Raw genomic sequence first — 144179 nt, 5'->3', positions numbered from 1 at the left:
ACACACACACAAGTAAACACCACACACACACACACACACGTAAACACCACACACACACACACACGTAAACACCACACACACACACGTAAACACCACACACACACACACACACGTAAACACCACACACACACACACACACGTAAACACCACACACACACACGTAAACACCACACACACACACACACACGTAAACACCACACACACACACACACAAGCAAACACCACACACACACGCACACACACACGCAAACACCACACACACACACACAAGCAAACACCACACACACACACACACACAAGCAAACACCACACACACACACACACACACAAGCAAACACCACACACACACAGACACAAGCACACAACACACGCACAGCACGCACAGACACAAGCACACACCACATGCACACACAAGCAAACACCACACACACACAAGCAAACACCACACACGCACACACACACGTAAACACCACATACACACACACACACAAGCAAACACCACACACACACGCACACACACGCAAACACCACACACACACACACACAAGCAAACACCACACACACACACACACACAAGCAAACACCACACACACACACACAAGCAAACACCACACACACACACACAAGCAAACACCACACACACACGCACACACGCAAACACCACACACGCACACACGCAAACACCACACACACACACGCAAACACCACACACACACACGCAAACACCACACACACACACGCAAACACCACACACACACACACACGCAAACACCACACACACACACGTAAACACCACACACACACGCAAACACCACGCACACACACACGCAAACACCACGCACACACACACGCAAACACCACGCACACACACACACGCAAACACCACGCACACACACACGCAAACACCACACACACGCAAACACCACACACACACACACGCAAACACCACACACACACACACGCAAACACCACACACACACACGCAAACACCACACACACACACGCAAACACCACACACACACACACGCAAACACCACACACACACACACGCAAACACCACACACACACAGACACAAGCACACAACACACGCACAGACACAAGCGCACACGACACGCACAGACACAAGCACACACCACACACACACACAAGCAAACACCACACACACAAGTAAACACCACACACACACACACACACAAGTAAACACCACACACACACACACACACAAAGTAAACACCACACACACACACACAAGTAAACACCACACACACACACACACACACGTAAACACCACACACACACACACACACGTAAACACCACACACACACACACACACGTAAACACCACACACACACACACACAAGCAAACACCACACACACACGCACACACACACGCAAACACCACACACACACACACACACAAGCAAACACCACACACACACACACACAAGCAAACACCACACACACACACAAGCAAACACCACACACACACACACACAAGCAAACACCACACACACACAGACACAAGCACACAACACACGCACAGCACGCACAGACACAAGCACACACCACACGCACACACAAGCAAACACCACACACACACGCACACAAGCAAACACCACACACGCACACACGCAAACACCACACACACACACGCAAACACCACACACACACACACGCAAACACCACACACACACACGTAAACACCACACACACACGCAAACACCACGCACACACACACGCAAACACCACGCACACACACACGCAAACACCACGCACACACACACGCAAACACCACGCACACACACACGCAAACACCACACACACGCAAACACCACACACACACACACGCAAACACCACACACACACACACGCAAACACCACACACACACACACGCAAACACCACACACACACACACACGCAAACACCACACACACACAGACACAAGCACACAACACACGCACAGACACAAGCGCACACGACACGCACAGACACAAGCACACACCACACACACACACAAGCAAACACCACACACACACAAGTAAACACCACACACACACACACACAAGTAAACACCACACACACACACACACAAAGTAAACACCACACACACACACACAAGTAAACACCACACACACACACACACACGTAAACACCACACACACACACACACACGTAAACACCACACACACACACACACACGTAAACACCACACACACACACACACAAGCAAACACCACACACACACGCACACACACACGCAAACACCACACACACACACACACACAAGCAAACACCACACACACACACACAAGCAAACACCACACACACACACACACACACAAGCAAACACCACACACACACAGACACAAGCACACAACACACGCACAGCACGCACAGACACAAGCACACGACACAAGCACACACCACACGCACACACAAGCAAACACCACACACACACGCACACAAGCAAACACCACACACGCACACACGCAAACACCACACACACACACGCAAACACCACACACACACACGCAAACACCACACACACACACACACGCAAACACCACACACACACACGTAAACACCACACACACACGCAAACACCACGCACACACACACGCAAACACCACGCACACACACACGCAAACACCACGCACACACACACGCAAACACCACGCACACACACACGCAAACACCACACACACGCAAACACCACACACACGCAAACACCACACACACACACACGCAAACACCACACACACACACACGCAAACACCACACACACACACACGCAAACACCACACACACACACACGCAAACACCACACACACACACACACGCAAACACCACACACACACAGACACAAGCACACAACACACGCACAGACACAAGCGCACACGACACGCACAGACACAAGCACACACCACACACACACACAAGCAAACACCACACACACACAAGTAAACACCACACACACACACACAAGTAAACACCACACACACACACACAAAGTAAACACCACACACACACACACAAGTAAACACCACACACACACACACGTAAACACCACACACACACACACACACACGTAAACACCACACACACACACACGTAAACACCACACACACACACACACAAGCAAACACCACACACACACGCACACACACACGCAAACACCACACACACACACACACACAAGCAAACACCACACACACACACACAAGCAAACACCACACACACACACACACACACAAGCAAACACCACACACACACAGACACAAGCACACAACACACGCACAGCACGCACAGACACAAGCACACACCACACGCACACACAAGCAAACACCACACACACACACGTAAACACCACACACACACACACACACGTAAACACCACACACACACACACACACGTAAACACCACACACACACACACACACGTAAACACCACACACACACACACACACAAGCAAACACCACACACACACGCACACACACACGCAAACACCACACACACACACACACACACAAGCAAACACCACACACACACACACACACACAAGCAAACACCACACACACACACACACAAGCAAACACCACACACACACACACAAGCAAACACCACACACACACACACAAGCAAACACCACACACACACGCAAACACCACACACGCACACACGCAAACACCACACACACACACGCAAACACCACACACACACACGCAAACACCACACACACACACACACGCAAACACCACACACACACACGTAAACACCACACACACACGCAAACACCACGCACACACACACGCAAACACCACGCACACACACACGCAAACACCACGCACACACACACACGCAAACACCACGCACACACACACGCAAACACCACACACACGCAACCACACACACACACGCAAACACCACACACACACACACACGCAAACACCACACACACACACGTAAACACCACACACACAAGCAAACACCACACACACACACACGCAAACACCACACACACACACAAGCAAACACCACACACACACACGCAAACACCACACACACACACACACACACGCAAACACCACGCACACACACACGCAAACACCACGCACACACACACGCAAACACCACGCACACACACACACGCAAACACCACGCACACACACACGCAAACACCACACACACGCAAACACCACACACACACACACACGCAAACACCACACACACACACGCAAACACCACACACACACACGCAAACACCACACACACACACACGCAAACACCACACACACACACACGCAAACACCACACACACACACACGCAAACACCACACACACACACACGCAAACACCACACACACACAGACACAAGCACACAACACACGCACAGACACAAGCGCACACGACACGCACAGACACAAGCACACACCACACACACACACAAGCAAACACCACACACACACAAGTAAACACCACACACACACACACACAAGTAAACACCACACACACACACACACAAAGTAAACACCACACACACACACACAAGTAAACACCACACACACACACACGTAAATACCACACACACACACACACGTAAACACCACACACACACACACACACGTAAACACCACACACACACACACAAGCAAACACCACACACACACGCACACACACACGCAAACACCACACACACACACACACACAAGCAAACACCACACACACACACACAAGCAAACACCACACACACACACACACACACAAGCAAACACCACACACACACAGACACAAGCACACAACACACGCACAGCACGCACAGACACAAGCACACGACACAAGCACACACCACACGCACACACAAGCAAACACCACACACACACGCACACAAGCAAACACCACACACGCACACACGCAAACACCACACACACACACGCAAACACCACACACACACACACACGCAAACACCACACACACGTAAACACCACACACACACGCAAACACCACGCACACACACACGCAAACACCACGCACACACACACGCAAACACCACACACACACACACGCAAACACCACACACACACACACGCAAACACCACACACACACACACGCAAACACCACACACACACACACACGCAAACACCACACACACACAGACACAAGCACACAACACACGCACAGACACAAGCGCACACGACACGCACAGACACAAGCACACACCACACACACACACAAGCAAACACCACACACACACAAGTAAACACCACACACACACACACAAGTAAACACCACACACACACACACACACAAAGTAAACACCACACACACACACACAAGTAAACACCACACACACACACACACACGTAAACACCACACACACACACACACACACATAAACACCACACACACACACACGTAAACACCACACACACACACACACAAGCAAACACCACACACACACGCACACACACACGCAAACACCACACACACACACACACAAGCAAACACCACACACACACACACAAGCAAACACCACACACACACACACAAGCAAACACCACACACACACACACACACACAAGCAAACACCACACACACACAGACACAAGCACACAACACACGCACAGCACGCACAGACACAAGCACACACCACACGCACACACAAGCAAACACCACACGCACACACAAGCAAACACCACACACACACACACACGTAAACACCACACACACACACACACACGTAAACACCACACACACACACACGTAAACACCACACACACACACACACACGTAAACACCACACACACACACACACACAAGCAAACACCACACACACACGCACACACACACGCAAACACCACACACACACACACAAGCAAACACCACACACACACACACACAAGCAAACACCACACACACACACACAAGCAAACACCACACACACACACAAGCAAACACCACACACACACGCACACAAGCAAACACCACACACACACAAGCAAACACCACACACACACACACAAGCAAACACCACACACACACACACAAAGTAAACACCACACACACACACACAAGTAAACACCACACACACACACACACACACGTAAACACCACACACACACACACACACACGTAAACACCACACACACACACACACACGTAAACACCACACACACACACACACACGTAAACACCACACACACACACACACACAAGCAAACACCACACACACACGCACACACACACGCAAACACCACACACACACACACACACAAGCAAACACCACACACACACACACACAAGCAAACACCACACACACACACACACACACACAAGCAAACACCACACACACACAGACACACACAAGCAAACACCACACACACACAGACACAAGCACACAACACACGCACAGCACGCACAGACACAAGCACACACCACACGCACACACAAGCAAACACCACACACACACACAAGCAAACACCACACACACACACACACGTAAACACCACACACACACACACACACGTAAACACCACACACACACACACACACGTAAACACCACACACACACACACACACACACACAAGCAAACACCACACACACACGCACACACACACACACACACACACACACACAAGCAAACACCACACACACACACACAAGCAAACACCACACACACACACACAAGCAAACACCACACACACACGCACACAAGCAAACACCACACACACACAAGCAAACACCACACACACACACACAAGCAAACACCACACACACACACACAAAGTAAACACCACACACACACACACAAGTAAACACCACACACACACACACACACACGTAAACACCACACACACACACACACACACGTAAACACCACACACACACACACACACACGTAAACACCACACACACACACACACACGTAAACACCACACACACACACACACACGTAAACACCACACACACACACACACACAAGCAAACACCACACACACACGCACACACACACGCAAACACCACACACACACACACACACAAGCAAACACCACACACACACACACACAAGCAAACACCACACACACACACACACACACACAAGCAAACACCACACACACACAGACACACACAAGCAAACACCACACACACACAGACACAAGCACACAACACACGCACAGCACGCACAGACACAAGCACACACCACACGCACACACAAGCAAACACCACACACACACACAAGCAAACACCACACACACACACACACGTAAACACCACACACACACACACACACGTAAACACCACACACACACACACACACGTAAACACCACACACACACACACACACACACACAAGCAAACACCACACACACACGCACACACACACACACACACACACACACAAGCAAACACCACACACACACACACAAGCAAACACCACACACACACACACAAGCAAACACCACACACACACGCACACAAGCAAACACCACACACACACACAAGCAAACACCACACACACACACACAAGCAAACACCACACACACACACACAAGCAAACACCACACACACACACACAAGCAAACACCACACACACACACACAAGCAAACACCACACACACACACACAAGCAAACACCACACACACACACACAAGCAAACACCACACACACACACACAAGCAAACACCACACACACACACACAAGCAAACACCACACACACACACACAAGCAAACACCACACACACACACACACAAGCAAACACCACACACACACACACACAAGCAAACACCACACACACACACACACAAGCAAACACCACACACACACACACAAGCAAACACCACACACACACACACAAGCAAACACCACACACACACGCACACACACAAGCAAACACCACACGCACACGCACACACACACACAAGCAAACACCACACACACACACACACACACAAGCAAACACCACACACACACACACAAGCAAACACCACACACACACACAAGCAAACACCACACACACACACACAAGCAAACACCACACACACACACACAAGCAAACACCACACACACACACACACAAGCAAACACCACACACACACACACAAGCAAACACCACACACACAAGCAAACACCACACAGGCACAGACACAAGCAAACACCACACACACACAGAGGCACAGACACAAGCAAACACCACACACACAGGCACAGACAAAGGAAAAACACCCACACACACAGGCATAGACACATGCAAACCTACCCACACACACAGGCACAGACACAAGCACACATCACACACAGGTACAAACACAAGCAAACATCACACACAGGCACAGACACAAGCAAACATCACACACACAGGCACAGACACAAACCCGCAACACACACACAAAGATGCACCACACACACAAACACGCACCACACAAATAGACACACCACACATACACACCATTCACACCACACACACAAACACCAGCACACACCACACACCAGCACACAACACACAGACACAAGCACACATCACACGCACAAGCACACACCACACAACACACACAGACACAAGCACACACCACACACACAGACACAAGCACATACCACACACACAGACACAAGCACACACCCCACACACAGACACAAGCGCACACGACACGCACAGACACAAGCACACACTCCACACACACCACACGCACACACACAAGCACACACCACACGCACACACAAGCAAACACCTCACACACACACACACAAAGCAACCACACACACACACACACTCAAGCAAACACCACACACAAGCACACACCACACACACACACACAAGCAAACACCACACACACACACACACACACAAGCAAACACCACACACACACACACACACACAAGCAAACACCACACACACACACACACACAAGCAAACACCACACACACACACACACACACACACAAGCAAACACCACACACACACACACACACGCAAACACCACACACACACACACACAAGCAAACACCACACACACACACACACAAGCAAACACCACACACACACACACACAAGCAAACACCACACACACACAAGCAAACACCACACACACACACACACACAAGCAAACACCACACACACACACACACAAGCAAACACCACACACACACACACACAAGCAAACACCACACACACACACAAGCAAACACCACACACACACACACAAGCAAACACCACACACACACACACAAGCAAACACCACACACACACACACACAAACACCACACACACACACACAAGCAAACACCACACACACACACACAAGCAAACACCACACACACACACACAAGCACACACCACACACAAGCAAACACCACACACACACACACAAGCAAACACCACACACACACACAAGCAAACACCACACACACACACACAAGCAAACACCACACACACACACACACAAGCAAACACCACACACACACACACAAGCAAACACCACACACACACGCACACACACAAGCAAACACCACACACACAGGCACACACACAAGCAAACACCACACACACACACACAAGCAAACACCACACACACACACACAAGCGCACACCACACACAAGCAAACACCACACACACACACACAAGCAAACACCACACACACACACACAAGCAAACACCACACACACACACACAAGCAAACACCACACACACACACGCAAACACCACACACACACGCAAACACCACACACACACACGCAAACACCACACACACACGCAAACACCACACACACACGCAAACACCACACACACACGCAAACACCACACACACACACGCAAACACCACACAAACACACGCAAACACCACACACACACACGCAAACACCACACACACACACACACGCGCAAACACCACACACACACACACACACAAACACCACACACACACACACGCGCAAACACCACACACACACACACACGCAAACACCACACACACACACAAGCACACACCACACACACACACACGCAAACACCACACACACACACGCAAACACCACACACACACACGCAAACAGCACACACACACACACACGCAAACACCACACACACACACGCAAACACCACACACACACACACACACGCACACACAGACACAAGCAAACACCACACACACACACACAAACAACACACACACACACACAAACAACACACACACACACACACAAACAACACACACACACACACAAACAACACACACACACACACAGACACAAGCAAACACCACATACACACACACACACACAGACACAAGCAAACACCACACACACAGGCACAGGCACAAGCAAACACCACACACGCACACACCACACACACACACACACACACGCACAAACACACACCAAACACACACCACACACCAAACACACACCACACACACACCGCACACACACAAGCAAACACCACACACACAGGCACAGGCACAAGAAAACACACCCATACACACAGGCACAGGCACAAGCTAACACCACACACACACAGGCACACACACACGCAAACACCACACACACACACACGCAAACACCACACACACACACGCAAACACCACACACACACACACGCAAACACCACACACACACACACGCAAACACCACACACACACAGACACAAGCACACAACACACGCACAGACACAAGCGCACACGACATGCACAGACACAAGCACACACCACACGCACACACAAGCAAACACCACACACACACACACACAAGCAAACACCACACACACACAAGTAAACACCACACACACACACACACACACACAAGTAAACACCACACACACACACACACAAGTAAACACCACACACACACACACACACAAGTAAACACCACACACACACACACACACAAGTAAACACCACACACACACACACACACAAGTAAACACCACACACACACACACACACAAGTAAACACCACACACACACACACACAAGTAAACACCACACACACACACACACACACGTAAACACCACACACACACACACACGTAAACACCACACACACAAGCAAACACCACACACACACGCACACACACACGCAAACACCACACACACACACACAAGCAAACACCACACACACACACAAGCAAACACCACACACACACACACACACGCAAACACCACACACACACACACACAAACACCACACACACACGCAAACACCACACACACACACAAACACCACACACACACACAAACACCACACACACACACGCAATCACCACACACACACGCAAACACCACACACACACACGCAAACACCACACACACACGCAAACACCACGCACACACACACGCAAACACCACGCACACACACACGCAAACACCACACACACACGCAAACACCACACACACGCAAACACCACACACACACACACGCAAACACCACACACACACACACACGCAAACACCACACACACACGCAAACACCACACACACACACACGCAAACACCACACACACACAGACACAAGCACACAACACACGCACAGACACAAGCGCACACGACACGCACAGACACAAGCACACACCACACGCACACACAAGCAAACACCACACACACACACAAGCAAACACCACACACACACGCAAACACCACGCACACACACACGCAAACACCACGCACACACACACGCAAACACCACACACACGCAAACACCACACACACACACACGCAAACAACACACACACACACACGCAAACACCACACACACACACACGCAAACACCACACACACACACACGCAAACACCACACACACACAGACACAAGCACACAACACACGCACAGACACAAGCGCACACGACACGCACAGACACAAGCACACACCACACGCACACACAAGCAAACACCACACACACACACAAGCAAACACCACACACACACAAGTAAACACCACACACACACACACACACAAGTAAACACCACACACACACACACAAGTAAACACCACACACACACACAAGTAAACACCACACACACACACACACACGTAAACACCACACACACACACACACACGTAAACACCACACACACACACACACACGTAAATACCACACACACACACACACACGTAAACACCACACACACACACACACGTAAACACCACACACACACACACACAAGCAAACACCACACACACACGCACACACACACGCAAACACCACACACACACAAGCAAACACCACACACACACACACACACAAGCAAACACCACACACACACACACACACAAGCAAACACCACACACACACAGACACAAGCACACAACACACGCACAGCACGCACAGACACAAGCACACACCACACGCACACACAAGCAAACACCACACACACACAAGCAAACACCACACACACACAAGCAAACACCACACACACACACACACACACGTAAACACCACACACACACACACAAGCAAACACCACACACACACGCACACACACACGCAAACACCACACACACACACACACAAGCAAACACCACACACACACACAAGCAAACACCACACACACACACACAAGCAAACACCACACACACACACACAAGCAAACACCACACACACACACACAAGCAAACACCACACACACACGCACACAAGCAAACACCACACACGCACACACGCAAACACCACACACACACACGCAAACACCACACACACACACACGCAAACACCACACACACACACGTAAACACCACACACACACGCAAACACCACGCACACACACACGCAAACACCACGCACACACGCAAACACCACGCACACACACACACGCAAACACCACGCACACACACACGCAAACACCACGCACACACACACGCAAACACCACACACACACACACGCAAACACCACACACACACACATGCAAACACCACACACACACACGCAAACACCACACACACACACACGCAAACACCACACACACACACACGCAAACACCACACACACACAGACACAAGCACACAACACACGCACAGACACAAGCGCACACGACACGCACAGACACAAGCACACACCACACACACACACAAGCAAACACCACACACACACAAGTAAACACCACACATACACACACACAAGTAAACACCACACACACACACACACACACACAAAGTAAACACCACACACACACAAGTAAACACCACACACACACACACACACACGTAAACACCACACACACACACACACGTAAACACCACACACACACACACACACACGTAAACACCACACACACACACACACAAGCAAACACCACACACACACGCACACACACACGCAAACACCACACACACACACACACAAGCAAACACCACACACACACACACAAGCAAACACCACACACACAGACACAAGCACACAACACACGCACAGCACGCACAGACACAAGCACACACCACACGCACACACAAGCAAACACCACACACACACAAGCAAACACCACACACACACACACACACACACGTAAACACCACACACACACACACACACACACGTAAACACCACACACACACACACACACAAGCAAACACCACACACACACGCACACACACACGCAAACACCACACACACACACAAGCAAACTCCACACACACACACACACAAGCAAACACCACACACACACACAAGCAAACACCACACACACACACACAAGCAAACACCACACACACACGCACACAAGCAAACACCACACACACACACAAGCAAACACCACACACACACACACAAGCAAACACCACACACACACACACAAGCAAACACCACACACACACACACAAGCAAACACCACACACACACACACAAGCAAACACCACACACACACACACACAAGCAAACACCACACACACACACACACACCAGCAAACACCACACACACACACACCAGCAAACAACACACACACACAAGCAAACACCACACACACACACACAAGCAAACACCACACACACACGCACACACACAAGCAAACACCACACACACACGCACACACACACACACAAGCAAACACCACACACACACACACACACAAGCAAACACCACACACACACACACAAGCAAACACCACACACACACACAAGCAAACACCACACACACACACACAAGCAAACACCACACACACACACACACACACAAGCAAACACCACACACACACACACAAGCAAACACCACACACACACACACAAGCAAACACCACACACACACACACAAGCAAACACCACACAGGCACAGACACAAGCAAACACCACACACACACAGAGGCACAGACACAAGCAAACACCACACACACAGGCACAGACAAAGGAAAAACACCCACACACACAGGCATAGACACATGCAAACCTACCCACACACACAGGCACAGACACAAGCACACATCACACACAGGTACAAACACAAGCAAACATCACACACAGGCACAGACACAAGCAAACATCACACACACAGGCACAGACACAAACCCGCAACACACACACAAAGATGCACCACACACACAAACACGCACCACACACATAGACACACCACACATACACACCATTCACACCACACACACAAACACCAGCACACACCACACACCAGCACACAACACACAGACACAAGCACACATCACACGCACAAGCACACACCACACAACACACACAGACACAAGCACACACCACACACACAGACACAAGCACATACCACACACACAGACACAAGCACACACCCCACACACAGACACAAGCGCACACGACACGCACAGACACAAGCACACACTCCACACACACCACACGCACACACACAAGCACACACCACACGCACACACAAGCAAACACCTCACACACACACACACAAAGCAAACACCACACACACACACACACACAAGCAAACACCACACACAAGCACACACCACACACACACACACAAGCAAACACCACACACACACACACACACAAGCAAACACCACACACACACACACACACACAAGCAAACACCACACACACACACACACACAAGCAAACACCACACACACACACACATACACAAGCAAACACCACACACACACACACACACACACAAGCAAACACCACACACAAACACACACACAAGCAAACACCACACACAAGCACACACCACACACACACACACAAGCAAACACCACACACACACACACACACAAGCAAACACCACACACACACACACACAAGCAAACACCACACACAAACACACACACAAGCAAACACCACACACAAGCACACACCACACACACACACACAAGCAAACACCACACACACACACACACACAAGCAAACACCACACACACACACACACACAAGCAAACACCACACACACACACACACACAAGCAAACACCACACACACACACACACACACAAGCAAACACCACACACACACACACACAAGCAAACACCACACACACACACAAGCAAACACCACACACACACAAGCAAACACCACACACACACACACACAAGCAAACACCACACACACACACACACAAGCAAACACCACACACACACACACACAAGCAAACACCACACACACACACACACAAGCAAACACCACACACACACACACACAAGCAAACACCACACACACACACACACAAGCAAACACCACACACACACACACAAGCAAACACCACACACACACACACACAAGCAAACACCACACACACACACACACACAAGCAAACACCACACACACACACACACAAGCAAACACCACACACACACACACAAGCAAACACCACACACACACACACAAGCAAACACCACACACACACACACAAGCAAACACCACACACACACACACACAAGCAAACACCACACACACACACACAAGCACACACCACACACAAGCAAACACCACACACACACACACAAGCAAACACCACACACACACACAAGCAAACACCACACACACACAAGCAAACACCACACACACACAAGCAAACACCACACACACACACAAGCAAACACCACACACACACAAGCAAACACCACACACACACAAGCAAACACCACACACACACACACAAGCAAACACCACACACACACACGCAAACACCACACACACACGCAAACACCACACACACACGCAAACACCACACACACACGCAAACACCACACACAAACACGCAAACACCACACACACACGCAAACACCACACACACACACGCAAACACCACACACACACACGCAAACACCACACACACACACACACAAGCAAACACCACACACACACACACACAAGCAAACACCACACACACACACACACAAGCAAACACCACACACACACACACAAGCAAACACCACACACACACACACAAGCAAACACCACACACACACACACAAGCAAACACCACACACACACACACAAGCAAACACCACACACACACACACACACAAGCAAACACCACACACACACACACAAGCAAACACCACACACACACGCACACACACAAGCAAACACCACACACACACGCACACACACACACACAAGCAAACACCACACACACACACACACAAGCAAACACCACACACACACACACAAGCAAACACCACACACACACACACAAGCAAACACCACACACACACACACAAGCAAACACCACACACACACACACACAAGCAAACACCACACACACACACACAAGCAAACACCACACACACACACACAAGCAAACACCACACAGGCACAGACACAAGCAAACACCACACACACACAGAGGCACAGACACAAGCAAACACCACACACACAGGCACAGACAAAGGAAAAACACCCACACACACAGGCATAGACACATGCAAACCTACCCACACACACAGGCACAGACACAAGCACACATCACACACAGGTACAAACACAAGCAAACATCACACACAGGCACAGACACAAGCAAACATCACACACACAGGCACAGACACAAACCCGCAACACACACACAAAGATGCACCACACACACAAACACGCACCACACACATAGACACACCACACATACACACCATTCACACCACACACACAAACACCAGCACACACCACACACCAGCACACAACACACAGACACAAGCACACATCACACGCACAAGCACACACCACACAACACACACAGACACAAGCACACACCACACACACAGACACAAGCACATACCACACACACAGACACAAGCACACACCCCACACACAGAAACAAGCGCACACGACACGCACAGACACAAGCACACACTCCACACACACCACACGCACACACACAAGCACACACCACACGCACACACAAGCAAACACCTCACACACACACACACAAAGCAAACACCACACACACACACACACACAAGCACACACCACACACACACACACAAGCAAACACCACACACACACACATACACACAAGCAAACACCACACACACACACACACACACAAGCAAACACCACACACACACACACACACACAAGCAAACACCACACACACACACACACACACAAGCAAACACCACACACACACACACACACACACAAGCAAACACCACACACACACACACACAAGCAAACACCACACACACACACACAAGCAAACACCACACACACACACACACAAGCAAACACCACACACACACACACACACACAAGCAAACACCACACACACACACACACAAGCAAACACCACACACACACACACACAAGCAAACACCACACACACACACACAAGCAAACACCACACACACACACACACACAAGCAAACACCACACACACACACACACAAGCAAACACCACACACACACACACACAAGCAAACACCACACACACACACACACAAGCAAACACCACACACACACACACACAAGCAAACACCACACACACACACACAAGCAAACACCACACACACACACACAAGCAAACACCACACACACACACACAAGCAAACACCACACACACACACACAAGCAAACACCACACACACACACACAAGCACACACCACACACAAGCAAACACCACACACACACACGCAAGCAAACACCACACACACACACAAGCAAACACCACACACACACAAGCAAACACCACACACACACACGCAAACACCACACACACACGCAAACACCACACACACACACGCAAACACCACACACACACACGCAAACACCACACACACACACGCAAACACCACACAAACACACGCAAACACCACACACACACACGCAAACGCCACACACACACACACACGCGCAAACACCACACACACACACGCAAACACCACACACACACACACACGCAAACACCACACACACACACACACGCAAACACCACACACACACACACACACGCAAACACCACACACACACACAAGCACACACCACACACACACACACGCAAACACCACACACACACACGCAAACAGCACACACACACACACACGCAAACACCACACACACACACGCAAACACCACACACACACACACGCAAACACCACACACACACACACACACGCACACACAGACACAAGCAAACACCACACACACACACACAAACAACACACACACACACACACACAAACAACACACACACACACAAACAACACACACACACACACAGACACAAGCAAACACCACATACACACACACACACACACACAGACACAAGCAAACACCACACACACAGGCACAGGCACAAGCAAACACCACACACGCACACAACACACACACACACACACACGCACAAACACACACCACACACCAAACACACACCACACACACACCACACACACACCGCACACACACAAGCAAACACCACACACACAGGCACAGGCACAAGAAAACACACCCATACACACAGGCACAGGCACAAGCTAACACCACATACACACAGACACAGACACAGTCAAACACCACACACGCACAGGCACAGACACAAGCAAACACCACACACACACACAGGCACAGGCACAAGCAAACGCCACACACACAGGCACAGACACAAGCAAACACCACACACACAGGCACAGACACAAGCACACACCCACACACACAGGCACAGACACATGCAAACCTACCCACACACACAGGCACAGACATAAGCACACATCACACACAGGCACAGGCTCAAGCAAACATCACACACAGGCACAAACGCAAGCAAACACCACACACAGGCACAGACACAAACACTAGCAAACATCTCACACACAGGCACAGACACAAACCCGCAACACACACACAAAGATGCACCACACACACAAACACGCACCACACACATAGACACACAACACACACATCATACACACCACACACACAAACACCAGCACACACCACACACCAGCACACAACACACAGACACAAGCACACATCACACGCACAAGCACACACCACACAACACACACAGACACAAGCACACACAGACACAAGCACACACCACACACACAGACACAAGCGCACACGACACGCACAGACACAAGCGCACACCACACGCACAGACACAAGCACACACCACACACACAGACACAAGCACACAATCCACACACAGACACAAGCACACACCACACACCCGCATACACACAAGCACACACCACACACAGGCACAAGCAACACCACACAGGCACACACACAAGCACACACCACACACAGGCATAAGCAACACCACACAGGCACACACACAAGCAAACACCACACACACACAGGCACAGGCACAAGAAAACACACCCATACACACAGGCACAGACACAAGCAAACACCACACACACACAGGCACAGACACAGGCAAACACCACACACGCACAGGCACAGACACAAGCAAACACCACACACACACAGTGGCACAGACACAAGCAAACACCACACACACACACACACACAGGCACAGACACAAGCAAACACCACACACACAGGCACAGACACAAGCACACACCCACACACACAGGCATAGACACATGCAAACCTACCCACACACACAGGCACAGACACAAGCACACATCACACACAGGCACAGGCTCAAGCAAACATCACACACAGGCACAAACACAAGCAAACATCACACACAGGCACAGACACAAGCAAACATCACACACACAGGCACAGACACAAACCCGCAACACACACACAAAGATGCACCACACACACAAACACGCACGGCACACATAGACACACCACACATACACACCATACACACCGCACACAACACACAGACACAAGCACACATCACACGCACAAGCACACACCACACAACACACACAGACACAAGCACACACAGACACAAGCAAACACCACACACACAGACACAAGCACACACAGACACAAGCAAACACCACACACACAGACACAAGCACACACGACACACACAAGCAAACACCACACACACACACACAAGCAAACACCACACACACACACACACAAGCAAACACCACACACACACACACACAAGCAAACACCACACACACACACAAGCAAACACCACACACACACACAAGCAAACACCACACACACACACAAGCAAACACCACACACACACACACAAGCAAACACCACACACACACACACACACACAAGCAAACACCACACACACACACACAAGCAAACACCACACACACACAAGCAAACACCACACACACACACACACAAGCAAACACGACACACACACACACAAGCAAACACCACACACACACAAGCAAACACCACACACACACACACAAGCAAACACCACACACACACACACAAGCAAACACCACACACACACACACACACACGCAAACACCACACACACACACACACACACGCAAACACCACACACACAAGCAAACACCACACACACACATACGCAAACACCACACACACACACACAAGCAAACACCACACACACACAAGCAAACACCACACACACACACAAGCAAACACCACACACACACACAAGCAAACACCACACACACACACAAGCAAACACCACACACACACACACACAAGCAAACACCACACACACACACACACACAAGCAAACACCACACACACACAAGCAAACACCACACACACACACACAAGCAAACACCACACACACAAGCAAACACCACACACACACACACGCAAACACCACACACACACACACAAGCAAACACCACACACACACAAGCAAACACCACACACACACACACAAGCAAACACCACACACACACACACAAGCAAACACCACACACACACAAGCAAACACCACACACACACACACAAGCAAACACCACACACACACACACACACACAAGCAAACACCACACACACAAGCAAACACCACACACACACATACGCAAACACCACACACACACACACAAGCAAACACCACACACACACAAGCAAACACCACACACACACACACACAAGCAAACACCACACACACACACAAGCAAACACCACACACACACACACACAAGCAAACACCACACACACACACACACAAGCAAACACCACACACACACACACACAAGCAAACACCACACACACACACACAAGCAAACACCACACACACACAAGCAAACACCACACACACACACACACAAGCAAACACCACACACACACACACAAGCAAACACCACACACACACACACAAGCAAACACCACACACAAGCAAACACCACACACACACACACAAGCAAACACCACACACACACACACACAAGCAAACACCACACACACACGCAAACACCACACACACACACACACGCAAACACCACACACACACAAACACCACACACACACACACACGCAAACACCACACACACACGCAAACACCACACACACACGCAAACACCACACACACACGCAAACACCACACACACACACAAGCAAACACCACACACACACAAGCAAACACCACACACACACACACAAGCAAACACCACACACACACACACAAGCAAACACCACACACACACACACAAGCAAACACCACACACAAGCAAACACCACACACACACACACAAGCAAACACCACACACACACACACACAAGCAAACACCACACACACACACACACAAGCAAACACCACACACACACACACACAAGCAAACACCACACACACACACAAACAAGCAAACACCACACACACACACAAACAAGCAAACACCACACACACAAGCAAACACCACACACACACACAAGCAAACACCACACACACACACACACACGCAAACACCACACACACACACACACACAAGCAAACACCACACACACACACGCAAACACCACACACACACACACACGCAAACACCACACACACACACACACGCAAACACCACACACACACAAACACCACACACACACACACACGCAAACACCACACACACACGCAAACACCACACACACACGCAAACACCACACACACACGCAAACACCACACACACACGCAAACACCACACACACACACATGCAAACACCACACACACACATACGCAAACACCACACACACACATAAACACCACACACACACACACACACATAAACACCACACACACACACACACGCAAACTCCACACACACACACGCAAACACCACACACACACACGCAAACACCACACACACACACGCAAACACCACACACACACACGCAAACACCACACACACACACGCAAACACCACACACACACACGCAAACACCACACACACACACACGCAAACACCACACACACACACAAGCAAACACCACACACACACACAAGCAAACACCACACACACACACACGCAAACACCACACACACACACACGCAAACACCACACACACACACACCACACACACACACACACACACACCACACACACACACACACCACACACACACAGACACAAGCAAACACCACATACACACACACACACACACACACACAGACACAAGCAAACACCACACACACACACACACACACACAGACACAAGCAAACACCACACACACACACACACAAACACCACACACTCACACACACAGACACAAGCAAACACCACATACACACAGACACAAGCAAACACCACACACACAGGCACAGGCACAAGCAAACACCACACAAGCGCACACCACACGCACAGACACAATCGCACACCACACGCACAGACACAATCGCACACCACACGCACAGACACAAGCGCACACCACATACACAGACACAAGCACACACCACACACACAGACACAAGCACACACCACACGCACACACCACACACAGGCACAAGCAACACCACACAGGCACACACACAAGCACTCACCACACACAGGCATAAGCAACACCACACAGGCACACACACAAGCAAACACCACACACACAGGCACAGACACAAGCAAACACCACATACACACAGGCACAGACACAAGCAAACACCACATACACACAGACACAGGCACAAGCAAACACCACACACACAGGCACAGACACAAGCAAACACCACACACACAGGCACAGACACAAGCAAACGCCACACACACACACACAGGCACAGACACAAGCAAACACCACACACACAGGCACAGACACAAGCAAACACCACATGCACACAGGCACAGACACAGACAAACACCACACACGCACAGGCACAGACACAAGCAAACACCACACACACACACAGGCACAGACACAAGCAAACACCACACACACACACAGGCACAGACACAAGCAAACACCACACACACAGGCACAGACACAAGCACACACCCACACACACAGGCACAGACACATGCAAGCCTACCCACACACACAGGCACAGACACAAGCACACATCACACACAGGCACAGGCTCAAGCAAACATCACACACAGGCACAAACACAAGCAAACATCACACACAGGCACAGACACAAGCAAACATCACACACACAGGCACAGACACAAACCCGCAACACACACACAAAGATGCACCACACACACAAACACGCACCACACACATAGACACACCACACACACACACCATACACACCACACACACAAACACCAGCACACACCACACACCAGCACACAGCACACAGACACAAGCGCACACGACACGCACAGACACAAGCGCACACCACACACACAGACACAAGCACACACCACACGCACAGACACAAGCACACACCACACGCACACGCACAAGCACACACCACACACAGGCACAAGCAACACCACACAGACACACACAAGCACTCACTACACACAGGTATAAGCAACACCACACAGGCACAGACACAAGCAAATACCACACACACACAGGCACAGGCACAAGCAAACACCACATACACACAGGCACAGACACAAGCACACACCACACACACAGACACAAGCACACACGACACGCACAGACACAAGCGCACACCACACACACAGACACAAGCACACACCACACACACACGCACACACACAAGCACACACCACACACAGGCACAAGCAACACCACACAGGCACACACACAAGCACTCAACACACACAGGCATAAGCAACACCATACAGTCACACACACAAGCAAACACCACACACACAGGCACAGACACAAGCAAATACCACACACACACAGGCACAGGCACAAGCAAACACCACACACACAGGCACAGACACAAGCAAACACCACACACACAGGCACAGACACAAGCAAACACCACACACACAGGCACAGACACAAGCAAACACCACACACACAGGCACAGACACAAGCACACACCACAGACACAAGCACACACCACACACCACACGCACAGACACAAGCACACAACACACGCACAGACACAAGCACACACCACACGCACAGACACAAGCACACACCACACGCACAGACACAAGCACACACCACACGCACAGACACAGACACAAGCACACACCACAAACACAAGCACACAGCACAAACACACACAAGCACACACCACAAATACACACAAGCACACACCACAAATCCACACAAGCACACACCACACACAACACACACAGACACAAGCACACACCACACACAACACACACAGACACAAGCACACACCACACACACAAGCACACACCACACACACAGACACACGCACACACCACACAAACACACACCACACACACAAGCGCACACACCACACACACAAGCACACACACCACACACAGACACAAGCACACACCACACACACAGACACACACACACACGCACACAGACACACGCACACACCACACAAACACACACACCACACACACACACACCACACACAGACACAGACACACACCACACACACAGACACAAGCACACACCACACAAACAGACACAGACACACACCACACACACAAGCACACACCACAAACACACACAAGCACACACCACAAGCACACACAAGCACACACACAAACACACACAAGCACACACCACACACAAGCACACACCACACACACACACAAGCACACACCACACACACACACAAGCACACACCACACACACACACAAGCACACACCACACACCACACACAGACACACGCACACACCACACACAGACACACGCACACACCACACACAGACACAAGCACACACCACACACACAGACACACGCACACACCACACAAACACACACACCGCACACAGACACAGACACACACCACACACACAGACACAAGCACACACCACACAAACAGACACAGACACACACCACACACACAAGCACACACCACAAACACACACAACCACACACCACACACAACACACACAGACACAAGCACACACCACACACACAGGCACAGGCACACACCACACACACGCACACACCACACACAAACACACACCACACACAAGCACACACACCACACAAACACACACCACACACACAAGCAGACACACCACACACAGGCACAAGCACACACCACACACACAGACACAAGCACACACCACACACACAGACACAAGCACACACCACAAACACAGACACAAGCACACACCACACACACAGACACAAGCACACAACCCACACACACAGACACAAGCACACACCACACACACAGACACAAGCACACACCACACACAAGCACAGACACAAGCACACACCACAAACACAAGCACACAGCACAAACACACACAAGCACACAGCACAAACACACACAAGCACACACCACAAATACACACAAGCACACACCACACACAACACACACAGACACAAGCACACACAAGCACACACCACACACACAAGCACACACCACACACACAGACACCACACAAACACACACCACACACACAAGCGCACACACCACAAACACAAGCACACACACCACACACAGACACAAGCACACACCACACACACAGACACAGACACAAGCACACACCACACACACAGACACAGACACAAGCACACACCACAGACACAAGCACACACCACACACCACACGCACAGACACAAGCACAAAACACACGCACAGACACAAGCACACACCACACGCACAGACACAAGCACACACCACACGCACAGACACAAGCACACACCACACGCACAGACACAGACACACACCACACGCACAGACACAGACACAAGCACACACCACACGCACAGACACAGACACAAGCACACACCACACGCACAGACACAGACACAAGCACACACCACAAACACAAGCACACAGCACAAACACACACAAGCACACACCACAAATACACACAAGCACACACCACAAATCCACACAAGCACACACCACACACAACACACACAGACACAAGCACACACCACACACAGGCACAAGCAACACCACACAGACACACACAAGCACTCACTACACACAGGCATAAGCAACACCACACAGGCACAGACACAAGCAAATACCACACACACACAGGCACAGGCACAAGCAAACACCACATACACACAGGCACAGACACAAGCACACACCACACACGCAGACACAAGCACACACCACACGCACAGACACAAGCGCACACAACACGCACAGACACAAGCGCACACCACACACACAGACACAAGCACACACCACACACACACGCACACACACAAGCACACACCACACACAGGCACAAGCAACACCACACAGGCACACACACAAGCACTCACCACACACGCATAAGCAACACCATACAGTCACACACACAAGCAAACACCACACACACAGGCACAGACACAAGCAAATACCACACACACACAGGCACAGGCACAAGCAAACACCACACACACAGGCACAGACACAAGCAAACACCACACACACAGGCACAGACACAATCAAACACCACACACACAGGCACAGACACAAGCAAACACCACACACACAGGCACAGACACAAGCACACACCACAGACACAAGCACACACCACACACCACACGCACAGACACAAGCACACAACACACGCACAGACACAAGCACACACCACACGCACAGACACAAGCACACACCACACGCACAGACACAGACACAAGCACACACCACACGCACAGACACAGACACAAGCACACACCACAAACACAAGCACACAGCACAAACACACACCACAAATACACACAAGCACACACCACAAATCCACACAAGCACACACCACACACAACACACACAGACACAAGCACACACCACACACAACACACACAGACACAAGCACACACCACACACACAAGCACACACCACACACACAGACACACGCACACACCACACAAACACACCACACACACAAGCGCACACACCACACACACAAGCACACACACCACACACAGACACAAGCACACACCACACACACAGACACACACACACGCACACACACAGACACACGCACACACCACACAAACACACACACCACACACACACACACCACACACAGACACAGACACACACACAGACACAAGCACACACCACACAAACAGACACAGACACACACCACACACACAAGCACACACCACAAAAACAAGCACACACCACAAACACACACAAGCACTCACCACAAACACACACAAGCACACACAACAAACACACACAAGCACACACACAAACACACACAAGCACACACCACACACACACACAAGCACACACCACACACACACACAAGCACACACCACACACACACACAAGCACACACCACACACACACACAAGCACACACCACACACAAGCACACACCACACACAGACACACGCACACACCACACACAGACACACGCACACACCACACACACAGACACAAGCACACACCACACACACAGACACACGCACACACCACACAAACACACACACCGCACACAGACACAGACACACACCACACACACAGACACAAGCACACACCACACAAACAGACACAGACACACACCACACACACAAGCACACACCACAAACACACACAACCACACACCACACACAACACACACAGACACAAGCACACACCACACACACAGGCACAGGCACACACCACACACACGCACACACCACACACAAACACACACCACACACAAGCACACACACCACACACAAGCACACACACCACACAAACGCACACCACACACACAAGCAGACACACCACACACAGACACAAGCACACACCACACACACAGACACAAGCACACACCACACACACAGACACAAGCACACACCACAAACACAGACACAAGCACACACCACACACACAGACACAAGCACACAACCCACACACACAGACACAAGCACACACCACACACACAGACACAAGCACACACCACACACAAGCACAGACACAAGCACACACCACAAACACAAGCACACAGCACAAACACACACAAACACACAGCACAAACACACACAAGCACACACCACAAATACACACAAGCACACACCACACACAACACACACAGACACAAGCACACACCACACACACAAGCACACACCACACACACAAGCACACACCACACACACAGACACCACACATACACACACCACACACACAAGCGCACACACCACAAACACAAGCACACACACCACACACAGACACAAGCACACACCACACACACAGACACAGACACAAGCACACACCACAGGCACAAGCACACACCACACACCACACGCACAGACACAAGCACAAAACACACGCACAGACACAAGCACACACCACACGCACAGACACAAGCACACACCACACGCACAGACACAAGCACACACCACACGCACAGACACAGACACACACGACACGCACAGACACAGACACACACGACACGCACAGACACAGACACAAGCACACACCACACGCACAGACACAGACACAAGCACACACCACAAACACAAGCACACAGCACAAACACACACAAGCACACACCACAAATACACACAAGCACACACCACAAATCCACACAAGCACACACCACACACAACACACACAGACACAAGCACACACCACACACAACACACACAGACACAAGCACACACCACACACACAAGCACACACCACACACACAGACACACGCACACACCACACAAACACACACCACACACACAAGCGCACACACCACACACACAAGCACACACACCACACACAGACACAAGCACACACCACACACACAGACACACAGACACACGCACACACCACACAAACACACACACCACACACACACACACACCACACACAGACACAGACACACACCACACACACAGACACAAGCACACACCACACAAACAGACACACACCACACACACAAGCACACACCACAAACACAAGCACACACCACAAACACACACAAGCACACACCACAAACACACACAAGCACACACCACACACCACACGCACAGACACAAGCACAAAACACACGCACAGACACAAGCACACACCACACGCACAGACACAAGCACACACCACACGCACAGACACAAGCACACACCACACGCACAGACACAGACACACACGACACGCACAGACACAGACACAAGCACACACCACACGCACAGACACAGACACAAGCACACACCACAAACACAAGCACACAGCACAAACACACACAAGCACACACCACAAATACACACAAGCACACACCACAAATCCACACAAGCACACACCACACACAACACACACAGACACAAGCACACACCACACACAACACACACAGACACAAGCACACACCACACACACAAGCACACACCACACACACAGACACACGCACACACCACACAAACACACACCACACACACAAGCGCACACACCACACACACAAGCACACACACCACACACAGACACAAGCACACACCACACACACAGACACACAGACACACGCACACACCACACAAACACACACACCACACACACACACACACCACACACAGACACAGACACACACCACACACACAGACACAAGCACACACCACACAAACAGACACAGACACACACCACACACACAAGCACACACCACAAACACAAGCACACACCACAAACACACACAAGCACACACCACAAACACACACAAGCACACACCACAAACATACACCACAAACACACACCACACACACACACAAGCACACACCACACACACACACAAGCACACACCACACACACACACAAGCACACACCACACACACACACACAAGCACACACCACACACACACACACAAGCACACACCACACACACACACAAGCACACACCACACACACACACAAGCACACACCACACACACAAGCACACACCACACACACAAGCACACACCACACACACAAGCACACACCACACACAGACACATGCACACAACACACAGACACACGCACACACCACACACAGACACATGCACACACCACACACAGACACATGCACACACCACACACAGACACACGCACACACCACACACACACACAAGCACACACCAAACACACAGACACAAGCACACACCACACACACAGACACAAGCACACACCACACACACAGACACAAGCACACACCACACACACAGGCACAAGCACACACCACACACACGCACAAGCACACACCACACACACGCACAAGCACACACCACACACACGCACAAGCACACACCACACACACACGCACAGGCACACACCACACACACACAAGCACACACCACACAAGCACACACCACACACACACACGCACACACCACATACACACACAAGCACACACCACACACACAAGCACAGACCACAAACACACACAAGCACACACCACACATACACACAAGCACACACCACACACACAGACACAAGCACACACCACACACACAGGCACAAGCACACACCACACACACGCACGCACAAGCACACACCACACACACGCACAAGCACACACCACACACACACACACAGGCACACACCACACACACACACAAGCACACACCACACACACACAAGCACACACCACACACACACACAAGCTCACACCACATACACACACAAGCACACACCACACACACAAGCACAGACCACAAACACACACAAGCACACACCACACACACACACAAGCACACACACACACACACACACAAGCACACACACACACACACAAGCACACACACACACACAAGCACACACCACACACACACACAAGCACACACCACACACACACACAAGCACACACCCCACACACACACAAGAACACACCACACACACAGACAAGCACACACCACACACTCAGGCACAAGCACACACCACATACTCAGGCACAAGCACACACCACACACTCAGGCACAAGCACACACCACACACACAGACACAAGCACACACCACACACACAAGCACACACCACAAACACACACAACCACACACCACACACAACACACACAGACACACGCACACACCACACACACAGGCACAGGCACACACCACACACACAGACACACGCACACACCACACACACAGACACACGCACACACCACACACAAACACACACCACACACACAAGCACACACACCACACAAACACACACCACACACACAAGCGGACACACCACACACAGACACAAGCACACACCACACACACAGACACAAGCACACACCACACACACAGACACAAGCACACACCACACACACAGACACAAGCACACACCACACACACAAGCACAGACACAAGCACACACCACAAACACAAGCACACAGCACAAACACACACAAGCACACACCACAAATACACACAAGCACACACCACACACAACACACACAGTCACAAGCACACACCACACACACAAGCACACACCACACACAAGCACACACCACACACAGAGACACGCACACACCACACAAACACACACCACACACACAAGCGCACACACCACAAACACAAGCACACACACCACACACAGACACAAGCACACACCACACGCACAGACACAGGCACACACCACACACCACACGCACAGACACAAGCACACACCACTCGCACAGACACAAGCACACACCACAAGCACAGACACAAGCACACACCACACGCACAGACACAAGCACACACCACACGCACAGACACAGACACAAGCACACATCACACGCACAGACACAGACACAAGCACACACCACAAACACAAGCACACAGCACAAACACACACAAGCACACACCACAAATACACACAAGCACACACCACAAATCCACACAAGCACACACCACACACAACACACACAGACACAAGCACACACCACACACACAGACACAAGCACACACCACACACACAGACACACGCACACATCTCACAAACACACACCACACACACAAGCGCACACACCACACACACAGACACACGCACACACCACACAAACACACACCACACACACAAGCGCACACACCACACACAGACACAAGCACACACACAGACAAAGACACAAGCACACACCACACACACAGACACAGACACAAGCACACACCACACACACAGACACAGACACAAGCACACACCACACACACAGACACAAGCACACACCACACACCACACGCACAGACACAAGCACACACCACACGCACAGACACAAGCACACACCACACGCACAGACACAAGCACACACCACACGCACAGACACAAGCACACACCACACGCACAGACACAAGCACACACCACACGCACAGACACAGACACAAGCACACACCACACACACAGACACAAGCACACACCACACAAACACACACCACACACACAAGCGCACACACCACACACAGACACAAGCACACACACAGACAAAGACACAAGCACACACCACACACACAGACACAGACACAAGCACACACCACACACACAGACACAGACACAAGCACACACCACACACACAGACACAAGCACACACCACACACCACACGCACAGACACAAGCACACACCACACGCACAGACACAAACACACACCACAGGCACAGACACAAGCACACACCACACGCACAGACACAAGCACACACCACACACAACACACACAGACACAAGCACACACCACACGTACAGACACAGACACAAGCACACACCACACGCACAGACACAGACACACACCACACACACAGACACAAGCACACACCACACGCACAGACACAAGCACACACCACACGCACAGACACAAGCACACACCACACGCACAGACACAATCACTCCACACGCACAGACACAAGCACACACCACACGCACAGACACAAGCACACACACAAGCACACGCCACACACACAAGCACACGCCACACACACAAGCACACACCACACACACAAGCACACACCACAAACACAAGCACACACCACAAACACAAGCAACACCACACGCACACAAGCACACACCACACACATGCACAAGCACACACAGACACAAGAACACACCACACACAGACACAAGCACACACCACACACACAGACGCGAGCACACACCACACACACAGACACAAGCACACACCACACACAGACACAAGCACACACCACACACACAAGCACACACAAGCACACACCACAAACACAAGCACACACCACAAATACACACAAGCACACACCACACACACCACACACACACAAGCACACACCACACACAACACACACAGACACAAGCACACACCACACACACAGACACACGCACACACCACACACACAGACACACGCGCACACCAGACACACAGACACACGCGCACACCACACAAACACACACCACACAAACACACACCACACACACAAGCACACACACCACACACAGACACAAGCACACACCACACACACAGACACAAGCACACACCACACACACAGACACAAGCACACACCACACACACAGACACAAGCACACACCACACACACACAAGCACACACCACACACACAGACACAAGCACACACCACACACACAGACACAGACACAAGCACACACCACACACACAAGCACACACCACAAACACAAGCACACACTACAAACACACACAAGCACACACCACACACAACACACACAGACACAAGCACACACAAGCACACAAAACACACACAAGCACACACCACACACACAAGCACACACCCACACACGCACACACCACACACACAGGCACACAACACAAACACAAGCACAGAACACAAAAACAAGCACACACCACAAACACATACACACACCACAAACACATACACACACCACAAACACATACACACACAAGCACACACCACACACACAGACACAAGCACACACCACACACGCAGACACAAGCACACACCACACACAGGCACAAGCACACACCACACACAGGCACAAGCACACACCACACACAGGCACAAGCACACACCACACACAGGCACAAGCACACACCACACACAGACACAAACACACACCACACACAGACACAAGCACACACCACACACAGACACAAGCACACACCACACACACAGACACAAGCACACAACACACACACAGACACAAGCACACAACACACACACAGACACAAGCACACACCACACACAGGCACAACCACACACCACACACACAAGCACACACCACAAACACAAGCACACACCACAAACACAAGCAACACCACAAACACAAGCACGCACCTCAAACACAAGCACACACCACAAACAAACACACACAAGCACACACCACAAACACACACGCGCAAGCACACACCACACACACGCACAAGAACACACCACACACAGACACAAGAACACACCACACACAGACACAAGCACACATCACACACACAAGCACATACCACATACACAAGCACATACCACATACACAAGCACACACCACACACACAAGCACACACCACACACACAAGCACACACCACAAACACACACAAGCACACACCACAAACACACACAAGCACACACCACAAACACACACAAGCACACACCACAAACACACACAAGCACACACCACACACAGACACAAGCACACACCACAAACACAGACACACGCACACACCACACAAACACACAAGCACACACACCACACACAGACACAAGCACACACACCACACACAGACACAAGCACACACCACACACAAAGACACAAGCACACACCACACACACAGACACAAGCACACACCACACACACAGACACAAGCACACACCACACACAAGCACACACCACACACACAGACAAAGACACAAGCACACACCACACACACAAGCACACACCACACACACAAGCACACACCACAAACACAAGCACACACCACAAACACACACAAGCACACACCACACACAAGCACACACCACACACAAGCACACACCACACACAAGCACACACAACACCCACAGACACAAGCACACACCACACACAACACACACAGACACAAGCACACACAAGCACACAAAACACACACAAGCACACACCACACACAAGCACACACCACACACACCACACACAAGCACACACAACACCCACAGACACAAGCACACACCACACACAACACACACAGACACAAGCACACAAAACACACACAAGCACACACCACACACACAAGCACACACCACACACACAAGCACACACCACACACCACACACACCCACACACGCACACACCACACACACAGGCACACAACACAAACACAAGCACACACCACAAACACATACACACACAAGCACACACCACACACACAGACACAAGCACACACCACACACGCAGACACAAGCACACACCACACACAGGCACAAGCACACACCACACACAGGCACAAGCACACACCACACACAGACACAAGCACACACCACACACAGGCACAAGCACACACCACACGCACAGACACAAGCACACACCACACACACAGACACAAGCACACACCACACACACAGACACAAGCACACACCACACGCACAAGCACACACCACAAACACACACAAGCACACACCACAAACACACACAAGCACACACCACAAACACACACAGGCACACACCTCACACAACACACACAGACACAAACACACACCACACGCACAGACACAAGCACACACCACACGCACAGACACAAGCACACACCACACGCACAGACACAGACACAAGCACACACCACACGCACAGACACAGAGACACAACCACACGCACAGACACAAGCACACACCACACGCACAGACACAAGCACACACCACACGCACAGACACAGACACACACCACACGCACAGACACAGACACACACCACACGCACAGACACAGACACACACCACACGCACAGACACAGACACACACCACACACACAGACACAGACACACACCACACACACAAGCACACACCACAAACACAAGCACACACCACAAACACACACAAGCACACACCACACACAGACACAAGCACACACCACAAACACAAGCACACACAGACACAAGCACACACCACACACACAGACACACGCACACACCACACACACAGACCCACTCACACACCACACAAACACACACCACACACACAAGCACACACACCACACAGACAAAAGCACACACCACACACACAGACACTAGCACACACCACACAAACAGACACAGACACACACCACACACAAAAGCACACACCACACACACACACAAGCACACACCACACACACACAAGCACACACCACACGCTCAGGCACAAGCACACACCACACACTCAGGCACAAGCACACACCACACACACAGACACAAGCACACACCACACACACAAGAACACACCACACACACAAGCACACACCACACACACAAGCACACACCACAAACACACACAACCACACACCACACACTACACACACAGACACAAGCACACACCACACACACAGACACAGGCACACACCACACACACAGACACAAACACACACCACACACACAAGCACACACACCACACAAACACACACCACACACACAAGCACACACACCACACACAAGCACACACCACACACACGCACAAGCACACACAGACACAAGAACACACCACACACAGACACAAGCACACACCACACACACAGACGCGAGCACACACCACACACACAGACACAAGCACTCACCACACACACACGCACACACCACACACACAGACACAGGCACACACTACACACACAGACACACGCACACACCACACACACAGACACAAGCACACACCACACACACAGACACAAGCACACACCACACACACAGACACAAGCACACACCACACACACAGACACAAGCACACACCACACACACAGACACAAGCACACACCACACAAACACACACCACACACACAAGCGCACACACCACACACACAAGCACACACACCACACACAGACACAAGCACACACACAGACAAAGACACAAGCACACACCACACACACAGACACAGACACAAGCACACACCACACACACAGACACAGACACAAGCACACACCACACACACAGACACAGATACAAGCACACACCACACACACAGACACAGACACAAGCACACACCACACACACAGACACAAGCACACACCACACACCACACGCACAGACACAAGCACACACCACACGCACAGACACAAACACACACCACACGCACAGACACAAGCACACACCACACGCACAGACACAAGCACACACCACACGCACAGACACAAGCACACACCACACACAACACACACAGACACAAGCACACACCACACGTACAGACACAGACACAAGCACACACCACACGCACAGACACAGACACACACCACACACACAGACACAAGCACACACCACACGCACAGACACAAGCACACACCACACGCACAGACACAATCACTCCACACGCACAGACACAAGCACACACCACACGCACAGACACAAGCACACACACAAGCACACGCCACACACACAAGCACACACCACACACACAAGCACACACCACACACACAAGCACACACCACACACACAAGCACACACCACACACACGCACAAGCACACACAGACACAAGAACACACCACACACAGACACAAGCACACACCACACACACAGACGCGAGCACACACCACACACACAGACACAAGCACACACCACACACAGACACAAGCACACACCACACACACAAGCACACACAAGCACACACCACAAACACAAGCACACACCACAAACACACACAAGCACACACCACACACACCACACACACACAAGCACACACCACACACAACACACACAGACACAAGCACACACCATACACACAGACACACGCACACACCACACACACAGACACACGCGCACACCACACAAACACACACCAAACACACACCACACAAACACACACCACACACACAAGCACACACACCACACACAGACACAAGCACACACACCACACACAGACACAAGCACACACACCACACACAGACACAAGCACACACCACACACACAGACACAAGCACACACCACACACACAGACACAAGCACACACCACACACACACACACCACACACACACACACAAAGCACACACCACACACACAGACACAGACACAAGCACACACCACACACACAAGCACACACCACAAACACAAGCACACACCACAAACACACACAAGCACACACCACACACAAGCACACACCACACACAAGCACACACAACACCCACAGACACAAGCACACACCACACACAACACACACAGACACAAGCACACACAAGCACACAAAACACACACAAGCACACACCACACACACAAGCACACACCACACACACAGGCACACAACACAAACACAAGCACAGAACACAAAAACAAGCACACACCACAAACACATACACACACCACAAACACATACACACACAAGCACACACCACACACACAGACACAAGCACACACCACACACGCAGACACAAGCACACACCACACACAGGCACAAGCACACACCACACACAGGCACAAGCACACACCACACACAGGCACAAGCACACACCACACACAGGCACAAGCACACACCACACACAGGCACAAGCACACACCACACACAGACACAAGCACACACCACACACAGACACAAGCACACACCACACACAGACACAAGCACACAACACACACACAGACACAAGCACACACCACACACAGGCACAAGCACACACCACAAACACAAGCAACACCACAAACACAAGCACGCACCTCAAACACAAGCACACACCACAAACAAACACACACAAGCACACACCACAAACACACACGCGCAAGCACACACCACACACACGCACAAGAACACACCACACACAGACACAAGAACACACCACACACAGACACAAGCACACATCACACACACAAGCACATACCACATACACAAGCACATACCACATACACAAGCACATACCACATACACAAGCACACACCACACACACAAGCACACACCACAAACACAAGCACACACCACAAACACAAGCACACACCACAAACACACACAAGCACACACCACAAACACACACAAGCACACACCACAAACACACACAAGCACACACCACACACAGACACAAGCACACACCACAAACACAGACACACGCACACACCACACAAACACACAAGCACACACACCACACACACAAGCACACACACCACACACAGACACAAGCACACACCACACACAAAGACACAAGCACACACCACACACACAGACACAAGCACACACCACACGCACAGACACAAGCACACACCACACACAAGCACACACCACACACACAGACACAGACACAAGCACACACCACACACACAAGCACACACCACACACACAAGCACACACCACAAACACACACAAGCACACACCACACACAAGCACACACCACACACAAGCACACACCACACACAAGCACACACAACACCCACAGACACAAGCACACACCACACACAACACACACAGACACAAGCACACACAAGCACACAAAACACACACAAGCACACACCACACACAAGCACACACCACACACACCACACACCACACACAAGCACACACAACACCCACAGACACAGACACAAGCACACACCACACACACAAGCACACACCACAAACACAAGCACACACCACAAACACACACAAGCACACACCACACACAAGCACACACCACACACAAGCACACACAACACCCACAGACACAAGCACACACCACACACAACACACACAGACACAAGCACACACAAGCGCACAAAACACACACAAGCACACACCACACACACAAGCACACACCACACACACCCACACACGCACACACCACACACACAGGCACACAACACAAACACAAGCACAGAACACAAAAACAAGCACACACCACAAACACATACACACACCACAAACACATACACACACAAGCACACACCACACACACAGACACAAGCACACACCACACACGCAGACACAAGCACACACCACACACAGGCACAAGCACACACCACACACAGGCACAAGCACACACCACACACAGGCACAAGCACACACCACACACAGACACAAACACACACCACACACAGACACAAGCACACACCACACACAGACACAAGCACACACCACACACACAGACACAAGCACACAACACACACACAGACACAAGCACACACTACACCCAGGCACAAGCACACACCACACACACAAGCACACACCACAAACACAAGCACACACCACAAACACAAGCAACACCACAAACACAAGCACGCACCTCAAACACAAGCACACACCACAAACAAACACACACAAGAACACACCACACACAGACACAAGAACACACCACTCACAGACACAAGCACACATCACACACACAAGCACATACCACATACACAAGCACATACCACATACACAAGCACACACCACACACACAAGCACACACCACAAACACAAGCACACACCACAAACACACACAAGCACACACCACAAACACACACAAGCACACACCACAAACACACACAAGCACACACCACAAACACACACAAGCACACACCACACACAGACACAAGCACACACCACAAACACAGACACACGCACACACCACACAAACACACAAGCACACACACCACACACACAAGCACACACACCACACACAGACACAAGCACACACACCACACACAGACACAAGCACACACCACACACAAAGACACAAGCACACACCACACACACAGACACAAGCACACATCACACACACAGACACAAGCACACACCACACACAAGCACACACCACACACACAGACACAGACACAAGCACACACCACACACACAAGCACACACCACACACACAAGCACACACCACAAACACAAGCACACACCACAAACACACACAAGCACACACCACACACAAGCACACACCACACACAAGCACACACCACACACAAGCACACACCACACACAAGCACACACAACACCCACAGACACAAGCACACACCACACACAACACACACAGACACAAGCACACACAAGCACACAAAACACACACAAGCACACACCACACACAAGCACACACCACACACACCACACACCACACACAAGCACACACAACACCCACAGACACAAGCACACACCACACACAACACACACAGACACAAGCACACACCACACACAACACACACAGACACAAGCACACACCACACACAACACACACAGACACAAGCACACACAAGCACACAAAACACACACAAGCACACACCACACACACAAGCACACACCACACACACCCACACACGCACACACCACACACACAGGCACACAACACAAACACACACCACAAACACATACACACACAAGCACACACCACACACGCAGACACAAGCACACACCTCACACAGGCACAAGCACACACCACACACAGACACAAGCACACACCACACACAGGCACAAGCACACACCACACGCACAGACACAAGCACACACCACACACACAGACACAAGCACACACCACACACACAGACACAAGCACACACCACACACACAGACACAAGCACACACCACACGCACAGACACAAGCACACACCACACGCACAAGCACACACCACAAACACACACAAGCACACACCACAAACACACACAAGCACACACCACAAACACACACAGGCACACACCTCAAACAACACACACAGACACAAACACACACCACACGCACAGACACAAGCACACACCACACGCACAGACACAAGCACACACCACACGCACAGACACAGGCACACACCACACGCACAGACACAGAGACACAACCACACGCACAGACACAAGCACACACCACACGCACAAACACAAGCACACACCACACGCAGAGACACAGACACACACCACACGCACAGACACAGACACACACCACACGCACAGACACAGACACACACCACACACACAGACACAGACACACACCACACACACAAGCACACACCACAAACACAAGCACACACCACAAACACACACAAGCACACACCACACACAGACACAAGCACACACCACAAACACAAGCACACACAGACACAAGCACACACCACACACACAGACACACGCACACACCACACACACAGACCCACTCACACACCACACAAACACACACCACACACACAAGCACACACACCACACACAGACAAAAGCACACACCACACACACAGACACTAGCACACACCACACAAACAGACACAGACACACACCACACACAAAAGCACACACCACACACACACACAAGCACACACCACACACACACAAGCACACACCACACACTCAGGCACAAGCACACACCACACACTCAGGCACAAGCACACACCACACACACAGACACAAGCACACACCACACACACAAGAACACACCACACACACAAGCACACACCACACACACAAGCACACACCACAAACACACACAACCACACACCACACACAAAACACACAGACACAAGCACACACCACACACACAGACACAGGCACACACTACACACACAGACACACGCACACACCACACACACAGACACAAACACACACCACACACACAACCACACACACCACACAAACACACACCACACACACAAGCACACACACCACACACAGACACAAGCACACACCACACACACAGACACAAGCACTCACCACACACACAGACACACGCACACACCACACACACAGACACAGGCACACACTACACACACAGACATACGCACACACCACACACACAGACACAAGCACACACCACACACACAGACACAAGCACACACCACACACACAGACACAAGCACACACCACACACACAGACACAAGCACACACCACACACACAGACACAAGCACACACCTCACACACATGCACAGACACAAGCACACACCACAAACACAAGCACACAGCAAACACAATCAAGCACACACCACAAATACACACAAGCACACACCACAAAAACACACAAGCACACACCACACACAGACACAAGCACACACCACACACACAAGCACACACCACACACACAGACACACGCACACACCACACAAACACACACCACACACACAAGCACACACACCACACACAGACACAAGCACACACCACACACACAGACACAAGCACACACCACACACACAGACACAGACACAAGCACACACCACACACACAGACACAGACACAAGCACACACCACACACCACACGCACAGACACAAGCACACACCACACGCACAGACACAAGCACACACCACACGCACACACCACACAAACACACACCACACACACACACCACACACAGACACAAGCACACACCACACACACAGACACAAGCACACACCACAAACACACACAAGCACACATCACAAACACACACAAGCACACACCACAAACACACACAAGCACACACCACAAACACAAACACACACAAGCACAAACCACAAATACACACAAGCACACACCACACACAACACACACAGACACAAGCACACACCACACACACAAGCACACACCACACACACAGGCACACGCACACACGACTCAAACACACACCACACACACAAGCGCACACACCACACACACAAGCGCACACACCACACACACAGACACAGACACAAGCACACACCACACACACAGACACAAGCACACACCACACACACAGACACAAGCACACACCAAACACCACAGACACAGACACAAGCACACACCACACACCACACGCACAGACACAAGCACACACCACACACCACACGCACAGACACAAACACACACCGCACACCACACGCACAGACACAAGCATACACCACACGCAGACACAAGCACACACCACACGCACAGACACAAGCACAAGCACACACCACACACACAGACACAAGCACACACCACACACACAGACACAAGCACACACACCACACACACAGACACAAGCACACACCATAAACACAAGCACAAGCACACACCACAAACACACACAAGCACACACCACAAATACACACAAGCACACACCACAAATACACACAAGCACACACCACAAACACACACACAAGCACACACCACACACAAGCACAGACACAAGCACACACCACAAACACAAGCACACAGCACAAACACACACAAGCACACAGCACAAACACACACAAGCACACACCACAAATACACACAAGCACACACCACACACAACACACACAGACACAAGCACACACCACACACACAAGCACACACCACACAAAGCACACACCACACACACAGACACCACACAAACACACACCACACACACAAGCGCACACACCACACACACAAGCACACACACCACACACAGACACAAGCACACACCACACACACAGACACAGACACAAGCACACACCACACACACAGACACAGACACAAGCACACACCACAGACACAAGCACACACCACAGACACAAGCACACACCACACACCACACGCACAGACACAAGCACAAAACACACGCACAGACACAAGCACACACCACACACCACACGCACAGACACAAGCACAAAACACACGCACAGACACAAGCACACACCACACGCACAGACACAAGCACACACCACACGCACAGACACAAGCACACACCACACGCACAGACACAAGCACACACCACACGCACAGACACAGACACACACCACACGCACAGACACAGACACAAGCACACACCACACGCACAGACACAGACACAAGCACACACCACAAACACAAGCACACAGCACAAACACACACAAGCACACACCACAAATACACACAAGCACACACCACAAATCCACACAAGCACACACCACACACAACACACACAGACACAAGCACACACCACACACACAGACACAAGCACACACCACACACACAAGCACACACCACACACACAGACACACGCACACACCACACAAACACACACCACACACACAAGCGCACACACCACACACAGACACAAGCACACACCACACACACAGACACACGCACACACGCACACACACAGACACACGCACACACCACACAAACACACACACCACACACAGACACAGACACACACCACACACACAGACACAAGCACACACCACACAAACAGACACAGACACACACCACACACACAAGCACACACCACAAACACAAGCACACACCACAAACACACACAAGCACACACCACAAACACACACAAGCACACACCACAAACACACACCACAAACACACACCACACACACCACACACACACACAAGCACACACCACACACACACACAAGCACACACCACACACACACACAAGCACACACCACACACACACACAAGCACACACCACACACACACACAAGCACACACCACACACACAAGCACACACCACACACACAAGCACACACCACACACAGACACATGCACCACACACAGACACACGCACACACCACACACAGACACACGCACACACCACACACCACACACACACACACAAGCACACACCAAACACACAGACACAAGCACACACCACACACACAGACACAAGCACACACCACACACACAGGCACAAGCACACACCACACACACAGGCACAAGCACACACCACACACACGCACAAGCACACACCACACACACGCACAAGCACACACCACACACACGCACAAGCACACACCACACACACGCACAAGCACACACCACACACACACGCACAGGCACACACCACACACACACACACACACAGGCACACACCACACACACACACACGCACACACCACACACACACACACAAGCACACACCACATACACACACAAGCACACACCACACACACAAGCACAGACCACAAACACACACAAGCACACACCACACATACACACAAGCACACACCACACACACAGACACAAGCACACACCACACACACAGGCACAAGCACACACCACACACACAGGCACAAGCACACACCACACACACAGGCACAAGCACACACCACACACACGCACAAGCACACACCACACACACGCACAAGCACACACCACACACACGCACAAGCACACACCACACACACACACACAGGCACACACCACACACACACACACACAAGCACACACCACACACACACAAGCACACACCACACACACACACAAGCACACACCACATACACACACAAGCACACACCACACACACAAGCACAGACCACAAACACACACAAGCACACACCACACACACACACAAGCACACACACACAAGCACACACCACACACACACACACAAGCACACACCACACACACACACCACACACACACACACACAAGCACACACCACACACACACACAAGCACACAACACACACACACACAAGCACGCACCACACACACACACAAGCACGCACCACACACACACACAAGCACACACCCCACACACACACAAGCACACACCACACACACACACAAGAACACACCACACACACAGACAAGCACACACCACACACTCAGGCACAAGCACACACCACATACTCAGGCACAAGCACACACCACACACTCAGGCACAAGCACACACCACACACACAAGCACACACCACAAACACACACAACCACACACCACACACAACACACACAGACACACGCACACACCGGCACAGGCACACACCACACACACAGACACACCACACACACGCACACACAAACACACACCACACACACAAGCGGACACACCACACACAGACACAAGCACACACCACACACACAGACACAAGCACACACCTCACACACAGACACAAGCACACACCACACACACAGACACAAGCACACACCACACACACAAGCACAGACACAAGCACACACCACAAACACAAGCACACAGCACAAACACACACAAGCACACACCACAAATACACACAAGCACACACCACACACAACACACACAGACACAAGCACACAACACACACAGACACAAGCACACACCACACACACAAGCACACACCACACACACAAGCACACACCACACACACAGAGACACGCACACACCACACAAACACACACCACACACACAAGCGCACACACCACAAACACAAGCGCACACACCACACACAGACACAAGCACACACCACACACACAGGCACAAGCACACACCACACACCACATGCACAGACACAAGCACACACCACACGCACAGACACAAGCACACACCACAAGCACAGACACAAGCACACACCACACGCACAGACACAAGCACACACCACACGCACAGACACAGACACAAGCACACATCACACGCACAGACACAGACACAAGCACACAGCACAAACACACACAAGCACACACCACAAACACACACAAGCACACACCACAAATACACACAAGCACACACCACAAATCCACACAAGCACACACCACACACAGACACAAGCACACACCACAAACACAGACACACGCACACACCACACAAACACACAAGCACACACACCACACACACAAGCACACACACCACACACAGACACAAGCACACACCACACACAAAGACACAAGCACACACCACACACACAGACACAAGCACACACCACACGCACAGACACAAGCACACACCACACACAAGCACACACCACACACACAGACACAGACACAAGCACACACCACACACACAAGCACACACCACACACACAAGCACACACCACAAACACACACAAGCACACACCACACACAAGCACACACCACACACAAGCACACACCACACACAAGCACACACAACACCCACAGACACAAGCACACACCACACACAACACACACAGACACAAGCACACACAAGCACACAAAACACACACAAGCACACACCACACACAAGCACACACCACACACACCACACACCACACACAAGCACACACAACACCCACAGACACAGACACAAGCACACACCACACACACAAGCACACACCACAAACACAAGCACACACCACAAACACACACAAGCACACACCACACACAAGCACACACCACACACAAGCACACACAACACCCACAGACACAAGCACACACCACACACAACACACACAGACACAAGCACACACAAGCGCACAAAACACACACAAGCACACACCACACACACAAGCACACACCACACACACCCACACACGCACACACCACACACACAGGCACACAACACAAACACAAGCACAGAACACAAAAACAAGCACACACCACAAACACATACACACACCACAAACACATACACACACAAGCACACACCACACACACAGACACAAGCACACACCACACACGCAGACACAAGCACACACCACACACAGGCACAAGCACACACCACACACAGGCACAAGCACACACCACACACAGGCACAAGCACACACCACACACAGACACAAACACACACCACACACAGACACAAGCACACACCACACACAGACACAAGCACACACCACACACACAGACACAAGCACACAACACACACACAGACACAAGCACACACTACACCCAGGCACAAGCACACACCACACACACAAGCACACACCACAAACACAAGCACACACCACAAACACAAGCAACACCACAAACACAAGCACGCACCTCAAACACAAGCACACACCACAAACAAACACACACAAGAACACACCACACACAGACACAAGAACACACCACTCACAGACACAAGCACACATCACACACACAAGCACATACCACATACACAAGCACATACCACATACACAAGCACACACCACACACACAAGCACACACCACAAACACAAGCACACACCACAAACACACACAAGCACACACCACAAACACACACAAGCACACACCACAAACACACACAAGCACACACCACACACAGACACAAGCACACACCACAAACACAGACACACGCACACACCACACAAACACACAAGCACACACACCACACACACAAGCACACACACCACACACAGACACAAGCACACACACCACACACAGACACAAGCACACACCACACACAAAGACACAAGCACACACCACACACACAGACACAAGCACACATCACACACACAGACACAAGCACACACCACACACAAGCACACACCACACACACAGACACAGACACAAGCACACACCACACACACAAGCACACACCACACACACAAGCACACACCACAAACACAAGCACACACCACAAACACACACAAGCACACACCACACACAAGCACACACCACACACAAGCACACACCACACACAAGCACACACCACACACAAGCACACACAACACCCACAGACACAAGCACACACCACACACAACACACACAGACACAAGCACACACAAGCACACAAAACACACACAAGCACACACCACACACAAGCACACACCACACACACCACACACCACACACAAGCACACACAACACCCACAGACACAAGCACACACCACACACAACACACACAGACACAAGCACACACCACACACAACACACACAGACACAAGCACACACCACACACAACACACACAGACACAAGCACACACCACACACAACACACACAGACACAAGCACACACAAGCACACAAAACACACACAAGCACACACCACACACACAAGCACACACCACACACACCCACACACGCACACACCACACACACAGGCACACAACACAAACACACACCACAAACACATACACACACAAGCACACACCACACACGCAGACACAAGCACACACCTCACACAGGCACAAGCACACACCACACACAGACACAAGCACACACCACACACAGGCACAAGCACACACCACACGCACAGACACAAGCACACACCACACACACAGACACAAGCACACACCACACACACAGACACAAGCACACACCACACACACAGACACAAGCACACACCACACGCACAGACACAAGCACACACCACACGCACAAGCACACACCACAAACACACACAAGCACACACCACAAACACACACAAGCACACACCACAAACACACACAGGCACACACCTCAAACAACACACACAGACACAAACACACACCACACGCACAGACACAAGCACACACCACACGCACAGACACAAGCACACACCACACGCACAGACACAGGCACACACCACACGCACAGACACAGAGACACAACCACACGCACAGACACAAGCACACACCACACGCACAAACACAAGCACACACCACACGCAGAGACACAGACACACACCACACGCACAGACACAGACACACACCACACGCACAGACACAGACACACACCACACACACAGACACAGACACACACCACACACACAAGCACACACCACAAACACAAGCACACACCACAAACACACACAAGCACACACCACACACAGACACAAGCACACACCACAAACACAAGCACACACAGACACAAGCACACACCACACACACAGACACACGCACACACCACACACACAGACCCACTCACACACCACACAAACACACACCACACACACAAGCACACACACCACACACAGACAAAAGCACACACCACACACACAGACACTAGCACACACCACACAAACAGACACAGACACACACCACACACAAAAGCACACACCACACACACACACAAGCACACACCACACACACACAAGCACACACCACACACTCAGGCACAAGCACACACCACACACTCAGGCACAAGCACACACCACACACACAGACACAAGCACACACCACACACACAAGAACACACCACACACACAAGCACACACCACACACACAAGCACACACCACAAACACACACAACCACACACCACACACAAAACACACAGACACAAGCACACACCACACACACAGACACAGGCACACACTACACACACAGACACACGCACACACCACACACACAGACACAAACACACACCACACACACAACCACACACACCACACAAACACACACCACACACACAAGCACACACACCACACACAGACACAAGCACACACCACACACACAGACACAAGCACTCACCACACACACAGACACACGCACACACCACACACACAGACACAGGCACACACTACACACACAGACATACGCACACACCACACACACAGACACAAGCACACACCACACACACAGACACAAGCACACACCACACACACAGACACAAGCACACACCACACACACAGACACAAGCACACACCACACACACAGACACAAGCACACACCTCACACACATGCACAGACACAAGCACACACCACAAACACAAGCACACAGCAAACACAATCAAGCACACACCACAAATACACACAAGCACACACCACAAAAACACACAAGCACACACCACACACAGACACAAGCACACACCACACACACAAGCACACACCACACACACAGACACACGCACACACCACACAAACACACACCACACACACAAGCACACACACCACACACAGACACAAGCACACACCACACACACAGACACAAGCACACACCACACACACAGACACAGACACAAGCACACACCACACACACAGACACAGACACAAGCACACACCACACACCACACGCACAGACACAAGCACACACCACACGCACAGACACAAGCACACACCACACGCACACACCACACAAACACACACCACACACACACACCACACACAGACACAAGCACACACCACACACACAGACACAAGCACACACCACAAACACACACAAGCACACATCACAAACACACACAAGCACACACCACAAACACACACAAGCACACACCACAAACACAAACACACACAAGCACAAACCACAAATACACACAAGCACACACCACACACAACACACACAGACACAAGCACACACCACACACACAAGCACACACCACACACACAGGCACACGCACACACGACTCAAACACACACCACACACACAAGCGCACACACCACACACACAAGCGCACACACCACACACACAGACACAGACACAAGCACACACCACACACACAGACACAAGCACACACCACACACACAGACACAAGCACACACCAAACACCACAGACACAGACACAAGCACACACCACACACCACACGCACAGACACAAGCACACACCACACACCACACGCACAGACACAAACACACACCGCACACCACACGCACAGACACAAGCATACACCACACGCAGACACAAGCACACACCACACGCACAGACACAAGCACAAGCACACACCACACACACAGACACAAGCACACACCACACACACAGACACAAGCACACACACCACACACACAGACACAAGCACACACCATAAACACAAGCACAAGCACACACCACAAACACACACAAGCACACACCACAAATACACACAAGCACACACCACAAATACACACAAGCACACACCACAAACACACACACAAGCACACACCACACACAAGCACAGACACAAGCACACACCACAAACACAAGCACACAGCACAAACACACACAAGCACACAGCACAAACACACACAAGCACACACCACAAATACACACAAGCACACACCACACACAACACACACAGACACAAGCACACACCACACACACAAGCACACACCACACAAAGCACACACCACACACACAGACACCACACAAACACACACCACACACACAAGCGCACACACCACACACACAAGCACACACACCACACACAGACACAAGCACACACCACACACACAGACACAGACACAAGCACACACCACACACACAGACACAGACACAAGCACACACCACAGACACAAGCACACACCACAGACACAAGCACACACCACACACCACACGCACAGACACAAGCACAAAACACACGCACAGACACAAGCACACACCACACACCACACGCACAGACACAAGCACAAAACACACGCACAGACACAAGCACACACCACACGCACAGACACAAGCACACACCACACGCACAGACACAAGCACACACCACACGCACAGACACAAGCACACACCACACGCACAGACACAGACACACACCACACGCACAGACACAGACACAAGCACACACCACACGCACAGACACAGACACAAGCACACACCACAAACACAAGCACACAGCACAAACACACACAAGCACACACCACAAATACACACAAGCACACACCACAAATCCACACAAGCACACACCACACACAACACACACAGACACAAGCACACACCACACACACAGACACAAGCACACACCACACACACAAGCACACACCACACACACAGACACACGCACACACCACACAAACACACACCACACACACAAGCGCACACACCACACACAGACACAAGCACACACCACACACACAGACACACGCACACACGCACACACACAGACACACGCACACACCACACAAACACACACACCACACACAGACACAGACACACACCACACACACAGACACAAGCACACACCACACAAACAGACACAGACACACACCACACACACAAGCACACACCACAAACACAAGCACACACCACAAACACACACAAGCACACACCACAAACACACACAAGCACACACCACAAACACACACCACAAACACACACCACACACACCACACACACACACAAGCACACACCACACACACACACAAGCACACACCACACACACACACAAGCACACACCACACACACACACAAGCACACACCACACACACACACAAGCACACACCACACACACAAGCACACACCACACACACAAGCACACACCACACACAGACACATGCACCACACACAGACACACGCACACACCACACACAGACACACGCACACACCACACACCACACACACACACACAAGCACACACCAAACACACAGACACAAGCACACACCACACACACAGACACAAGCACACACCACACACACAGGCACAAGCACACACCACACACACAGGCACAAGCACACACCACACACACGCACAAGCACACACCACACACACGCACAAGCACACACCACACACACGCACAAGCACACACCACACACACGCACAAGCACACACCACACACACACGCACAGGCACACACCACACACACACACACACACAGGCACACACCACACACACACACACGCACACACCACACACACACACACAAGCACACACCACATACACACACAAGCACACACCACACACACAAGCACAGACCACAAACACACACAAGCACACACCACACATACACACAAGCACACACCACACACACAGACACAAGCACACACCACACACACAGGCACAAGCACACACCACACACACAGGCACAAGCACACACCACACACACGCACAAGCACACACCACACACACGCACAAGCACACACCACACACACGCACAAGCACACACCACACACACACACACAGGCACACACCACACACACACACACACAAGCACACACCACACACACACAAGCACACACCACACACACACACAAGCACACACCACATACACACACAAGCACACACCACACACACAAGCACAGACCACAAACACACACAAGCACACACCACACACACACACAAGCACACACACACAAGCACACACCACACACACACACACAAGCACACACCACACACACACACACCACACACACACACACACAAGCACACACCACACACACACACAAGCACACACCACACACACACACAAGCACGCACCACACACACACACAAGCACGCACCACACACACACACAAGCACACACCCCACACACACACAAGCACACACCACACACACACACAAGAACACACCACACACACAGACAAGCACACACCACACACTCAGGCACAAGCACACACCACATACTCAGGCACAAGCACACACCACACACTCAGGCACAAGCACACACCACACACACAAGCACACACCACAAACACACACAACCACACACCACACACAACACACACAGACACACGCACACACCGGCACAGGCACACACCACACACACAGACACACCACACACACGCACACACAAACACACACCACACACACAAGCGGACACACCACACACAGACACAAGCACACACCACACACACAGACACAAGCACACACCACACACACAGACACAAGCACACACCACACACACAAGCACAGACACAAGCACACACCACAAACACAAGCACACAGCACAAACACACACAAGCACACACCACAAATACACACAAGCACACACCACACACAACACACACAGACACAAGCACACAACACACACAGACACAAGCACACACCACACACACAAGCACACACCACACACACAAGCACACACCACACACACAGAGACACGCACACACCACACAAACACACACCACACACACAAGCGCACACACCACAAACACAAGCGCACACACCACACACAGACACAAGCACACACCACACACACAGGCACAAGCACACACCACACACCACATGCACAGACACAAGCACACACCACACGCACAGACACAAGCACACACCACAAGCACAGACACAAGCACACACCACACGCACAGACACAAGCACACACCACACGCACAGACACAGACACAAGCACACATCACACGCACAGACACAGACACAAGCACACAGCACAAACACACACAAGCACACACCACAAACACACACAAGCACACACCACAAATACACACAAGCACACACCACAAATCCACACAAGCACACACCACACACAACACACACAGACACAAGCACACACCACACACACAGACACAAGCACACACCACACACACAAGCACACACCACACACACAGACACACGCACACATCACACAAACACACACCACACACACAAGCGCACACACCACACACACAGACACACGCACACACCACACAAACACACACCACACACACAAGCGCACACACCACACACACAAGCACACACACCACACACAGACACAAGCACACACACAGACAAAGACACAAGCACACACCACACACACAGACACAGACACAAGCACACACCACACACACAGACACAGACACAAGCACACACCCAGACACAGACACAAGCACACACCACACGCACAGACACAAGCACACACCACACGCACAGACACAAACACACACCACACGCACAGACACAAGCACACACCACACGCACAGACACAAGCACACACCACACGCACAGACACAAGCACACACCACACGCACAGACACAAGCACACACCTCACACAACACACACAGACACAAGCACACACCACACGTACAGACACAGACACAAGCACACACCACACGCACAGACACAGACACACACCACACACACAGACACAAGCACACACCACACGCACAGACACAAGCACACACCACACGCACAGACACAATCACTCCACACGCACAGACACAAGCACACACCACACGCAAAGACACAAGCACACACACAAGCACACGCCACACACACAAGCACACACCACACACACAAGCACACACCACAAACACAAGCAACACCACACGCACACAAGCACACAGCACACACACGCACAAGCACACACAGACACAAGAACACACCACACACAGACACAAGCACACACCACACACACAGACGCGAGCACACACCACACACACAGACACAAGCACACACCACACACAGACACAAGCACACACCACACACACAAGCACACACCACACACACAAGCACACACAAGCACACACCACAAACACAAGCACACACCACAAACACACACAAGCACACACCACACACACCACACACACACAAGCACACACCACACACACCACACACAGACACAAGCACACACCACACACACAGACACACGCACACACCACACACACAGACACACGCGCACACCACACAAGCACACACCAAACACACACCACACAAACACACACCACACACACAAGCACACACACCACACACACAAGCACACACACCACACACAGACACAAGCACACACCACACACACAGACACACACCACACACACAGACACAAGCACACACCACACACACACACACACAAGCACACACCACACACACAGACACAAGCACACACCACACACACAGACACAGACACAAGCACATACCACACACACAAGCACACACCACAAACACAAGCACACACCACAAACACACACAAGCACACACCACACACAAGCACACACCACACACAAGCACACACCACACACAAGCACACACCACACACAAGCACACACCACACACAAGCACACACAACACCCACAGACACAAGCACACACCACACACAACACACACAGACACAAGCACACACAAGCACACAAAACACACACAAGCACACACCACACACACAAGCACACACCACACACACCCACACACGCACACACCACACACACAGGCACACAACACAAACACAAGCACAGAACACAAAAACAAGCACACACCACAAACACATACACACACCACAAACACATACACACACAAGCACACACCACACACACAGACACAAGCACACACCACACACGCAGACACAAGCACACACCACACACAGGCACAAGCACACACCACACACAGGCACAAGCACATACCACACACACAAGCACACACCACAAACACAAGCACACACCACAAACACACACAAGCACACACCACACACAAGCACACACCACACACAAGCACACACCACACACAAGCACACACCACACACAAGCACACACCACACACAAGCACACACAACACCCACAGACACAAGCACACACCACACACAACACACACAACACCCACAGACACAAGCACACACCACACACAACACACACAGACACAAGCACACACAAGCACACAAAACACACACAAGCACACACCACACACACAAGCACACACCACACACACCCACACACGCACACAGGCACAGAACACAAAAACAAGCACAGAACACAAAAACAAGCACACACCACAAACACATACACACACCACAAACACATACACACACAAGCACACACCACACACACAGACACAAGCACACACACAGACACAAGCACACACCACACACGCAGACACAAGCACACACCACGCACAGGCACAAGCACACACCACACACAGGCACAAGCACACACCACACACAGGCACAAGCACACACCACACACAGGCACAAGCACACACCACACACAGACACAAACACACACCACACACAGACACAAGCACACACCACACACAGACACAAGCACACACCACACACACAGACACAAGCACACAACACACACACAGACACAAGCACACACCACACACAGGCACAAGCACACACCACACACACAAGCACACACCACAAACACAAGCACACACCACAAACACAAGCAACACCACAAACACAAGCACGCACCTCAAACACAAGCACACACCACAAACAAACACACACAAGCACACACCACAAACACACACGCGCAAGCACACACCACACACACGCACAAGAACACACCACACACAGACACAAGAACACACCACACACAGACACAAGCACACATCACACACACAAGCACATACCACATACACAAGCACATACCACATACACAAGCACACACCACAAACACAAGCACACACCACAAACACACACAAGCACACACCACAAACACACACAAGCACACACCACAAACACACACAAGCACACACCACAAACACACACAAGCACACACCACACACAGACACAAGCACACACCACAAACACAGACACACGCACACACCACACAAACACACAAGCACACACACCACACACACAAGCACACACACCACACACAGACACAAGCACACACACCACACACAGACACAAGCACACACCACACACAAAGACACAAGCACACACCACACACACAGACACAAGCACACACCACACACACAGACACAAGCACACACCACACACAAGCACACACCACACACACACAGACACAGACACAAGCACACACCACACACACAAGCACACACCACACACACAAGCACACACCACAAACACAAGCACACACCACAAACACACACAAGCACACACCACACACAAGCACACACCACACACAAGCACACACCACACACAAGCACACACAACACCCACCACACACAACACACACAGCCACAAGCACACATAAGCACACAAAACACACACAAGCACACACCACACACACAAGCACACACCACACACACCCACACACGCACACACCACACACACAGGCACACAACACAAACACAAGCACACACCACAAACACATACACACACCACAAACACATACACACACAAGCACACACCACACGCACAGACACAATCACTCCACACGCACAGACACAAGCACACACCACACGCACAGACACAAGCACACACACAAGCACACGCCACACACACAAGCACACACCACACACACAAGCACACACCACACACACCCACACACGCACACACCACACACACAGGCACACAACACAAACACAAGCACACACCACAAACACATACACACACCACAAACACATACACACACAAGCACACACCACACACACAGACACAAGCACACACCACACACGCAGACACAAGCACACACCACACACAGGCACAAGCACACACCACACACAGACACAAGCACACACCACACACAGGCACAAGCACACACCACACGCACAGACACAAGCACACACCACACACACAGACACAAGCACACACCACACGCACAGACACAAGCACACACCACACGCACAGACACAAACACACACAAGCACACACCACAAACACACACAAGCACACACCACAAACACACACAGGCACACACCTCACACAACACACACAGACACAAACACACACCACACGCACAGACACAAGCACACACCACACGCACAGACACAAGCACACACCACACCCACAGACACAAGCACACACCACACCCACAGACACAGACACAAGCACACACCACACGCACAGACACAGAGACACAACCACACGCACAGACACAGAGACACAACCACACGCACAGACACAAGCACACACCACACGCACAGACACAAGCACACACCACACGCACAGACACAGACACACACCACATGCACAGACACAGACACACACCACACACACAGACACAGACACACACCACACACACAAGCACACACCACAAACACAGGCACACACCACAAACACACACAAGCACACACCACACACAGACACAAGCACACACCACAAACACAAGCACACACAGACACAAGCACACACCACACACACAGACACACGCACACACCACACACACAGACCCACTCACACACCACACAAACACACACCACACACACAAGCACACACACCACACACAGACAAAAGCACACACCACACACACAGACACTAGCACACACCACACAAACAGACACAGACACACACCACACACAAAAGCACACACCACACACACACACAAGCACACACCACACACACACAAGCACACACCACACACTCAGGCACAAGCACACAACACACACTCAGGCACAAGCACACACCACACACACAGACACAAGCACACACCACACACACAAGAACACACCACACACACAAGCACACACCACACACCACAAACACACACAACCACACACCACACACAAAACACACAGACACAAGCACACACCACACACACAGACACAGGCACACACTACACACACAGACACAAACACACACCACACACACAAGCACACACACCACACACACAAGCACACACACCACACACAGACACAAGCACACACCACACACACAGACACAAGCACTCACCACACACACAGACACACGCACACACCACACACACAGACACAGGCACACACTACACACACAGACACACGCACACACCACACACACAGACACAAGCACACACCACACACACAGACACAAGCACACACCACACACACAGACACAAGCACACACCACACACACAGACACAAGCACACACCTCACACACATGCACAGACACAAGCACACACCACAAACACAAGCACACAGCAAACACAATCAAGCACACACCACAAATACACACAAGCACACACCACAAAAACACACAAGCACACACCACACACAGACACAAGCACACACCACACACACAAGCACACACCACACACACAAGCACACACCACACACACAGACACACGCACACACCACACAAACACACACCACACACACAAGCACACACACCACACACAGACACAAGCACACACCACACACACAGACACAAGCACACACCACACACACAGACACAGACACAAGCACACACCACACACACAGACACAGACACAAGCACACACCACACACCACACGCACAGACACAAGCACACACCACACGCACAGACACAAGCACACACCACACGCGCACACCACACAAACACACACCACACACACACACACCACACACAGACACAAGCACACACCACACACACAGACACAAGCACACACCACACACACAGACACAAGCACACACCACAAAAACAAGCACACACCACAAACACACACAAGCACACACCACAAACACACACAAGCACACACCACAAACACACACAAGCACACACCACACAAACACACAAGCACACACACCACACACACAAGCACACACACCACACACAGACACAAGCACACACACCACACACAGACACAAGCACACACACCACACACAGACACAAGCACACACCACACACAAAGACACAAGCACACACCACACACACAGACACAAGCACACACCACACACACAGACACAAGCACACACCACACACAAGCACACACCACACACACACAGACACAGACACAAGCACACACCACACACACAAGCACACACCACACACACAAGCACACACCACAAACACAAGCACACACCACAAACACACACAAGCACACACCACACACAAGCACACACCACACACAAGCACACACAACACCCACAGACACAAGCACACACCACACACAACACACACAGCCACAAGCACACATAAGCACACAAAACACACACAAGCACACATCACACACACAAGCACACACCACACACACCCACACACGCACACACCACACACACAGGCACACAACACAAACACAAGCACACACCACAAACACATACACACACCACAAACACATACACACACAAGCACACACCACACACACAGACACAAGCACACACCACACACGCAGACACAAGCACACACCACACACAGGCACAAGCACACACCACACACAGACACAAGCACACACCACACACAGGCACAAGCACACACCACACGCACAGACACAAGCACACACCACACGCACAGACACAAGCACACACCACACACACAGACACAAGCACACACCACACACACAGACACAAGCACACACCACACGCACAGACACAGACACAAACACACACAAGCACACACCACAAACACACACAAGCACACACCACAAACACACACAGGCACACACCTCACACAACACACACAGACACAAACACACACCACACGCACAGACACAAGCACACACCACACGCACAGACACAAGCACACACCACACCCACAGACACAAGCACACACCACACGCACAGACACAGACACAAGCACACACCACACGCACAGACACAGAGACACAACCACACGCACAGACACAAGCACACACCACACGCACAGACACAAGCACACCACACGCACAGACACAGACACACACCACATGCACAGACACAGACACACACCACACACACAGACACAGACACACACCACACACACAAGCACACACCACAAACACAGGCACACACCACAAACACACACAAGCACACACCACACACAGACACAAGCACACACCACAAACACAAGCACACACAGACACAAGCACACACCACACACACAGACACACGCACACACCACACACACCACACACACAAGCACACACACCACACACAGACAAAAGCACACACCACACACACAGACACTAGCACACACCACACAAACAGACACAGACACACACCACACACAAAAGCACACACCACACACACACACAAGCACACACCACACACACACAAGCACACACCACACACTCAGGCACAAGCACACACCACACACTCAGGCACAAGCACACACCACACACACAGACACAAGCACACACCACACACACAAGAACACACCACACACACAAGCACACAACACACACACACGCACACACCACAAACACACACAACCACACACCACACACAAAACACACAGACACAAGCACACACCACACACACAGACACAGGCACACACTACACACACAGACACACGCACACACCACACACACAGACACAAACACACACCACACACACAAGCACACACACCACACACACAAGCACACACACCACACACAGACACAAGCACACACCACACACACAGACACAAGCACTCACCACACACACAGACACACGCACACACCACACACACAGACACAGGCACACACTACACACACAGACACACGCACACACCACACACACAGACACAAGCACACACCACACACACAGACACAAGCACACACCACACACACAGACACAAGCACACACCTCACACACATGCACAGACACAAGCACACACCACAAACACAAGCACACAGCAAACACAATCAAGCACACACCACAAATACACACAAGCACACACCACAAAAACACACAAGCACACACCACACACACAAGCACACACCACACACACAGACACACGCACACACCACACAAACACACACCACACACACAAGCACACACACCACACACAGACACAAGCACACACCACACACACAGACACAAGCACACACCACACACACAGACACAGACACAAGCACACACCACACACACAGACACAGACACAAGCACACACCACACACCACACGCACAGACACAAGCACACACCACACGCACAGACACAAGCACACACCACACGCACACACCACACAAACACACACCACACACACACACACCACACACCACACACACACACACCACACACAGACACAAGCACACACCACACACACAGACACAAGCACACACCACACACACAGACACAAGCACACACCACAAAAACAAGCACACACCACAAACACACACAAGCACACACCACAAACACACACAAGCACACAACACAAACACACACAAGCACACACCACAAACACACACAAGCACACACCACAAACACACACAAGCACACACCACAAATACACACAAGCACACACCACAAACACACACAAGCACACACCACAAACACACACAAGCACACAGCACAAATACACACAAGCACACACCACAAACACACACAAGCACACACCACAAACACACACAAGCACACACCACAAACACACACAAGCACACACCACAAACACACACAAGCACAAACCACACACAACACACACAGACACAAGCACACACCACACACACAAGCACACACCACACACACAGGCACACGCACACACCACACACACAGACACAGACACAAGCACACACCACACACACAGACACAGACACAAGCACACACCACACACCACACGCACAGACACAAGCACACACCACACGCACAGACACAAGCACACACCACACGCACACACCACACAAACACACACCACACACACACACACCACACACAGACACAAGCACACACCACACACACAGACTCAAGCACACACCACACACACAGACACAAGCACACACCACAAATACACACAAGCACACACCACAAACACACACAAGCACACACCACAAACACACACAAGCACACAGCACAAATACACACAAGCACACACCACAAATACACACAAGCACACACCACAAACACACACAAGCACACACCACAAACACACACAAGCACACACCACAAACACACACAAGCACAAACCACACACAACACACACAGACACAAGCACACACCACACACACAAGCACACACCACACACACAGGCACACGCACACACGACTCAAACACACACCACACACACAAGCGCACACACCACACACACAGACACAGACACAAGCACACACCACACACACAGACACAGACACAAGCACACACCACACACACAGACACAAGCACACACCACACACACAGACACAAGCACACACCAAACACACAGACACAAGCACACACCACACACCACAGACACAGACACAAGCACACACCACACACCACACGCACAGACACAAGCACACACCACACGCACAGACACAAGCACACACCGCACACCACACGCACAGACACAAGCATACACCACACGCAGACACAAGCACACACCACACGCACAGACACAAGCACACACCACACGCACAGACACACGCACACACCACATACACAGACACAAGCACACACCAAACACACAGACACAAGCACACACCACACACACAGACACAAGCACACACCACACACAGGCACAAGCACACACCACACACAGACACAAGCACACACCACACACAGGCACAAGCACACACCACACGCACAGACACAAGCACACACCACACACACAGACACAAGCACACACCACACACACAGACACAAGCACACACCACACGCACAGACACAGACACAAACACACACAAGCACACACCACAAACACACACAAGCACACACCACAAACACACACAGGCACACACCTCACACAACACACACAGACACAAACACACACCACACGCACAGACACAAGCACACACCACACGCACAGACACAAGCACACACCACACCCACAGACACAAGCACACACCACACGCACAGACACAGACACAAGCACACACCACACGCACAGACACAGAGACACAACCACACGCACAGACACAAGCACACACCACACGCACAGACACAAGCACACCACACGCACAGACACAGACACACACCACATGCACAGACACAGACACACACCACACACACAGACACAGACACACACCACACACACAAGCACACACCACAAACACAGGCACACACCACAAACACACACAAGCACACACCACACACAGACACAAGCACACACCACAAACACAAGCACACACAGACACAAGCACACACCACACACACAGACACACGCACACACCACACACACCACACACACAAGCACACACACCACACACAGACAAAAGCACACACCACACACACAGACACTAGCACACACCACACAAACAGACACAGACACACACCACACACAAAAGCACACACCACACACACACACAAGCACACACCACACACACACAAGCACACACCACACACTCAGGCACAAGCACACACCACACACTCAGGCACAAGCACACACCACACACACAGACACAAGCACACACCACACACACAAGAACACACCACACACACAAGCACACAACACACACACACGCACACACCACAAACACACACAACCACACACCACACACAAAACACACAGACACAAGCACACACCACACACACAGACACAGGCACACACTACACACACAGACACACGCACACACCACACACACAGACACAAACACACACCACACACACAAGCACACACACCACACACACAAGCACACACACCACACACAGACACAAGCACACACCACACACACAGACACAAGCACTCACCACACACACAGACACACGCACACACCACACACACAGACACAGGCACACACTACACACACAGACACACGCACACACCACACACACAGACACAAGCACACACCACACACACAGACACAAGCACACACCACACACACAGACACAAGCACACACCTCACACACATGCACAGACACAAGCACACACCACAAACACAAGCACACAGCAAACACAATCAAGCACACACCACAAATACACACAAGCACACACCACAAAAACACACAAGCACACACCACACACACAAGCACACACCACACACACAGACACACGCACACACCACACAAACACACACCACACACACAAGCACACACACCACACACAGACACAAGCACACACCACACACACAGACACAAGCACACACCACACACACAGACACAAGCACACACCACACACACAGACACAGACACAAGCACACACCACACACCACACGCACAGACACAAGCACACACCACACGCACAGACACAAGCACACACCACACGCACACACCACACAAACACACACCACACACACACACACCACACACCACACACACACACACCACACACAGACACAAGCACACACCACACACACAGACACAAGCACACACCACACACACAGACACAAGCACACACCACAAAAACAAGCACACACCACAAACACACACAAGCACACACCACAAACACACACAAGCACACAACACAAACACACACAAGCACACACCACAAACACACACAAGCACACACCACAAACACACACAAGCACACACCACAAATACACACAAGCACACACCACAAACACACACAAGCACACACCACAAACACACACAAGCACACAGCACAAATACACACAAGCACACACCACAAACACACACAAGCACACACCACAAACACACACAAGCACACACCACAAACACACACAAGCACACACCACAAACACACACAAGCACAAACCACACACAACACACACAGACACAAGCACACACCACACACACAAGCACACACCACACACACAGGCACACGCACACACCACACACACAGACACAGACACAAGCACACACCACACACACAGACACAGACACAAGCACACACCACACACCACACGCACAGACACAAGCACACACCACACGCACAGACACAAGCACACACCACACGCACACACCACACAAACACACACCACACACACACACACCACACACAGACACAAGCACACACCACACACACAGACTCAAGCACACACCACACACACAGACACAAGCACACACCACAAATACACACAAGCACACACCACAAACACACACAAGCACACACCACAAACACACACAAGCACACAGCACAAATACACACAAGCACACACCACAAATACACACAAGCACACACCACAAACACACACAAGCACACACCACAAACACACACAAGCACACACCACAAACACACACAAGCACAAACCACACACAACACACACAGACACAAGCACACACCACACACACAAGCACACACCACACACACAGGCACACGCACACACGACTCAAACACACACCACACACACAAGCGCACACACCACACACACAGACACAGACACAAGCACACACCACACACACAGACACAGACACAAGCACACACCACACACACAGACACAAGCACACACCACACACACAGACACAAGCACACACCAAACACACAGACACAAGCACACACCACACACCACAGACACAGACACAAGCACACACCACACACCACACGCACAGACACAAGCACACACCACACGCACAGACACAAGCACACACCGCACACCACGCGCACAGACACAAGCATACACCTCACGCAGACACAAGCACACACCACACGCACAGACACAAGCACACACCACACGCACAGACACACGCACACACCACATACACAGACACAAGCACACACCAAACACACAGACACAAGCACACACCACACACACAGACACAGACACAAGCACACACCACACACACAGACACAAGCACACACCACACACACAGACACAAGCACACACCACACACACAGACACAAGCACACACCAAACACACAGACACAAGCACACACCACACAGCACAGACACAGACACAAGCACACACCACACACCACACGCACAGACACAAGCACACACCACACGCACAGACACAAGCACACACCGCACACCACACGCACAGACACAAGCATACACCACACGCAGACACAAGCACACACCACACACACAGACACAGACACAAGCACACACCACACACACAGACAGAAGCACACACCACACACACAGACACAAGCACACACCAAACACACAGACACAAGCACACACCACACACCACAGACACAGACACAAGCACACACCACACACCACACGCACAGACACAAGCACACACCACACGCACAGACACAAGCACACACCGCACACCACACGCACAGACACAAGCATACACCACACGCAGACACAAGCACACACCACACGCACAGACACACGCACACACCACACGCACACACCACATACACACACACACGCACACACCACACAAACACACACCACACACACACACACACACACCACACACAGACACAAGCACACACCACACACACAGACACAAGCACACACCACACACACAGACACAAGCACACACCACACACACAGACACAAGCACACTCCACAAACACAGACACAAGCACACACCACAAACACAAGCACACACCACAAACACACACAAGCACACACCACAAACACACACAAGCACACACCACAAACACACACAAGCACAAACCACAAATACACACAAGCACACACCACACACAACACACACAGACACAAGCACACACCACACACACAAGCACACACCACACACACAGGCACACGCACACACGACACAAATACACACCACACACACAAGCGCACACACCACACACACAAGCGCACACACCACACACACAGACACAAGCACACACCACACACACAGACACAAGCACACACCACACACACAGACACAAGCACACACCACACACACAGACACAGACACAAGCACACACAAAAACACAGACACAAGCACACACCACACACCACAGACACAGACACAAGCACACACCACACACCACACGCACAGACACAAGCACACACCACACACCACCCGCACAGACACAAGCACACACCACACGCACAGACACAAGCACACACCACACGCACAGACACAAGCACACACCACACGCACAGACACAAGCACACACCACACGCACAGACACAAGCACACACCACACGCACAGACACAAGCACACACCACACGCACAGACACAAGCACACACCACACACACAGACACAAGCACACACCACACACACAGACACAAGCACACACCACACGCACAGACACAGACACAAGCACACACCACACGCACAGACACAGACACAAGCACACACCACACGCACAGACACAGAGACACACCACACGCACAGACACAAGCACACACCACACGCACAGACACAAGCACACACCACACGCACAGACACAGACACACACCACACGCACAGACACAGACACAAGCACACACCACACGCACAGACACAAGCACACATCACACGCACAGACACAAGCACACACCACACGCACAGACACAAGCACACACCACATGCACAGACACAAGCACACACCACACGCACAGACACAAGCACACACCACACGCACAGACAAGCACACACCACAAACACACACAAGCACACACCACAAACACACACAAGCACACACCACAAACACAAACAAGCACACAGCACAAACACACACAAGAACACACCACACACAACGACACAAGCACACACCACACACACGCAAACACCACACACACAGACACACGCACACACCATACACACACACACGCACACACCACACACACAGACACAAGCACACACCGCACACACAGACACAAGCACACACCACACACACAAGCACACACCACATACACAAGCACACACCACACACACAAGCACACACCACAAACACAAGCACACACCACAAACACACGCACACACCACAAACACACACAAGCACACACCACAAACACACACAAGCACACACCACACACAGACACAAGCACACACCACAAACACAGACACACGCACACACCACACAAACACACAAGCACACACACAAGCACACACACCACACACACACAAACACACACACCACACACACAAGCACACACCACACACACAGACACACACCACAAACACAAGCACACACCACAAACACACACAAGCACACACCACAAACACACACAAGCACACACCACACACAACACACACAGACACAAGCACACACCACACACACACCAAAAACACAGACACAAGCACTCACCACAAACACAGACACAAGCACACACCACACACACAGACACAAGCACACACCGCACACAGACACAAGCACACACCACACACACAGACACAAGCACACACCGCACACACAGACACAAGCACACACCACACACACAAGCACACACCACATACACAAGCACACACCACACACACAAGCACACACCACAAACACAAGCACACACCACAAACACAAGCACACACCACAAACACACACAAGCACACACCACAAACACACACAAGCACACACCACAAACACACACAAGCACACACCACACACAACACACACAGACACAAGCACACACCACAAACACAGACACATGCACACAAACACACAATCACACACACACCACACACACAAGCACACACACCACACACACAAGCACACACACCACACACAGACACAAGCACACACCACACACAAAGACACAAGCACACACCACACACACAGACACAAGCACACACCACACACACAGACACAAGCACACACCACACACACAGACACAAGCACACACCAGACACACAGACACAAGCACACACCACACACACAGACACAAGCACACACCACACACACAGACACAGACACAAGCACACACCACACACACAAGCACACACCACAAACACACACAAGCACACACCACACACAACACACACCACACACACACCAAAAACACAGACACAAGCACACACCACAAACACAGACACAAGCACACACCACACACACAGACACAAGCACACACCGCACACAGACACAAGCACACACCACACACACAGACACAAGCACACACCACACACAAGCACACACCACACACAAGCACACACAACACCCACAGACACAAGCACACACCACACACAACACACACAGACACAAGCACACACAAGCACACACAAGCACACAAAACACACACAAGCACACACCACACACACAAGCACACACCACACACACCACACACCCACACACGCACACACCACACACACAGGCACACAACACAAACACAAGCACACAACACAAAAACAAGCACACACCACAAACACATACACACACCACAAACACAAACACACACAAGCACACACCACACACGCAGACACAAGCACACACCACACACAGGCACAAGCACACACCACACACAGACACAAGCACACACCGAACACAGACACATGCACACACCACACACAGACACAAGCACACACCACAGACACAGATACAAGCACACACCACACACACAGATACAAGCACACACCACACACACAGACACAAGCACACACCACACACACAGACACAAGCACACACCACACACACAGACACAAGCACAAACCACACACACAGACACAAGCACACACCACACACACAGACACAAGCACACAACACACACAGGCACAAGCACACACCACACACAGGCACAAGCACACACCACACACACAAGCACACACCACAAACACACACAAGCACACACCACAAACACACACAGGCACACACCTCACACAACACACACAGACACAAACACACACCACACGCACAGACACAAGCACACACCACACGCACAGACACAAGCACACACCACACGCACAGACACAAGCACACACCACACGCACAGACACAGACACAAGCACACACCACACGCACAGACACAGAGACACACCACACGCACAGACACAAGCACACACCACACGCACAGACACAGACACACACCACACGCACAGACACAGACACACACCACACACACAGACACAAGCACACACCACACGCACAGACACAAGCACACACCACACACACAGACACAAGCACACACCACACACAGAGACACAAGCACACACCACACGCACAGACACAGACACACACCACACACACACACACGCACACACCACACAAACACACACCACACACACGCACACACCACACAAACACACACCACACACACAAGCACACACCACACACAACACACACAGACACAAGCACACACCACACACACGCACACACCACACACACAGACACACGCACACACCACACACACACACGCACACACCACACACACAGACACCACACACACCACACAAACACACACCACACACACCACACAAACACACACCACACACACCAGCACACACACCACACACACACACACACCCACCACACACAGACACAAGCACACACCACACACACAGACACAAGCACACACCACACACACAGACACAAGCACACACCACACACACAGACACAAGCACACACCACACACACAGACACAAGCACACACCACACACACAGACACAAGCACACACCACACACACAGACACAAGCACACACCACACACACAGACACAAGCACACACCACAATCACACACAAGCACACACCACAAACACACACAAGCACACACCACAAACACACACAAGCACACACCACTAACACACACACAAGCACACACCACAAACACACACACAAGCACACACCACAAACACACACAAGCACACACCACAAACACACACAAGCACAAACCACAAACACACACAAGCACACACCACAAACACACACAAGCACACACCACAAACACACACAAGCACAAACCACAAATACACACAAGCACACACCACACACAACACACACAGACACAAGCACACACCACACACACAAGCACACACCACACACACAGGCACACGCACACACGACACAAACACACACCACACACACAGGCACACGCACACACGACACAAACACACACCACACACACAAGCGCACACACCACACACACAGACACAAGCACACACCACACACACAGACACAAGCACACACCACACACACAGACACAAGCACACACCACACACACTGACACAAGCACACACCACACACACAGACACAGACACAAGCACACACCAAACACACAGACACAAGCACACACCACACACCACAGACACAGACACAAGCACACACCACATACCACACGCACAGACACAAGCATACACCACACGCACAGACACAAGCACACACCACACGCACAGACACAAGCACACACCACACGCACAGACACAAGCACACACCACACGCACAGACACAAGCACACACCACACGCACAGACACAAGCACACACCACACACACAGACACAGACACAAGCACACACCACACACAGACACAAGCACACACCACACGCATAGACACAGACACAAGCACACACCACACGCACAGACACAAGCACACATCACACGCACAGACACAAGCACACACCACACGCACAGACACAAGCACACACCACACGCACAGACACAAGCACACACCACACACACAGACACAAGCACACACCACACGCACAGACACAAGCACACAACACACGCACAGACACAGACACACACCACACGCACAGACACAGACACACACCACACGCACAGACACAGACACAAGCACACACCACACGCACAGACACAAGCACACACCACACGCACAGACACAAGCACACACCACACGCACAGACACAAGCACACACCACACGCACAGACACAAGCACACACCACACGCACAGACACAAGCACACACCACACGCACAGACAAGCACACACCACAAACACACACAAGCACACAGCACAAACACACACAAGCACACAGCACAAACACACACAAGCACACAGCACAAACACACACAAGCACACAGCACAAACACACACAAGCACACAGCACAAACACACACAAGCACACAGCACAAACACACACAAGCACACAGCACAAACACACACAAGCACACACCACAAACACACACAAGCACACACCACAAACACACACAAGCACACACCACAAACACACACAAGCACAAACCACAAATACACACAAGCACACACCACACACAACACACACAGACACAAGCACACACCATACACACAAGCACACACCACACACACAGGCACACGCACACACGACACAAACACACACCAAACACACAAGCGCACACACCACACACACAAGCGCACACACCACACACACAGACACAAGCACACACCACACACACAGACACAAGCACACACCACACACACTGACACAAGCACACACCACACACACAGACACAGACACAAGCACACACCAAACACACAGACACAAGCACACACCACACACACAGACACAAGCACACACCACAAACCACACGCACAGACACAAGCACACACCACACACCACACGCACAGACACAAGCATACACCACACACACAGACACAAGCACACACCACACGCACAGACACAAGCACACACCACACGCACAGACACAAGCACACACCACACGCACAGACACAAGCACACACCACACACACAGACACAGACACAAGCACACACCACACACACAGACACAAGCACACACCACACACATAGACACAGACACAAGCACACACCACACGCACAGACACAAGCACACATCACACGCACAGACACAAGCACACACCACACGCACAGACACAAGCACACACCACACGCACAGACACAAGCACACACCACACGCACAGACACAAGCACACAACACACGCACAGACACAAGCACACACCACACGCACAGACACAAGCACACACCACACGCACAGACAAGCACACACCACAAACACACACAAGCACACACCACAAACACACACAAGCACACAGCACAAACACACACAAGCACACAGCACAAACACACACAAGCACACAGCACAAACACACACAAGCACACAGCACAAACACACACAAGCACACAGCACAAACACACACAAGCAAACAACCCACACAGACACAAGCACACACCACACACACGCACACACCACACACACGCACACACCACACACAGACACACACCACACACACACACACCACACAAACACACACCACACACACGCACACACCACACAAACACACACCACACACACAAGCACACACCACACACAACAGCACACACCACACACAACACACACAGGCACAAGCACACACCACACACACACCATACACACAGACACACGCACACACCACACACACACACACGCACACACCACACAAACACACACCACACACACGTACATACCACACAAACACACACCACACACACACCACACACACCACACACACACACCACACACAGACACAAGCACACACCCCACACACAGACACAAGCACACACCACACACACAGACACACGCACACACCACACACACAAGCACACACCACACACACAGACACACGCACACACCACACACACACAGACACACGCACACACCACACAAACAAGCACACACACCACACACAGACACAAGCACACACCACACACACAGACACAAGCACACACCACACACACAGACACAAGCACACACCACACACAGACACAAGCACACACCACACACACAGACACAAGCACACACCACACGCACAGACACAAGCACACACCACACGCACAGACACAAGCACACACCACACGCACAGACACAAGCACACACCACACGCACAGACACAAGCACACACCACACGCACAGACACAAGCACACACCACAAACATAAGCACACACCACAAACACACACAAGCACACACCACAAACACACACAAGCACACAGCACAAACACTCACACGCACACACCACACACAACACACACAGACAGACGCACACACCACACACAGACACAAGCACACACCACACACACAGACACAAGCACACACCACATACACACACACAAACACACACCCACACACCCACACACAAGCACACACCACACACACAGACACAGACACAAGCACACACCACACACACAGACACAGACACAAGCACACACCACAAACACAGACACAAGCACACACCACAAACACAACCACACACCACAAACACACACAAGCACACACCAAACACACACAAGCACACACCACAAACACACACAAGCACACACCACAAACACACACAAGCACACACCACAAACACACACAAGCACACACCACAAACACACACAAGCAAACACCACACACAACACACACAGACACACGCACACACCACACACACAGACACACGCACACACCACACACACAGACAGACGCACACACCACACAAACACACACAAGCACACACCACACAAACACAGACAGACGCACACACCACACAAACACACACCACACACACAAGCACACACACCACACACACCACACACACAAGCACACACATCACACACAGACACAAGCATACACCACACACACAGACACAAGCACACAAGCACACACCACACAGACACAAGCACACAAGCACACACCACACACAGAGACACAAGCACACACCACACACACAGACACAGACACAAGAACACACCACACGCACAGACACAAGCACACACCACACGCACAGACACAAGCACACACCACACGCACAGACACAAGCACACACCACACGCACAGACACAAGCACACACCACACACACAGACACAGACACAAGCACACACCACACACACAGACACAAGCACACACCACACACACAGACACAAGCACACACCACACACACAGACACAAGCACACACCACACGCACAGACACAAGCACACACCACACGCAGACACAAGCACACACCACACGCACAGACACAAGCACACACCACACGCACAGACACAAGCACACACCACACGCACAGACACAGACACAAGCACACACCACACACACAGACACAAGCACACACCACACACACAGACACACGCACACACCACACAGACACAAGCACACACAAACACACACATAGCACACAAACACACACACAAGCACACACACACACACCACACACAGACACAAGCACACACCACACACACAGACACAAGCACACACCACACACACAGACACAAGCACACACCACACGCACAGACACAGACACAAGCACACACCACAAACACACACAAGCACAGACACAAGCACACACCACACGCACAGACACTAGCACACACCACACGCACAGACACTAGCACACACCACACGCACAGACACAAGCACACACCACACACACAGACACAGAAACAAGCACACACCACACACACAGACACAGAAACAAGCACACACCACACGCACAGACACAAGCACACACCACACACACAGACACAAGCACACACCACACAAACACACACCACACACACCACAAACACCCACAAGCACACACCACAAACACACACAAGCACACACCACAAACACACACAAGCACACACCACAAACACACACAAGCACACACCACAAACACACACAAGCACACACCACAAACACACACAAACACACACCACAAACACACACAAGCACACACCACAAACACACACAAGCACACACCACACACACACACAAGCACACACGACACACACACAAGCACACACCACACACACACACAAGCACACACCACACACACACAAGCACACACCACACACACACATACAAGCACACACCACACACACACACACAGACACACGCACACACCACACACACAGACACAAGCACACACCACACACACAGACACACGCACACACCACACACGCAGACACATGCACACACACACACGCACACACCACACACACACACACCACACACACACACAAGCACACACACACACAAGCACACACAAGCACACACCACAAACACACACAAGCACACACCACAAACACACACAAGCACACACCACAAACACACACAAGCACACACCACAAACACACACAAGCACACACCACAAACACACACAAGCAAACACCACACACAACACACACGGACACAAGCACACAACACACACACAAGCACACACCACACACACAAGCACACACCACACACAGACACACGCACACACCACACAAACACACACCCACACACACCACACAAACACACACCCACACACACCACACAAACACACACCACACACCACACAAACACACACCACACACCACACAAACACACACTCCACACACACACACCACACACCACACAAACACACACTCCAAACACACACAAGCACACACACCACACACAGACACAAGCACACACACAGGCACAAGCACACACCACACACACAGGCACAAGTACACACCACACACAGAGGCACAAGAACACACCACACACACAGACACAAGCACACACCAAACACACAAGCACACACCGCACACACAGACACAGACACAAGCACACACCACACGCACAGACACAAGCACACACCACACACACAGACACAAGCACACACCACACACACAGGCACAAGCACACACCACACACACAGACACAGACACAAGCACACACCACACGCACAGACACAGACACAAGCACACACCACACACACAGACACAAGCACACACCACACGCACAGACACAAGCACACACCACACGCACAGACACAAGCACACACCACACGCACAGACACAAGCACACACCACACGCACAGACACAAGCACACACCACACGCACAGACACAAGCACACACCACACGCACAGACACAAGCACACACCACACGCACAGACACAGACAGAAGCACACACCACACGCACAGACACAGACACAAGCACACACCACACGCACAGACACAGACACAAGCACACACCACACGCACAGACACAGACACAAGCACACACCACACACACAGACACACGCACACACCACACACACACAGACACAAGCACACACACACCACACACACAGCACACAAACACACGCACAAGCACACACACCACACACACACACACACACCACACACAGACACAAGCACACACCACACACACAGACACAAGCACACACCACACACACAGACACAAGCACACACCACACACACAGACACAAGCACACACCACACACACAGACACAAGCACACACCACAAACACAGACACAAGCACACACCACAAACACACACAAGCACTCACCACAAACACACACAAGCACACACCACAAACACACACCACAAACACACACAAGCACACACCACAAACACACACAAGCACACACCACACACACACACAAGCACACACCACACACACACACAAGCACACACCACACACACAGACACACGCACACACCACACACACAGACACAAGCACACACCACACACACAGACACACGCACACACCACACACCCACGCACACACCACACACACACGCACACACACACACCACACACGGACACACCACACACACACACGCACACACCACACACACACACGCACACACCACACACACACACGCACACACCACACACACACACACACCCACCACACACAGACACAAGCACACACCACAGACACACAAGCACACACCACAAACACACACAATCACACACCACAAACACACACAAGCAAACACCACACACAACACACACGGACACAACCACACAACACACTCACAAGCACACACCACACACACAAGCACACACCACACACGCACACACCATACAAACACACAACCACACACACCACACAAACACACACCACACAAACACACACCACACACACACACCACACAAACACACACTCCAAACACACACAAGCACACACACCACACACAGACACAAGCACACACACCACACACAGGCACAAGCACACACCACACACACAGGCACAAGCACACACCACACACAGAGGCACAAGCACACACCACACACACAGACACAAGCACACACCACACACACAGACACAGACACAAGCACACACCGCACACACAGACACAGACACACCACACACACAGACACAGACACAAGCACACACCACACGCACAGACACAAGCACACACCACACAGACAGACACAAGCACACACCACACGCACAGACACAAGCACACACCACACGCACAGACACAAGCACACACCACACGCACAGACACAAGCACACACCACACGCACAGACACAAGCACACACCACACGCACAGACACAGACACAAGCACACACCACACGCACAGACACAAGCACACACCACACGCACAGACACAAGCACACACCACACACACAGACACAAGCACACACCACACACACAGACACACGCACACACCACACACACACAGACACAGACACAAGCACACACACACCACACACACAGCACACAAACACACGCACAAGCACACACACCACACACACACACACCACACACAGACACAAGCACACACCACACACACAGACACAAGCACACACCACACACACAGACACAAGCACACACCACACACACAGACACAAGCACACACCACACACACAGACACAAGCACACACCACACACACAGACACAAGCACACACCACAAACACAGACACAAGGACACACCACAAACACCCACAAGCACACACCACAAACACACACAAGCACACACCACAAACACACACAAGCAAACACCACACACAACACACACGGACACAAGCACACAACACACACACAAGCACACACGACACACACAAGCACACACCACACACAGACACACGCACACACCACACAAACACACACCCACACACACCACACAAACACACACCACACACCACACAAACACACACCACACACCACACTCCAGACACACACACACCACACACCACACAAACACACACCACACACCACACTCCAGACACACACACACCACACAAACACACACTCCAAACACACACAAGCACACACACCACACACAGACACAAGCACACACAGGCACAAGCACACACACCACACACAGGCACAAGCACACACCACACACACAGGCACAAGCACACACCACACACAGTGGCACAAGCACACACCACACACACAGACACAAGCAGACACCACACACACAGACACAGACACAAGCACACACCGCACACACAGACACAGACACACCACACACACAGACACAGACACAAGCACACACCACACGCACAGACACAGACACAAGCACACACCACACGCACAGACACAAGCACACACCACACGCACAGACACAAGCACACACCACACGCACAGACACAAGCACACACCACACGCACAGACACAAGCACACACCACACGCACAGACACAAGCACACACCACACGCACAGACACAAGCACACACCACACGCACAGACACAGACACAAGCACACACCACACGCACAGACACAGACACAAGCACACACCACACGCACAGACACAGACACAAGCACACACCACACGCACAGACACAGACACAAGCACACACCACACGCACAGACACAGACACAAGCACACACCACACACACACACAAGCACACACCACACACACAGACACACGCACACACCCAAGCACACACCACACACACAGACACACGCACACACCACACACACAGACACACGCACACACCACACACACAGACACACGCACACACCACACACACACGCACACACCACACACACAGACACACGCACACACCCACGCACACACACACCACACAGACACAAGCACACACACACCACACACACAGCACACAAACACACGCACAAGCACACACACCACACACACACACACCACACACAGACACAAGCACACACCACACACACAGACACAAGCACACACCACACAGACACAAGCACACACCACACACACAGACACAAGCACACACCACACACACAGACACAAGCACACACCACACACACAGACACAAGCACACACCACACACACAGACACAAGCACACACCACAATCACACACAAGCACACACCACAAACACACACAAGCACACACCACAAACACACACAAGCACACACCACAAACACACACAAGCACACACCACAAACACACACAAGCACACACCACAAACACACACAAGCACACACCACAAGCACACACCACAAGCACACACCACAAACACACACAAGCACACACCACACACACAAGCACACACCACACACACAGACAAGCACACACCACACACACACAAGCACACACCATACACACAGACACACGCACACACCACACACACAGACACAAGCACACACCACACACACAGACACACACCACACACACAGACACACGCACACACCACACACACAGACACACACCACACACACGCACACACACACACACACACGCACACACACACACACGCACACACCATACACCAGACACACACACACCACACACACACACACCACACACACACACACCACACACACACACAAGCACACACCACAGACACACAAGCACACACCACAAACACACATAGGCACACACCTCACACAACACACACAGACACAAGCACACACCACACGCACAGACACAAGCACACACCACACACACAGACACAGACACAAGCACACACCACACACACAGACACAGACACAAGCACACACCACACACACAGACACAAGCACACACCACACACACACAACACACACACACACACGCACACACCACTCAAACACACACCACACACACAAGCACACACACCAAACACACACACACACCACATACACAGACACAAGCACACACCACACACACACAGACACAAGCACACACCACACACACAGACACAAGCACACACCACAAACACACACAAGCACACACCACAAACACACACAAGCACACACCACAAACACACACAAGCACACACCACAAACACACACAAGCACACACCACAAACACACACAAGCACACACCACACACAAGCACACACCACACACACACACAAGCACACACCACACACACACAAGCACACACCACACACACACAAGCACACACCACACACACAGACACACGCACACACCACACACACAGACACAAGCACACACCACACACAGACACACGCACACACCACACACACAGACACACGCACACACACACACACGCACACACCACACACACACACACCACACACACACACACACACACCACACACACACACAGACACAAGCACACACCACAGACACACAAGCACACACCACAGACACACAAGCACACACCACAAACACACACAAGCACACACCACAAACACACACAAGCACACACCACACACACACACACCACACACACACACACGCACACACACACCACACACACACACACACAGACACAAGCACACACTACAGACACACGCACACACCACAAACACACACAAGCACACACCACACACACACAAGCACACACCACACACACACAAGCACACACCACACACAGACACACGCACACACCACACACACAGACACAAGCACACACCACACACACACCACACACACACACACACAGACACAAGCACACACCACAGACACACAAGCACACACCACAAACACACACAAGCACACACCACAAACACACACAAGCACACACCACAAACACACACAAGCACACCACAAACACACACAAGCACACACCACAAACACACACAAGCACACACCACAAACACACACAAGCACACTCCACAAGCACACCACACACACAAGCACACACCACACTCAGACACAAGCACACACCACACACACAGACACAAACACACACAGACACAAACACACACCACACACACACACAAATGCACACCACACACACAGACACAAACACACACCAAACACACAGACACAAACACACGCCACACACACGGCACACACACAGACAAAAGCACACACCACACACACAAGCATACACCACACACACAAGCACACACCACACACACAGTCACAGACACAAGCAAACACCACACACACACAAACACTGGCACAGACACAAGCAAACACCACACACACTGAGACACAAGCACACACCACACACACACACCATACACCACACACACACAAGCACACACCACAAACAGAAGCACACACCACAAACACACACAAGCACACACCACACACAACACACACAGACACAAGCACACACCACACACAGACACAAGCACACACCACACACGCACACACCACACAAACACACACCACACACACAAGCACACACGCCCCACACACACGCACACACCCCACACACAGGCACACCCCACACACAGGCACACACCACACACAGGCACACACCACACACAGGCACACACCACACACAGACACAAGTACACACCACACACCCCACACACAAGCAAACACCACACACACAGACACAAGCACACACCACACACACAGACACAAGCACACACCACACACACAGACACAAGCACACAACACACACAGACACAAGCACACACCACACACACAGACACAAGCACACACCACACACACACTGACAAGCACACACCACACAGACACAAGCACACACCACACACACACAGACAAGCACACACCACACACACAAGCACAGACAAGCACACACCACACACACAAGCACACACCACACACACCACACACACACACAGAGACACAAGCACACACCACACACAGAGACACAAGCACACACCACACACACACAAGCACACACCACACACACACAAGCACACACTACACACACTAGCACAGACTACACACACCAGCACACACCACAGACACAAACACACCACGGGCACAAACACACGCCACACACGCACACACCACACACACACAAGCACACAACACAAACACAAGCACACAACACAAACACAGACACAAACACACACCACACACACAGACACAAACACACTCCACACACAGACACAAACACACACCACACACACAGACACAAACGCACACCACACACACAGACACACACCACACACACAGACACACACCACACACACAGACACAAACACACACCACACACACGGCACACACACAGAAAAAAGCACACACCACACACACACCACACACACAAGCATACACCACACACACAAGCACACACCACACACACAGGAACAGACACAAGCAAACACCACACACAAACACAGGCACAGACACAAGCAAACACCACACACACACAGACACAAGCACACACCACACACACACACACCATACACCACACACACACAAGCACACAACACAAATACAAGCACACAACACAAACACATCCACACACAAGCACACCACACACACAGACACAAGCACACACCACACACACAGGCACAAGCACACACCACACACAGGCACACACAAGCACAGGCACAAGCAAACACCACACATACAGGCACAGACACAAGCAAACACCACACACAGACACAAGCAAACACCACACACAGACACAAGCAAACACCACACATACAGGCACAGACACAAAGACACACCACACACACAAACACGCACCACACGTACACACCACACACAGCACACACCACACACACCAGCACATAACTCACACAGACACAAGCACACACAAGCACACAAAACACACACAAGCACACACCACACACACAAGCACACACCACACACACAGACACAAGCACACACCACACACACACAAGCACACACCACACACACACAAGCACACACAACACTAAAGCACACACTACACACACCAGCACAGACTACACACACCAGCACACACCACAGACACAAACACACCACAGACACAAACACACGCCACACACACCACACACACAGACACCACACACACACACAAGCACACACCACACACACACAACCCACCCACCCACACACCACACACACAAAGCACTCACCACACACACACGCACACACCACACACACACCATACACCACACACACACAAGCACACAACACAAACACAAGCACACAACACAAACACATACACACACAAGCACACCACACACACAGACACAAGCACACACCACACACACAGACACACGCACACACCACACACAGACACAAGCACACACCCCAGACACAGACACAAGCACACACCACACACAGACACAAGCACACACCCCACACACAGACACAAGCACACACAAGCACAAACCACACCCGCACACACAGGCACAAGCAACACCACAGACAGGCACAGACACAAGCACTCACCACACACAGGAAAAAGCAACACCACACAGGCACACACACAAGCAAACACCACACACACATTCACAGACACAAGCACACACCCACACACACAGGCATAGACACATGCAAACCTACACACACACACAGGCACAGGCACAAGCACACATCACACATAGGCACAGGCTCAAGCAAACACCACACACAGGCACAAACACAAGCAAACACCACAGACAGGCACAGACACAAGCAAACACCACACACAGGCACAGACACAGACACAAACAAACATCACACACACAGGCACAGGCACAAACCCGCAACACACACACAAACATGCATCACACACACAGACACACCACACACACCATACACACAAACACACACACAAACACCAGCACACATCACACACACAAACACCACCACACATCACACACACAAACGCCACCACACAACACACACAGACACAAGCACATACCACACACACAAGCACACAACACACACACACAGACACAAGCACACACCACACGCACAGACACAAGCGCACACCACACGCACAGACACAAGCACACCACACGCACAGACACAAGCGCACACCACACGCACAGACACAAGCGCACACCACACGCACAGACACAAGCGCACACCACACGCACAGACACAAGTACACACCCCATACACAGACACAAGCACACACCACACACACAAGCACACACCACACACACAAGCAACACCACAAACACAAGCACACACACAAACACACACACACAAGAACACACCTCACACAAACACAAGCATACACCACACACACAGACACAGACACAAGCACACACCAAACACACAGACACAAGCACACACCACACACACAGACACAAGCACACACCACACACACAGACACAAGCACACACCACACACACAGACACAAGCACACACCACACACACAAGCACACACCACACACACAAGCACACACCACACACAAAAGCAACACCACACGCACACAAGCACACCCCACACACACAGACACAAGCACACACCACATACACAGACACAAGCACACACCACACACACAGACACAAGCACACACCCCACACACAGACATAAGCACACACCACACACACAAGCACACACCACAAACACAAGCAACACCACACGCACACAAGCACACACCACACCCCACACGCACAAGCACGCACCACACACACACACACAAGAACACACCACACACACAGACACAAGCACACACCACACACACAGACACAAGCACACACCACACACACAAGCACACACCAAACACAAGCAACACCACACGCACACAAGCACGCACACCACACACACGCACAAGCACACACCACACACACACACAAGCACACGCAACACCACACGCACACAAGCACACACCGCACACACCACACACACAGACACGAGCACACACCACACACACAGACACGAGCACACACCACACATACAGACACGAGCACACACCACACACAGACACAAGCACACACAGACACAAGCACACACCACACACACAGACAAAGACACAAGCACACACCACACACACACACACAAGCACACACCACACACACAAGCACACACCACACACACAAGCACACACTACAAACACAAGCACACACCACAAACACAAGCACACACCACACACACCACACACAACACACACAAGCACACACCACACACACCACACACAACACACACAGACACAAGCACACACCACACACGCACACACCACACACACAGACACACGCACACACCACACACCACACACACAGACACACGCACACAACACAAACAAGCACACACACCACACACACAAGCACACACACCACACACACAGACACAAGCACACACCACACACACAGACACAAGCACACACCACACACACAGACACAAGCACACACCACACACACAGACACAAGCACACACCACACACACAGACACAAGCACACACACACACAGACACAAGCACACACCCCACACACACACAAGCACACACCACACACACACACAAGCACACACCACACACACACACAAGCACACACCACACACACACACAAGCACACACCACACACACAAGCACACACCACAAACACACACAAGCACACACCATACACACACCACACACAACACACACAGACACAAGCACACAACACACACACCACACACACAGACACACGCACACACCACACACACAGACACACGCACACACCACACACACAGACACACGCACACACCACACAAACAAGCACACACACCACACATACAAGCACACACACCACACACACAGACACAAGCACACACCACACACACAGACACAAGCACACACCACACACACAAGCACACACCACACACACAGACACAAGCACACACCACACACAGACACAGACACAAGCACACACCACACACACAAGCACACACCACAAACACACACAAGCACACACCACACACAGACACAAGCACACACCACACACACACACAAGCACACACCACACACACAAGCACACACCACACACACAAGCACACACCACACACACAAGCACACACTACAAACACAAGCACACACCACACACACACAAGCACACACCACACACAACACACACAGACACAAGCACACACCACACACACAGACACACGCACACACCACACACACAGACACACGCACACACCACACACACACAAGCACACACCACACACACACAAGCACACACCACACACACACAAGCACACACCACACACACACAAGCACACACCACACACACACAAGCACACACCACACACACACAAGCACACACCACACACACACAAGCACACACCACACACACACAAGCACACACCACACACAACACACACAGACACAAGCACACACCACACACACAGACACACGCACACAGACACACGCACACACCACACACACAGACACAGGCACAAGCACACACCACACACACATACACAAGCACACACCACACACACAAGCACACACCACACACACAGACACAAGCACACACCACACACACAGACACAAGCACACACCACACACACAAGCACACACCACACACAACACACACAGACACAAGCTCACACCACACACACACAGACACACGCACACACCACACACACAGACACACGCACACACCACACACACAGACACACGCACACACCACACACACAGACACACGCACACACCACACACACAGACACACGCACACACCACACAAACACACACCACACACACAAGCACACACACCACACACACAAGCACACACACCACACACAGACACAAGCACACACCACACACACAGACACAGACACAAGCACACACCACACACACAGACACAAGCACACACCACACACACAGACACAAGCACACACCACACACACAGACACAAGCACACACCACACACACAGACACAAGCACACACCACACACACAGACACAAGCACACACCACACACACAGACACAAGCACACACCACACACACAGACACAAGCACACACCACACACACAGACACAGGCACACACCACACAAACACACACCACACACACAAGCACACACACCACACACACAAGCACACACACCACACACAGACACAAGCACACACCACACACACAGACACAGACACAAGCACACACCACACACACAGACACAAGCACACACCACACACACAGACACAGGCACAAGCACACACCACACACACATACACAAGCACACACCACACACACAAGCACACACCACACACACAGACACAAGCACACACCACACACACAAGCACACACCACACACAACACACACAGACACAAGCTCACACCACACACACAGACACACGCACACACCACACACACAGACACACGCACACACCACACACACAGACACACGCACACACCACACACACAGACACACGCACACACCACACACACAGACACACGCACACACCACACACACAGACACACGCACACACCACACAAACACACACCACACACACAAGCACACACACCACACACACAAGCACACACACCACACACAGACACAAGCACACACCACACACACAGACACAGACACAAGCACACACCACACACACAGACACAAGCACACACCACACACACAGACACAAGCACACACCACACACACAGACACAAGCACACACCACACACACAGACACACGCACACACCACACAAACACACACCACACACAAGCACACACCACACACACAGACACACACACACCACACACACAAGCACACACCACAAACACAAGCACACACTACACACACCAGCACAGACTACACACACCAGCACACACCACAGACACAAACACACGCACAGACACAAGCACACGCCACACACACAAGCACACGCCACACACACAAGCACACACCACACACACAGACACAAGCACACACCACAGACACAAGCACACACCACAGACACAAGCACACACCACACACACAAGCACACACCACACACACAAGCACACACCACACACACACACGCACACACCACACACACAAGAACACACCACACACACAGACACAAGCATACACCACACACACAGACACAAGCACACACCACACACAAACACACACAAGCACAAACCACAAACACAAGCAACACCACACGCACACAGGCACACACCCACGCACAAGCACACACCACACACACACACACAAGCACACACCACAAACACAAGCAACACCACACGCACACGCACACAAGCACACACCACACACACGCACACAAGCACACACCACACACACACGCACAAGCACACACCACACACACTGACACGAGCACACACCACACACAGACACAAGCACACACCACACACACAGACACAGGCACAAGCACACACCACACACACATACACAAGCACACACCACACACACAAGCACACACCACACACACAGACACAAGCACACACCACACACACAAGCACACACCACACACAACACACACAGACACAAGCTCACACCACACACACAGACACACGCACACACCACACACACAGACACACGCACACACCACACACACAGACACACGCACACACCACACACACAGACACACGCACACACCACACACACAGACACACGCACACACCACACAAACACACACCACACACACAAGCACACACACCACACACACAAGCACACACACCACACACAGACACAAGCACACACCACACACACAGACACAGACACAAGCACACACCACACACACAGACACAAGCACACACCACACACACAGACACAAGCACACACCACACACACTGACACGAGCACACACCACACACAGACACAAGCACACACCACACACACAAGCACACACCACACACACACAAGCACACACCACACACACACAAGCACACACCACACACACACACAAGCACACACCACACACAACACACACAGACACAAGCACACACGACACACACAGACACAAGCACACACCACACACACAGACACAAGCACACACCACACACACAGACACACGCACACACAACACACACAGACACACGCACACACCACACACACAAGCACACACCACACGCACAGACACAAGCACACACCACACACACAGACACACGCACACACCACACACACAGACACACGCACACACCACACACAGAGACACACGCACACACCACACACAGAGACACAAGCACACACCACACACAGACACACAAGCACACACCACACACAGAGACACAAGCACACACCACACACAGACACACAAGCACACACCACACACAGACACAAGCACACACCACACACAGACACAAGCACACACCACACACAGACACAAGCACACACCACACACACAGACACAGACACAAGCACACACCACACAAACAGACACAGACACAAGCACACACCACACACACAGACACAAGCACACACCACACACACACACGCACACACCACACACACAGACACAGACACAAGCACACACCACACACACAGACACAAGCACACACCACACACACACACGCACACACCACACACACAAGCACACACCACACACACAGACACAGACACAAGCACACACCACACACACAGACACAAGCACACACCACACACACAGACACAGGCACACACCACACACACAGACACAGACACAAGCACACACCACACACACAGACACAAGCACACACCACACACACAGACACAGACACAAGCACACACCACACACACAGACACAAGCACACACCAAACGCACAGACACAAGCACACACCACACACACAGACACAAGCACACACCACACACACAGACACAGGCACACACCACACACACAGACACACGCACACACCACACACAGAGACACACGCACACACCACACACACACGCACACGCACACACCACACACACAGACACAAGCACACACCACACACACAGACACAGGTACACACCACACACACAGACACAGACACAAGCACACACCACACACACAGACACAGACACAAGCACACACCACACACACAGACACAGACACAAGCACACACCAAACGCACAGACACAAGCACACACCACACACACAGACACAGGCACACACCACACACCACACACACAGACACAGACACAAGCACACACCACACACACAGACACAGACACAAGCACACACCACACACACAGACACAGACACAAGCACACACCAAACGCACAGACACAAGCACACACCACACACACAGACACAGGCACACACCACACACAGAGACACACGCACACACCACACACACACACACGCACACACCACACAAACACACACACGCACACACCACACAAACACACACACGCACACACCACACAAACACGCACACGCACACACCACACAAACACAAACACGCACACACCACACAAACACACACAAGCACACACACAAGCACACACACAAGCACACACACACACACACCACACACAGACACAAGCACACACCACACACACACACAAGCACACAACACACACACAGGCACAAGCACACACCACACACACAGACACAAGCACACACCACACACACAGACACAAGCACACACCACACACACAGACACAAGCACACACCACACACACAGACACAAGCACACACCACACACACAGACAGACACAAGCACACACCACACACACAGACACAGACACAAGCACACACCACACACACAGACACAGACACAAGCACACACCAAACGCACAGACACAAGCACACACCACACACACAGACACAAGCATACACCACACATACAGACACACGCACACACCACACACACACACACACACACACCACACACGCACACACCACACAAACACACACAAGCACTCACAACAAACACACACCACACACAGACACAAGCACACACCACACACACAGACACAAGCACACACCACAAACACAGACACAAGCACACACCACAAACACAAGCACACACCACAAACACAAGCACACACCACAAACACACACAAGCACACACCACAAATACACACAAGCACACACCACACACACAAGCACACACCACACACACAAGCACACACCAGACACACAGACACACGCACACACCACACACACAGACACACGAACACACCACACACACAGACACACGAACACACCACACACACAGACACACACACAGACACACGAACACACCACACACACAGACACACGCACACACCACACACACAAGCGCTCACACCACACACAGACACAAGCACACACCCCACACACAGACACAGACACAAGCACACACCACACACACAGACACAGACACAAGCACACACCACACACAGACACAGACACAAGCGCACAGCACACACCACACACACAGACACAAGCACACACCACACGCACAGACACAAGCACACAACACACACACACAGACACAAGCACACACCACACGCACAGACACAAGCACACACCACACACACAGACACAGACACAAGCACACACCACACACACAGACACAAGCACACACCAAACGCACAGACACAAGCACACACCACACACACACAGACACAAGCGCACACACCACACACAGACACAAGCACACACCCCACACACAGACACAGACACAAGCACACACCACACACACAGACACAGACACAAGCACACACCACACACACAGACACAGACACAAGCGCACAGCACACACCACAGACACAGACACAAGCACACACCACACACCACACGCACAGACACAAGCACACAACACACACACACAGACACAAGCACACACCACACGCACAGACACAAGCACACACCACACACACAGACACAGACACAAGCACACACCACACACACAGACACAAGCACACACCACACACACAGACACAAGCACACACCACACACAAGCACACAACACACACACAGACACAAGCGCACACACCACACACAGACACAAGCACACACCCCACACACAGACACAGACACAAGCACACACCACACACACAGACACAGACACAAGCACACACCACACACACAGACACAGACACAAGCGCACAGCACACACCACAGACACAGACACAAGCACACACCACACACCACACGCACAGACACAAGCACACAACACACACACACAGACACAAGCACACACCACACACACAGACACAGACACAAGCACACACCACACACACAGACACAAGCACACACCAAACGCACAGACACAAGCACACACCAAACGCACAGACACAAGCACACACCAAACGCACAGACACAAGCACAGACCACACACACAGACACAAGCACAGACCACACACACAGACACACGCACACACCACACACACAGCCATACGCACACACCACACACACACGCACACATACACGAACAGACCACACACAACACACACCACACAAACACACACAAGCACACACCACACAAACACACACAAGCACACACCACACACACAGACACAAGCACACACCCCAAACACAAGCACACACCACAAACACACACAAGCACACAGCACAAACACACACAAGCAAACAGCACAAACACACACAAGCACACAGCAACAAACACACACAAGCACACAGCAACAAACACACACAAGCACACAGCACAAACACACACAAACACACACAAACACACACAAGCACACACCACAAACACACTCAAGCACACACCACACACACACACAAGCACACACCACACACACACACAAGCACACACCACACACACACACAAGCACACACCACACACACACACAAGCACACACCACACACAACACACAGACACAAGCACACACCACACACACAGACACACACACACACCACACACACAGACACACACACAAGCACACACCACACACACAGACACACGCACACACCACACACACAAGCACACACCACACACACAGACACACGCACACACCACACAAACTCACATCACACACACAAGCGCACACACCACACACAGACACAAGCACACATCACACACACAGACACAAGCACACACACACACAGACACAGACACAAGCACACACACAGACATAGACACAAGCACACACCACACACACAAGCACACACCACACACCACACGCACAGACACAAGCACACACCACACACCACACGCACAGACACAAGCACACACCACACACACAGACACAAGCACACACCACACACACAGACACAGACACAAGCACACACCACACACACAGACACAGACACAAGCACACACCAAACGCACAGACACAAGCACACACCACACACACAGACACAAGCACACACCACACACACAGACACAAGCTCACACCACACACACAGACACAGACACACACCACACACACAGACACAGACACACACCACACACACGCACACACCACACACACACACACCACACAAACACACACACGCACACACCACACACACACACACCACACAAACACACACACGCACACACCACACAAACACACACACGCACACACCACACAAACACACACAAGCACTCACACAAGCACACAAACACACACACACACCACACACAGACACAAGCACACACCACACACACAGACACAGACACAAGCGCACAGCACACACCACAGACACAGACACAAGCACACACCACACACCACAGACACAAGCACACAACACACACACACACAGACACAAGCACACACCACACGCACAGACACAAGCACACACCACACACACAGACACAGACACAAGCACACACCACACACACAGACACAAGCACACACCACACACACACGCACACACCACACACACATACACGAACAGACCACACACAACAAACACCACACAAACACACACAAGCACACACCACACAAACACACACAAGCACACACCACACAAACACACACAAGCACACACCACACACACAGACACACGCACACACCACACACACAGACACACGCACACACCACACACACAGACACACGCACACACAGACACACGCACACACCACACACACAGACACAAGCATACACCACACACACAGACACACGCACACACCACACACACACACACACACACCACACAAACACACACAAGCACACACAACAAACACACACCACACACAGACACAAGCACACACCACACACAGAGACACAAGCACACACCACAAACACAGACACAAGCACACACCACAAACACAAGCACACACCACAAACACACGCACACACCACACACAGAGACACACGCACACACCACACACAGACACAAGCACACACCACACACAGACACAAGCACACACCACACACACACACAAGCACACACCACACACACAGACACAGACACAAGCACACAGCACACACCACAGACACAGACACAAGCACACACCACACACACAGACACAAGCACACACCACACACACACACACAAGCACACACCACACACACACACACAAGCACACACCACACACACACACACAAGCACACACCACACACAGACACAGACACAAGCACACACCACACACACAGACACAAGCACACACCACACACAGAGACACAGGCACACACCACACACAGAGACACAGGCACACACCACACACACAGACACAGACACAAGGACACACCACACACACAGACACAAGCACACACCACACACACAGACACAAGCACACACCACACACACAGACACAGACACAAGCACACACCACACACACAGACACAGACACAAGCACACACCACACACACACACACAAGCACACACCACACACACAGACACAGACACAAGCACACACCACACACACAGACACAGACACAAGCACACACCACACACACAGACACAAGCACACACCACACACACACACAAGCACAGACCACACACACAGACACACGCACACACCACACACACAGCCATACGCACACACCACACACACACGCACACATACACGAACAGACCACACACAACACACACCACACAAACACACACAAGCACACACCACACAAACACACACAAGCACACACCACACACACAGACACAAGCACACACCCCAAACACAAGCACACACCACAAACACACACAAGCACACAGCACAAACACACACAAGCAAACAGCACAAACACACACAAGCAAACAGCACAAACACACACAAGCACACAGCAACAAACACACACAAGCACACAGCAACAAACACACACAAGCACACAGCACAAACACACACAAGCACACACCACAAACACACACAAGCACACACCACAAACACACACAAGCACACACCACAAACACACACAAGCACACACCACAAACACACTCAAGCACACACCACACACACACACAAGCACACACCACACACACACACAAGCACACACCACACACAACACACACAGACACAAGCACACACCACACACACAGACACACACACACACCACACACACAGACACACACACAAGCACACACCACACACACAGACACACGCACACACCACACACACAAGCACACACCACACACACAGACACACGCACACACCACACAAACTCACATCACACACACAAGCGCACACACCACACACAGACACAAGCACACATCACACACACAGACACAAGCACACACCACACACACAGACACAAGCACACACACACAGACACAGACACAAGCACACACACAGACATAGACACAAGCACACACCACACACACAGACACAAGCACACACCACACACACAGACACAAGCACACACCACACACACAAGCACACACCACACACCACACGCACAGACACAAGCACACACCACACACCACACCCACAGACACAAGCACACACCACACACCACACACACAGACACAAGCACACACCACACACACAGACACAGACACAAGCACACACCACACACACAGACACAGACACAAGCACACACCAAACGCACAGACACAAGCACACACCACACACACAGACACAAGCACACACCACACACACAGACACAGACACACACCACACACACGCACACACCACACACACACACACCACACAAACACACACACGCACACACCACACAAACACACACACGCACACACCACACAAACACACACAAGCACTCACACAAGCACACAAACACACACACACACACACACCACACACAGACACAAGCACACACCACACACACAGACACAGACACAAGCGCACAGCACACACCACAGACACATACACAAGCACACACCACACACCACACGCACAGACACAAGCACACAACACACACACACAGACACAAGCACACACCACACGCACAGACACAAGCACACACCACACACACAGACACAGACACAAGCACACACCACACACACAGACACAAGCACACACCACACACACGCGCACACACCACACACACACGCACACACCACACACACATACACGAACAGACCACACACAACAAACACCACACAAACACACACAAGCACACCCCACACAAACACACACAAGCACACACCACACAAACACACACAAGCACACACCACACAAACACACACAAGCACACACCACACACACAGACACACGCACACACCACACACACAGACACACGCACACACCACACACACAGACACACGCACACACCACACACACAGACACACGCACACACCACACACACAGACACAAGCATACACCACACACACAGACACACGCACACACCACACACACACACACAACACAAACACACACAAGCACACACAACAAACACACACCACACACAGACACAAGCACACACCACACACAGAGACACAAGCACACACCACACACACACACACAAGCACACACCACACACACACACACAAGCACACACGCACACACCACACACAGGCACAAGCACACACCACACACAGACACAAGCACACACCACACACACACAAGCACACACCACACACACAGACACAGACACAAGCACACACCACACACACAGACACAGACACAAGCACACACACAGACACAAGCACACACCACACACACACACACAAGCACACACCACACACACACAGACACAGACACAAGCACACACCACACACACAGACACAAGCACACACCACAAACAGAGACACAGGCACACACCACACACAGAGACACAGGCACACACCACACACACAGACACAGACACAAGCACACACCACACACACAGACACAAGCACACACCACACACACAGACACAGACACAAGCACACACCACACACACAGACACAAGCACACACCACACACACAGACACAGACACAAGCACACACCACACACACAGACACAGACACAAGCACACACCACACACACACACACACAAGCACACACCACACACACAGACACAGACACAAGCACACACTACACACACAGACACAGACACAAGCACACACCACACACACAGACACAGACACAAGCACACACCACACACACAGACACAAGCACACACCACACACACACACAAGCACACACCACACACACACAAGCACACTCCACACACACAGACACAGACACAAGCACACACCACACACACAGACACAAGCACACACCACACACAGAGACACAGGCACACACCACACACACAGACACACACCACACACACACAGACACAAGCACACACTACACACACAGACACAGACACAAGCACACACCACACACACAGACACAGACACAAGCACACACCAAACGCACAGACACAAGCACACACCACACACACAGACACAAGCACACACCACACACACAGACACAGGCACACACCACACACAGAGACACACGCACACACCACACACAGAGACACACGCACACACCACACACACATACACACACACACACACACACACGCACACACCACACACACAGACACAGACACAAGCACACACCACACACACAGACACAGGTACACACCACACACACAGACACAGACACAAGCACACACCACACACACAGACACAAGCACACACCACACACACAGACACAGACACAAGCACACACCACACACACAGACACAGACACAATCACACACCAAACGCACAGACACAAGCACACACCACACACACAGACACAAGCACACACCACACACACAGACACAATCACACACCACACACACAGACACAGGTACACACCACACACAGAGACACACGCACACACCACACACACGCACACACCACACAAACACACACACGCACACACCACACAAACACACACACGCAGACACCACACAAACACACACACACACCACACAAACACACACAAGCACACACACAAGCACACACACACACAAGCACACACCACACACACAGGCACAAGCACACACCACACACACAGACACAAGCACACACCACACACACAGACAGACACAAGCACACACACAGACAGACACAAGCACACACCACACACACAGACACAAGCACACACCAAACGCACAGACACAAGCACACACCACACACACAGACACACGCACACACCACACACACACGCACACACCACACACGCACACACCACACACGCACACACCACACAAACACACACAAGCACACACAACAAACACACACCACACACACAAGCACACACCACAAACACAGACACAAGCACACACCACAAACACAAGCACACACCACAAACACAAGCACACACCACAAACACACACAAGCACACACCACAAATACACACAAGCACACACCACACACACACACACGCACACACCACACACACACACACGCACACACCACACAAATACACACAAGCACACACAACAAACACACACCACACACAGACACAAGCACACACCACACACAGAGACACAAGCACACACCACAAACACAGACACAAGCACACACCACAAACACAAGCACACACCACAAACACAAGCACACACCACAAACACACACAAGCACACACCACACACACACACAGACACAAGCACACACCACACACACAAGCACACACCACACACACAAGCACACACCACACACACAGACACACGCACACACCACACACACAGACACACGAACACACCACACACAGAGACACACGCACACACCACACACAGAGACACACGCACACACCACACACACACGCACACGCACACACCACACACACAGACACAAGCACACACCACACACACAGACACAGGTACACACCACAGACACAGACACAAGCACACACCACACACACAGACACAGACACAAGCACACACCAAACGCACAGACACAAGCACACACCACACACACAGACACAGGCACACACCACACACAGAGACACACGCACACACCACACACACACACACGCACACACCACACAAACACACACACGCACACACCACACAAACACACACACGCACACACCACACAAACACACACACGCACACACCACACAAACACACACACGCACACACCACACAAACACAAACACGCACACACCACACAAACACAAACACGCACACACCACACAAACACACACAAGCACACACACAAGCACACACACAAGCACACACACAAGCACACACACAAGCACACACACACACACACCACACACAGACACAAGCACACACCACACACACACACAAGCACACAACACACACACAGGCACAAGCACACACCACACACACAGACACAAGCACACACCACACACACAGACACAAGCACACACCACACACACAGACACAAGCACACACCACACAGACAGACACAAGCACACACCACACACACAGACACAGACACAAGCACACACCACACACACAGACACAGACACAAGCACACACCAAACGCACAGACACAAGCACACACCACACACACAGACACAAGCATACACCACACATACAGACACACGCACACACCACACACACACACACGCACACACCACACACGCACACACCACACAAACACACACAAGCACTCACAACAAACACACACCACACACAGACACAAGCACACACCACACACACAGACACAAGCACACACCACAAACACAGACACAAGCACACACCACAAACACAAGCACACACCACAAACACAAGCACACACCACAAACACACACAAGCACACACCACAAATACACACAAGCACACACCACACACACAAGCACACACCACACACACAAGCACACACCACACACACACACGCACACACCACACACACAAGCACACACCACAAACACAAGCACACACCACAAACACACACAAGCACACACCACACACACAAGCACACACCACACACACAAGCACACACCACACACACAAGCTCATACCACAAACACACACAAGCACACACCACACACACACAAGCACACACCACACACACACACAAGCACACACCACACACAACACACACAGACACAAGCACACACCACACACACAGACACAAGAACACACCACACACACAGACACAAGCACACACCACACACACAGACACACGCACACACAACACACACAGACACACGCACACACCACACACACAAGCACACACCACACGCACAGACACAAGCACACACCACACACACAGACACACGCACACACCACACACACAGACACACGCACACACCACACACAGAGACACACGCACACACCACACACAGAGACACAAGCACACACCACACACAGACACACAAGCACACACCACACACAGACACAAGCACACACCACACACACGCACACGCACACACCACACACACAGACACAAGCACACACCACACACACAGACACAAGCACACACCACACACACAGACACAGGTACACACCACACACACAGACACAGACACAAGCACACACCACACACACAGACACAGACACAAGCACACACCACACACACAGACACAGACACAAGCACACACCAAACGCACAGACACAAGCACACACCACACACACAGACACAGGCACACACCACACACACAGACACAGACACAAGCACACACCACACACACAGACACAGACACAAGCACACACCACACACACAGACACAGACACAAGCACACACCAAACGCACAGACACAAGCACACACCACACACACAGACACAGGCACACACCACACACAGAGACACATGCACACACCACACACACACACACGCACACACCACACAAACACACACACGCACACACCACACAAACACACACACGCACACACCACACAAACACGCACACGCACACACCACACAAACACAAACACGCACACACCACACAAACACACACAAGCACACACACAAGCACACACACAAGCACACACACACACACACCACACACAGACACAAGCACACACCACACACACACACAAGCACACAACACACACACAGGCACAAGCACACACCACACACACAGACACAAGCACACACCACACACACAGACACAAGCACACACCACACACACAGACACAAGCACACACCACACACACAGACACAAGCACACACCACACACACAGACAGACACAAGCACACACCACACACACAGACACAGACACAAGCACACACCACACACACAGACACAGACACAAGCACACACCAAACGCACAGACACAAGCACACACCACACACACAGACACAAGCATACACCACATACAGACACACGCACACACCACACACACACACACGCACACACCACACACGCACACACCACACAAACACACACAAGCACTCACAACAAACACACACCACACACAGACACAAGCACACACCACACACACAGACACAAGCACACACCACAAACACAGACACAAGCACACACCACAAACACAAGCACACACCACAAACACACACAAGCACACACCACAAATACACACAAGCACACACCACACACACAAGCACACACCACACACACAAGCACACACCACACACACAGACACACGCACACACCACACACACAGACACACGAACACACCACACACACAGACACACGAACACACCACACACACAGACACACACACAGACACACGAACACACCACACACACAGACACACGCACACACCACACACACAAGCGCTCACACCACACACAGACACAAGCACACACCCCACACACAGACACAGACACAAGCACACACCACACACACAGACACAGACACAAGCACACACCACACACACAGACACAGACACAAGCGCACAGCACACACCACACACACAGACACAAGCACACACCACACGCACAGACACAAGCACACAACACACACACACAGACACAAGCACACACCACACGCACAGACACAAGCACACACCACACACACAGACACAGACACAAGCGCACAGCACACACCACACGCACAGACACAAGCACACACCACAGACACAGACACAAGCACACACCACACACCACACGCACAGACACAAGCACACACCACACGCACAGACACAAGCACACACCACACACACAGACACAGACACAAGCACACACCACACACACAGACACAGACACAAGCACACACCAAACGCACAGACACAAGCACACACCACACACACAGACACAAGCATACACCACACATACAGACACACGCACACACCACACACACACACACGCACACACCACACACGCACACACCACACAAACACACACAAGCACTCACAACAAACACACACCACACACAGACACAAGCACACACCACACACACAGACACAAGCACACACCACAAACACAGACACAAGCACACACCACAAACACAAGCACACACCACAAACACAAGCACACACCACAAACACACACAAGCACACACCACAAATACACACAAGCACACACCACACACACAAGCACACACCACACACACAAGCACACACCACACACACACACGCACACACCACACACACAAGCACACACCACAAACACAAGCACACACCACAAACACACACAAGCACACACCACACACACAAGCACACACCACACACACAAGCACACACCACACACACAAGCTCATACCACAAACACACACAAGCACACACCACACACACACAAGCACACACCACACACACACACAAGCACACACCACACACAACACACACAGACACAAGCACACACCACACACACAGACACAAGAACACACCACACACACAGACACAAGCACACACCACACACACAGACACACGCACACACAACACACACAGACACACGCACACACCACACACACAAGCACACACCACACGCACAGACACAAGCACACACCACACACACAGACACACGCACACACCACACACACAGACACACGCACACACCACACACAGAGACACACGCACACACCACACACAGAGACACAAGCACACACCACACACAGACACACAAGCACACACCACACACAGACACAAGCACACACCACACACAGACACAAGCACACACCACACACAGACACAAGCACACACCACACACACAGACACAGACACAAGCACACACCACACAAACAGACACAGACACAAGCACACACCACACACACAGACACAAGCACACACCACACACACACACGCACACACCACACACACAGACACAGACACAAGCACACACCACAGACACAGACACAAGCACACACCACACACACAGACACAAGCACACACCACACACACACACACGCACACACCACACACACAAGCACACACCACACACACAGACACAGACACAAGCACACACCACACACACAGACACAAGCACACACCACACACACAGACACAGGCACACACCACACACACAGACACAGACACAAGCACACACCACACACACAGACACAAGCACACACCACACACACAGACACAGACACAAGCACACACCACACACACAGACACAAGCACACACCAAACGCACAGACACAAGCACACACCACACACACAGACACAAGCACACACCACACACACAGACACAGGCACACACCACACACACAGACACACGCACACACCACACACAGAGACACACGCACACACCACACACACACGCACACGCACACACCACACACACAGACACAAGCACACACCACACACACAGACACAGGTACACACCACACACACAGACACAGACACAAGCACACACCACACACACAGACACAGACACAAGCACACACCACACACACAGACACAGACACAAGCACACACCAAACGCACAGACACAAGCACACACCACACACACAGACACAGGCACACACCACACACACAGACACAGACACAAGCACACACCACACACACAGACACAGACACAAGCACACACCACACACACAGACACAGACACAAGCACACACCAAACGCACAGACACAAGCACACACCACACACACAGACACAGGCACACACCACACACAGAGACACATGCACACACCACACACACACACACGCACACACCACACAAACACACACACGCACACACCACACAAACACACACACGCACACACCACACAAACACGCACACGCACACACCACACAAACACGCACACACCACACAAACACACACAAGCACACACACAAGCACACACACAAGCACACACACACACACACCACACACAGACACAAGCACACACCACACACACACACAAGCACACAACACACACACAGGCACAAGCACACACCACACACACAGACACAAGCACACACCACACACACAGACACAAGCACACACCACACACACAGACACAAGCACACACCACACACACAGACACAAGCACACACCACACACACAGACAGACACAAGCACACACCACACACACAGACACAGACACAAGCACACACCACACACACAGACACAGACACAAGCACACACCAAACGCACAGACACAAGCACACACCACACACACAGACACAAGCATACACCACACATACAGACACACGCACACACCACACACACACACACGCACACACCACACACGCACACACCACACAAACACACACAAGCACTCACAACAAACACACACCACACACAGACACAAGCACACACCACACACACAGACACAAGCACACACCACAAACACAGACACAAGCACACACCACAAACACAAGCACACACCACAAACACAAGCACACACCACAAACACACACAAGCACACACCACAAATACACACAAGCACACACCACAAATACACACAAGCACACACCACACACACAAGCACACACCACACACACAGACACACGCACACACCACACACACAGACACACGAACACACCACACACACAGACACACGAACACACCACACACACAGACACACACACAGACACACGAACACACCACACACACAGACACACGCACACACCACACACACAAGCGCTCACACCACACACAGACACAAGCACACACCCCACACACAGACACAGACACAAGCACACACCACACACACAGACACAGACACAAGCACACACCACACACAGACACAGACACAAGCGCACAGCACACACCACACACACAGACACAAGCACACACCACACGCACAGACACAAGCACACAACACACACACACAGACACAAGCACACACCACACGCACAGACACAAGCACACACCACACACACAGACACAGACACAAGCACACACCACACACACAGACACAAGCACACACCAAACGCACAGACACAAGCACACACCACACACACAGACACAAGCGCACACACCACACACAGACACAAGCACACACCCCACACACAGACACAGACACAAGCACACACCACACACACAGACACAGACACAAGCACACACCACACACACAGACACAGACACAAGCGCACAGCACACACCACAGACACAGACACAAGCACACACCACACACCACACGCACAGACACAAGCACACAACACACACACACAGACACAAGCACACACCACACGCACAGACACAAGCACACACCACACACACAGACACAGACACAAGCACACACCACACACACAGACACAAGCACACACCACACACACAGACACAAGCACACACCACACACAAGCACACAACACACACACAGACACAAGCGCACACACCACACACAGACACAAGCACACACCCCACACACAGACACAGACACAAGCACACACCACACACACAGACACAGACACAAGCACACACCACACACACAGACACAGACACAAGCGCACAGCACACACCACAGACACAGACACAAGCACACACCACACACCACACGCACAGACACAAGCACACAACACACACACACAGACACAAGCACACACCACACACACAGACACAGACACAAGCACACACCACACACACAGACACAAGCACACACCAAACGCACAGACACAAGCACACACCAAACGCACAGACACAAGCACACACCAAACGCACAGACACAAGCACAGACCACACACACAGACACAAGCACAGACCACACACACAGACACACGCACACACCACACACACAGCCATACGCACACACCACACACACACGCACACATACATGAACAGACCACACACAACACACACCACACAAACACACACAAGCACACACCACACAAACACACACAAGCACACACCACACACACAGACACAAGCACACACCCCAAACACAAGCACACACCACAAACACACACAAGCACACAGCACAAACACACACAAGCAAACAGCACAAACACACACAAGCACACAGCAACAAACACACACAAGCACACAGCAACAAACACACACAAGCACACAGCACAAACACACACAAACACACACAAACACACACAAGCACACACAAGCACACACCACAAACACACTCAAGCACACACCACACACACACACAAGCACACACCACACACACACACAAGCACACACCACACACACACACAAGCACACACCACACACACACACAAGCACACACCACACACACACACAAGCACACACCACACACAACACACAGACACAAGCACACACCACACACACAGACACACACACACACCACACACACAGACACACACACAAGCACACACCACACACACAGACACACGCACACACCACACACACAGACACACGCACACACCACACACACAAGCACACACCACACACACAGACACACGCACACACCACACAAACTCACATCACACACACAAGCGCACACACCACACACAGACACAAGCACACATCACACACACAGACACAAGCACACACACACACAGACACAGACACAAGCACACACACAGACATAGACACAAGCACACACCACACACACAAGCACACACCACACACCACACGCACAGACACAAGCACACACCACACACCACACGCACAGACACAAGCACACACCACACACACAGACACAAGCACACACCACACACACAGACACAGACACAAGCACACACCACACACACAGACACAGACACAAGCACACACCAAACGCACAGACACAAGCACACACCACACACACAGACACAAGCACACACCACACACACAGACACAAGCACACACCACACACACAGACACAAGCACACACCACACACACAGACACAAGCACACACCACACACACAGACACAGACACACACCACACACACAGACACAGACACACACCACACACACGCACACACCACACACACACACACCACACAAACACACACACGCACACACCACACACACACACACCACACAAACACACACACGCACACACCACACAAACACACACACGCACACACCACACAAACACACACAAGCACTCACACAAGCACACAAACACACACACACACCACACACAGACACAAGCACACACCACACACACAGACACAGACACAAGCGCACAGCACACACCACAGACACAGACACAAGCACACACCACACACCACACGCACAGACACAAGCACACAACACACACACACACAGACACAAGCACACACCACACGCACAGACACAAGCACACACCACACACACAGACACAGACACAAGCACACACCACACACACAGACACAAGCACACACCACACACACGCGCACACACCACACACACATACACGAACAGACCACACACAACAAACACCACACAAACACACACAAGCACACACCACACAAACACACACAAGCACACACCACACAAACACACACAAGCACACACCACACACACAGACACACGCACACACCACACACACAGACACACGCACACACAGACACACGCACACACCACACACACACACACACCACACAAACACACACAAGCACACACAACAAACACACACCACACACAGACACAAGCACACACCACACACAGAGACACAAGCACACACCACAAACACAGACACAAGCACACACCACAAACACAAGCACACACCACAAACACACGCACACACCACACACAGAGACACACGCACACACCACACACAGACACAAGCACACACCACACACAGACACAAGCACACACCACACACACACACAAGCACACACCACACACACAGACACAGACACAAGCACACAGCACACACCACAGACACAGACACAAGCACACACCACACACACAGACACAAGCACACACCACACACACACACACAAGCACACACCACACACACACACACAAGCACACACCACACACACACAAGCACAGACCACACACACAGACACACGCACACACCACACACACAGCCATACGCACACACCACACACACACGCACACATACACGAACAGACCACACACAACACACACCACACAAACACACACAAGCACACACCACACAAACACACACAAGCACACACCACACACACAGACACAAGCACACACCCCAAACACAAGCACACACCACAAACACACACAAGCACACAGCACAAACACACACAAGCAAACAGCACAAACACACACAAGCAAACAGCACAAACACACACAAGCACACAGCAACAAACACACACAAGCACACAGCAACAAACACACACAAGCACACAGCACAAACACACACAAGCACACACCACAAGCACACACAAGCACACACCACAAACACACACAAGCACACACCACAAACACACACAAGCACACACCACAAACACACTCAAGCACACACCACACACACACACAAGCACACACCACACACACACACAAGCACACACCACACACAACACACACAGACACAAGCACACACCACACACACAGACACACACACACACCACACACACAGACACACACACAAGCACACACCACACACACAGACACACGCACACACCACACACACAAGCACACACCACACACACAGACACACGCACACACCACACAAACTCACATCACACACACAAGCGCACACACCACACACAGACACAAGCACACATCACACACACAGACACAAGCACACACCACACACACAGACACAAGCACACACACACAGACACAGACACAAGCACACACACAGACATAGACACAAGCACACACCACACACACAGACACAAGCACACACCACACACACAAGCACACACCACACACCACACGCACAGACACAAGCACACACCACACACCACACCCACAGACACAAGCACACACCACACACCACACACACAGACACAAGCACACACCACACACACAGACACAGACACAAGCACACACCACACACACAGACACAGACACAAGCACACACCAAACGCACAGACACAAGCACACACCACACACACAGACACAAGCACACACCACACACACAGACACAGACACACACCACACACACGCACACACCACACACACACACACCACACAAACACACACACGCACACACCACACAAACACACACACGCACACACCACACAAACACACACAAGCACTCACACAAGCACACAAACACACACACACACACACACCACACACAGACACAAGCACACACCACACACACAGACACAGACACAAGCGCACAGCACACACCACAGACACATACACAAGCACACACCACACACCACACGCACAGACACAAGCACACAACACACACACACAGACACAAGCACACACCACACGCACAGACACAAGCACACACCACACACACAGACACAGACACAAGCACACACCACACACACAGACACAAGCACACACCACACACACGCGCACACACCACACACACACGCACACACCACACACACATACACGAACAGACCACACAAACACACACAAGCACACCCCACACAAACACACACAAGCACACACCACACAAACACACACAAGCACACACCACACACACAGACACACGCACACACCACACACACAGACACACGCACACACCACACACACAGACACACGCACACACCACACACACAGACACAAGCATACACCACACACACAGACACACGCACACACCACACACACACACACAACACAAACACACACAAGCACACACAACAAACACACACCACACACAGACACAAGCACACACCACACACAGAGACACAAGCACACACCACACACACACACACAAGCACACACCACACACACACACACAAGCACACACGCACACACCACACACAGGCACAAGCACACACCACACACAGACACAAGCACACACCACACACACACACAAGCACACACCACACACACACACAAGCACACACCACACACACAGACACAGACACAAGCACACACCACACACACAGACACAGACACAAGCACACACCACACACACAGACACAAGCACACACCACACACACAAGCACACACCACACACACACACACAAGCACACACCACACACAGACACAGACACAAGCACACACCACACACACAGACACAAGCACACACCACAAACAGAGACACAGGCACACACCACACACAGAGACACAGGCACACACCACACACACAGACACAGACACAAGCACACACCACACACACAGACACAAGCACACACCACACACACAGACACAGACACAAGCACACACCACACACACAGACACAGACACAAGCACACACCACACACACACACACAAGCACACACCACACACACAGACACAGACACAAGCACACACTACACACACAGACACAGACACAAGCACACACCACACACACAGACACAGACACAAGCACACACCACACACACAGACACAAGCACACACCACACACACACACAAGCACACACCACACACACACAAGCACACTCCACACACACAGACACAGACACAAGCACACACCACACACACAGACACAAGCACACACCACACACAGAGACACAGGCACACACCACACACACAGACACACACCACACACACACAGACACAAGCACACACTACACACACAGACACAGACACAAGCACACACCACACACACAGACACAGACACAAGCACACACCAAACGCACAGACACAAGCACACACCACACACACAGACACAAGCACACACCACACACACAGACACAGGCACACACCACACACAGAGACACACGCACACACCACACACAGAGACACACGCACACACCACACACACATACACACACACGCACACACCACACACACAGACACAGACACAAGCACACACCACACACACAGACACAGGTACACACCACACACACAGACACAGACACAAGCACACACCACACACACAGACACAAGCACACACCACACACACAGACACAGACACAAGCACACACCACACACACAGACACAGACACAATCACACACCAAACGCACAGACACAAGCACACACCACACACACAGACACAAGCACACACCACACACACAGACACAATCACACACCACACACACAGACACAGGTACACACCACACACAGAGACACACGCACACACCACACACACGCACACACCACACAAACACACACACGCACACACCACACAAACACACACACGCAGACACCACACAAACACACACACACACCACACAAACACACACAAGCACACACACAAGCACACACACACACAAGCACACACCACACACACAGGCACAAGCACACACCACACACACAGACACAAGCACACACCACACACACAGACAGACACAAGCACACACACAGACAGACACAAGCACACACCACACACACAGACACAAGCACACACCAAACGCACAGACACAAGCACACACCACACACACAGACACACGCACACACCACACACACACGCACACACCACACACGCACACACCACACACGCACACACCACACAAACACACACAAGCACACACAACAAACACACACCACACACACAAGCACACACCACAAACACAGACACAAGCACACACCACAAACACAAGCACACACCACAAACACAAGCACACACCACAAACACACACAAGCACACACCACAAATACACACAAGCACACACCACACACACACACACGCACACACCACACACACACACACCACACAAATACACACAAGCACACACAACAAACACACACCACACACAGACACAAGCACACACCACACACAGAGACACAAGCACACACCACAAACACAGACACAAGCACACACCACAAACACAAGCACACACCACAAACACAAGCACACACCACAAACACACACAAGCACACACCACACACACACACAGACACAAGCACACACCACACACACAAGCACACACCACACACACAAGCACACACCACACACACAGACACACGCACACACCACACACACAGACACACGAACACACCACACACACAGACACACGCACACACCACACAAACACCACACACACAAGCGCACACACCACACACACAAGCGCACACACCACACACAGACACAAGCACACACCCCACACACAGACACAGACACAAGCACACACCACACACACAGACACAGACACAGGCACACACCACACACACACAGACACAAGCGCACAGCACACACCACAGACACAGACACAAGCACACACCACACACCACACGCACAGACACAAGCACACACCACACACACAGACACAAGCACACACCAACGCACAGACACAAGCACACAACACAAACACAAGCACACACCACAAACACACACAAGCACACACCACACACACACACAGACACAAGCACACACCACACACACAAGCACACACCACACACACAAGCACACACCACACACACAAGCACACACCACACACACAGACACACACACACACCACACACAGACACACGAACACACCACACACACAGACACATGCACACACCACACAAACACACACGCACACACCACACACACAAGCGCACACACCACACACAGACACAAGCACACACCACACACACAGACACAGACACAAGCACACACCACACACACAGACACAGACACAAGCACACACCACACACACAGACACAGACACAAGCGCACAGCACACACCACAGACACAGACACAAGCACACACCACACACCACACGCACAGACACAAGCACACACCACACGCACAGACACAAGCACACACCACACACACAGACACAGACACAAGCACACACCACACACACAGACACAAGCACACACCAAACGCACAGACACAAGCACACACCAAACGCACAGACACAAGCACACACCACACACACAGACACAAGCACAGACCACACACACAGACACACGCACACACCACACACACAGCCATACGCACACACCACACACACACGCACACATACACGAACAGACCACACACAACACACACCACACAAACACACACAAGCACACACCACATAAACACACACAAGCACACACCACACACACAGACACAAGCACACACCCCAAACACAAGCACACACCACAAACACACACAAGCACACAGCACAAACACACACAAGCAAACAGCACAAACACACACAAGCACACAGCAACAAACACACACAAGCACACAGCACAAAATCACACAAGCACACACCACACACAACACTCACAGACACAAGCACACACCACACACACAGACACACGCACACACCACACACACAGACACACGCACACACCACACACAGACACACGCACACAAGCACACACCACACACACAGACACACGCACACACCACACACCACACACACAGACACACGCACACACCACACAAACACACACCACACACACAAGCGCACACACCACACACAGAGACAAGCACACACCACACACACAGACACAAGCACACACACACACAGACACAAGCACACACACAGACACAGACACAAGCACACACCACACACACAGACACAGACACAGGCACACACCACACACCACACGCACAGACACAAGCACACACCACAAGCACAGACACAAGCACACACCACAAACACAGACACAATCACACACCACAAACACAGACACAAGCACTCACCGCAAACACAAGCACACACCACAAACACACACAAGCACACACCACAAACACACACAAGCACACAGCACAAACACACACAAGCACACAGCACAAACACACACAAGCACACAGCACAAACACACACAAGCACACACCACAAACACACACAAGCACACACCACACACACACACACAAGCACACACCACACACAACACACACAGACACAAGCTCACACCACACACACAGACACAAGCACACACCACACACACAAGCACACACCACACACACAAGCACACACCACACACACAAGCACACACCACACACACACAGACACACGCACACACCACGCACACAAGCACACACCACACACACAGACACACGCACACACCACGCACACAAGCACACACCACACAGACAGACACACGCACACACCACACACACAAGCGCACACACCACACACACAAGCGCACACACCACACACAGACACAAGCACACACCACACACACAGACACAAGCACACACCACACACACAGACACAGACACAAGCACACACCACACACACAGAAACAAGCACACACCACACGCACAGACACAAGCACACACCACACACCACACGCACAGACACAAGCACACACCACACGCACAGACACAAGCACACACCACACACCACATGCACAGACACAAGCACACACCACACGCACAAGCACACACCACACGCACAGACACAAGCACACACCACACGCACAAGCACACACCACACGCACAAGCACACACCACACGCACAAGCACACACCACACGCACAAGCACACACCACACGCACAGACACAAGCACACACCACACGCACAGACACAAGCACACACCACACGCACAGACACAAGCACACACCACACGCACAGACACAAGCACACAACACACGCACAGACACAGACACACACCACACGCACAGACACAAGCACACACTACACACACAGACACAGACACAAGCACACACCACACACACAGACACAGACACAAGCACACACCACACACACAGACACAAGCACACACCAAACGCACAGACACAAGCACACACCACACACACAGACACACGCACACACCACACACACACGCACACACCACACACGCACACACCACACACGCACACACCACACAAACACACACAAGCACACACAACAAACACACACCACACACACAAGCACACACCACAAACACAGACACAAGCACACACCACAAACACAAGCACACACCACAAACACAAGCACACACCACAAACACACACAAGCACACACCACAAATACACACAAGCACACACCACACACACACACACGCACACACCACACAAATACACACAAGCACACACAACAAACACACACCACACACAGACACAAGCACACACCACACACACAGACACAAGCACACACCACAAACACAGACACAAGCACACACCACAAACACAAGCACACACCACAAACACAAGCACACACCACAAACACACACAAGCACACACCACACACACACACAGACACAAGCACACACCACACACACAAGCACACACCACACACACAAGCACACACCACACACACAAGCACACACCACACACACAGACACACGCACACACCACACACACAGACACACGAACACACCACACACACAGACACACGCACACACCACACACACAAGCGCACACACCACACACACAAGCGCACACACCACACACAGACACAAGCACACACCCCACACACAGACACAGACACAAGCACACACCACACACACAGACACAGACACAGGCACACACCACACACACACAGACACAAGCGCACAGCACACACCACAGACACAGACACAAGCACACACCACACACCACACGCACAGACACAAGCACACACCACACACACAGACACAAGCACACACCACACGCACAGACACAAGCACACACCACAAACACAAGCACACACCACAAACACACACAAGCACACACCACACACACACACAGACACAAGCACACACCACACACACAAGCACACACCACACACACAAGCACACACCACACACACAAGCACACACCACACACACAGACACACACACACACCACACACAGACACACGAACACACCACACACACAGACACATGCACACACCACACAAACACACACCACACACACAAGCGCACACACCACACACACAAGCGCACACACCACACACAGACACAAGCACACACCCCACACACAGACACAGACACAAGCACACACCCCACACACAGACACAGACACAAGCACACACCACACACACAGACACAGACACAAGCACACACCACACACACAGACACAGACACAAGCGCACAGCACACACCACAGACACAGACACAAGCACACACCACACACCACACGCACAGACACAAGCACACACCACACGCACAGACACAAGCACACACCACACACACAGACACAGACACAAGCACACACCACACACACAGACACAAGCACACACCAAACGCACAGACACAAGCACACACCAAACGCACAGACACAAGCACACACCACACACACAGACACAAGCACAGACCACACACACAGACACACGCACACACCACACACACAGCCATACGCACACACCACACACACACGCACACATACACGAACAGACCACACACAACACACACCACACAAACACACACAAGCACACACCACATAAACACACACAAGCACACACCACACACACAGACACAAGCACACACCCCAAACACAAGCACACACCACAAACACACACAAGCACACAGCACAAACACACACAAGCAAACAGCACAAACACACACAAGCACACAGCAACAAACACACACAAGCACACAGCACAAACACACACAAGCACACACCACACACAACACTCACAGACACAAGCACACACCACACACACAGACACACGCACACACCACACACAGACACACGCACACAAGCACACACCACACACACAGACACACGCACACACCACACAAACACACACCACACACACAAGCGCACACACCACACACAGAGACAAGCACACACCACACACACAGACACAAGCACACACACACACAGACACAGACACAAGCACACACACAGACACAGACACAAGCACACACCACACACACAGACACAGACACAGGCACACACCACACACCACACGCACAGACACAAGCACACACCACAAGCACAGACACAAGCACACACCACAAACACAGACACAATCACACACCACAAACACAGACACAAGCACTCACCGCAAACACAAGCACACACCACAAACACACACAAGCACACAGCACAAACACACACAAGCACACAGCACAAACACACACAAGCACACAGCACAAACACACACAAGCACACAGCAGAAACACACACAAGCACACACCACAAACACACACAAGCACACACCACAAACACACACAAGCACACACCACACACAACACACACAGACACAAGCTCACACCACACACACAGACACAAGCACACACCACACACACAAGCACACACCACACACACAAGCACACACCACACACACAAGCACACACCACACACACAAGCACACACCACACACACACAGACACACGCACACACCACGCACACAAGCACACACCACACACACAGACACACGCACACACCACGCACACAAGCACACACCACACAGACAGACACACGCACACACCACACACACAAGCGCACACACCACACACACAAGCGCACACACCACACACAGACACAAGCACACACCACACACACAGACACAAGCACACACCACACACACAGACACAGGCACAAGCACACACCACACACACAGAAACAAGCACACACCACACGCACAGACACAAGCACACACCACACACCACACGCACAGACACAAGCACACACCACACGCACAGACACAAGCACACACCACACGCACAGACACAAGCACACACCACACACCACATGCACAGACACAAGCACACACCACACGCACAAGCACACACCACACGCACAGACACAAGCACACACCACACGCACAAGCACACACCACACGCACAAGCACACACCACACGCACAAGCACACACCACACGCACAAGCACACACCACACGCACAGACACAAGCACACACCACACGCACAGACACAAGCACACACCACACGCACAGACACACGCACACACCACACGCACAGACACACGCACACACCACACACACAGACACACGCACACACCACACAAACACGCACCACGCACACAGACACAGGCACACACCACACACAGAGACACACGCACACACCACACACACACGCACACACCACACACACACGCACACACCACACAAACGCACACACTCACACACCACACAAGCACACACTCACACACCACACTAACACACACACGCACACACCACACAAACACACACAAGCACACACAAGCACACACACACACACACAGACACAAGCACACACCACAAACACAGACACAAGCACACACCACAAACACAAGCACACACCACAAACACAAGCACACACCACAAACACACACAAGCACACACCACACACACACAGACACAAGCACACACCACACACACAAGCATACACCACACACACAAGCACACACCACACACACAGACACACGCACACACCACACACACAGACACACGAACACACCACACACACAGACACACGCACACACCACACAAACACCACACACACAAGCGCACAGACCACACACACAAGCGCACACACCACACACAGACACAAGCACACACCCCACACACAGACACAGACACAAGCACACACCACACACACAGACACAGACACACACCACACACACACAGACACAAGCGCACAGCACACACCACAGACACAGACACAAGCACACACCACACGCACAGACACAAGCACACACCACACACACAGACACAAGCACACACCACACGCACAGACACAAGCACACACCACAAACACAAGCACACACCACAAACACACACAAGCACACACCACACACACACACAGACACAAGCACACACCACACACACAAGCACACACCACACACACAAGCACACACCACACACACAGACACACGCACACACCACACACAGACACACGAACACACCACACACACAGACACACGCACACACCACACACACAGACACACGCACACACCACACAAACACACACACACACCACACACACAAGCGCACACACCACACACACAAGCGCACACCCCACACACAGACACAGACACAAGCACACACCCCACACACAGACACAGACACAAGCACACACCACACACACAGACACAGACACAAGCACACACCACACACACAGACACAAGCGCACAGCACACACCACAGACACAGACACAAGCACACACCACACGCACAGACACAAGCACACACCACACGCACAGACACAAGCACACACCACACACACAGACACAGACACAAGCACACACCTCACACACAGACACAAGCACACACCAAACGCACAGACACAAGCACACACCAAAAGCACAGACACAAGCACACACCACACACACAGACACAAGCACAGACCACACACACAGACACACGCACACACCACACACACAGCCATACACACACACCACACACACACGCACACATACACGAACAGACCACACACAACACACACCACACAAACACACACAAGCACACACCACACAAACACACACAAGCACACACCACACACACAGACACAAGCACACACCCCAAACACAAGCACACACCACAAACACACACAAGCACACAGCACAAACACACACAAGCAAACAGCACAAACACACACAAGCACACAGCAACAAACACACACAAGCACACAGCACAAACACACACAAGCACACACCACACACAACACTCACAGACACAAGCACACACCACACACACAGACACACGCACACACCACACACACAAGCACACACAGACACACGCACACACCACACACACAGACACACGCACACACCACACAAACACACACCACACACACAAGCGCACACACCACACACAGAGACAAGCACACACCACACACACAGACACAAGCACACACACACACAGACACAGACACAAGCACACACACAGACACAGACACAAGCACACACCACACACACAGACACAGACACAGGCACACACCACACACCACACGCACAGACACAAGCACACACCACACACCACACGCACAGACACAAGCACACACCACAAACACAGACACAATCACACACCACAAACACAGACACAAGCACTCACCGCAAACACAAGCACACACCACAAACACACACAAGCACACAGCACAAACACACACAAGCAAACAGCACAAACACACACAAGCACACAGCACAAACACACACAAGCACACAGCAGAAACACACACAAGCACACACCACAAACACACACAAGCACACACCACAAACACACACAAGCACACACCACACACACACACAAGCACACACCACACACAACACACACAGACACAAGCTCACACCACACACACAGACACAAGCACACACCACACACACAAGCACACACCACACACACAAGCACACACCACACACACAAGCACACACCACACACACAAGCACACACCACACACACACAGACACACGCACACACCACGCACACAAGCACACACCACACACACAGACACACACACACACCACGCACACAAGCACACACCACACAGACAGACACACGCACACACCACACAAACACACACCACACACACCACACACAGACACAAGCGCACACACCACACACAGACACAAGCACACACCACACACACAGAAACAAGCACACACCACACGCACAGACACAAGCACACAAGCACACACCACACGCACAGACACAAGCACACACCACACGCACAGACACAAGCACACAGCACACGCACAGACACAAGCACACACCACACGCACAGACACAAGCACACAGCACACACCACACGCACAAGCACACACCACACGCACAGACACAAGCACACACCAGCACACACCACACGCACAGACACAAGCACACACCACACGCACAGACACAAGCACACACCACACGCACAGACACAAGCACACACCACACGCACAGACACAAGCACACACCACACGCACAGACACAAGCACACACCACACGCACAGACACAAGCACACACCACACGCACAGACACAAGCACACACCACACGCACAGACACAAGCACACACCACACGCACAGACACACGCACACACCACACACACAGACACACGCACACACCACACACACACGCACACACCACACACACATGCACACACCACACAAACACACACACTCACACACCACACAAACACACACACGCACACACCACACAAACACACACAAGCACACACACAAGCACACACACACACACACACACACCACACACAAAGGCACAAGCACACACCACACACACAGACACAAGCACACACCACACACACAGACAGACACAAGCACACACCACACACACAGACACAGACACAAGTACACACCAAACGCACAGACACAAGCACACACCACACACACAGACACAAGCATACACCACACACACACACGCACACACCACACACGCACACAACACACAAACACACACAAGCACACACAACAAACACACACCACACACAGACACAAGCACACACCACACACACAGACACAAGCACACACCACAAACACAGACACAAGCACACACCACAAACACAAGCACACACCACAAACACAAGCACACACCACAAATACACACAAGCACACACCACACACACAAGCACACACCACACACACAAGCACACACCACACACACAAGCACACACCACACACACAAGCACACACCACACACACAAGCACACACCACACACACAGACACACGCACACACCACACACACAGACACACGCACACACCACACACACAGACACACGCACACACCACACAAACACACACACACCACACACACAAGCGCACACACCACACACACAAGCGCACACACCACACACAGACACAAGCACACACCCCACACACAGACACAGACACAAGCACACACCACACACACAGACACAGACACAAGCACACACCACACACACAGACACAAGCGCACAGCACACACCACAGACACAGACACAAGCACACACCACATGCACAGACACAAGCACACACCACACACACAGACACAGACACAAGCACACACCAAACGCACAGACACAAGCACACACCAAACGCACAGACACAAGCACACACTACACACACAGACACAAGCACAGACCACACACACAGACACACGCACACACCACACACACAGCCATACGCACGCACCACACACACACGCACACACCACACACACATACACGAACAGACCACACACAACACACACCACACACACATACACGAACAGACCACACACAACACACACCACACAAACACACACAAGCACACACCACACAAACACACACAAGCACACACCACACACACAGACACAAGCACACACCACAAACACAAGCACACACCACAAACACACACAAGCACACAGCACAAACACACACAAGCCAACAGCACAAACACACACAAGCACACAGCAACAAACACACACAAGCACACAGCAACAAACACACACAAGCACACAGCACAAACACACACAAGCACACAGCACAAACACACACAAGCACACACCACAAACACACACAAGCACACACCACAAACACACACAAGCACACACCACAAACACACACAAGCACACACCACACACACACACAAGCACACACCACACACACACACAAGCACACACCACACACACACACAAGCACACACCACACACACAGACACAAGCACACACCACACACAACACACACACGCACACACCACACACACAAGCACACACCACACACACAGACACACGCACACAGACACACGCACACACCACACACACACACGCACACACCACACAAACACACACCACACACACAAGCGCACACACCACACACAGACACAAGCACACACCACACACACAGACACAAGCACACACCACACACACAGACACAGACACAAGCACACACCACACACCGCACGCACAGACACAAGCACACACCACACACCACACGCACAGACACAAGCACACACCACACACCACACGCACAGACACAAGCACACACCACAAACACAGACACAAGCACTCACCACAAACACAGACACAAGCACTCACCACAAACACAAGCACACACCACAAACACACACAAGCACACAGCACAAACACACACAAGCAAACAGCACAAACACACACAAGCACACAGCACAAACACACACAAGCACACACCACACACAACACACACAGACACAAGCACACACCACACACACAGACACAAGCACACACCACACACACAGACACAAGCACACACCACACACACAGACACAAGCACACACCACACACACAGACACAAGCACACACCACACACACAAGCACACACCACACACACAAGCACACACCACACACACAAGCACACACCACACACACCACACACACAGACACACGCACACACCACGCACACAAGCACACACCACACACACAAGCACACACCACACAGACAGACACACGCACACACCACACAAACACACACCACACACACAAGCACACACACCACACACACAAGCGCACACACCACACACAGACACAAGCACACACCACACACACAGACACAAGCACACACCACACACACAGACACAAGCACACACCACACACCACACGCACAGACACAAGCACACACCACACGCACAGACACAAGCACACACCACACACCACATGCACAGACACAAGCACACACCACACGCACAAGCACACACCACACGCACAGACACAAGCACACACCACACGCACAGACACAAGCACACACCACACGCACAGACACAAGCACACACCACACGCACAGACACAAGCACACACCACACACACAGACACAAGCACACACCACACACACAGACACAGACACAAGCACACACCACACGCACAGACACAAGCACACACCACACGCACAGACACAAGCACACACCACAGGCACAGACACAAGCACACACACAGACACACACCACACACCACACGCACAGACACAAGCACACACCACACGCACAGACACAAGCACACACCACACACCACATGCACAGACACAAGCACACACCACACGCACAAGCACACACCACACGCACAGACACAAGCACACACCACACGCACAGACACAAGCACACACCACACGCACAGACACAAGCACACACCACACGCACAGACACAAGCACACACCACACGCACAGACACAAGCACACACCACACGCACAGACACAAGCACACACCACACGCACAGACACAACCACACACCACACGCAAAGACACAAGCACACACCACACGCACAGACACAAGCACACAGCACACACACAGACACAAGCACACACCACACACACAGACACAGACACAAGCACACACCACACACACAGACACAGACACAAGCACACACCACACACACAGACACAAGCACACACCACACGCACAGACACAAGCACACACCACACGCACAGACACAAGCACACACCACACGCACAGACAAAAGCACACACCACACACCACATGCACAGACACAAGCACACACCACACGCACAAGCACACACCACACGCACAGACACAAGCACACACCACACGCACAGACACACACCACACGCACAGACACAAGCATACACCACACGCACAGACACAAGCACACACCACACGCACAGACACAAGCACACACCACACACACAGACACAAGCACACACCACACACACAGACACAGACACAAGCACACACCCCACACACAGACACAGACACAAGCACACACCCCACACACAGACACAGACACAAGCACACACCACACACACAGACACAAGCACACACCACACACACAGACACAGACACAAGCGCACAGCACACACCACAGACACAGACACAAGCACACACCACACGCACAGACACAAGCACACACCACACACACAGACACAGACACAAGCACACACCAAACGCACAGACACAAGCACACACCAAACGCACAGACACAAGCACACACTACACACACAGACACAAGCACAGACCACACACACAGACACACGCACACACCACACACACAGCCATACGCACGCACCACACACGCACGCACACACCACACACACATACACGAACAGACCACACACAACACACACCACACAAACACACACAAGCACACACCACACAAACACACACAAGCACACACCACACACACAGACACAAGCACACACCCCAAACACAAGCACACAGCACAAACACACACAAGCACACAGCACTAACACACAAGAGCAAACAGCACAAACACACACAAGCACACAGCAACAAACACACACAAGCACACAGCACAAACACACACAAGCACACAGCACAAACACACACAAGCACACAGCACAAACACACACAAGCACACACCACAAACACACACAAGCACACACCACACACACACACAAGCACACACCACACACACACACAAGCACACACCACACACAACACACACAGACACGAGCACACACCACACACAACACACACAGACACAAGCACACACCACACACACAAGCACACACCACACACACAGACACACGCACACAGACACACGCACACAGACACACGCACACACCACACACACACACGCACACACCACACACACACACGCACGCACCACACACACACACGCACACACCACACAAACACACACCACACACACAAGCGCACACACCACACACAGATACAAGCACACACCACACACACAGACACAAGCACACACCACACACACAGACACAGACACAAGCACACACCACACGCACAGACACAAGCACACACCACACACCACACGCACAGACACAAGCACACACCACACGCACAGACACAAGCACACACCACAAACACAGACACAAGCACACACCACAAACACAGACACAAGCACTCACCACAAACACAAGCACACACCACAAACACACACAAGCACACAGCACAAACACACACAAGCACACACCACAAACACACACAAGCACACAGCACAAACACACACAAGCACACACCACACACAACACACACAGACACAAGCACACACCACACACACAGACACAAGCACACACCACACACACAGACACAAGCACACACCACACACACAAGCACACACCACACACACAAGCACACACCACACAGACAGACACACGCACACACCACACAAACACACACCACACACACAAGCACACACACCACACACACAAGCGCACACACCACACACAGACACAAGCACACACCACACACACAGACACAAGCACACACCACACACACAGACACAAGCACACACCACACACACAGACACAGACACAAGCACACACCACACACACAGACACAGACACAAGCACACACCACACACACAGACACAGACACAAGCACACACCACACACACAGACACAGACACAAGCACACACCACACACACAGACACAAGCACACACCACACACCACACGCACAGACACAAGCACACACCACACGCACAGACACAAGCACACACCACACGCACAGACACAAGCACACACCACACACCACATGCACAGACACAAGCACACACCACACGCACAAGCACACACCACACGCACAGACACAAGCACACACCACACGCACAGACACAAGCACACACCACACGCACAGACACAAGCACACACCACACACACAGACACAAGCACACACCACACACACAGACACAGACACAAGCACACACCACACGCACAGACACAAGCACACACCACACGCACAGACACAAGCACACACCACACGCACAGACACAAGCACACACACAGACACACACCACACACCACACGCACAGACACAAGCACACACCACACGCACAGACACAAGCACACACCACACGCACAGACACAAGCACACACCACACACCACATGCACAGACACAAGCACACACCACACGCACAAGCACACACCACACGCATAGACACAAGCACACACCACACACACAGACACAAGCACACACCACACACACAGACACAAGCACACACCACACACACAGACACAGACACAAGCACACACCACACGCACAGACACAAGCACACACCACACGCACAGACACAAGCACACACCACACGCACAGACACAAGCACACACCACACGCACAGACACAAGCACACACCACACGCACAGACACAAGCACACACCACACGCAAAGACACAAGCACACACCACACGCACAGACACACGCACACACCACACACACAGACACACGCACACACCAAACACACACACCACACACGCACGCACCACGCACACACCACACAAACACACACCACACACACAGACACAGACACAAGCACACACACAGACACAGACACAAGCACACACCACACACACAGGCACAAGCACACACCACACACAGACACAAGCACACACCACACACACAGACACAAGCACACACCACACACACAGGCACAAGCACACACCACACACACAGACACAGACACAAGCACACACCACACACACAGGCAAAAGCACACACCACACACACAGACACAAGCACACACCACACACACAGACACAAGCACACACCACACACACAGACACAAGCACACACCACACGCACAGACACAGACACAAGCACACACTACACGCACAGACACTAGCACAAACCACACGCACAGACACGAGCACACACCACACGCACAGACACGAGCACACACCACACGCACAGACACAAGCACACACACGCACAGACACAAGCACACACCACACGCACAGACACAAGCACACACCACACGCACAGACACAAGCACACATCACACGCACAGACACAAGCACACACCACACGCACAGACACAAGCACACACCACACGCACAGACACACGCACACACCACACGCACAGACACACGCACACACCACACACACAGACACACGCACACACCACACACACAGACACAAGTACACACACAGGCACAAGCACACACCACACACACAGACACAGACACAAGCACACACCACACACACAGGCACAAGCACACACCACACACACAGACACAGACACAAGCACACACCACACGCACAGACACAAGCACACACCACACGCACAGACACAAGCACACACCACACGCACCGACACAAGCACACACCACACGCACAGACACAAGCACACACCACAGGCACTGACACAAGCACACACCACACGCACAGACACAAGCACACACCACACGCACAGACACAAGCACACACCACACACGCAGACACACGCACACACCACACACACAGACACACGCACACACCACACAAACACACACCACACACAGTAGCACACACAGCACACACACACCACACACAGACACAAGCAGACACCACACACACAGACACAAGCACACACACCACACACACAGACCACACACACAGACACAAGCACGCACACCACACACACAGACACAAGCACACACCACAAACACACACAAGCACACACCACAAACACACACAAGCACACACCACAAACACACACAAGCACACACCACAAACACACACAAGCACACACCACACAAACACACACAAGCACACACCACACAAACACACACAAGCACACACCACACAAACAGACACAAGCACACACCACACGCACAGACACAAGCACACACCACACGCACAGACACAAGCACACACCACACGCACAGACACAAGCACACACCACACGCACAGACACAAGCACACACAAGCACACACAGACACAAGCACACACCACACGCACAGACCACACACACAAGCACACACCACACACACAGACACACGCACACACCACACACACAGACACAGACACAAGCACACACCACACACACAGACACAGACACAAGCACACACCACACACACAGGCACAAGCACACATCACACACACAGACACAAGCACACACCACACACACAGACACAGACACAAGCACACACCACACACACAGACACAGACACAAGCACACACCACACGCACAGACACAGACACAAGCACACACCACACGCACAGACACAAGCACACACCACACGCACAGACACAAGCACACACCACACGCACAGACACAAGCACACACCACACGCACAGACACAAGCACACACCACACGCACAGACACAAGCACACACCACACACACACCACACACACACGCACACACCACACAAACACACACCAGCACACACCACACACACAGACACATGCACACACACCACACACACAGACACAAGCACACACACCACACACACAGACACAAGCACACACCACACGCACAGACACAGACACAAGCACACACCACACGCACCGACACAAGCACACACCACACGCACAGGCACAAGCACACACCACACACACAGACACAAGCACACACCACACACACAGACACAAGCACACACCACACGCACAGACACAAGCACACACCACACGCACAGACACAAGCACACACCACACGCACAGACACAAGCACACACCACACGCACAGACACAAGCACACACCACACGCACAGACACAAGCACACACCACACACACAGACACACGCACACACCACACACACAGACACACGCACACACCACACACACAGACACAGACACAAGCACACACACAGGCACAAGCACACACCACACACACAGACACAGACACAAGCACACACCACACACACAGGCACAAGCACACACCACACACACAGACACAGACACAGGCACACACCACACACACAGACACAGACACAAGCACACACCACACACACAGACACAAGAACACACCACACGCACAGACACAAGCACACACCACACGCACAGACACAAGCACACACCACACACACAGACACAAGCACACACACCACACCCACAGACACAAGCACACACACCACACACACAGACACAAGCACACACACCACACACACAGACACAAGCACACACACCACACACACAGACACAAGCACACACACCACACACACAGACACAAGCACACACACCACGCACACAGACACAACCACACACCATAAACACAAGCACACACCACAAACACACACAAGCACACACCACAAACACACACAAGCACACACCACACACACAGACACAAGCACACACCACACGCACAGACACAAGCACACACCACACGCACAGACACAAGCACACACCACACGCACAGACACTAGCACACACCACACACACAGACACAAGCACAAACCACACACACAGACACAAGCACACACCACACGCTCAGACACAAGCACACACCACACATGCACACACCACACACACAGACACAAGCACACACCACACGCACAGACACTAGCACACACCACACACACAGACACAAGCACACACCACATACACAGACACAAGCACACACCACACGCTCAGACACAAGCACACACCACACACACAGACACACGCACACACCACACACACAGACACAAGCACACACCACACACAAGACACAGACACAAGCACACACCCAGGCACAAGCACACACCACTCACACAGACACAGACACAAGCACACACCACACACACAGGCACAAGCACACACCACACACACAGACACAAGCACACACCACACACACAGACACACGCACACACCACACACACAGACACACGCACACACCACACACAGAGACACACGCACACACCACACACCACACACACACACACGCACACACCACACAAACACACACACGCACACACCACACAAACACACACAAGCATACACCACACACACACCACACACACACAGACACACCACACACAGACACAAGCACACACAGACACAAGCACACACCACACACACGGGCACAAGCACACACCACACACACAGGCACAAGCACACACCACACACACAGGCACAAGCACACACCACACACAGACACAAGCACACACCACACACACAGACACAAGCACACACCACACACACAGGCACAAGCACACACCACACACACAGACACAGACACAAGCACACACCACACACACAGACACAAGCACACACCACACACACAGACACAAGCACACACCACACACACAGACACAAGCACACACCACACACACAGACACAGACACAAGCACACACCACACGCACAGACACAGACACAAGCACACACCACACGCACAGACACTAGCACACACCACACGCACAGACACTAGGACACACCACACGCACAGACACAAGCACACACCACACGCACAGACACAAGCACACACCACACGCACAGACACAAGCACACACCACACGCACAGACACAAGCACACACCACACGCACAGACACAAGCACACACCACACGCACAGACACAAGCACACACCACACGCACAGACACACGCACACACCACACACACAGACACAAGCACACACACAGGCACAAGCACACACCACACACACAGACACAAGCACACACACAGGCACAAGCACACACCACACACACAGACACAGACACAAGCACACACCACACACACAGGCACAAGCACACACCACACACACAGACACAGACACAAGCACACACAACACGCACCGACACAAGCACACACCACACGCACGGACACAAGCACACACCACACGCACGGACACAAGCACACACCACAGGCACTGACACAAGCACACACCACACGCACAGGCACACACCACACGCACAGACACACGCACACACCACACACACACGCACACACCACACAAACACACACCACACACAGTAGCACACACACCACACACACACCACACACAGACACAAGCACACACCACACACACAGACACATGCACACACACCACACACACAGACACAAGCACACACACCACACACACAGACACAAGCACAAATCACACACACAGACACAAGCACACACCACACACACAGACACAGACACAAGCACACACCACACACACCGACACAGACACAAGCACACACCACACACACAGACACAGACACAAGCACACACCACACACACAGACACAGACACAAGCACACACCACACGCACAGACACAAGCACACACCACACGCACAGACACAGACACAAGCACACACCACACGCAGACACAAGCACACACCACACGCACAGACACAAGCACACACCACACGCACAGACACAAGCACACACCACACGCAGACACAAGCACACACCACACGCACAGACACAAGCACACACCACACGCACAGACACAAGCACACACCACACGCACAGACACAAGCACACACCACACACACAGACACAAGCACACACCACACGCACAGACACAAGCACACACCACACGCAGACACAAGCACACACCACACGCACAGACAAAAGCACACACCACACGCACAGACACAAGCACACACCACACGCACAGACACAAGCACACACCACACACACAGACACACGCACACACCACACACACAGACACACGCACACACCACACACACAGACACAGACACAAGCACACACACAGGCACAAGCACACACCACACACACAGACACAGACACAAGCACACACCACACACACAGGCACAAGCACACACCACACACACAGACACAGACACAGGCACACACCACACACACAGACACAAGCACACACCACACGCACAGACACAAGCACACACCACACGCACAGACACAAGCACACACCACACGCACAGACACAAGCACACACCACACACACAGACACAAGCACACACACCACACCCACAGACACAAGCACACACACCACACACACAGACACAAGCACACACACCACACACACAGACACAAGCACACACACCACACACACAGACACAAGCACACACACCACGCACACAGACACAACCACACACCATAAACACAAGCACACACCACAAACACACACAAGCACACACCACAAACACACACAAGCACACACCACACACACAGACACAAGCACACACCACACGCACAGACACAAGCACACACCACACGCACAGACACTAGCACACACCACACACACAGACACTAGCACACACCACACACACAGACACAAGCACACACCACACGCTCAGACACAAGCACACACCACACACACAGACACACGCACACACCACACACACAGACACAAGCACACACCACACGCACAGACACTAGCACACACCACACACACAGACACAAGCACACACCACACGCTCAGACACAAGCACACACCACACACACAGACACACGCACACACCACACACACAGACACAAGCACACACCACACACAAGACACAGACACAAGCACACACCCAGGCACAAGCACACACCACTCACACAGACACAGACACAAGTACACACCACACACACAGGCACAAGCACACACCACACACACAGACACAAGCACACACCACACACACAGACACACGCACACACCACACACACAGACACACGCACACACCACACACAGAGACACACGCACACACCACACACACACACATGCCACACACACACGCACACACCACACACACACACACACGCACACACCACACAAACACACACACGCACACACCACACAAACACACACAAGCATACACCACACACACACCACACACACACAGACACACCACACACAGACACAAGCACACACAGACACAAGCACACACCACACACACGGGCACAAGCACACACCACACACACAGGCACAAGCACACACCACACACACAGGCACAAGCACACACCACACACAGACACAAGCACACACCACACACACAGACACAAGCACACACCACACACACAGGCACAAGCACACACCACACACACAGACACAGACACAAGCACACACCACACACACAGACACAAGCACACACCACACACACAGACACAAGCACACACCACACACACAGACACAGACACAAGCACACACCACACGCACAGACACAGACACAAGCACACACCACACGCACAGACACTAGCACACACCACACGCACAGACACTAGGACACACCACACGCACAGACACTAGGACACACCACACGCACAGACACAAGCACACACCACACGCACAGACACAAGCACACACCACACGCACAGACACAAGCACACACCACACGCACAGACACAAGCACACACCACACGCACAGACACAAGCACACACCACACGCACAGACACACGCACACACCACACGCACAGACACAGACACAAGCACACACACAGGCACAAGCACACACCACACACACAGACACAGACACAAGCACACACCACACACACAGGCACAAGCACACACCACACACACAGACACAGACACAAGGACACACCACACGCACAGACACAAGCACACACCACACGCACCGACACAAGCACACACCACACGCACGGACACAAGCACACACCACAGGCACTGACACAAGCACACACCACACGCACAGGCACAAGCACACACCACACGCACAGACACAAGCACACACCACACGCACAGACACACGCACACACCACACGCACAGACACAGACACAAGCACACACACAGGCACAAGCACACACCACACACACAGACACAGACACAAGCACACACCACACACACAGGCACAAGCACACACCACACACACAGACACAGACACAAGGACACACCACACGCACAGACACAAGCACACACCACACGCACCGACACAAGCACACACCACACGCACGGACACAAGCACACACCACAGGCACTGACACAAGCACACACCACACACACAGACACAGACACAAGCACACACCAAACGCACAGACACAAGCACACACCAAACGCACAGACACAAGCACACACCAAACGCACAGACACAAGCACACACTACACACACAGACACAAGCACAGACCACACACACAGACACACGCACACACCACACACACAGCCATACGCACGCACCACACACACACGCACACACCACACACACATACACGAACAGACCACACACAACACACACCACACAAACACACACAAGCACACACCACACAAACACACACAAGCACACACCACACACACAGACACAAGCACACACCACAAACACAAGCACACACCACAAACACACACAAGCACACAGCACAAACACACACAAGCCAACAGCACAAACACACACAAGCACACAGCAACAAACACACACAAGCACACAGCAACAAACACACACAAGCACACAGCACAAACACACACAAGCACACAGCACAAACACACACAAGCACACACCACAAACACACACAAGCACACACCACAAACACACACAAGCACACACCACACACACACACAAGCACACACCACACACACACACAAGCACACACCACACACACACACAAGCACACACCACACACACAGACACAAGCACACACCACACACAACACACACAGACACACGCACACACCACACACACAAGCACACACCACACACACAGACACACGCACACAGACACACGCACACACCACACACACACACGCACACACCACACAAACACACACCACACACACAAGCGCACACACCACACACAGACACAAGCACACACCACACACACAGACACAAGCACACACCACACACACAGACACAGACACAAGCACACACCACACACCGCACGCACAGACACAAGCACACACCACACACCACACGCACAGACACAAGCACACACCACACACCACACGCACAGACACAAGCACACACCACAAACACAGACACAAGCACACACCACAAACACAGACACAAGCACACACCACAAACACAAGCACACACCACAAACACACACAAGCACACAGCACAAACACACACAAGCAAACAGCACAAACACACACAAGCACACAGCACAAACACACACAAGCACACACCACACACAACACACACAGACACAAGCACACACAACACACACAGACACAAGCACACACCACACACACAGACACAAGCACACACCACACACACAAGCACACACCACACACACAAGCACACACCACACACACCACACACACAGAGACACGCACACACCACGCACACAAGCACACACCACACACACAAGCACACACCACACAGACAGACACACGCACACACCACACAAACACACACCACACACACAAGCACACACACCACACACACAAGCGCACACACCACACACAGACACAAGCACACACCACACACACAGACACAAGCACACACCACACACACAGACACAAGCACACACCACACACACAGACACAGACACAAGCACACACCACACACACAGACACAGACACAAGCACACACCACACACACAGACACAAGCACACACCACACACCACACGCACAGACACAAGCACACACCACACGCACAGACACAAGCACACACCACACACCACATGCACAGACACAAGCACACACCACACGCACAAGCACACACCACACGCACAGACACAAGCACACACCACACGCACAGACACAAGCACACACCACACGCACAGACACAAGCACACACCACACACACAGACACAAGCACACACCACACACACAGACACAGACACAAGCACACACCACACGCACAGACACAAGCACACACCACACGCACAGACACAAGCACACACCACACGCACAGACACAAGCACACACACAGACACACACCACACACCACACGCACAGACACAAGCACACACCACACGCACAGACACAAGCACACACCACACACCACATGCACAGACACAAGCACACACCACACGCACAAGCACACACCACACGCACAGACACAAGCACACACCACACGCACAGACACAAGCACACACCACACACACAGACACAGACACAAGCACACACCACACGCACAGACACAAGCACACACCACACGCACAGACACAAGCACACACCACACGCACAGACACAAGCACACACCACACGCACAGACACAACCACACACCACACGCAAAGACACAAGCACACACCACACGCACAGACACAAGCACACACCACACACACAGACACAAGCACACACCACACACACAGACACAGACACAAGCACACACCACACACACAGACACAGACACAAGCACACACCACACACACAGACACAAGCACACACCACACGCACAGACACAAGCACACACCACACGCACAGACACAAGCACACACCACACGCACAGACAAAAGCACACACCACACACCACATGCACAGACACAAGCACACACCACACGCACAAGCACACACCACACGCACAGACACAAGCACACACCACACGCACAGACACACACCACACGCACAGACACAAGCACACACCACACGCACAGACACAAGCACACACCACACACACAGACACAAGCACACACCACACACACAGACACAGACACAAGCACACACCCCACACACAGACACAGACACAAGCACACACCACACACACAGACACAAGCACACACCACACACACAGACACAGACACAAGCGCACAGCACACACCACAGACACAGACACAAGCACACACCACACGCACAGACACAAGCACACACCACACACACAGACACAGACACAAGCACACACCAAACGCACAGACACAAGCACACACCAAACGCACAGACACAAGCACACACTACACACACAGACACAAGCACAGACCACACACACAGACACACGCACACACCACACACACAGCCATACGCACGCACCACACACACACGCACACACCACACACACATACACGAACAGACCACACACAACACACACCACACAAACACACACAAGCACACACCACACAAACACACACAAGCACACACCACACACAGAGACACAAGCACACACCCCAAACACAAGCACACACCACAAACACACACAAGCACACAGCACAAACACACACAAGCAAACAGCACAAACACACACAAGCACACAGCAACAAACACACACAAGCACACAGCACAAACAGACACAAGCACACAGCACAAACACACACAAGCACACAGCACAAACACACACAAGCACACACCACAAACACACACAAGCACACACCACACACACACACAAGCACACACCACACACACACACAAGCACACACCACACACAACACACACAGACACAAGCACACACCACACACAACACACACAGACACACGCACACACCACACACACAAGCACACACCACACACACAGACACACGCACACAGACACACGCACACACCACACACACACACGCACACACCACACACGCACGCACCACACACACACACGCACACACCACACAAACACACACCAGCGCACACACCACACACAGATACAAGCACACACCACACACACAGACACAAGCACACACCACACACACAGACACAGACACAAGCACACACCACACGCACAGACACAAGCACACACCACACACCACACGCACAGACACAAGCACACACCACACACCACACGCACAGACACAAGCACACACCACAAACACAGACACAAGCACACACCACAAACACAGACACAAGCACTCACCACAAACACAAGCACACAACACAAACACACACAAGCACACAGCACAAACACACACAAGCAAACAGCACAAACACACACAAGCACACAGCACAAACACACACAAGCACACACCACACACACACACAAGCACACACCACACACAACACACACAGACACAAGCACACACCACACACACAGACACAAGCACACACCACACACACAGACACAAGCACACACCACACACACAGACACAAGCACACACCACACACACAAGCACACACCACACACACAAGCACACACCACACAGACAGACACACGCACACACCACACAAACACACACCACACACACAAGCACACACACCACACACACAAGCGCACACACCACACACACAGACACAAGCACACACCACACACACAGACACAAGCACACACCACACACACAGACACAGACACAAGCACACACCACACACACAGACACAGACACAAGCACACACCACACACACAGACACAAGCACACACCACACACCACACGCACAGACACAAGCACACACCACACGCACAGACACAAGCACACACCACACGCACAGACACAAGCACACACCACACGCACAGACACAAGCACACACCACACACACAGACACAGACACAAGCACACACCACACGCACAGACACAAGCACACACCACACACACAGACACAGACACAAGCACACACCACACGCACAGACACAAGCACACACCACACGCACAGACACAAGCACACACCACACGCACAGACACAAGCACACACACAGACACACACCACACACCACACGCACAGACACAAGCACACACCACACGCACAGACACAAGCACACACCACACACCACATGCACAGACACAAGCACACACCACACGCACAAGCACACACCACACGCACAGACACAAGCACACACCACACACACAGACACAAGCACACACCACACACACAGACACAAGCACACACCACACACACAGACACAAGCACACACCACACGCACAGACACAAGCACACACCACACGCACAGACACAAGCACACACCACACGCACAGACACAAGCACACACCACACGCAAAGACACAAGCACACACCACACGCACAGACACAAGCACACACCACACGCACAGACACACGCACACACCACACACACAGACACACGCACACACCACACACGCACGCACCACGCACACACCACACAAACACACACCACACACACAGACACAGACACAAGCACACACACAGACACAGACACAAGCACACACCACACACACAGGCACAAGCACACACCACACACAGACACAAGCACACACCACACACACAGACACAAGCACACACCACACACACAGGCACAAGCACACACCACACACACAGACACAAGCACACACCACACACACAGACACAAGCACACACCACACACACAGACACAGACACAAGCACACACCACACGCACAGACACAGACACAAGCACACACTACACGCACAGACACTAGCACAAACCACACGCACAGACACGAGCACACACCACACGCACAGACACGAGCACACACCACACGCACAGACACAAGCACACACACGCACAGACACAAGCACACACCACACGCACAGACACAAGCACACACCACACGCACAGACACAAGCACACATCACACGCACAGACACAAGCACACACCACACGCACAGACACAAGCACACACCACACGCACAGACACACGCACACACCACACGCACAGACACACGCACACACCACACACACAGACACACGCACACACCACACACACAGACACAAGTACACACACAGGCACAAGCACACACCACACACACAGACACAGACACAAGCACACACCACACACACAGGCACAAGCACACACCACACACACAGACACAGACACAAGCACACACCACACGCACAGACACAAGCACACACCACACGCACAGACACAAGCACACACCACACGCACCGACACAAGCACACACCACACGCACAGACACAAGCACACACCACAGGCACTGACACAAGCACACACCACACGCACAGACACAAGCACACACCACACGCACAGACACAAGCACACACCACACGCACAGACACAAGCACACACCACACACGCAGACACACGCACACACCACACACACAGACACACGCACACACCACACAAACACACACCACACACAGTAGCACACACACCACACACACACCACACACAGACACAAGCAGACACCACACACACAGACACAAGCACACACACCGCACACACAGACCACACACACAGACACAAGCACGCACACCACACACACA

Source organism: Chiloscyllium plagiosum, unplaced genomic scaffold, assembly GCF_037043375.1.
Source record: "Chiloscyllium plagiosum isolate Xiang-an unplaced genomic scaffold, Cpla_swu_hap1 HiC_scaffold_24, whole genome shotgun sequence".
In the NCBI taxonomy this organism is placed as follows: Eukaryota; Metazoa; Chordata; class Chondrichthyes; order Orectolobiformes; family Hemiscylliidae; genus Chiloscyllium; species Chiloscyllium plagiosum.
Note: the sequence above shows the minus strand (reverse complement) of the source record.